General features: G+C 41.9%; 1 protein-coding gene across 1 annotated transcript; it reads right to left on the reverse strand.

Moving 5' to 3' along the window:
- Positions 1-626: 626 nt before the first annotated feature.
- LOC117445655 (ephrin type-B receptor 1-like) lies at positions 627-116334 on the reverse strand. Its single transcript, XM_034081430.2, has 20 exons — positions 116156-116334; positions 81323-81387; positions 79922-80212; positions 79022-79240; positions 78735-78915; positions 63280-63435; positions 57272-57534; positions 54450-54525; positions 53047-53171; positions 40646-40811; positions 40174-40279; positions 38817-38878; positions 38506-38703; positions 22737-22984; positions 19206-19273; positions 18554-18701; positions 15740-15889; positions 8463-8659; positions 8203-8361; positions 627-6928 (listed from the first exon to the last, which is right to left on the reverse strand). Exons 1-20 carry the CDS (start codon positions 116247-116249, stop codon positions 6817-6819), a joined length of 3084 nt encoding a protein of 1027 aa, XP_033937321.1. The 5' UTR covers positions 116250-116334; the 3' UTR covers positions 627-6816.
- Positions 116335-144179: the final 27845 nt, after the last annotated feature.

Consider the following 144179-nt stretch of genomic DNA (forward strand, 5'->3'; position numbering starts at 1 on the left):
CTTTTCAGAATGCAATTGCCTTCCGTAATCTTCTGAGGAATTTATCGTACAGTGTGTCAGGTGTTTCAATGTTGCCTTCCGGTAGTGAACATTGAGTATTGAGAATTTTGAGAAACCTCATTATTATTTTTAGAATTAATTAACAATACATCCTACCTTATCTGCCATGTCCCGAGTAGACTCCAATGGACCATACTGTTGTATGTGTAAAATAAAAAGGTTAGTTGCAAAATCTACCATTTTTTTATTACACCAAATTAAAAGATATTTAAAAAAAACAAACAAGACTTACCTTCCGTTGCCAAAAAATTCACTCTATGTCCATGTTACACTGGAGTAATTTAAAGTCCATAGAGGTCTCCCTGTCTGGCTTTCTCCGAAGATAACACAATAACTTTGCAGCATCTCTAAAGCTCACTAATAACACTATTTTCTTATAATATGTACATAATAAAGACTTGTAATGTGTTGATGTTTGTATTATTATAAAAATAGGAATTGCTGAGTTTTAGAGGTGCTGACAGTCAGATTATGTCAGTTCCTTTATCTCTTTCACTCATCTTCAGATCATCTGCTTGTTCATTTATTACCAAAGATGATCAGCTTGATTGCTTTGTCTTCTTTATTGACAAACAGTGCATTGTAAATGTAAGACTCAGGAAGTTAACAGCTACAAACTCACACACGCACGATATACAAACATTGTACTGTACACGGAGGAGCACACGCACATTATATTACACACACACACTCACACCAGCGAGCACACACACAGATGCACGCATACTCACACGGTATATTACAGCATTATAGTACATTACAATGGGCTGCTCCAATAATAAAAGCAGTAACACCTATAACAGTTTCAGGTAAACAGAGAAAGGCAGACTACAGCTGATTACTGAGCTGTTCTTTTTTCAAGAGAAACCAATACATTACACACATACTGAAAACAATGGCAAGCAATAGGAAACAAAATAAATTAAAATTAAATAAAAGTAGAAAAACACTTTTTTCTGCATGTGTCTTTAGCCAGACTGTTTTAGTTATTTGATCAAACACTGTGAATGACCTAACACATGAAGAACACAATACATCTGCCATTTGTGGGTAAAGAAGACCTTGACGTTCACAGTTTTGGGATAAATGCTCTCCTTGAAACCACAGAAGGGTTTGTGTGATTTAATGTACATCATCAGGAGACGCAAGTCAAAATGTTTTTGAGAAAACATGCATCTACTGTAAGAAGAAAAGTGAGCTGTTAGTCAGTGGAGATACAGAGTGGAAGCAGAGTGAGTTGTACAGAGAGGCTTGAGCAGAAGAAAGAGGATGGCTGGGTAGAGCAGGGAGAGAGGGAGACAAAAAAAGAAAGAGTAATCTCTCCACACTCAGCCTCATTTTTATTCAAACACCAGTGTCGAGCTCTGCTTCACCCCCTCCTTTTCCTTCTGTAATATTTCTCCTCTGGCCCCATCTATTCCATATTCCCTTTCCCTCTTTCCCTCTCATCTCCAGCCTCACCTACCATATCTATTATACCAGAGCAACAGGAGAGGAGAGAAGCCTCCAGAAAAAGAAATGCCTTTAAAAGATGAATCCACCCTAAAGCACTTAGAGGTGGTGACACACCTCACATTTCTCTGCCTATTTTGTCGAATATTGTTACTTTTATCCCATTCCGTGGTTAATTGGCCAGACACAATGTAACATCATGTTGTTATACGCCCACCACAGATACAGTGGATTCTGAATGGAGTTCTCTATCTTACACATCTGCAGTAAATGTCAGGTCTGGGTGTCAGTCCCTCAGTAACAGAGAGCAAGTGCTTTTGTCTGCTGCCATTTGTACCACTATTCAACTGTCGTCCCCATTGAGTGGACACAGATACATGCTAACTTTTTTCAGAGCAGCACGTTTCCACAAAGGTTCCTGTAACACTACATCCACACGATTATGATTATGTTATGTCAAAATAGAAGCATATTTCTATCTTTTCTTTTATAGGGGATATCCACCTTTAATCATGACAGTAGCTCAAAACAGTGCTGTATGGGGATGTGAAGCAAGAGGAGCTGTTTTGGGTGCCTCTTTGTGCATATAAAAGTCCCATTCCTTATTCTAACAAACGCAGGGATACTTTATCTTGGGTGGGTTTGTTAGCTACCCTATCTCAAGAATCCATGTGCTATTGCATCAAAAAAGGATTCAAGGCGGTCTAAAAACAACTCTGGAGATGAGTTAGAACGCTTGTTTCACTCGCATTCATAAATATGCTTTATTCAGGAGTGGATATTTGTTGGTTTAACACAAGGTAAACTGTAATTGGGGTAACAATATTTATCAAATTAAAGGTTATTCTTCATTCATCTTTTTGCAAGCTCACATGCATAGGAACATGCATACATGATATGAAATGGTTTCACACTACTGTAATCACAGATGGTGATAATGTACCAAGAATGCTGCGATAAACTAGATACAAGTAATGAAGAACACTGGGAAATCAAATCTAACAGATGTCCTGAGTCTTATAAGGATATATAGTTTTTGTGATACCTAAAAGAGACAAACGATATGCCTTGGTGCTGAACACTGAATACATGCACAGATGCAAATTCAGTGACCATTAACAACAAAATAATCATATTTTTTGGACATACTTTCCCAGTGTGATTTAGTTTGTAATGTAGCATAGGATGGCACACAGCTGATGTCTGAGAACTATTTTTAAATCTAATAACGGTCTACAGTGAAAAAGCACAATATATGTGCGTAAAATAGTAATGAATAACAATTAGTTGCAAAAATGTCAAGGATGGAGTTTCATTAGAAGCTTGGCGCTTTGAGAGTCTTTGATAAAGCGCTATAATAAATAAGGATTATTATTATTATCTTTCTAACTAAAAACTCTCCATACAAAAAGAGAAGCACTTGAAAAGCTTGATGTCAAACTCTCCACTTTTAATAAAAAGGATTACAAATGTAATTTAGCCGTGAACTAGGAGACGTGTTGAGGCATTCTGCAATGATATTATCAGGAAGCCTCTGACATCTTGCTATTATTCATTGCCTCAAAGCGTATCTCAATGTTTTTTGTGTAACATCTTATTTACTTTCACAAACAGAACACTTTTAAAGCATTACATTATATGCTCCTTTCTTTTATGGGTTGGATTTAGGGTGGATTTCACTTTTAATAAGCACTTCAGGAAAATAACATCAAAAAACTATTTATCTCAGGAGCGCTTATAAAGCACTTAATCTCGTATTAATCTTAGTATATAGTGCAAGATTTACCAATCAATTATCGCATTTTATGCAGCAATGTAAAAGAAAACCTCACATCCATTTCCTGAGTTATCCTCTCTGTTTGTGCTCAAACCAAGACATGTCATGGTATAAATACAAAGCGAACTGTAGATAATTCTCAAACACTGACACAGGGTCAGGTAACCCTCTGAAAGCTTACATCTAACCTTGGTAAATAGAGGAAAATAGAGCAAAGGATAGATTAATCACACTTAGCTAAATGCAACATAATAATTGTATAAGCCTGTCTGGGATGATTGCTTTCATTTCTTCTGCATGACATTATTTTTTAGATGGCGTTCAATATGAGGATTTGGGCACACTTGCATGTATCATCTTGCTCTCTGTTAAACCCCCGATCCACTGTTTCTGCTCAGACATTTATTTACAACCATTATGCCTCTGAACCACTGACACCCTCCCAGTTGATCTCAATATTTCCTCATAAAATGTTCAATAAGCTCTAGTTGCCGGGCAACAAATGCAATTTTGGGTAGCCCAAAAAAAGTGGCACATCTTCTCGGGGATTCTTCAAGTCCCGCCAAATTATGTGTGACGTCATTGCGGGCACAGCGCTCCAGCTGCACCGTTCAGGATCCCAGCATCTGCATGTAAACGCACGATGGCGCACACAGCAGCAAGCTCAGACAGCGATGACAGGTTAATTTTGAACGTGTCTGAGAGCTCATATGAGGCTGACGGATCGGTTTATGTTGTATCTGTTAGAAGTTTAGGAATTAGGTGCGTCAATATGGGCGATCATACGGTCATGTAGCCAGTGGTGGACTGGGACTAAAAATCATCCCGGGACTCTCGACCGGCCCACTTCGGTACCGCTAGTAAATTGTCAACGGGGGGAGTGGGGGATGTGCTAGTGACTTATCCGACCGGCCCACTTCGGTACCTGCCAGTCCTCCACTGCACCCAGCCCACGTAAACTGTCAACGTCCATGTTGGTGTACTACAACTACAAAAAGCATCGGTTTGTTTTCTCATCAGGAAATGCAGACCGGCAAAAAAAAAAACGATTTTTAAAATCATCATCCTCACGATCATTTAATGTGTTCATACGTTCGCCGAATTGACATGAAAGCACTAATAAATGTAGTTTCATCCACTTGAGTTTACAACAAAATAATCAATTTGTTTTTATATCACATCTGATGGGAGGAAATTCAGCAGCTCTCACTCCCGATTTTTAATCCTAATGTAATCATCATCTTCACCACGATCATTTATGTTTATGTCGCCGAATTGACATGAAAGCACTGACAAATAGGAATATACTGTAGTCAACTTCATTAAAACGTTATTAACGTGCCTAAACTCAGTAATTCACCATTTCTACGCATGACAACACACTTTGTCCGTGTTTGGCTCTCTCGCCGCACAGTGAAGCGTTCCCGCATTGACGTCACTTCCGGCTTCCCCCAAAACTTCAAAATGAGTCGAAGGAATTTCCCCGCGATGTTCGAAATTATTGATATTTATCGGAACAGTATCGCACCTTCTTTTTTAAACTGACGGTTCAAGATGACTAGTAGCCCAATATTCCATTGCACAACAGTTGTTGGGAGGCTCTTTAATACTGTCACTTATTTTGTGTGCATGGCTCTAAGGGGATGACAACTCAAAATCACAACATCCAATCAGGGCTGCAGACTGGTAATCCTCGGGATGTGGGAGCAAACCCATGACTAGAGGTTTGGGCTGAAGGCTTTCTGTTGTTTCACAGCTGGTAATCTGCTCAGCGCTCAGATAAAACAGATTAGGCATTCTTGATATTACAGTGTGTCAGGACCGGTGCATCAAACCTCGCATTTCCACACAGAATCATGACAAACAAGCCTCTGATTCCCTTCTTGACCCCTCCAGCATTTTACTATCTTTTCCTGTTAGTTCCCCTTCTCTGACATGTCTGAAAAATCAATCATTGTTGCGTGTGAACGAGTGTTGTGTAAAGGTTGCCGTCCACAGACGTGAATAGGTCACTTCATGTCATTTCATCTGCAATCTGACACAACAATATTAATCACTGATGTCAATCTGGAGGAAATGTGGCTGTCACAACAGAATCTAACAACATGGGACGTGTTCAGCAGCCAGAGAATGAAAAAAGGAGTTGAAACAAAGGCCCCTGCCTGCCTGCTGTAGAGCGATTACCATCTGGACGGCGGCCATACCATCTTTGACAGAAATTAGATTTGTTTCACGCGTGAACAGTACATGAGCATTGGATTTCTGGTTTGTTCTTGTGTTGTATTAATGCCTGACTGGCAGTCGGCTTAAGTGTTTGCAGCCAAATCACAAGAACATTGGATGGGAATACCTTTTCAGCCTTTCAGGATAATCTGGCCACCGCTGTTTCTTCTCAACAGGTGCTCCTCAGCAGCTGGTAATGACTCAATATCCACAGTCTCCTAAGCTGCTTTCCTCTTCTCCCACACTCTCAAGTTGCTTCCCAGATAGGAAACAGACGTATAACACTGCTCTGGTTTCATATTTCTTTATCTGATTTTGGTTTCCTGGTCTATAATTGCCTTTACTCAGAGGGCATGTGCGCTGATTGTAAAACATCATCCATAATGAGTAACCTCTGAATTAAGTATTTTAAGTAGGCCAATTTTTTCAAGCTCTCTGTGAAAGGGTTTATCTTCTTTCTTTTGCTGCATAAAAAGGAGTAAAACACAGCACCATGAAATCTATTTTCTTTTGTCTGCGGTCCACTTTAAAGTTTGTTCCAGTGATGAGTCAGGCAGAGGAAGATAATCATAGAGAGCTCACAAAACACCGAAACACAATTAATTGTTTGATGCTGTAGAGAAAGTGAAATAATGAGCAAATGGGAAATACAAATCCCATATCATAATATGTACAGACTCTTCAATATGAAGATAGATTCAAAAAGTCCCATTTAACTTTTGTCTCTCGTCTGGATTCAAATTGTAGCAATTTTCACCAACACACTGAAGCAGTCTCAACGAAACGTTATGGAGATAAGACCGTCTGTGAGGGCTCTCCGGAAACACTGTTTCAAAAGACTCTTTCTCAGGCTTTTTGGCCAGTTTGTGTTTCTGTATATCAATGTCAGTTTTCTCTTCACAGTAGCATGTTTGTGAGATTCATAGTCCTCTAATCATTGATCCTTGAATCAACCAGTCAAGCTGGTAAAAACTGATCCTCCACAGAGATGTGTGGTGAAAAGGGATGGTCAGTTGGGATTGTACCCATTACAGTGAGTCCAGACACTATTTTCTGCTTTGTTTTTCCCTCTTGCTTTTAATCTTTGTCAGTTTACTAAAAGGTGTGAAATGGGTCTGTCCGTCGACTCGTAGTCATGAGGCCACAAAAACAGCCACAGTGATTTAAAAACATGTAGAGTGGTTTATATCCAAGAGTGGTGAACAAAAGTGAATGAGGGTAAAACAGACGTGTGAAGAGATGACAGCCTGCTCGTTCAGACTGTACACTCGTCAAATATTTCGTACTGTATCACTCCTCTGTGGTTACACAGATTCCGTAGGAGACTGGTCATCGATGTTGTGCCTCATCGACTGAACACTGGTCAGGATCTTCTTCTGGTGTCCAGCTAGAGCCACTCCGATCCTCTGAAGATCTCTGCAGAAACACAGACAGAGGAACAGATGACGTCTCATTAACATTATAATCATCATCATATCAACTTGGCTGCTTTTTAACTACATTTAATTTTCTGACACTGGTTGCATTTCTGATCATTGGAGTTAGTCATTGCAGTCAGATTTTCTTGGATATGATTACATCGTGATCCTGGTTCAGGAGGTTTTCACCAGGGGCCAAATGGTCATATATAATATAATAATTCATATATAATGTCCACTAATCTCCAAACCAAACCGGCTGAGGAAACGTTTAGAGACAATGCAATGCTATGTAAAAAATCAACACTACAAAAGGAAATATTCACTTTATGACTCTTCATAGGATCTACAATTAGCCAGAATGTGTCTGACAAAGTTCAGTTTTAGTGTAGTTCCCTGCAGTTATATGAAGGTTAAAAGAAAGAAAAAAAGAAAATGTCATTGTGTTGCTTAAATCTGTGATCTATCCATTCAAAGTGTTTAAAATACAGTCCACTGGCATACAGCCAATACTGTATGCACTGATACTATGTGAAAGCATACTTAATTAATCCCTGTGGGGAAACCCATTCTCTGTGGTTGACCCGCAGTGCAGCGCACAGGGACAGACTCCAGGTCTGAGACTGGAGCCTCGGTCACAGATAAAGGCTGGGGCAGGAGACACATCTCAGCTCTCAGACAGCAGGAGGGATGCTAGTTTGCCTCCTATGCAGGCTTGTTTAGGCATGAAAAGCCACAATGGACACACAGTTGAAAAAGCAAACTAAATGCATACCTACAGTAAATTATACTTTATTATAGTAAAACTACCCGTTTTTCTTTAAATGGCACATGGTACAGGCAGAGAAATGCGGATTACATTTTCTTACTTTTAACACATTCCAGGAAAGAAGAGGGGAAAACACCACGTTTGTGAGGTGTGAGAAATATCTGCAATAGCTTAAAAAACAATGTCTTAAACATCATCCTTGAGGACGAGGCGAGGCTGCTTATTGTTACGGCATATTTTATGACAGTTTATCAAGATATACAGTATGGTCTTTCTGGTGTTGCACTAGGTATTTTATATCACATTCAAAATAAGAGGAAATTAGATGATTCTGAGAGATTGTTCAGAGAGACAGACAGGCGTACACATGGACCAGCAGCCAGCCAACCAGCTGCCCTGCCAGTTGTCTGACTAACAAGACAGACTTGGCAGGTGAACAGCGTGAGACGTGCTGGAAAGGCAGACACTCAAAATCAGAGAGGCAGTAAAATGAGTGGACTTACTCGGCTGTGATATCTGTGACGAGTGGCAAAGATGTGAAGCCGGAGCCCAGGAAGGAGTCTCTGTACTGGGTCATCTTCAACGCAGCCAGCCAATCCTCCACGGAGCTCACGCTGCTCAGGTCTGGAGCCCCGCGGTCTAACAAGGGATGATGGGAAGGTCTGAAGGCAGTGGGTACAAACAAAAAGACAAGGAGCCATTAGAAAAAAGGAAGAGTAGAATTGTGTATGTAAATAATACAGTATTATTAATCTCTTCTCACGCAGGAGGGAAGTTATTAGTGCCGGTTTTGAGGGATGCAGGATTGCGTATCATTTTGTCCAACATGCTGACGAGATCGGGGAACTTTGGTCGCGAGTTCCTGTCTTTCTGCCAGCAGTCCAGCATCAGCTGGTGCAGCACTACGGGACAGTCCATGGGCGCTGGCAGCCTGAAGTCCTGCTCGATGGCATTTATCACCTGGAACACAATGAGGGGGGGAGGGGGCAAAGAGACAAACCCACTGAGTATTAAAAGTCGACTCCCAACACATTGTTTCTGGGTTTTATCATGAGTAGCATTTTCAGACGCAGAGGGAAGCTGTTTAAAGCTCACCTATTATGCTATATTTTAACAATATATTATAGGGCCATATCTATACAAAACATGTCTCTGAAGTGCTTTGCTCAAAATACCAAACAGATCACCCAATTAGCCATGCCTCATACCCCTCAATTTCAGTCCTGTTACAAAAGTGCTGATTCTGGGTCCGTAGCTTTAAATGTAAGCGAGCTGCTGCTGGCCACGCCCCTTTCCCCATGCAAGCAGTGAGCTCTATTAAGAGAAGAGTGTCTACTCTACGGCAGAAACTCAGCTAAACGCTGCCATGATTAAACGCCATATTATGTTCCAAAGCACATCAAGGATTATTTCTGAAACAGTATGGAGCTCAAACACTTTCTCTCTTGTGGGTTTACCACAAGGTGAGTACCTTTTATATCCGGCTTTTTTACACATATCCTCTCCAGTACAGCGTTAGCTCTGAATGTTAGCGATGCTTGCTAATGTAAACACAGACCGTATTACTTCCAAACATGTTGCGCATTGTTTCCGATACAGCAACGTTTCTGATAGCGGTTGGGCCCGGGGGCGGAATGTTGCCAGGAGTTCAACCTAAAGCCAGCCCACATTTTAGTAATGTCGTCATGACCGCAGAAAATCTGGATCAGCTCTGTTGTACCCTCGTTTTTAGAGATGTAGTTAAGGAGGTAAAGAGAGAGGGTTATATTTTCAGACACTTTGTGAGTATCCTTACACACCGGGGACACATATTTATGTATAAAAGACATACAAAAGTGCATTTTGCATAATCGGTGACTTTTAAGCTAAAAACAAAATCTCTGGTTTAAAGAATGTTAATACCTGCTTATCGGCAAGCAGACAAATGTAGCAAATAGCTGGTGAACATAGCGAAGCATACAACAAGATGTTTCCACAGATCCAAATAAATGCTGATGTTTCTTTCAATCAAATGGATGTGCAACTTCAATGTTAGCAACTGCTAACACATTTATCATATATAACTTTATGAGGTGATTATATGTCAATGTGTTGATGCAGCTTTTCTCCACAGCCCCTCTGTGCTTTATGTTATAATATTAAAAACACAGTGAGAGGGCAGTAAACACATTTTACGGCTTCTTATTATATTACATTATATATTCTTTTGTATTCCAGGGGTGATGGAATATGTTTATAATTTTGAGATGGATTTTATCAAATCATTCAAGGATTTGACGCTGTAAAGTGATTTAGTGAGCAGAGTCTGTGGGGAACTATTGCAGTTTGAAACTGGATTCAGGTGTAGAGGAGTGTTGGCCTCCACCCACACCCCCATAACCCACACCTTTTGATGAGGAGGCAGAGAGGGAATAAGAAGGAACCTAGACTGCATCAACAGCAGTTTTGGAAATCTAACAGCCATTTTTCCACACCCTTGGGTCCTATGGTGGTATTCTACCGTTTTAGCCCACAATAAGGCGATGTGTTGTTTCATATAATAGAAAGAGATACTGTTAGCTGGGGCATCTAAACTCTCATTTATTTGCATACATTTATGTACACTTCCCATTAGGGCTGCACGATATATCGTGTCGTGACGATAATCACGATATGCGCATGTGTGATATTCACATCGCAGGACGTGCGAGGATTTAACTTTTTTTAGTTTTTTTTTTAGGACTTGCGATATTAAAGGTGGGGTAGGTATGTTTGAGAAACCGGCTCGACATACACTTTTTGTTATATTCCATGGAATGCTCTTAACATCCGATAGCAATGAATATCTTAAGTGCTATGACAAAAAATCCATAAAAAAATGTCATCTGTGGAAGCCGTAGTACTGTAAAAAGCACGACCAATCATTTTAGCCGGCCCGGCTAAAATAACTGGATGGCCTACCTGCCTGTCAGCCTTCCATCTGTGCACAAACTTATCTCGTGCCCTCATTGGTCATGTGTGCGTTCGTGTGTGTTGGAGGAGGGGCTCTGTAAGGAAGTGGCAGATTTTTTCCGGTTGTGTATTTTCAAATTCTAGCGCACTCGAGCTGGTTTCTCCAAAATTACCTACCCCACCTTTAAGTAGGCAAATTAACTCAAACACGTCATGTTACAATTATTTTGCCGCTTGCTACAAAAGGAAAACTTGGGTGGCTCTCATGTCAGGGGTACTTGAGAGAATGACATGCAGGCTCTGCATGCACAGCAAACCACCAATCACAATCAAATCTCCAAAGCAAACATAAAAAGGAGTTTCATGTGTTTCTCCAGGGCAGTTCGGCTCTGCTAACCGAGCTAGCTCAGCTTGTTGCTCTGATAACTTAAGATCCAGACGTCCGTGACTAAAATCCTTCATCCGGTTAAATATAGTTAAAAAAATACCAATTGTATAGCATTAAAGTTTAAGAAAGGATGGTTTGCGGGGAAAAAAACGCTCTTTTCTTCAATTCCTGTAGGTTTTCATATCGCAATATATATCGCAGGGGGGAAAAATATCGCAATGTCAGTTTTTTCTCGTGCAGACCTACTTCCCATGCAGTTAAATTGGTCCAATATGTATTTCAGTAAAAATAAAATGATATTGACATAAATGGGACAAAGGACGCACTTTCTTTCTGTGTGTTTCAATTATAGAGGGGACAAAATATTAAGAGATGTATTTTCGTCATCAGACCTAAATTGCACAAACCATGGTTCTATATATTGCTCAGGATTTCAAAGGATTGAAAGAGGCAAACATATCCCAGTCTCTTACTGCTGTTTAGGGGACACCTTATATCTGGAGTTTTGATTTGTGAGCTTCTGTTGGCAGAGAAGAGAGAGTCTTCTCTTGTTTCAGCTCCTTTGTGATTTTGAAAGGTGTATTTCTAAAGAAGAATCTTGCCTTGTTCAGCTTTAATTAAAAGCACAACAAAATAAGAAAACTTAAGAGGATTCAATTTAAATGTGAAAACTTCATCTTGACCCAGCGTGCTGTCGCACAATATATCCAGATATTCATCGCTAAGCAGCAGTCTCTGATGTCGAGGCAGGTCGTTTTACACAGAGGAGCTTTTGATTTCATTATTCCAGTGCTTGGCTGAGAAAGATAAGGATTTGTCGAGGCTTTTCTGAGAAAACTTTTAGGCAAGAATTGTGTATTGCAGAGATGAGTACAGAATGTAATTATCCCGAACATCACAGATTTCCAAAACTCCTTTGACTGATTGAGTAACTAGCTGCCTTAACACTCGTAAAAGATATGAAATAAAGGATAAATTGCTGTGATCATTATCTAAAATTATTCGCCCCGTGCCAGTAATGTGAGAATCTTTTTTTCCGCCAACTCATTTATGACTACCTTAATTATGATATTCATAATGTTTAAAACTCACACTGCTGTATAACTTCATTGCTTATTACATTTTCTGTGCTCTTTAAGGATTCAAACAAGATATTTCTTTCAGCTGTTTTCACACATCACCTATCTGCTATCATCTTTCCCAGTGTGTATAAGGTGAACAACATCTCTATAGCATCAGGAATCAGAGCAGCGGTATGGACAACCGTCTGGAGCCTGATAGTCAGCTACAGTACAGTACCATCTAATGTATCCATAATTAGGAATATGAAAAAGTACTACCCAAAGTACATCCTAAATGATTCATTTATGATTTAAGTAAATGCAACCATTTACTTAAATCATAAATACATTTGTAACCCAACGGTTACAAATTAATTTGCCTTCTTAACAAGCATTAGATAAGAATGTAGATGCAACCCTCTCAGCACAGTAAATATGAAGCTTCCCCCAGCAGCAGGTTAGTTTAACAAAAATAAATGAGGTTGCCGTGCAAACAGTGGACTCCAGGAAATCACTGCAACTGGTCAAGAAATAGTCACACATTGCAAAACCCCCATTGTTGTTTTGTATAATTATTGTAAACAAATACTTTTTGTACTTATTTCGTGCGCAAGAGGTCCGTACATTTGACAGGTCTTTGTGCCAAGCTTAAGTTCATATTGTGAACGTTTTCATTCTTTCAATTTTGACCTTGGTTGTCGAATTTAACGACTCTTTGATAACTGATACCTTCCCGTAGTTTTTCTAAAAGCTGTCCTCTGAGCCCTACATCAGGGTAAGCCAATCGTATCCTAAGAAGGCAGCTTACATCTTAATATAAGTAAATGTTGTTATGTTAATCCAGAAGTAAAAATACAGGGAGTTATCTTATTAAGGTCAATAAAATGTTATTTTCCAAAGTTTTATTTCCTGCTGGTCATTATTTTCCCATGATACCACATTACATGCACACCTGCTCATTATCTTCCATAGTTTACCTGTCCTGCAGCAGTGCTCTGACATGTCCTATACTGCCTTCCTGACAAAATGTGCCATTCTTTCTTACTTGATTACCTCTGCCTATTTATAAACTTTTTCCTGCTAACTTTTTTCCTCTTGGACGTGGCTCTTGTGTCCTTGCTGTTATTGTTGACCCAATTTCTTTCTTTAAATTATACTTGTTCTGCCTGTGATTTTGAGCTTTTGAGGCCATATCTAAGCTGATGCTCTGTCTGTGACTGTACTGCTGCTGCTGCTGCTGCTGCGTTTTCAGTGACATCTGCCTTAAACAAAGCCAAGTGCAATAGAATATCTTGAAATAATACTTCAAAATGTCTTTCTAAGCACTTCCAATGAATTTAAAGTTACCAGCCCGTGTCATTATTCGAGTAAGCCTCCCGAACAGGAAACTAGGGGGATGCTGTGCTTCTGCCACTGTAAATTCAGCACCGGGGATTTGTCTGCTCGCTGCCTGAACTCTAGTTGACCCCGACACACTTCGTGCCGCATAAATTCTCTCCAAGCAATGCTGTCAATCAAAATAGCAGCGAGTGTAGTAAAACATCACAGGTCTCTTTCATGATTAATTCATGTCTAACACAGCACCTGTGGTGGCTCTGCTGACAATTTCACCGTTCCGTGATCTTTGAAATCGCTTATGTGTGTGTGCGCCTGTATGTGTGTGTGTGCCTACATGAGTGTGGTTCAGTGTGTGTGTGTTATGTGTGAGTTCAGGGTGTGAGGTTTATGCATAGTTAATGCCCCAGCAAACCCTCGTTAGCTATAGTGGTAACACACACTTTCCCCATCATTATACACTGTCTGTGCCATTATAAAACTGTCTCTGTCATTATACTGACTCTCTGCCATTACCGCTGCACAGACGGCTTCTTTTGCTGAGGAGCAACCATAGGGGAATGAGGGGGGAAGCAGCAAAGGGGGGAGGTGAAGAGAGACGGCAGGGGGGAGGTAAGAGACGGGAGGAAGGTGTGAAATATTGGAAATAAATGGCTGATGTTGTACAGCTAGACATGGAAACCGCTCTCTGCTGACCCATATGGGGGTGTGATTTATTTTTATTTGTTAAAATGTGTGTCTGGTATTCAGTCCTAAAGGGCATCTCACCACTGATTACCCCTTCATTAATGGGAAAGCTAACAAGAAAGGAAAACTTCAGATGCAGTACACTTTAATGAGGTTGAAAGCAGATTACAAATGCTGGAGCTGGGTGTCTTCAAATGCAGTCCACGAGGGAAAATAGGACAAAACAGCTCCAAATATTTCATTAAAAGGTTCCCTATTATACTCTTTTTCATTAATATATAATAGGTCTCAGATATATACAAAACATGTCTCTGAAGTGTTTGGCTCCAAATACCAAACAGATCATTGAAGCATCCCATAATCCCCTCTGTTTCAATCCTGTTTCAAAAGTGGTGATTCTTACTTTAGATGAAAATAAGGAGCCCCTCCCCATGCCCCTCTGAGAGATATTTGGTTAAGAATAACACACTGGTGCTCTAGGAGGAGATTCAGGTGATAAGGTGGTGGGGGGGGGGGTTACATTGTTTGGTTATTGGCTAATGGTTGCAAAACCTAGAAAAACAAGTGGCCAAAATCTGATCAGCTCATTTTCAGACAGGTTTTTATGTAAATGGTTCAGGGCAAAAGGAGAGCAACTCTTTTTTCCAAAAATAATTCAGAAATTCTTTACACAGAGGAGAGGGGACACATGTTTATGTATATAAGACATGAGAAAGTGGATTTTGCACAATAGGTGATCTTTAAAGGAAGTTACCAATCACGTTTTCCAAGTCAGCAGGGTTTGGTAAGGTTTTTTTCAGCCAAACATTTCTTTTTTGGAGGCTTGCGTTATTCCAAGGTTCCTCTGTGTCAAAGCCATTACATCTATAGTTTGTAAAATGGGATTTGGAGCGCTTTGAAGTGAGTTTTGAGTCAAAACTAACTATGATCTGAGTATCACATTTCAGCTAGGTATAGGAACCTAAAAATAAAAAGTGTCAGCAAGCCGATCTTCTGAAACCTCCTTTTCAATGTACTGTACGTGATCCCCTATAGCTTTAAACATTAAAATGTAACACTCAAAAGAAAGGATAGAGGTTTTTTTGTGTTGGTTGTTTTAACACAATAGCAGCAGAGACTGTGCACTTCTTTTTTAAATAATTACTAAAATAGCTAGCCTTAAGGCCTACATGTAATGTCAAATTACTTAATTACATCATTGTGATGCCAACAAAGAAGAAGAGGAATACAAAATAAAAATGCTGCAGAAAATTGATCCCACTGGCAGGTAATTGGGATAAAGATGTCAAGACAATGAGATATTCCCTGAAGAAAAGATCAACAGGAAAAAAGAAACCCCGATTCCTTTTGGACGGATGTTCCAGGAACAAACATTTCTGTGACACTTCAATTGATGTCCTAATTTTCCCTGTGCTTTCCTTGACATGCAGACACCCTGCTGTGAGAGACGGCAAAGGAAACAAACAAGCGCAACCCGAGAGCGCGCGCCGACCTACACCCAACCACAACACAATGAATGAAGCATGAAAACCCCCCCAAAAAACTATCTTTATGTTGCTCACGCACGCACTCACGCACGCACGCACACACACACACACGCACGCACACACGCACGCACACACGCACGCAGTGACTCACATCTTGGTTGCTCATGTCCCAGTAAGGCCTCTCTCCGTATGCCATCACTTCCCAGGTGACTATCCCGTAACTCCAGACATCTGATGCCGACGTAAACTTTCTGTATGCAATGGCCTCCGGGGCCGTCCAGCGCACTGGGATTTTACCTCCCTGTGAGAGAAAGGAAAAAAGCGAGGGTAAGTGATGGGAAGTCTTGGAATGTAAAGCTCCACACTCATGACACAGTACTAAATAGAGGCCACAGGCAGCATGTCATAAACCTCCAGGTGAGGACTAAATATTAACATTATGGTCATCGGGAAAAATACAGAGACATGCAAGGCAAGGCAAGTTTATTTATAAGCACCTTTCAGCACCAGGCAATTCAAGGTGCTTTACAAAAATGAAAGACATTCAGACAAAGGCATTTAAAAACAGTAAAAGATAATAAAATAAACATTAAAAGAAAAACAAAAAATGAAAGACATTAAGAAAATGGCATTTAAAATCAGTCATTAAAAAGAAAAGCTAATAAAATAAACATTAAAAGATAAAAGTTACAGTGCAGTCTAAGATATGAATAGTTCAATTATTTCGGTTCTTGATTTTTAATTTATTCATAGAACCTCCCTTTGGAAATCCGAACATTTCCGTCCCGATTGTTAATTTAGACTGATTGTTTTCACCATGTTATGCTCGCATGACATCCACAATCGGACCCTCAGGAGGGTGTACTAGCCCCCTACTCTGCTTTGCGTTCCATAACAAAGTCTTTAAGTGTTACCTGAACACCCCGTGTTACCAAAACACTATTTTTCACCCGTCGGTGATGTGATACTTGTTCCTCAGTACAACTCACCTAAAAACTGATGGTAAACCCTGGCTACGATGGATATCCCAAATATCCTACTTTCGAGCAGTCCCTCTCATAAATGTCATGGAGAAATTAATTACGTTTAAATTTAAAACATTAAAAGAAAAAATACATGGATAAAAGTTACAGTGCAGTCTAAGATGTGAGTAGTTCAATTAAAAGCAGCGGCAAAAAGAAAAGTCTTCAGCCTGGATTTAAAAGTAGTCAAGAGTTGCAGCGGACCTGCAGTTTTCTGGGAGTTTGTTATAATAACATAATAACTGAACGCTGCTTCTCCATGTTTAGTTCTGACTCTGGGGACAGAAAGCTGACCAGTCTCTGAAGACCTGAGAGATCGGGATGGTTCATCATTTAGCAGGAGGTCAGTAATGTATTTTGGGCCTAAACCATTCAGTGCTTTATAAACCAGCAGCAGTATTTTGAAATCTATTCTTTGACACACAGGAAGCCAGTGCAAAGACTTCAGAACAGGAGTGATGTATGTACATGTATGTGAATGCATACGGTTTTGAAACGCAAAGAGATAGCAAACAGTACTGAAAGAAAACTATAAAGGCCCTGTCACACTGTCCCGAAATTGACACCCGATGGACACACGAATATGGAATTGTGAATTTCGCACGAAGATGGCCCCGAACCACACACGAAGGCAACATTTACATTACATTTAAGACATACAACTGCAATGAAAGTACCAAAAACAATTATGTTACAGTACTATGATACTGTACTGATATTTTCAGACTTTGTTCTTTACTTTATCCGTCTTTATATGTAGAAAATATTACGTTTTCTCCGTAATGTTGTTTCCATAACAACAACAATTTCCTGTCAACTGTCCTTCAAAATAATATATTATATCCTTTTTAGTTTCACAGAACACAAATTGGGTTATTTACATAATATATTTACATGATTTTGTTGTGCAATAAAACAACCCGATGGACACACGATAAAGGAAATGTTCAAATTCGGCTGTGATCGTAGCAACATCGGGCCATTCGTGAGGGCATCTTAAGCCATCGTATGATCGCTGGTGGAGTTTCTCAGGCTCCGGCATCAACTTCGTGAGCGGAGGCAAAATCTTTGGCATGCCAAAAAATTGCCGAAGGACCTTGCGAAGGATCATTTTCGTGTTGAATTCGTGTGTCAATTTTGCCCTTCGTAAGGCCATCGTGAGGGCATCTTGTTATCCTCGGTGCCATCGGGCATTCGCCCCGATCAGAGTGAGTGTGAATGCACCGATGATAACACGAAGATGACACGATTTGACAAGATGCCCTCACGAGTGCCTTACGAAGTTGCCGCTCACGAAGTTGCTGCCGGAGCCTGAGAAACTCCACCGGCGGTCATACGATGGCTTAGATGCCCTCACTAATGGCCCGATGTTGCTACGATCACAGCCGAATTTGAACATTTCCTTTATCGTGTGTCCATCGGGTGTCAATTTCGGGACAGTGTGACAGGGCCTTAAATGAAGACAAAGCAGGTGTTTGAGCCTGTAGAAAGAAGGTTAACATACAACTATCCCACTATTTTTTTATAAAGTGTGAAGACATTGTGCTGATCTAGAGTCAAAGAAAGGAAAGGTTTCTACAGGTTGGTTTTGGCTAGGCTTCACTCTCATTTATTGTATCAACTGTCACCTTGTGCGTAAAATGAAATGGTATATTTAAGATGAACGAAAATGTATTAATTAATTATTGCTACAATATCCTTGTCTTTTAGCTTCTGACTTACTTTCTACATTACCTGTCTCGCTCATTTAAAATGTCATAATATAATAGTAACTATGACAAAGTTTGTGTTTCTTTTGGTTTAATACTCAATGATGTCAGTTTTGTATTAAATCTTGCTGCATTTATACAATCACCGCTGTTTATTTTTAAAGAAAGGAAGTTTAGCATCAGTGATTCACAAGGGCACATTTATTTCCCCCGTGTGAGTGTGTGGGTCCTCACCAGTGAGCTGGTGTAGGTCGGGTCAGAGGTGTCCTCCTCCAGATATCGTGATAATCCAAAGTCAGACACCTTACACACCAAGTTACTGTTCACCAGGATGTTCCGAGCAGCCAGGTCCCTGTGAACATAACTCATTTCCGCCAGGTACCTGGAACATCAAAAGGATTTATTGTTCCGATGTGTGTGTTATCCGTCGCCAGCTACCTGGGCTACTATAAAAAGCTAATGGGATTTAGTGTGTGTGCGTGTTTGTTATCACTGCCAGCCACCTTTGATAAAATAGGAAAGGGATTTTATGTCTGTGTACATGTACACGTTTGTGTGTTATCACAGCCAGATACCTGCAATAAAACACAGATAGGATCTAAAGTGCGTGCGTGTGTATGTGTGTGTGAGAGAGAGAGCAGTGTTTCAAGCTGAAAAGCCTGACAAGTATGTGTGTTCATGTGTGTGTTTTTGTGTGTGAGAGAAAGACATATTTCTAGCTGCTGATGTCAGATTAAGTAGAACACATGCTCAGACAGCATTTTATATATTCACATGAAATCTCAATATGGTAGAATTGGTGTTGTAACTTAAAAACCTTATTTTTACATTATTGAAAATAGTTTCTTCTTCATATTAACAATAAAATGTGTGTGTGTGTGTGTACCTCATTCCAGACGTGATGCCTCTCAGCATACCCACCAGCTGGATCACTGGGAACTGCCCATCATTTTGCTGTAAAACCATAAAGAGTGACAGGATTGTTTTGTTGTTTCTTTTATCAGAATTTGTTCACATTAGTTATTTGAAGAACATCAAATTCAATTCAGTATTACACATAATAAGTCATGATAGGAGATTTAACCATTTCTGAAGGAATTAAACCAGATGACAGTTTCATGTTACAAACATTTAAAAGTGGTTAATCTGAAGTCTTATTCAATAACAGAATTTGAGATTATATCAGACATTTATTTTAAAAGCAACCCAAAGATTATCCAGCAGAAGATGGAAAAACCAACAGAAAGCACACATATCTTTAGGAGCTGCAGGCTTGTTGTTGTTATGAGACATGTTGACGAAACCCAGAACCTTTTTAGCTATTTTACTCTTTTCACCCCATAGGCCAGACAGTGGCCGTCTCTTATACACTTCACTGACAAGCTTTTGATGCTCCTCTGGCCTAATCCTCTGCAGAGAAAACACAAACACACACACACACACACACACACACACACACACACACACACACACACACACACACACACACACACACACACACACACACACACACACACACACACACACACACACACACACACACACACACACACACACACACACACACACACACACACACACACACACACACACACACACACACACACACACACACACACACGGTCTAGAGGCTGCAAGATGGTCACGCAAGGACAGCAACACCATTGTGATCGATCAATGTGTGTGCGTGAATGAGTCAGCGGATGATTTCTGAGTCAAAAGGGGTCACGCTGTGAGAACCAAACATGAAGAAAGGAAAGGAGGGAAGGATCAAAGGGACAGACACACTGACAGACAGACGTGCAGGAAGAGGAGGAAGGAGCTCAGGAAGGGAGAGAGAGGAGGAGAAGAGGAGGAGGATTTACTGTCTTTTCCCCATTCCTTCTCAACTTTGTTCCCGTTTGGGCGTTTAGGGGATTGTACTTTATGTGATTTTTGACCAAAGATAAATGTGCTCATAGATTCGGCAAGAACATTATATGAACACGTACAGTATTTCAGTGCTTCTTAACTATTTCACAAACATGATGTTAATGGTCACTTCATTATTCATACATATTTTCTTCAACACCTTTAATTTGTTTGAAAAATGACAGCTACTGTATACAACCTTGTGTTGGAAAGAATGTAAAAGTGCTGTCTCATAACTCCCAAGCTCACTACGGTGCTTTCATTCGTACCATAAGACTACAAATGCTGATGAGGAAAATTTGACAAAATGTAAAGATCCAAAATAAGGTGGTAAAATGTTTGATAAATAAATCCTACAAATACTCTTTTACAAATCCAAGGCAGCACAGCAAGCTCAATTTGCTGATGAGGACTGTGTGAAGCTCACAAATACTCAAATATAAGTCTGCTAGCTGTTTCCGAGATCAAGAATTAAATTTCAAACTCAACTGTTTTTTAGACGTTTAGATCAAGCTTACTACAATATTCATTCTTTTATTGGATAGACTTTCAAAAGCTTCTCTTAACATATATTTAAAAGAAGCTTTTTATCAATATTATAACATAAGCTATTGTTTTAAACATGTCTTATCTATTTCAAAAATAAATGTATATATTATGTATTTTTATTTATAATTTCTGATTAGATTTGCCTCCTTGCATTCCCGATGTTTGTGATTTGTGGTTCAAGCAGAGTAATTAGGCGCATTCACACTGCGGTACTTTTCCCACAAAGGTTCATGCGAACTTAGTTCATGCGAACTCTTTAGTTCGCATGAACTAAGTTCAGATCGCGTTCACACCGGAAAAAGTCCCTGGGGGTGGATTAGGCAAATGAAGCCGCTGACGTCACTTCTTCTTCTTCTGCTTTGGGTTTACTGGCAGCTTCTACTGAAGCCTTCCGAGTAAATCGCCAGAACGCCGACACCTCCTCATCTCCACCGCTCCCATGTTTTATTTTGTGTTGCCATAAGCTAGTCTCTCTGCGTTTCTGCGCTGGGCTAATGCTAATAATGCTAATGCGAGGATAATAAAATGGCGGCTTCACAAAACTTTTTGGGAGTTTTACGGGGCGTGGTTTGCAATCCGCCCAGCCAATCAGAAATATAGCTATTTTCTCACAAAAGAGCCGCTCGAAAGTCCCTGCTCTCTAGCAGGGACTTTCGAGGGGGTAAAAAGGTTCGCATGAACTAATTTTAGTACCGGCTCTTTTTGGTGTGAACGCGATCATGAACTAAGTTCGCATGAACCTTTGTGGGAAAAGTACCGCAGTGTGAATGCGCCTCTTATTTCTGCCCTTCCTCTGCACAACATTAAAAAAAAAATTAAGAAAATATATGTGTTTCAATTAGGGCTGTCAAACGATTACAAATTTTAATCAGATTAATCACAGCTTAAAAATTAATTAATCATGATTAATCACCATTCGAATTATGTCCAAAATATGCCATTTATTTATGTATATTGTTGTGGGAATGGAAAGATAAATGAAAGAAGGCGGATATATCTATTTATGTTTATTATAAAAAATGTCTGCATGTCAAAATGAAAGACAACCCACACACCTATCAATCATCAAACCGTGGGGTCTTAATTCACTACGTGTTGATTTCTATCAACGGGGGAGTACTTCAGGAAAGTCGACAGAGGGGGGGGGGGCGCTAGTGGAGTACTTCGTGACCACAGAGTGTGAACGTTGTGATCAGCTGTTTTAGCGCAGTTCTCCAGTGAAGGGGGGAGTCTCCCTCCGCAGCCGGTTGGCGTAGTTTTGGCACAGTTCCGTTGTACAGACCGACGTTAACAGCTCCCTGTCTGTGCACGTCCGGTGATCTAACCGCCTTCTGGAAAAGCTTCACAAGTACGTCGGTACGCAAATGCGCTTTGTGACACAAGTGACGGTACGCATTTCAGATTACGCACATAACCTGCGTACCAGTTATGTGCACCCCTGTACCAGAGCCATATTATTACTATTATATGGCTCTGTCTGCCCTGAACTACAGCAAATGTATTCTCTGTCGGGACTTCCTGCAACAACACCACGCCGTTATCAAAGATGTTCTATTGAGAAGACGATCACTACGTGACAAAAGTTTTCAAAACCGTGGCTACTGAAATCAATCTTACTAACTGCTGTCTGTGCAATTTACTCCGCGCGAGTTGGCAGACTTTATTTTGCTTACTTTAACATCATTTTTCATGGTGGGGCTAAGCCATTTCTTGGTATGGGTGTAGCCTACCCCAGCCATACCCTGGCGCTGCCACTGGTGGCACGTATGGGGCGGGCCATTCTGCACATGCGTTAAATGCGTTAAATATTTCAACGCAATTAATTCAAAAAATTAATTACCGCCGTTAACGCGATAATTTTGACAGCACTAGTTTCAATATAACATAACATGCAGCAGTACACTGTTAAAATGGTTATATCTGTTTGTATCTGTGTGTACAGGTGTGTGTTTTTTACCCTGAGAAATGAATCAAGAGCTCCGTTTTCCATGAACTCTGTGATGATCATCGTGGGCCTGCTCTTGGTGACCACGCCCTCCAGTCTGATGATGTTCGGTTGGTCAAACTGGCCCATGATGGATGCCTCGGACAGGAAGTCCCTCCTCTGCCTCTCAGAGAAGCCGACCTTCAGGGTCTTTATGGCCACAGGAATCTCTTTCTTCCCGAGCGGCTTCAGGCGACCTTTGTACACCTCCCCAAACTCACCTGAGGAAAACAAAAACATGAAATTAAAGTATCCTGTCCAAGAGCAAATTAAAAAAGGTACAGTATACACATACAGTTTATGACTGTTCAGATGTTCAAACCATTTAGTGACCATTCATTATTCAAATCCCCCTTCAATGAGACCAGAAGCAGCATATTGTCCTTTACCGCAGAGAGGTGTTAAACACATAAACACTCTCAGTGGTGGGAGCTGCCCTCTGCACGCTCAAACTGATCTGAGCAGCTTTGCTCGAGCAGATTGTGGTCGAGGGCTTTGCTCAAGGGGACATTGATGGTATTTTTGCAGACCAAAAGAACAACAGAGTTGAATCCCCTCAAAAGCTCGTCTCAGGGGTAAGAAAAGGTTTGTAGCAAAGGTGGCAAACAAGATAAAAGGGACAATGCCATTATAATTGTGAAGGTGGCTTTGCACACCGCATCTGATCTGGGTTAAACAAAGGCAGCAAGCAACTGTAATGAAACACATTTTTACATAAAACAAAGGTTAATCTGTGCCTGCAGTTTAATTTGTCAAAAGCATGTTCTACCCCTGTTCATGTGCCCTGAAACATCAATTTTATTTTGTTGTGCTCACATAGGATACCATCTTTTTTGTTAGCTATGGAGGTTAGTAGGCATTTGCTGCCTGAGAAGTGAGCAGGAGTCAGATAGGACTATTATAATGTTTACTCTACAGTATTACAACCTTTCATTATACAGTAATGATATCATCAGTGTTGTTGACGACTCTAAGTTTGTGTTATTATTATTGATCCGAACTCAATCGTCAGACAATGCTTTCCTGTTTTTCCGAACGGTAACACTGGAAGGCTGACAATCATATAGGCCGTCATTGTCATTCAAATACAGGGATAAAGGTGGGCATGTTCAGACCTTCATAGTATTGCAAAAGGTTGTTAACTTTAAATGGAAAAGAGGAATGGCAATGAGAGAAGAGAAAGGGGAGTTCAAACCCTGGCTCAATTATCACCTCCCCACAGTTGGATTGAAGAGGGTGTGCATTTCAGATAATTAGGGTCCAGAAACTCCAGAAATAGTCAGGGTATCCCCCCTCCTCTACAATGTGATACTATAAATCATCGCAATTAATTAAACATGTTCAAGGTGATGTTACCGTGATGTTACCCATTTGTTTGTGGACTACAGTTTTGATGCCTCGACGGCTGTCACCCAGTTGGCTTTTCGGTATAAGTAATTACACACGAGAGCGGAGCAAATTACAACTGAAAACTGAACATTTTAGGCAAACAAAATGTAACTTAATTAGCTGAAAACACATATTGGAACGGGTTAAAGTTGTAAGTCAAAAATATGGGAAAAAAACAGCAACATATCAATACAAAAAGTAAAGCCTTTGCTGCTTTATCATCTAATTTTTATTATAAACCAAACCATCATTTACAAAATGAACATCATTCTGTATTAATGCATACTTTAAACTAGCAATTTAGAACATCACTTTGTCATACAAATAATAACTGCAGTAACAGTTCAAGTAAGCAAAAGGGCAGTTTTCTCATAGACTTCCATACAATAGGACAATCGGAAATTGGAGTTGACCTCTGCTGGCAGTAAGAATGCCGATCTGAGCCACTTCACACTGGCTTTATTTTTCAGAGCCCAGAGGTTGCCGCTTGGTTGGACGCATCAGTGCAGTGTCCATACTTGCCAACCCCCCCGATTTTCGCGGGAGACTCCCGATTTCATTGCCCTCTCCCGGTTTCCTCCCGGGGTCATATTTCTCCCGATTTCTGACCAAATCAGATTTACTCAGAACTGCTTCCACTCTGACTTTAATACAGCTACACCATTGTTTGGTTTCCATGGTAGCGCACGCAACTGAAAGTCTGAGAGGGTGAGGAAGATAGTCACAGAAAACAGAACAACAATCGACTACTCTACCCTCTGCTCACTCCTTTCCTGTAAAATACAGGTCCAGCCCAACCACACATATGCTCCATCAAGGATGGTGCTACAGGCCGCAAGGCAGTGCACTTACAACTACAAAGCATGTTAATGTTAATCTAATACAGCTCCGGCTAACCCTAACCCTCCTTTCACCCACACACTGACCTCCTTTTCCCCTCTCTCTCCAAGTGAAGTTCTTACCCTCATTACCTCTGCCCGCCCTACCACCTGTCCTCTGGACCCGATCCCTTCAAACCTCCTTCAGACTATCGCTCCTGATATTCTACCGTTTCTCACCCATTTCATCAACACTTCTCTAACTTCTGGTCACTTTCCAAACAGTCTCAAGGAGGCAAGAGTAAACCCTCTCCTAAAGAAACCCACTCTCAACCCGTCAGATGTTATAAACTACAGGCCTGTCTCTCTCCTCCCGTTCCTGTCTAAAACACTTGAACGCACTGTCTTTAGATAACTCTCCTGCTATCTCCGTCAGAACAACCTTCTGGATCCGCACCAGTCTGGTTTCAAGGCAGGTCACTCCACAGAAACTGCCCTCCTTGCTGTCACTGAGGAACTGCACACTGCTAAAGCAGCCTCCCTCTCCTCTGTCATCATCCTTTTGGACCCGTCTGCTGCATTCGACACGGTGAACCATCAGATCCTCCTTCGCACTGTCCAAGAACTTGGAGTTTCAGGCTCTGCACTTTCCCTCCTCACCTCATACCTCAAAGACCGCACCTACAGGGTTACTTGGAGAGGGTCCGAGTCCGACCCTTGTCAATTAACTACAGGGGTCCCTCAGGGCTCTGTTCTTGGTCCCCTCCTCTTCTCCTTGTACACAAACTCGCTCGGATCAGTCATTAGCCAGCATGGTTTTTCATACCACTGCTACGCTGACGACACCCAATTAATTCTGTCCTTTCCCCGCTCAGAGGCCCAGGTCGTCGCATCTCTGCTTGTCTAGCTGACATCTCTCAGTGGATGTCTGATCATCACCTCAAGCTCAACCTTGACAAGACTGAACTGCTTTTCCTTCCGGAAAAAGATTGTCCCACTCTTGACCTAACAATCAACATTGGCACCTCTGTTGTTTCCCCGACTCAGACTGCAAGGAATCTGAGTGTGACCCTAGATAACAACCTGTCCTTCACTGCAAACATCGCTGCTGCAACCCGCTGCTGCAGATACACGCTTTACAACATCAGGAGGATACGTCCCCAGCTGACCCAGAAAGCGACGCAGGTTCTGGTCCAGGCTCTCGTCATCTCACGCCTAGACTACTGCAACTCCCTCCTGGCTGGTCTACCTGCATGTGCCACCCGACCTCTGCAGCTCATCCAGAATGAAGCTGCTCGCCTGGTCTTCAACCGTCCTAAATTCTCCCACACCACGCCGCTCCTCCGCTCCCTCCACTGGCTTCCGATAACTGCTAGAATCCATTTCAAGACAATGGTACTTGCGTACCATGCTGCGAATGGATTTGGCCCTTCCTACATCCAGGACATGGTTAAACCGTACACCCCAGCACGTGCACTCCGCTCTGCATCAACCAAACGGCTCGCTGCACCATCGCTGTGAAGGGGACCCAAGTTCCCATCAGCAAAAACACGTGGGTTTGCTATCCTGGCTCCAAAATGGTGGAATGAGCTCCCCATTGACATTAGCACAGCAGATAGCTTACACACCTTCCGGCGCAGACTGAGAACTCATCTCTTTCGACTCCACTTCGAGCGATAGAACTATTAACAAAGCACTTGTATACTAATAAAGGGCTGGCTTATCTAAAGCCAGTTGAGTAGCACTTGAAATGTTTTTGCTCTATGAAGCCTGATGTACTTATATGATTCTGTTTTATTCAAGTTTGTATTTTGTTGGTCGAACGCACTTATTGTAATTCGCTTTGGATAAAAGCGTCAGCTAAATGCAATGTAATGTAATGTAATTGCTTTCTAAAGCAATTATGTTGATCTGTAAATTGGTTGGTCATGGTTGGTTACAAAATATGAACTCTTCGACTCAGTGTGCAGAACATGTCCTACAGAGCTGGAGAAACAGATGTCTTTTGGAAAAATAAATGCAGCCATATGCTGCTTGGGGACATGAAAATTGAATATCGCTTCAAAATAAAAGTCCTCATCTCAGAGATATAAATCATGTGTGAATAATGGATGAGTGATGGGAATTGGATGACAGGCTGTGTCGTCCTGTCTCACTGTGATCTCTGCTCCACATCTCACCGCTCATTAAAACACAGCTGAAGGAGAGAGGGAAGGAGAGAAGGAAGGAGAATAGAATGAGTGTGTGGGGAATAAAGAAAGACTGAAGGATGGAAATCAGACAGTGTTGATAATATGCAAAAAGGGGGGAGGAAGAATGGAGAAATAGACCGAGGAATGAAAACAGCAAAAAGAAAAAGGCATGTTCAGGTGACATCTCACTTTATTTTCCTCTGAAATAGATTCAATCGAGGAGGAGATGAGAATTCTAAAAAAATATTCCTGTTTTTTATTCCAAAATGTTGTCTTGAATCCACTGTATTTCAATACACACTGTGATTAAATAAACAGGCCTGTCAGGTTATATATCATTGGTCCTCCATAAATTCAAGTGTTTCAGGATTTAAATAAAGTGCTTTTTGATGAATCACAGTTCTTACAATGTGAGTGATAGTAATAAGGAGAGTGGAAAAGAGGGAGAGGAGGAGGGAGTGAGGTGAGTTATTTTTATCATCTCCTTAGGGTGATCTATTCTTTTATCTTCCCTCCGCAATGTGTTGTTCCCCCTTGGTTCTTTGTTTTAGCATTTCTCTATATGCAAACAAACTCTAAAACTCCAGAGGCGCTGAATTACACAGAGAGAGATGAAGATAAGAGGAAGTATCAAAGAAATAGAGAAAGAAGAACAAAAAGGAGAAGAGAAGGAGGAGCTGCGGATACACTTTTACTTTCTATCGCAGCTGGATGGGAGAGATTCAACCGTTTAAGGGCTCAAAGTCCGACCACATTTCATATCACACAGGCTCATATTTTCCTCTCCCTCCCCGTCGTTCTCATCCCTCCTCTGTCACCTCTGGCTGAGGTGACAAACCTTTCCCTGAGAGAAATAAAGCGAGAAACGGAGGGATTACGGAAAGCATTCTCAGAGTGACTCAACAGACCAAAGCTCTTACTCTCAGCGGTGAGGGTCTGAATCTGGTTGTGACCTTTACCAGCCCGAGTGCCATGGCCATTTGGGATTGGTTGATTTTGGGCCAAAGTAGAACAAAAAAGTTATAAGGTAATTGGGGGATGACTTTACAGTTAACCCTGTAAGGCCCCCGTTTGTAATTTTACAACAGTACTTTTAAGTAAAAAAGTGAGAAAATGTTTTTTTAAGACTACATTTACATAGTCAAAAGGTCCTTTTGTTCAGCCTCACAATGCTATTGGGTATTAAATGTGTTTATAGGTCCTGCCCTCTGGCCATACACTCGCACAACTTCCAAATCTTCAAACGAGCAACATCTCTTTGTTCTCATTCATAACACTCCGTTCGATGTCTCACTATGGGATGCGCCTCATCGCGGAGCAAACAGAAGCATCAATCTCATTACGCCAATCCTGATTGGCTGGTGATCTTGACGTCAGCGTCAGGGGAAATCACCCCCTATAAGTAGCTTGCGCCACAACACATGCGTCATTCAAACACCTCTTCTCGCTTCAGAGCACATCTCACAGTAGCCGGGCAAGCTTCACTGTCCACAGACTGAACCCAAATACCCATTTCGGTCGACGGGCGCTCGCCGGCTACTCCTTCTGCTTCGCAGGAAGACGGTAGTACTAATGCTGTTAGTATTTAAAATCGACCTCGCCCTTCTCTTCCCGGGAAAGTAAGGTAGGTCTGATTTTTTTAAGCTAGCAGCACAACTGTTGCTAGCTCGCTCCCTTTCTACAGACACCACGGTAGCGAGGACGTTTTTTCTTTTCTCTTCTCCACGGAGGGGAAAAGGATTAAAAAGGAGCATACTGCCACACCAGTCAGTATTCTCCGGGAATAAAAGACCCACACCGTCCTTTTTCTCCGGATTAAGGACAAGGTGGTAATACCTTTTTCTCCGGTCCCACCTGTCGAGAGCGGGCCCTCTCCACGCCACGAGGCGACCAAGATGGACGCCCCTCTCCCTCACACCAGAGGAGTCAGGGACTCGGTGGCTCGACAGGTCTGTTCGTCCTGCCTCGGGCTGGAACACGCCCGAGGCGCGATCGACAACCCCGGCTCATGCGGACATTGTGTCCGCTTCACCGTTAAGAGCCTCCGCCGACGGTTAGCAAGACAAGCTAGCCTGTCGGAACAGGACCCCCCCCCCATGTCCACGGACCCGCAGTCAAGACATGGGGGCGTCCACCACAGAGAGTGAACCCCTCTCTCCGTGTCGGTCTGGGGCTCACTATCTGCTATGGCTATAGAACCGGAATCCCGCGCCCTGGCAGGCCGGGACCCGGTGACGGCAAGACACGTGGGAACGGTTTCCCGCGCTCCACCAAGCTGGGGCTCCCGGTTAGACCTCACCATGGTCTCACCCGCGGAGGATGTCCTCGGGCTGGACTACGAGGAGGACGAAGAGGAGGATGCCTTGGCGTTCCTCCTGTCCGAATCGGATGAACAAGAAGAGGACACCTTCATGTCACCGGCTCAGGCTGCAAAGCCTGAGGCAAGTGCTGCTCTCCCGGGCGATAGTCAAGGAGACCTCCAGGTCCCGCTACGAGGGGAAACACGAGGGGAAACACCTTCCCCAAGCAGCGGGCAAAAAGAGGCAACTCCTCCCGGTCTTCCCGGAAATGTTGGATGAAGTGTCGGTCTCAACAAGGTCCCAATCCAGGGTGCCTCCTCCCTAGACTGCGACGGAATGGAGAAGCTCGGCCTGCTCCGCATGCCGCCCATGGAACCGCTAGTAGCGGCCCACCTTCTGCCGAAGGTGGGCCCGTCACCAAGCAGGAACCCCACGCTGCCAGCAAAGTTGGACCGTTTTCAGTCAGCAATGACTGAAAAGTCCTACAAAGCTGCAGCGTTGTCCGCCAGGGCCCTGAATGTGTCCTCGCTGCTAACCGCCTACCAAGCGGAGCTATGCGAGGACCTGTCGGGTAACCCGGGGGCAGCCACTCTGGATGAGATGGCAGCGGTCACGGACATTTGTCTCTGTGTCCAACGCTGCGCCGTCCAGGCCACGGGCAAGGTAATGGGGATCATGGTGGTGCAGGAAAGAGCGAGATGGCTCAACCTCACCACTCTCCCAGACCGGGAAAAGGAGGATGTGCTGGATATGCCCATCGTTCCCGAGGGAATTTTCGGCTCCGCTCTCGCCTCCATGCAAAGGAGGTGTGAGACGAAAAAGAGGGAGGACGAGGCACTCCACCTCTGCCTCCCTCGAAGGGTCTAGCCGCTGCTTTCGCAGCAGCAGTCCTCTGCCCAGGCTGCCTCGAACTCTGCTCGGTTTAAAGCACCGAAGTCGCAGAGGCAGCAGCCCACCCCGAGTCCCCAGCCCAGGCTGGAGACAAGGGCAAGCTGGCCTAGAAATTCTCCGGTTCCGGCTGCAGCTCAGGCTCAGCCAACCCAGAATTTCGGCCAGCAGTTGAGAAAGAAGAAGCGAGCGGCGTGACAGCCCCTCCTTCTTCCCTCCGTGAATGTGTTCCCGCCGCCTCGAGAGATGCCTAAACACCATCCTCAAGTCCGCACAAACACATATCACACGTTGATTGATTCCTCTGTCATAAAACATTTGCCGCTGACGCATCCAGGCTTCAGGCCGAGGGCGCAGCTCAAAAAAGATGAAAAGAAAATCAATAAAACCAAATCTCAGCTGGCTCTAAAGAGCATACAGCAGGAGATACTCACGACATCTGCCTGGATTTCTTAAAACAGTTACACATTATCTGTTTTCACAAGCCCAGAGAGAGTCAACCCATATTCTGGAGAGAGAGGATCTCTCTCTCCTAGAAAGAAGGGTTTTATCTATAATGCCTGCCGAGTAGAGTCAGATTACGCAGACAAATGTCCTCGTAAAGCACCCGCTCAACATGGGTCTCCGGCGTGCGGAGAGTATTGGTTATTATGTAATGCGTAGTGGCACTACACCCGACTTTTCTAGTGCGGGACGCGCCTACGGGTGCTGTCCTTTCACGGAAGGTGGTCACCACGGACGCATGTCAGACAGGCTGATAGGGTATTTACGAAGGACGCCCGGTGAGAGGTCTCTAGAGCAGAGACCTCCAGCGGGCGCACGTAAATCACCCGGAGCTTTTAGCGGTGTTCCCCACCCTAAAACGCTTCCTGCCTTCTCTCAGAGGACACCATGTCCTCGTGAGGACAGACAACACGATATCGTGTATGAACCGCCAAGGGAGGTTGCGTTGTCTCCAGTCACACACACTGGCACACAAACTGATCCCTTGGAGCGGCAGACGTCTCCTCTCTCTGAGAGCGACACAGGTACCGGGAGTGATGCACCTCGGGACAAAACTACTGTCCAGAGGTGCACCACTCTATGCAGACTGGACTCCTCATCCAAGGATCGTGAGTCCGCTGTGGGTGCGTTACGGCGGAGCCGCGTTAAATATGTTCGCATAAAGAAAAAATGCTCAATGACAGCTGTTCTCTTTAATGCACGATTTAAACGCACTGTTAGGCGGGGACGCACTCGTACACGATTGACCTCCGGGTCCTCTGTATGCGTTCCCACCCCTGGCTCTGTTACCCCCAACTCTGGCCAGAGTGAAGGAGCAACGCCACACACTTACGGAGCGTCCACACTACAGCTTCAAAAAAAGCTTGGAGCTGGGCGTGTCTGGAGCTTGGGGATTTTATTCAAGCAACACGACCAACAACCAATCACATGAATCTCCCGCCCCCGACATACAAAGCAAAAAACCCCGGGGATTTTATGGGAGCAATATATATATAAACTCCCCAAACAGGCGAAAACCTACCAGTTTCACCCACTGTCTCTGCCACCTCCCTCCATGCCTGGTTCCTCCGGTTTGTATCCCGGTAGGTGAAGAGAGTCTGGTCATACAAAACCGGGTGATTTACTACGGCGATAGTTAGTCTCTCCTCCAACTTTTTTTGAAATATAGAAATGAACGGCGGGATATCTCTCCCAGCTTAGACGCGGTTTGATTGGCTACGGCTTCAGCTGTCAGATTTTCAGAAACGGATTTGATTGGCTGGCGCTGGCTACTCCGGCGTCTCCGGCGTCAGAAGTTGAACATTGTTCAACTTCTGACGCCGGAGACGGACCGCTCTGCTACCCACAATACAGTTCGGCGAAAAAGCGAGGCAACATGACGTCACCCCATTGAAAGTGAATGGGCAGATTGGAGTTTTCGACGCTGTCGACGCTGTAGTGTGGACGGGCCGTTACTCTGATGTTTCCGCCCTAGCCCGCAACGTACGGGCTGGCGGAGATATATCAGCTGTTTTGCGGGCAGCCATGGCAGCCCCCACCACGCAGGGACAGATTGTCTCAGGCGGGGGGGGCGATCCTTCACCCACGCCCAGAGTGCGGGCACTATGGGCCTGACCCGTGAGTGGTACAATCTGAATACAGTGGGACTCCCTCAGAAGGTGATAAACACTATTCAGAGTGCGAGAGCTTCCTCCACCAGGTCTCTTTACGACTGTAAGTGGAGGGTGTTTGAGGAGTGGTGCCTTCAAGAAGGACACATCTCTTTTCAATGTCCTGTCGGGGTGATTTTATCATTTCTACAGGACTTGATCGATAAACACAGAGCTTTCTCCACGATCAAGGTGTACCTGGCTGCTATTGCTGCATGCCATGTGGGCTTTGAGGGTAAGACGGCTAGCCAACATCCTTTGGTTTGCCGTTTTATGAAGGGAGCTCGCAGGCTCCTCCCTGTCTCCAGGTCGCTGGTGCCCTTATGGGACCTGGCAGTGGTTTTAAATGGGCTCAGAATGACCCCATTTGAACCCCTGGAAGGAGCTGACATGAAACATCTGTCACTCAAGACAGTGCTGTTACTGGCCCTGGCATCCGCCAAGCGGGTCAGCGATATTCATGCACTGTCTGTACATCCCTCATGCACTCAGTTCGCCCCAGGGCAAACGAGAGTGTTGTTGAAGCCCAACCCTGCCTTTACACCAAAGGTGGTTGGTTTGTGTACCCCAATTGACATTGAGGCATTTCCTCCGCAGCTGGTTTCCTCCGGGGAGCAGCAGCAGGATCTGTTGTGTCCAGTCCGGGCTTTACACACATATATGGACAGATCAAAGGAGCTTCGTCTTAATGACCAACTCTTCGTGTCCTGGGCTAACCCTCACAAGGGCAAGCCTGTTACTAAGCAATGGCTCTCCCACTGGATTGTGGAGGCAATTGCTTTGGCCTATACGAGTCAGAATTTGCAAGCACCTTCGGGTCTGCGGGCTCACTCGACTCGGGGCCTGGCTACATCCTGGGCTTTGTTCAAGGGTGTTTCCATCCAAGACATCTGTGCAGCGGCGAGCGGGTCCTCGCCGCGCACTTTTGTCCGCTTTTACAGGCTAGACGTCTCCGCTCCAAGCGTGGCCCGAGCAGTGCTGGGCACCTTGTTGAGTCGGGACTCTACCTGTTAAATTCTGGTTGATCGGAGATTTTCGAGATAAGCTCGTCTGGCAATACAGGAGCTACAATATCCCATAGTGAGACATCGAACGGAGTGTTATGAATGAGAACTATAGGTTACTTACGTAACCCCAGTCCTCGGAGTAACATGAAGTGAGATGTCTCACCAGACGGCCCTCCTTGCTATGGTGAAGCGAGAAGAGGTGCTTATTTTGAATGACGCATGCGTTGTGGCGCAAGCTACTTATAGGGGGTGATTTCCCCTGACGCTGACGTCAATATCACCAGCCAATCAGGATTGGCGTAATGAGATTGATGCTTCCGTTTGCTCCGCGATGAGGCGCATCCCATAGTGAGACATCTCACTTCATGTTACTCGGAGGACTGTGGTTACGTAAGTAACCTATAGTTTTATTGGACTGGAGTTGTCAGATTCAATTAAGATATTTTTTGTTGTCATTATTACAATGTCTAGAACATGTACATATTCAGTTTTTGTGGAATACATTCATCAAATTTGATTTTGAGCAGCTTATGCCTTTGTTGCAATATTACATACCTGGGTCAGTGTGGTAGTCAAAAGGTGCATGTGCACCTGTCATGGAGATTGCCCTTCTTATATGTTCACATATGGAAATAAAAAACAAATATAAATATAATGTCTTTGATAATTCACTATCACTAAGTTCTAAATGTGTCCTTGAATTAAGACCAGCATTGAATACATTAATACATTATTTCTGATAGCAGTATGTGCAATTATATCTCTAGCAATATTTTAGTTGTATCTTATCAGTTAATTAGTTACACAAATACATTTAACTCTTCTCTGGTTCTGGCAGAAACAGTTATTTCTGAAATGTTTTAGTAAGATAATTAGCCTATTATCATTAGCCAGACAGTATTGTGTGACTTGTTGAACTGGTTGACCTGCATGTGCGGGTGTAGGTATTCCTTTTATTATGATAATAGGCTAAGCCAGGTAGTATTGTGTGACTCAAGTGTACAATGTAAATAGGATTCAGATGATCGGGACACCTGGAAGGGGGTGGTGCATGCATTCCTTTTAGTGTGATCATAGGCTAAGCCAGACAAAATGAACACTTGTTCCACCACCCGATCTATTCCTTCAGGTAATCGAATACAATATAATAACCATATGTATTATTGATACATATTTATTAATTAATGTTTCCATTTCAGAATGCCACCAGCAAAGAGAGGTCCTGGATTCAGTGTGCAGGATGTGATGCCATACAAAAAGGAGAACGTGATTTTGAGAAGGAATCAGAGGACAGTGACACTGCTATGAGTGAATAAGAGGCAGATGAAGATGCCTGTGGACAAGTGGACAAAGAACACCAACAACCCAATTATGTGGACATAGAGCCCCAACCAAATAAACACACCAAGCCCCGTGACAGATATCGCTGGCTGCAAAAATATTTTATCAGTCCCAATACTGATTTTTCACAAACATGCAACTACAGGAACTGTTTTTGGGACTACCATTGCATTACTATTTAATCAATGACTATTCATAACAAATATGACTAATGTGTGATTATTATTCATGCTATATACTGATATAGGGCTAAGTAAGCACTCAATCCTGCAAATTAACCCTTAGTTGTTCAATATATTTATTTAGACAATGTGAGTAGAAATACAGAAATGCTGCTCCCACCGTTGGCCAGGCCAACGTTGCAATATTACAACATTTCTCTAAAAACGTACCAACACGTAAACAAATTGGAAAACTCTTTCATTTCTGCTCCAGAGGCTCCCTACAACAACATCTGAAAGGTCAAAAAAATGTATTTCTATATGTTGGCTATACAGGGTTAAATCTATTATGGTTTACAGCAGTGGTTCTCAAACTTTTTCTGTCAGGCCCCCCCCGGCAAGCTCCCCCGGGAAGATTTATTTTTAAACATTGAAGTTAAATGCATCAATCTGGTGCACTTTTAGAGCAACATGAAGAGATCTATGGATACCTCTCTCAACACCCATATGAAACAGAACTGTAAACAGATTTACTTTTTCTTTATGGATATTTTACAAACCCCTTTTAAACTTTATTCTTTTATTACTGTCATATAGTATTTCATACCTGTTTTTCATTTATTCTCTTATTTTTTTATAACTATAATGATCATATAAACGTGTGCCTCGGAAATAATTGTTTACATTAATGGTGACCAAAACATTTGAGACCCACTGAGATAACACTGAGAGAGTCCTTTAGCTCACTGAGTCTCTCAGTCTGACAGGAGAGGACTCTCCTCCACTTTGTTGTTGAAAAAACTCCTTATATCCGTTATCGTAGCTCGCTAGCACCGGAAGCTAACAACAATGATCTCCAGTATCTCTCTCTCGCGCACACAAAATGGCTCATTCCGCACACACACAGAGTCAAGCTTTAATGAAACACAGAGACTCAGACGTAATAGTACTGTACTGCATCATATTATTTTCGAATCAATCATTTTTGAAATTATGATTTTATTTTTTTTATCTTTTTTTTTTTGTATTACCATTTTTCTTCCTGGTCTCTCGCGCCCCCCCTGGCATACCTCTGCACCCCCCCACTTCGAGAACCACTGGTTTAGGGTATGACTCACATATACCTAATTATTCAAAATGATCTGCACAAGATCATGAACTATATACTTAATAATAACCAATGTTGGGAGTAACTCGCTACAAAGTAACGCGTTACAGTAATCAGATTACATCTGTCTGTAACGCGTTATTGTTGGTTCAGCAGTAATTACATTACAGTGACTACGCACAAAATGATCTTGTTACTTGCGTTACATTTAATGTCTTCGACTATCTGCATAATGGGAGAACAGAAAATGATATCAAACTTCCCTTTTCACATAGCAGAGATAAACAGGCGCAGCAAACATCGTGGAGGAAATGTTGCCTGTTTCATTATTACATCGATGGTTTCCTCTGTGAACTTTCTGAAACATATCGAGCAGGAAATACGTAACGGGTAGCCGCCATCAGACAGGAACACTTTTGCAAGCAACCTGGACCAGTGTTATGATGATGAAACTGAGCTAAAGAAAACACGGCTGATGTTCAAACAAAGAGCAGAAAACAGAGGTATTGTGTTGTCCTTATTAGATTAAGGATTTGTGCTGATCCGGGCATACATGAGGTTTAACTTCATATTGTTATTTCTCATCTGATTTATGTTGCATCTCAGGTGATTAAAGAGTAATCCAAAAGTAATGTTACTAATTACTTTCAGCAGTGTAACTAATAAGTAAAGTAAGGGATACTTTTTTCTAAAGTAACTAGTAGTGTGTAATGCGTTCTTTGAGTAACTGCCCCAACAATGATAATAACCTTTTTTAGCTAATTCAATTACACTATCTCTATCATGTTTAATACGTTGTTGCTGTCGAAAATGTCTGTGGTAATCTATTTAAAAAAAACATGAGTGCAATACAAACTAGAATAATAATAGATTTGATTTTCAAACAAGGACTACAAGATTACGTCCCAATGCAGGGACCCAGCTTAGTTAATATTTTACATGAAGTCTTAAAAGTACTGACTGAGGCGTGGCCTTTAGGAGTCTGATGCCCTGAGGCAGTTCAGTGACTTTGCCCCTGTACTCAGTGGCATTGAGCTGCATGTTAAAGAGTTCAAAATGTAACATGGAGATGAATGATATACAGTATGGCCTATGACTTTAAGACCTTGAAATGTTATCACACATTTGATGCAACAATCCACATTAAGTATTAATATCACCTACAGAGCTTAATGATATTCTCTAGTATTTTGTAATCCCAAATTTCAATGCAATTTCATTATTGAAAAACAGTTTTATCTGAGAAGTTGTTTCTTTTAACACATGTACCTGTACAACTGATTGGATGGTGATGAGTGGATGCTCCCCTGGTTTAAATGGAGGCACACTGAATTTTGTGATCATATTTATGACCTTGTTTGGTGGGTTTTAGCATATGTTTACATATTTGTTCTTGATGTTTTATGCATTCTATTACGTTTTTTATGAATGTTATGCTAAAAAGTGAGTGTGTTTAGCATCTAACTTGGACCCCTTGGAGACAATAAATCTTTAGTGAAATGATTGAAGATGTTGCATAGATTCAGTACGCAGGGATCAGTTGCTAAAATAAGGCTTTTGATCTTAGCAGCTGTGTCCTTATTTTTGGTTTCTTATTATCTCTGCCAAGGACATTATGTTTTTCTGTTTGTTTGTTAGCAGGGTTATAGAAAAACCTGTAGACCCGATTTTCATTAAACTTGGAAAGGGGAAGAATATGAAATGTTGCTTAAGATCGGAATCAATACGAGGATACACACATTATTTTTCTCCTACGACCGCCGACCACCAAGCTTTCCGAGTGCCCTTCTTGTTTTCATCCTTTTTCCAACCGAACAGCTAACACGGTGCTCCCTTAAAAACTGTTTCAGAGGATGCTCTGGGACTCCATTTCACATCCAACTTTTCTCCGTTTGCCGAACATCACAGCATTTTTACAGTTCAGCTCAGAAAGCCAAAGAGAATGCACGAAGACCGTTTCAATTTATTCCTGTGAAAGTTTTCAGCATGAATAAAACATCTCTCCTGACTTCAAAGGAAAAAAATAAAGCAAAATAATCATTTGGAATAGCACTTTTTCCAGATCTTTCTCATTGACACAAACGCTGAATAAATTCATTAATTTACAGTAACTGCTGTTTCAAGTGACAGTTGGTCTCATTAGAGGAAACCACGGTTTACTTTTCTAACATTCCCTTCAAAGCGGTATGAATATGAACTATATTTTTGTTCTCATTCTATCTTAAGCTGTGAACAAATAGAATGAAGGAACAGTAATATTTGACACACATTGAAATAATCATGGTTATCAAATCAGGGGTTTTGTTGAGTTTAGCTTTTATCTCCATCAGGAAGTGCATGAGAGACAGAGTGGGTGAAAGACACTACATCTATGAAAGTCTCTACCTGATCCGATGACTTCCTCTATTTTGACACAGGAGGGGTCGATTTCCTTGGCGAACTCCCTTACTGCCTCGTTGGGGTCCTCATAGGTGAAGGGGTCAATGTAGATCTTGACCCCCGGTGAACTATGACCATCAGACATTGTGGGAAAGGTCACAGTAGGGGTTGGCCCGCTGAACATGTCCGGCCTCATTGTCACCTCTGAGGAGAAAATAAGAAAGTCAAAGAGAGTGAAAATATAAACGCTGTTTTGGAAGTTGGTGTGTAAGCATTTTTAAAGCTGGAGCTCATTAAAGTGTCAGCACTGGTCGTACCTCCTCCTGCGTTGTACTGCTGCAGCTTGTCACCGTACACACTCTCCTTCAACTGCCTCCTCCTGCACACAGGAATAACACAAGAGCGGTTTGGGGGGATTGAGAAGAAAATGTTGCAGAAGAGTTAGAAATATAATTGGTTGTCAGCTGAGATGGGGTTCAAAATAAAGTCTTCCTTTATGTCAAAAGAAATCTGCTTAAGACAAGGAAAATGACTTTTAGGAATGCATTAGTATTTGATTGCTTGTTACTGTTCTGTGTTGTCAGCTTTGGTCCCGTGCTTTCATACGAGGATGGAACCAAATAAATGCACTGTGTTTTTGTTGTATGTGTCAACTTCACAATAGACACACACAAGAAGACAGAGACAGCCTTTCACTAGCTGTTGGTGGCAGGTCATGGGGTCACAGAAACTTTGTAGCATTTTTTAAAATTCCTGATCTACTTTGAAACCATTGGGGAATAAAAAATACATTATTTAAATGCAAAAGCCTTACATTTAGAATTGTGTTTTCTACGAATCATAAACAAATTGACATTTTTTAAGAAGGAAGCTAAGGAATACTTTTTCCTACATATGCCATTTCATATGCATTACCGTATACATTTTAAGATACATCTACTATAACAGTCCTATTTAATGAGTACATGTACAGCATGCAGCAGTATGTAAATCTAGTTTATGAATACTTATGAATAAAAAAAGGAAAATAAATGTTGTTTACTGTAACAAAAAGCTGATCAAATACACCAGACAAAACCCAATACATGACTAATGTATAAGGTCATTCTTGACTTTGGGAAAAAGTATTTATAAATATAATACAATTCTAAACTCAAGCTACATTTACTACCTGTCAACCTGATCATGTGGCTCAGTCATTATCCCATGACAATATTTATAATATAATATTCTAATAAGGAATCCTGCTCACAATCTTTTAAATTAACTTGGTTAGCATTCCAATTTAGCTGCTACTGCTTCAGGGTCCTGTAGCTGTGCATGCTTGGTCTCTGTCACGCTGTAATGGCTTTTCCTACTCGGCAATCAACATGTTTTCTGTCCAAAAGGGCCAATAAATTGTTGGGATACTGAGCGTTTACACTTTTAATAGTCTGGTCGTCACCCTTATCTTTTCAATGATTTGTTTTTCACACATTAAAAACTTCTTTTTAAATATTGCTATTAAATCCAATCACGTCAAAACATATTTAATACCTTGATCACGGACATTTTGATTGAACAATTACAATTATGTAAATTATGTGACAGGCAAACACGTGAGACAAACACGTGAATGCAGCATGTGTATCTGTTTGGGTGTACAGTATGTTGGTGTGTGTGTGTGTGTGTTACCTGGTACAGATGATGCCAATAGCAACCAATGATACGATACACACTCCACCAACTAAAGAGCCTGCAATCAGAGAGAGCTGCTGTCCGAGCTCTGACTTATACTCATCTACAAAAAAAACACACAGACACATTAAAAATATATAACATTTTGAAAAATACAGCACACACACACACACACACACACACACACACACACACACACACACACACACACACACACACACACACACACACACACACACACACACACACACACACACACACACACACACACACACACACACACACACACACACACACACACACACACACACACACACACACACACACACACACACACACACACACACACACACACACACACACACACACACACACACACACACACACACACACACACACACACACACACACACACACACACACTCACTCACTCACTCACTCACTCACTCACTCACTCACTCACTCTTACCGTCGGTGAGCGTTTGGAAGAGCATATCCTTGCTGTAGGCACCATATCCAGCCACAGTGCGGGCCCTCACCTGGACCACGTATCCGGTCCCTGGCCTCAGACCCTCCAGAACCACATTGGGAATCTTGCTCTGGACCATTGAACTGTTCAGCGATGAGGACAGGGACTGAAAGGAAGCATTGAAAGAGATGAATATGTTTCACAGCGAGACGGCAGACAATAACACTTCTACAGTCACAGATCCAGTTCCAATCTGTTAGTTTGTCAAACTGAGAATGGCTGGTATACATACACACAAAATACATTTTTCTATCACTATTGTAGAAAATGTCTTGAGTATTTGTATGTGTACCAGCCATTTTCAGTGTGACAAACCAACAGTAAAAAATGTTGGTCCAAATTGAGATGGAAAGATAATGGAGGCAGGGGCGGATCTACGGGGGGCAGTTGCCCCCCCACTGTAGAGCCTTGCCCCCCAGCTGCCCCCCTAACTTTTGTTTCCCTAAAACTGTACTAAAACAAACCTACACTATTTCCACAAGCTTCTCAAGCAACGAAACAAGCATTACATTAGTCAAAAGTGAATCATTTTAAATATCATTTTAGGCCCGTTAAAAACGCAGCTACGGCCCTGCATTAAACTGCGGAGCGGCGTTCACACAGACCGCGGCTCACACAGCTGCAGAGAGGGAACGAGCTGTCCCAGCACCTAGGGTGGATCAGCTTCCCCTGGGAGCATTTCCCGTTCCACTAGTTTTGTTTTTACTAAGGACGAGAGCTTGAAACTAAATATTAATAAAACGCAGCCATTTGAATCGATAGCGTTTAACAGACGGGCGCTGTTTGGGGCGATACGTTACAAAATACTACGCAGACAGCGCTAGCTGGGAGATCGATCACTTTGCTAAATTATGCGGTAGGCATACTATTAAATCCACGTAAACTACACATCACAGCAATGAGGCCAGATCAATGAAACCAGGATACATCCTTTACCGTAAAAACTGGATCTAAACACAGCTGACTGTGTGCGTTTGATCAATACTTTCTGATGTTATATTTATGATATGCTACTTATTAGCTACATGGCCCTAACGTGTACAGTTATACAAGCATTTGTACCAGTGCTTTTCACAAGTAGACTCTTGCAGGCCAGAGTAGCTGGAGTGATTCAACAACAACAAAAATATATATCTGAGAAGTGATCAGGACGAACAGAGAGAGGGAAAGGAAAAGAGAGTTCACTGAAGAGACCAGGAAGGTCAGAGCAGGAGGAAGAGGAGGAGATGAAGACATTAGTGAAGAAGAAGACATGTAGGCTGTGAGGATTGGAATAAAGATGAAGTGTCAGAAAGAGGGATAGAGGCAGTGATCAGGAGGCAGATGAGACTCCAGCTGGACCACATGGTATGTTCTTATTCTCCTTACATGTTCCATCACAGCAGCACAATCTAGCAGCTCTTAGTATTGACAAATATTGATTGAAATGTGTTGCTGCACAGGTCACCTTTAGCTCTCTGAAGAGATGGGTGATGTCATTTGTGTACTTAATTATAACTAAGTACTTTTACTGTACTTACAGTAAGCAGAATTCTGAGTATTCTCTGAATCGGGTGCCTTTTGGGTTTTTACATCTTTGAAAAATTAAACCAAAATGTTTGGTCAACATCTGGTAGTGAACTACTTACATGTTCCCACCTCAGGCACAAAATATAAATAATTATAGGAATTTCCTTGAAAAAATTTAACAGGGTTGAAGTTTTTGACAAAAAGTAGGCCTGAGACCTTGTTTAGCTAAGATATGGCACCACATGGAAGTCAAGGACATTACAAAATTGTAATATTTTGCAAAACTATTGTTTATTTTGTAATAAACAATTATTTACTATTATTAATTCATATAACAGAGTTGAAATGTTGAGCATGTCAATCTTAATCTGAAAATACAAAAACTGAAATAAGAGAAGAAACTGACACTTGCCTTTCTTTGCCATCTTTTCTTCAGAAGACTTTTGTGATGTAATTCCCTCAATGCAGATCAGATATGGGCTGATACATTATTTTAACTTAATAGGAGGGTAAATGGTATGGCTTGACGGGGTTGAAACAAACTGAGGGACGTGTGTCAATATTGCAATTTCATAGATAATTCAAGTATTTTTTCAGAATTTCTTTTTGATCAGTTAAAGTTGACAATCATATGATTATATTAGCAGCAACATTTTGGGATAATTGGCCATTTTGATTTGTTTAATATTAAATTAATATGTAATAATGCTTCGTGAGGACATGCAAATATGTCTGTCTACTACTAAGACAACCAATCTTTTAAAAACAAAATATATATATACATTTAGTTTTACATTGTAATGCAAAACAACCTGTTTCATTAATTCATTTCATTTCAAACCTTTATTTATACAGATAAATCCCATTGAGATCATTGATCTCTTTTTCAAGGGAGACCTGCTCAAGTAGTTCCACATGAAACATAAAAACATAAACAGAACAACAAAAGGACATCATACAGCATCATTTACATAATTATCCACATAAGCAGTTACCAATAGCTTCCGATTGACTAGCATCAAAATATTTTAAAGCAATGTATTTCATTGCTTTAAAATACATTTTGTAGTTTCCTTTCATTTAAAATAGTTGAAGTAAGGTTGGGGGACTCAAAGGGCACCCGATTGTTTGTCTGAACACCTTGTTTCTCTTGTGCATTAAGAACACCTGTGTTAGGGCATGAATTAACAATAAATAGGTTATATACAGTATAAAATACCACGTACTGTCCGCCCTCCCATGCCACCCTGGCATGACCTCTTGCCCCCCCTTTGCCACCCCATGTAAAATGTTCTAGAACCGCCACTGAATGGAGGTGAATGAAATTTAGTTTTTCTCAAATATTTTTTCCAGAAGCATTGTCCAAGAGTGATCCACATTCCCTTAGAATGAATGTGTTTTATTGGAACTACTTTCTACTGAAATAAAATCAATGGAACATTTACTTTATTCTCTACACAAAATTGAAAAGCTTTTTGTGTCTTCGCTGCTTTATAGAATGTTATGAATATGATACCAGTGTATAAGACCAAACTGAAGAGAAGTAAACCAGAAAAGAAAGTAATAAGGACATGGACAAATGAAAGTAGGGAACAGTGGAAAGCCTGTTTTGATTTGACAGATTGGGACATTTTTCAGGAAGGTTCACTAGATGAAATAACTACTGTTACCAATGACTATATCAACTTCTGTGTAGAACTAGTTGTTTCCACTAAAGAAATACAAATCTATCCAAATAATAAATCTTATGTGACCAAGGACATTAAAACCGTTATAAATACCAGGAAAATAGCTTTCAAAAACAAAGACTATGGAGCACTTAAACAGACAGAGCAAGAACTGAAAGTCAAATTGAGGGAATAAAAACTGGCACAGAGAGCTTTTGGAAAATGCTTTTAAAGCCAAAAACCCCAAAAAAGTATGGGACACCATGAAAACCATGACAGGAATGTCACCCTCAGCTAAACCCATTGTGACAGAAAATGAATTTTGTTTTGCTAACGAACTAAACACGTTCTTTACCCGTTTCGAGTCACTGGATAATTCTGCAAAGTGCACTGAAATGCTCGAAACAGTATAATTCCTACTTCCTCTGACACAATTACCATCAGTGTCGAAGAGGTCAGAAAAACATTTCAGTGCACTAACACCAAGAAAGCGGCTGGGCCAGACGGGTGCAGCAGTTTTCTGCTGAAAAACTTTGCTACTGAGCTGGCTCCAGTGTGGCAACCCATCTTTCAGGCTTCCATGGACACGCACACCATCCCTCTGTCATGGAAAACTTCCCACATCAAACCGCTGCCCAAAATTCCATGCCCAAAAGAACATAAGGACTACAGACCAATAGCCCTCACATCAGTGATTATGAAATCACTAGAAAGAATTCTGCTCCGATTCCTTAGCAGTACAACACAAGACAAACTTGATCCATACCAATTTGCCTATAAACAAGGGTGCGGTACGGAAGATGCTGTGGCCACTTTGGTTCACATCATAACTAAACATTTAGACAAACGTAACACTTATGCAAGAGCCCTCTTCCTAGACTTCTCATCAGCATTCAACACAATACAAGCAGACATCTTGGTGTCAAAAATGGCCAAAATTGAAGTAAATCCATACCTGATTTACTGGTATGCTGCTTTCCTCACCAGTAGAGAGCAACTTGTGAAGGTTAACAAAACCCTGTCATCTGCCATCACAACCAATGTAGGGCCCCCCCCCCCCAGGACTGCGTGAGTTCAGCTGTGCTCTTTACTCTATACACTGATGATTGTCGTACCAACACACCAAATCAAGTCATCATTAAGTACTCTGATGATACTGCAATAATATCTGCTCAGTTACACAGACGACCCTGAGCTGCACCAACAGGCTGTAAATCAGGTGGTCGAGTGGACTGATAACAATGCTCTTGAGATCAACACCAAGAAAACTGAGGAAATCATTTTTGGCTCACCATCCGACTCCCATAAAGTCCCCATTGTCATCCATACAGATGAGATCAAGCAGGGAGTTTCATACAAATACCTGACCATCTGCTGTCATGGAAGGACCACATTGAATATCTGTGCAAAAGGACAAAACAAAGAATGTATTTTCTCTGCCGTCTTAGGTCTTTTGGCGCGAGCAGAGACATTCTTCTGTTGTTCTTTCCATCTGTGATCATGTACATTCTACAGTACTGCAATACTACCTGGTACAAATGTCTGTCGGCAGCGTTAAAATCAAAACTGCTCCACCTGTTAAAGATCTGCTCAAAGATTGTTGGTCAACCCTGTCAGAGACTCTATGACTCAGCCTATCATAACAACCTAGTGAGGCTGTCCAACAACATCATCTCTGACCCAAACCATGTTCTGAACAGTGAATATGAACTGCTACCATCTAAATCGGAGATACAGGGTCCCACCATTCAATAAAGTCAGACTGAAGCACTCCTTTGTGCATCAGTCAGTCCTCACAGTAAACACAGAGCTAAATCCCAGATCAAATGCACGCTGAAGGCTCTTTGAGCATCTTTGAGCATGTTTTTCTCTCACTGATTGTGCTGTTATGTTAAATGTTTGTGTTTCATGTATTTGTGTATGCATATTTGTCTGTTGATGTTGGACATGGAGCTGCTGTGACGCAAGTCAAATTTCAGACTTGATCTGACAATAAAGTAATATCGTATCGTAACGTATAGTTTCAACTCTCCACCACGTCCAGATTGGAAGTAGTGTGTTCTGAATAAATTGTCCCTATGAAAGTTGGTGATAGTAAGTTCTACAGAGTTACTGGTTCATTGTTTCTGGGAAGACACATTGCCATTACTTTTTACTTTGTTCAGAGTTTTGTGCACCACAAATAAAATTCCATTTCCTCCATTTAGCCAGAGTGGTGACAGAGGAAAATACAAAAGGACATCATTCAAAGCCCCGGCACATACAACCTTAACTATTTGAAATGCAAGACACCAGTATAAAAAAAAGGTTTTCTTTCAGCCATTTTGTCCAGATTAACCTTCCCCATATTTTCTTCAGTTTTTTCATCCATCTCCTTCAAATAACTGAGTGATAATGCAGTTAATTAGTTTTTGTCCACAGAGAAAGATCTACCGGAGCATCTGGGCCTCTTGCTGCTCCTGAGGTGAATCAGGCTAAGCTACAACCTTTTACCTCGATCTTGCTACGCTGTCCTTCTATGCTTCTTCTCCCCCATTTCTTTCAGATAAGAAGAGTTTTTACTGCGGCAATATCGAAACGGTCCAGAGGGAACGACAGATATGGTGTTGGGAAGGCTTGAAAGGACAGGGGAGGGATCCATGCTGTGAGGTTGAAGGAGGTGGAGGGGTGGACAGCAGAGCGAAGAGGAGAGGAACAGAGATGAGGACGGTGATGAGGAGAACAGTTCAGGAGGGAAGGAAGTGTAAGGGTGGAAAAAGGGGGTTATCAAAGGAGGGCATGCACATGCATACAAATGGGTTAATCATGAGTGTCTTTTTATTAAATGTTATTTATGTTATCATTGTAAATCTTAATTACATCCCCCTTGATCTTCTGGAATCCCTATATATATGTCGTTGCTGGCTATTTTTATTGGCACTTTAAAGAAATAAGATGTTTTATGTGATGTACTAGTGTGATTCCTGTGTACACAAAGTACTTTGGTGTACTGTATCTAACATCAATAGGCTATAATCTTATTTTATCTTTATATTGAATCCTTTATCTGTTTTTTTTACTGCACATATTTTATTTCATTCTATTTCAATGTAAATACTGCTTTCTTTTACTATATTTTTTCTTATTTTTTAATGTTATTATAGTGTTCTTAAAATAGTTCTCTATCTGTGTTTTTTTTATTTTACTTGTATGTACTGTATGTACCACGACACCAAGTCAAATTCTTCGTACGTGTCAACCTACCTGGTAATAAACCCGTTTCTGATTCTGAATTGCTAAACTTTTTAAATACTGTAGAATAACTGTCCAGAGTCTTCTGTCAAAATTAGGACACAACACATGGACAGCTACAGAATGAGCTGGGAGAAAATAATAGAGTTATACCTGGAGAAAATGGGGGTAGTGTGTTGTGGTGGGGCTTGGATTGGAAGGTGTGTGTGTGTGCAGTGGGGTGGAGGGGGGCTCTATGCTTGCCACAGTGAGAAGGTTAGGGGGCAACCCATCTGGGAAGGTCTGGAAGCCAGAGATAAGTATTGAGGGAAAATCCTGCCTCCCTGTGCCATATCAAATTTACAACATTAAAACCTCATTATCTAAAGAGTCACTATGAGGGGAGGGAGGGGAGGAAGGTGGAGAAATGGCGGTACAGTTCAGCTGTCTGGTAAGAAAAACCTGTCCTCTCTCCAGGCTTATCAAACCGCTCCCCGAGGACATCTTCATTTGAGCTAAAATTAGTCGCTTCATTTGGTTGGCTTGTCTTCAGTGAAACATGTAGTATTCCTCCCTTCTTATGATGTATATCAAGGAAGAAGAATGAAAAGGAGAAACAATGAAAGAACTCATAATGGCCAGCTTTTGATTCTTGGTCTTAATTGGCTTCCATGTTAAATAATGTTAAAGCACAGGCAGCACTATACAGTATAAGGCCGACTTAGAGTAAAGCCGTTGCCCTGATTTTGACAAAGAAAGTTTTTATCAGTGACAGTCAGACTGCAGCGACAGAGCATGTCTCAGCGAGTGCAGCTCTTCACACTCTGTCCTCTACTCTAACTCTAACTCACTATAATTGCTCTCCGAGCTGCATGATGCTCAACTCTCTCCCTCTGCTTTTTTCCATCCTTTCCTGGAACTTTGCTTAAAACCAAACTATGGGCCCCCCCCCCGCCTCTTGAGATGTATTTGTATTGTTAAGGTTTTCTTTTTTCTGTCACATTATTCCCCGGTCACCTAGTACTTCTATTCTTTTTTAAATAGGGTTCACAGCATGAGCTTTCCAGGTGATTTCCTATAATATTGTGGATAGTCTCACATTTAGAGAGCCTCTCTCCCGTATGCATACATTTCTTGTTTAAATAAGGTTTTTTTTTAAGCTACGTGTTTCATATAAGCATTTTCTGATCCATCACCTTCATACTGTACATACAAAACAAAGAGTTGTCTCTTGGTAGGATTCACATTACATTACGAGAGGGAACACATTTAAATAGTTTAAGTTTAAGTTGAGCGCTGTTGTTTATGTGCTGTTGACAGTCAACACTTTATATTTGAACTACAGTTCAAGAGCTCTGCAGAGTTGAATCTGCACTATTTTCCCATGAACATAAAAATACGTTTTGATAATGGCATTCATGCATTTCACAGCAAAATATATTTGTGAATCCTATTTCATGAATAAAAAGAGGAATGAGGAAAGATGCAACTCAGCTTTCATTATACAAAACCTTTGACAGTGAATCTGAGTTGACTATTTTAGTAGCATTTCAAAATGTAAGATGGGAATAAAATGTTTTTGAATATAATACCAAAAATATTATATTCGTACTTTATGCATATACCAGCATACATCAATGTTTATATTATTAACCCTCCTCTTATTGTAAAGCGACTTTGAGCCTATGAAAAGTGTTATAGAAATACAATTTATTATTATTTCATTTAAAGTTGAAAAGTTATCAAAAGCATAAAAAAAAACATAAATGCAAACTAGTATAATAATTAACATTAGAATAAGAATGAATATAGTAATGAACAGTTGTGTCAGTGTTACATGATTAAAGATACACTTCCTCTTCGCCACACAGTGACAAGATAGTCATATGGTGTTCTGCAAAACAATTGGACTCTATGACTTTGGAGGGTTTTAACTGGAAAAATAGATTAAAAAAAGCCAGCTGTGAATACTCTTGAGCCTTTACAGTTGTACAGTAGTTATGATGTTATCTCAGTATTTTATCGAGTTATGGAGGCACCAACTCACTGTCAGTATTAGAAAGAAAGGAAGAAATAAAGGCAGAGACTAGCAGTGGTATCCCAAAAAAAATGCCCAAAACTATTTTCTTCTCCTTAAAAAAAAAAAAGGAGATAAATGGCAGGAAATCAAATGTGGGCTGTGGATGAGGCGGCATGTTGTTCTTTCTGGTGTACAGTATCTCACACAAACACTTGTAGGTGCTTTACACATTGTTTTTAATCTGTTTGCAGTGAAAGTCTATCTGTTTTCGCAGCCGTTGGCTCTGCTTCTGAAAAGATTTGCTCAGCTTCGGGTGATAGATACGCTTTTAATTTAACTTTCAAGCTCCAAAAATATTGCTTTCCACTGACTCAATTACAAAGAAGACAAGATATGCAGTCCCGGTTTGTCCCCTCAATGGAGTTATTTTTATGTCCCGGAGCAGCAGTCTTTGAGGAGAAAGCAATCAGCTTCTTCACGTGAATCTGATGCACTTATTGATGACCTGGAATTGACATTCTTTGTGCCGGATAGTTTGATAATTGGACTCTGGCAGTGAACTGTTTTGTACCTTCAATCTGCTGGTACACACTAGTAAGGACAATGTACACTACAGGGCAGCTGGAGGGTTAAATTGCTTCAGTCGGACAGTATTTTTTACGGAGCAGAGGAGTAGGACATTTGATTTCAGGAGCATCCACAATAGCCAGTAAATTGGAGCTTCTTTCCCCTCGTCTTCAAGTGATTCAGCTACCAAACGAGCTTCCAGTGCTCTCAAGATGTTGACATACACGACAAGAAGTGAGGTGACATTTTACCATCATATTCACTCTCTGATCTCTTTTGCAAAACAGTGAAAACAAGCCAATGAAATAGGGTAAAACATCTGGAGAGAGATCTGCTGCTTCTTTGCATAAAAAGGAGCCGGTTGACGTGGTTTGGGCATCTGATAAGGATGATTCCTGGGTGCATCCTCTTGAAGGATTTCTGGCCAGATCAAAACTGGCTCAGTAGGAGACCCTATGTAGAATCAGAACACGCTGGAAAGATCATATCTCAGCTGGCTTGAGGTGCTGCAAGAAGTTCGTCTTGAAGTCTTGAGACTTTTCCCTTTGATTCTTATACCAAGTAGCCAAGTTCTCAAGAGTTTGGTTTAAGGACATACAGGCAACTTCTCAATAAGCACATGTCATGTCTGTGAGTTCATCTTTTGATCATTGGCAATGGCAAAGAAGGTTTCATAAATGAAGGTTTGAAATAAAAGGCAGTCTGTGATGTCGTTTGGCAAAGATTGAGACACCAAGGTCAGATCAACAGTGAGCTCAGGAGATGAATGTAGGAAAATCATTTCACTCAACAAACAATGCAGCAATATGAGTGGCTGCAGTCCACAAACACTACATTCCTCCCAATGGATATTGGATTATGTGTGACAATTGAGCCTATGGTGAAAAACTGCATCCACGCTTTAACATGATATCATGAGAAAATGAACATGCATATTCAGGACATGACAACAGTCAGGGTAACATTTTGTTTTTGTATACTGTTATTTTGTATATATTGATTGTTGTGCTTTTATGTATGTCTTAATGTGTGCATAATTATGTATAAGTGTGTCTGTTGATTGTGATACTGAAGGTATATATATATTTTTATATATATTTGTATTTTGTATTTGGGATTGTGGGAAACGGTATTTCAATCTCTCTGTCTGACAATAAAGTTGACTTTGACTTTCCATTATTGTCTGAGGTATTTTTTCCTTTTAGAAATATAATAGTGATATGTTGACGGTACTAGACAGTAGACATACAATATGAGTTGCTTGACCATTTAAAAAAAGGTATTAATTGGATCTCCCAGAGCCAACAGACCATAATTAGATTCCATTTTGCGTCATACAGCTTATGAAACCATGGCCCCTTGAACTAAATCAGTTGTTCATGGAAGAAAGATACACAGCTTTGTAAAATACAATAAATCAATAAACCTTTCTTTCATAATTTAGTTGAAGTGATATAGGCTTACTGTTTGACAGGACCTCACTGTGGCCACTTATTAATGAATAGATGCTCTTTTTTAAGAGTACAACAATTGATGTGTGCTGGAACAAAGAGAGACACTCCGTCACCGTGAATCCCTGTCAGTTTACGACAGGACCCAAGAGATATGAATTTGTGACTCTAAGATCAATGGAGACTTATTAGGAAATGACATTGTATAAAAGATAAAGCATGAACCCAACACTTTCATTGACATAAAGTATGAGTGGGAGAGAAAAATACATCAATAACAGCAATTATAAATCCAAGCATGTTGACAGGTGTCTGCCGTCCACCGTCCTTTAATAATCCTCACGTCATATCAATGAGGGGGATTCACCACATCCATCTTCTTATATAATGCCAAGTGGAATATTACAATAATTAGACATTATTGAGTGTTTTGTATTATTACTTTGAGAGACATTGTTGTAAATGGACACATGTAACAACCGATAAGCCACACACACCACATCAGTCATTGTGTCACATTTTTTTGTTTGCACCACTAAGGTCTTACAGTGGACATTGCTGTACTAATGTAATCATTTCAGTTATTTGGATAAGTAGATGAATACATATCTCACACATTATGATAACCTGATTCAGCAACACAAGTGGGAATAACTCCCACACACCGTGTTATTTAAATTAGGTCAACTCCAGTTGTGCCGTCAGGTAAAACCTACAATTATTCTTGCATGCCTTTGCATTGCTGTATTATTCCACACATATTATGGTTATTTTATCAATGAAAAAAATGCTTTGATAAAATGTTGAATACTGTTACTTTGATCTAATTGGGCGTATTTATTTATTTCTATTCATTTAACTCTTGGAGGGTCTGGGTTGTTTTATAGATCTTTTTGTTATCCTCTCTGTCGAGAGGTAAAAACATCTGCTTACCAGAACTTCTGAAGCTCACTGATTAACCAATTATACCTTGAAAAACTAAGTAACTGTCAACAATGTTTTTACAACAACATGTAAGCAGCATCTGGACTAAAACCACCAGATTCAGAGACAGTTCTATACCACAGGCAATAAGACTGCTAAACTGAACTGTTGAAACAACATCCATAACATTCATCTGCTACTTGGTAATTATTTATAGACTCTTATCGCACTATTTCACTTTTTTAAACTATTTTTCTTTTTGTATTTACAATTTACTTGAACTATATTTTTCTGTGTAGCTATGTTGCACTGTTGGAGAAGCATGTGACCTAAGATTTTCATCGGCATAACTACACTGTAGCTATGTTCATATGACAAAATAAAGAACCTTGAACATTGTGGTTTTACTGGACGGTAATGTGCCCCAATATTTATTTGCCAATGAAAAACCTATAAACAAATAATAGTGTGTAACATTTGGACGAGCAGCTTAGAAGATTTTAAACCATGGACTGAGCCCATCTAGTTGTCCACTTGTATCCTATCGTCATGCTAAGCTAAACTAAGCTAACTGTTTCCTGGCCATTGCTATTCAATGTGCACAGGTTGCAATTTTTTATTAAGTACAATAACTTTCTTTGTCCGATTACTTGGATGACAACGTGTACGCTTCTTAGGATGTTTTATTCATCTGACCTAATGTTTAGTGATCCTTTGATTGGTTAGTTTACCCATATACTGTATTAGTACAGACCTAATGAACTGAACATGGGCAGACATATTGTAAAGGATCAAGCATGCAGTATTATTTTCCCTTATTATTAAAGTTCTGTATGAAGCAGCGAGACTGTCGCTGCTTCTCCTGATAATAGATGACTCCGATGTAGTTGATATTGATTCTCTTGTTTATATCGACTCTAATGGATTACTGTCTGTGACCATAACAGCACAGAAGCACAGACAAACACACAAACATTTATCATCCCACTCTACCTTGTCAAAGTATAGTATCTCGTAGTCGAGGATAATTCCGTTGGGCTGCTCGGGCGGTGGCCATGACAACGAGAAACTGCGACTTGTTGAACTCACTTGGTGCATTATGGGAACTACAGAGGGAGCTGTTAAAAAACACACACACAAGCACACACAATCAATTAGGCAGTTAAACTATTCGCTTACATGCTTTAACCCCATAAATATGGGAATATAGTGTCTAATGTAATGAGATATTGCCAAGGGTTATATACACCCTGCCGAGAAAAATGTTAACGCATCCAGCCTCGTTAAAACAAATTACTGCACTTGTCACTGATGGGGAAGCATGAGTTATGTCTGCAATGCATTTTCACCCATCATTTTAAGAACCAGAAGCTCTTGGCTATAATATATTTTCATGATTTTGCCTCCTGGATCGTTTTACGAGTTGTTTTTCATCACATGTGTACAGTACTTCACTTGAGAGGCTGCACTGAAGAGAGGAAGACGCAAGGATTGATACTACACCAGGTAAAAGTATCAAATTGATGTTCGCTATATTGAGAATGTAAACATCTCCCAAAGTCATCAGGGGATCATAGGCAGCCAAAAAACTCAGTAAATGCTGTGATTCCTCAAACATTGAGTATTTCCTCTGTAGTCATAATTTGAGTGAGCTGTCACCTTAAAAAGACTAATTTCAACTTTGTCAACATTTATATTTTACAGGGTTCGCTGTATGTCGAGTGAGTTCCATGTCCTCAGGCAGGTCCCATGAAATATACTCAAACACGTAGCATAATTTAAACCCCCTGGTGCAATAAACCGGAAAATAAATCTGTTTTTGTCGAGTTCTAAAAGATTTCAGGGATAAGAGAGTTCTGCATCCGGCAGCAGTTACAAATGCGTTCAGAAAGCAGCAAGTGACAATGGATCATGTTTCGATTTGGAATGAGCCTGGGTTGCTGTAGATGAGGTAAATTATGTGTTTTCCATCTGAGCAAAGCGGCTTTTAAATCTAAATTTGGTAGCAGTGGAAATATCACTTGCGTCTGTCTCTATAAAGTATTGATTGAGCTGTAACTCAGCTCACTTTATAGTCTCTGAGAATTACAGTGTCAGACAGAGGGAGCGGGGGGGTAGAGAAGGGAGGACAGGGAGAGGGGATACAGGCAGAGAGAGAACAGAGAGCGAGGGGCAGAGGGAAAGAGGAAAACAGGATGAAGGCTGTGAATATGCAGGAAAGACAGAGAAGAGGCGACAGAGACAGAGATGACAAACTTATAACATGTTTTATGAATAAAAAAAGCTGCAGCTCAATTTCCTTTATCCCCCTAGCCACCCCTCGCATAATCCTCTGTGCCCCAGGGTAGGCTTACACACACAAACACAGATGTTTGCACACAGTTTTCTGAACTCACCCGCCTGATTGGTTGTAATGTTGATTGACAGTTGTTGGGCGGGATAAGGGCTTTTGTTGGATACTCCGTTGACTGCCTGTAGGGTAAAAAGTGTAATGGTCAGCTTATCAATCTTATAGACATTAACCCCCATAGTAACTGTTGCTAGGCCTTTTTTTCATCTAACAACAATTTACAACAGTAGCACATTTTACACTCCCAAGTAATCCCTAAATCAATAGTTCCTTGATTTGAGGTGGAGATACACAAAAGGAGGTTTCTCATTTCTCAGCAGCAACACATTTTACTGTCTGATCTAACAACTAAGGGGCAATTTCACAAAGAATGTATTGTGGTCACTGACAGCACGATAAAGTGTGAATCCTTTGCCAGTGCTATCTTCTCTGTCTCACTGTCCTATTCTCGAAAGATATTGCGCTAACGACACTATAGCCTACATGCCCAAAACGTTTTACTCAGTGCAATTGCAATTTGCAATCAGGGAGATGGAGGAAATAATTCCTTTTTTGCTTTTGTGTCTCTTTTTCTTCTTCTCATGTATTCTCAGAAATGTCACGTAGAAGAGTTGTGTTCATTTTCTTTTTACAACACTTCTTCAAGTTCAACCAGGAAGACCTTCTTTACTTATTCATTCACTATTTCCATGTTACTACTCTCTCTCCTCAATAAGTGATCGGGGGCGTCACTCCCCAGCTTAACCAATCACTTCGCTCTATTCTCACAAGCCTATCATAGCGCTCCGCTAAACCTTTTAAATCTGCTCTTCCCTCTGACAGCTCTCATTCCAGGTGAATCGGCGCAACCCTCCTCCACCCCTCTTCACCTGCCGTCCATCTGAATCCAGGGTCAAGCTAAGCCACTTCTCTTCAGACCGACCCCAGCTATCCATTCACCACCACCAGTGTCTAGACCCCGGGGGATTTCATCGGATCGGTTCTCCCTTCCCGAATGATATTCCTGCACAACGGGGCCTAATCGCCAAAACTCCTTTACATTCATGTGTATTTCTGGCAATAAATATGTACTCTTACATGAAAACTGTCTCTCCTGATTGAACTGTCACTGCATTCCAAAATAAAATGACATTGAGTCCGGCTACAATCCCTGCTAATCTAAACACTGCAAAGTCCAGGCATGATGTACTTTATAGCCTATAAGCGCTTCAGTTACTATCAACGCTCTAAATACGCTATTCATTTCACTGTAATTCCTATGGCTCTAGCTTAGTTTTTTGAACGAGGCTCGTTTGAATACAAAAGGGCAATTTTAAGAAAAATATGTTATCTTAAATAGCAAAGGAACATCTAGGCGCTATTTGCTTGCAACACACTTAGGGGTGAATTTCACCCTTATGCGGGGGCTACACAGTTTGATTTGTTTTCTATTTGTGAAGGTTAAGTGGCCCCAAATGCTGTACAATGCTCAATTGGTTGAAAACGCATGAACTGATATTAAAATTAACTGCTTTAATGTTTCCCGCTGACACATTTTAAAAGGAAAACCTTGTCAATTAATGTTAAATACAATATATCCTTAACTTCTCCGGTGAACATGTAGGAGACATGGAACACATCAGCATTATTATTTTATTTTACTATACAGTAGGCCTAGAAGTATTGTGTTTTAGGAGAATAATAATGAACATCCAGCTATTATTTATGAATACGATAACCCTGTTAGGCTGCTTAGCTTACACACTTGAACAAGCAAGACATTATATTTTCCTGCTTTTGGTGGAACATGTATTTTATTTTTACTTCAGTGTAGAAAGGCTGTAAATGTTTTCATAAAACTGTATCAGTGTCTTTCTCATCTCACCAACACAAAGGCACAATTAAATGGTTCCGAGTGTGTTTAAAGACCACCTAATTATCTGCCACATGTTGTTTGTCGTGAGCTCAGTTAATCATTTTGACGGTCGGAACAATGTCTTTAGTCACAGCAAATCATTAAACCAAGGCGTGGCAATTAGTAATGATAGCTTAATGGCTTACACCAAGCTCTAATTCTATAATGTTGTGTTGTTTCTTTATCATTTCACATTTTATTTTATGTTTTATCTTTCCTTTTACGTCTTCTGTGTGACTGCCTTCAGGAAACACATCATATTATAAAATCAATACTTTCACAATCAGGACAGTGTTTTAGACATTTATTTATACATCATTATATATGTATACGTCCCATCTTTGCAGCCTCAGTATCCTTGAACACCACGGGGAATATCTGGCAGCAATTTGCATATTAAAACATGAGTTGACAACACACTAGTTTAAAAAGTATAATTTTTGTATAGTTTTTATTATAAAGATTTGTTTGAGAAGCATCTTCATATTTTGACCAGTGATCAACTTTGTAAACATGAATGTCTTCAACATTGTGTAACTAGTAGTGTGAACTATTTAAGGAACTATCCACTGATATACTCTTCATCTGTTCTGCAGGCTTGGTATTTGTTTTTTCCAAGGAGTGTTGCAGCTTGAATATCCTTTATTTACAACCGTTACAGAAATTAAATTGCAACCTTGACTTTTAGTGCTATGAAGTATTGTGAATAATTGAGTAATTAGAAATCAATATTGTCAAGATCGACAAAAGAGAAGCAGGGTGATTTTTGAATGGTTTTCTTAACGATTTTTGATACATTTTTTCAAAGGTTCTTGTGATTCATGAGAGCCATTGGTGTCCATTGCAACTGTTTTGAAACCACAGAAAAGGCATGTTAACTTTCAACACATTTAAAGCCTAAAGCTTGTGGTACTCCAAATAAAGATTTCCATTCGAGCCTCAAAAAAGCCCTTCTCTCTGCGCAATGGACCAACCTGAATTTCGAAGGTGTATGATGTGTGGGCCCGCAGCTTGCTGATCTCCACCATTGTTTCCTTTAACCCTTGCTTGCCCGGAATAAATGCCACGCTGTCGTCACACGGCTGACACGCTCGGCGCTCGTTGCTATGGCATCGGCGGCACATGACGTTATACGACAGGTCTTCACGGTGCCCGATATCCCGCGGTGGGTGCCACTCCACCATCACTGATGTCTGGTTGACGACTGAGACCACGTTACGAGGAGCCGAAGGGACACCTAGACACAGATGATTGGATGTTAGGAATTTAAAAAACACACGTGAAGCACGAGTTTCAGAATCTGCCAGATTAACCGTTCCACACCTGGATGCAATCAAACTTCATTATGGTGAGCACTTGAGAAAATAATTTGCATTTTCATTAGGCAGCGTCTACTTATGTCTGACGTATGGATGTTTTTTTATTATCACAGGATGTCTGGTATTTTATAGCAACGCAAGCTGTTGTGAAAGCAGAGAATCACTGCTTGTTTGGTGTTAGCTATTTTTGGTAACGTTTTTGTTGATATATTATTACAGTAACAAAGGACAAATAGTATCACACTGACAGTAAAGGAGATATCTGATAGGACAGGATATTTATGCATTCATATGCTGGAGTATGACTGTCCTGTTATTGTTTCTTTTGTGATGCACGTTTTCTAAAATGTTATAGAAACATTCAAAAAAATGAATTAAGGAAAATGCTGGATTAATTGTTTTGGGCAACCAGTGCCTTTATTGAAGTTGCAGTGGAAAGGAGGAGACAAAAGGGATGACACGCAAAAAAAGTGCATTGGTACCAAGCCCCAGTACATAGGTCACCAACTCTACCAACTCATAAGCTATAATTTAATACAAATTAAAAAAGGTACATCGAACATCCGAACACTCCTTACAACTCTTGTGACAACAGAAAAGTACATCTTCCATCCCATCTTGTGATTTTTATCTTCACCAGATGTTGCCAGCATTATATTCTACATTAAAGTACGGACAGTGAAGCACACTACTGGCATCAAAGTGAAGAATCACATTTTAGCTTTAAGTGAGTGCTCCTTCAAGAAGTTAACCAGGATTCTTGTGTTCACTGAACAGAGAATATGAGGATGATAACTTTACTTCACTGACACTGCAGTACTGCTGCTACAGATGTGGAGAACTTTTCCAACCCTGTCTCTCTCAGTCAGAAGTGACCTAACAGCTCACCGCCAGCCAGATAATCTTTTATTCTGTCACTATTCATTCAGTCACTCAGCTTCAGTCTCTCCTTTCCGTCAGCTCATCTCTTTGATCTGAGCAGACACTCTGGCTTTCAGGGTGTTACAGCGAGTCTTAAACACACAGACAGAGTTTCACAAGGTTAAACCTAGCGGGTTCAATTCTCCTCGACTGTTCGTGCACATCACAAAGACCCACACAGACACAACCGCACGACGTGTGGGAACAAGAAATGAAAGCCATATTCAGCTTTGGCATATGTTACATATCAGTTTCATGAGAAACGTCTGAGATGGCCTGTGGAATAAATATATAATGAATGTGTGTTTGTAATAGACCCACACTGCAGAATCACAGTGCTAACAGAGTGGCAAGTTGAAACAATCAGTAGCATAATTAACAAGCCTGCAGAGAGAGGACCCGCCCACTAACTGTGCATTCATACAATAATCATCACAAATACTCACTTGATCTGAATAGCATTACTATAAAAAAGGCCTTATCATCACATTTTAACTGTTAATTTGTACTGCTGCGAGGAATTATCTGTACTGCAGTCCACCACTTTACTGCACGTCCTCAGACAAGGTTAAACCAATAAAGTGTTCCATAACCACCGTGGAAAAATCCTTTCCGATTTCCCATCTGCAATAAATGATCAGTTGCGACACATGAAATGAGAAAAAGTTTTTAGTGTAAGATCTGAAATGTGTGGGTAATAGTTCACCCTGTTTATTGCCTCTATTGATGTTTTCACGATCACTATTTTACAACAACGATGATTATACCTCTATGGCTTCTATCCCTCTGCATTTGACTTTCTCGTTCAGAGAGGAATATTTAAATCAAACTGAAGCAACTGGACCACTGTTGCTGGAAAATGTTGTTCTCGATATGCCTCTAGTGCAGTTTGTTATTTTTATTTTTTTTGCACTTTTATTGTCATTACACAGTACTATGTAATGAAATGGTTTCTCTGCATTTGACCCATCCTAGTGTTGGCAGCAGAGGGCTGCCATTATGAACGGCACCCGGGGAGCAGTGTAGGGAACGGTGCCTTGGTAGCACTTGGTCTTGCCGGGACTTGAACTGGTGACCTTCCACTTGCCAAACCAAGTCCCTATGGACTTCGCCGCCACCACCACCAACCCAAGGACTGCGGAATAATATATAACGATGATGGGGACTTTCAATACTGATCTGCAGTTTGCATATGAGCCTCCTCTTGGAGTGGAGGACGCCATCATCTTCCTGCTGCACAGAGTACACACACACCTTGAGAAGGCAGGCCGCACTGTGAGAGTCATGTTTTTTGACTTTTCCAGTGCTTTCAATACCATCAGACCTGCCCTGCTCAGCAGTAAGCTACTGGACATGCAGGTGGATGCTCCACTGGTGAGCTGGATAACCAACTATCTCACAGCTCGGCCACAGTACGTGAAGCTACAGAATAACACCTCTGACATTATATTGAGCAGCACGGGCGCTCCTCAGGGCACGGTCCTCTCTCCCTTCCTGTTCACAGTCGATACATCAGACTTCAGACACTGCTCACAGTCCTGCCATCTGCAGACATTCTCAGCCATTGTGGGCTGTATCATCAGAGATCAGGAAGCCGAGTACAGGAGTGTGGTGGACAGTTTTGTGGAGTGGTGGGGTCAGAACCATCTGCAGCTCAACGTCACAAAAACTAAGGAGCTAGTGGTTGACTTCAGGAAGCGGAGTACCGCCCCAAGCCCAATTACCATCGTGGGCATGGATGTGGACATTGTGGACAGCTACAAGTTCCTGGGTGTCCACATAGACAATAAACTGGACTGGAGTAAAAACACTGACGCCCTATAAGAAAGGCCAGAGTCGCCTGTATTTCCTCAGGAGGCTCAGGTCCTTTAACGTCTGCAGCACTATGTTGCAGATGTTTTATGACTCGGTGGTCTCCAGTGTGATCTTCTTTGCTGTAGTGTGTTGGGGCAGCGGGGCGAAGACAGCTGATGCCAACAGACTCAACAAGCTCATCAGGAGAGCAGGCTCTGTCCTGGGAGTGGATCAGGAGTCGTTGGCAGTGGTGTCGGAGGGGAGAATGCTGAGGAAACTTCTCGGCATTCTGGACAACGGGTCTCACCCCCTGCATGCCACGCTGGTTTCCTACCGGAGCACTTTCAGCCACAGACTGAGATCACCGATAACTACCACACAGCGCCACAGGAGGTCTTTCCTCCCAGTGGCAATCAAACTCTTTAACTCTTCACCCCTAAATAAAGGGCACTGAGAACTTCCACACCAACACTATGTGCAATATACATATCAAGATAATTAACATCATTGCAATACACTCACTGCTATATATATAACTATGTGCAATATTATATTATATTAATATTATTAGTATTATTAAAAATGCCATGATAACGTGCAATTACGTAACTGCCACTACGTTTTATTTTTTGCACTACTAACTACTGCTAATAATAATTGCATTGATTGTGTGACCATCTATGTTTCTACGTTTCATGTTGTCTGTGGATGTTTAATTGCTCTTTTTGCTGCACTTTTAGTGTACAGTTTTGCTGCTGTGTTTATTGTGTTTATTGTATTTTGTTACTCTGGCACAACAATTTCCTTCAGGATGAATAAAGTCTTATTTTATCTTATCTCTATAGTATATGAATTTAATTGTCTTTTTCTTGCCAAACAGTCACAATGTCCACCTAATATGAGACCACATGTCTCCGATTCATTGAGTTGTTTACCTTTTTTTGATAAAACTCACGTTCAGAGTCAATTACTTCCTCGTTATCTCTTTGTGAGCATCATATAAGATTACAAAAAAAACAATAAAGTGCTGGGTGACTTGCTCAAAGTCCCCATCATTTGATTTCCCTAATGGGAGTGAGGTGCTGATGATGCAGCAACATTAGATAGCACAGCACATACTGTATGACCAAATGTTAACACCTTTTTGGTCATTTGTTGTTGTTTAGTGTTTCTTTGTTATTAATATATTTGAGACAAGCAGGTGGGAAAACAAGGCTTAAAGCAGGGATTGGACCATTTTTGTCGTCGTAATTCACACTGATGGTTGAATTTGAAGATTGATTGCGGCTGCTGTTAGCACCTTGAGAGCGCAGATATCAGCCACTTCCTGCTGGCTGATATCACAATAGGTATTGCGCTTGTATTTAAGTCAAATGTAAGACCTTTTAAGACCTTTTTTAAGACCCTTTCCATACATTTTAAGACCTCATCGCCACTTCGAATTTTAACCGGTTACATTGGCGACACACTTTACCTCACATTTACTATACACAGTATTGATTGTCCTTCCTCCTTATCTTCCAACCATTTGGACTCAAACTTGCATTTCCCCATAACGATGTTGTTTAACAACCGGCGTAAACGGACCTTCGCGCTATCAAGCAGTGAGCGTGCGATGTCCTGTTCAGATGACGTCAAATCCAACGGGATGCCATAAAGAAACTACACAGAATCACACTACACACCTACGCAATGATTACATTCAGGCACACCTTACAATACAACCTCTTTGGACCATTTATATACTTATTGAAAACAAGCTACAAAATGTAATACCTTGGAAAATGTCGTCTAATACTTTTTAATAGCCTTAATTTTGGCTAAATTTATTTAACAACTTTTAATACTTTTTAAGACCCCGCGGACACCCCGTTATATCACTCTCCCATCAGCTGCGTCAATTTGTCTTTTTTTGCATTTGTTCATGCGGCAAATAATAAATGTTACCGTTTGCACCAAGAACCCAGTAGGCAGAACAAAAGCAGAGAGAAAAACATGTTCAGACCACATGCAGTGAGGAACTCCTCTAATCTTCATGAGAGGAAATTCAAATGTGAATTTGAGTGTTTTTGCAATGTGGCTCATTTGCATGAAAAGGGGTACATTTTCATCAAATGTCTGCATATTACTTTAATATGTGCAAACAGCACAGGAGCACTGAGACTCTATTTGCTTGACAGCGCAGGCAGGGGTCCATTTCACCGTTTGCAGGTGCAGTAACTCACTGCCTTTTTGTCATATTTGATGAGGTTCAGCAATCCTTTTGTGGATTGGAGCAAAGACTGTTTTTGGGTTACCTTTTATATATTCTTCAGGCAAAATGTTGCAAATTCATTCATGAATGTAAGAAAGTAAAATAATGAACTGCCCATGAATGAACCAGAGCTTTTTTCAAGTTGTATCCAGGTCACCCGGACTTGCACAAGCACACACAGTGTACACAGACGTATACACACACAGTTTCACAGTTTGAGACTAGCTTCAGAGACAGTTCAAAATGATTCATGTCTCAACCTACTTACAACATCTCTCAGTGGAAGTCAGGCTGTGTTTTTCCAATTCTGTGCCTTGCCTCGCATAGCAATACAGCCTCTCCAACACACCAAACACATATTCACTTCAATGGAAAGCCTGAGGAGTGTGGCAGAGTTATTACTTACTGTTCCCCAAATCCCCAAAAGACCAAGGGGACATTGCGGCACACTCGCATCTGAATGAGGTGCATGAAATGATGGCTGGAATGATAAATCAAACAATATATTGTCCTTTAATTTAATGAAGAGAAATTGGACCATCAGTGATGTCAACCACTGATGTGTTTTAATATGTTAGCTGGTGGTTACTTCAGTACAAGATTGTCCCAAAGCATAATTACACTCACATTTCTAAGAGATTTACTGAGAATATATTTTTGTTTTTTTGAGTTAGTTTGACAGAAAGAGACTCACTTGTGCACACGTCCTCTGCTTTGTCCATGTCTCCACGGTAATATCCGTTGCGGCATCCACAGAGGGTGGCGGCCTCGATGGTGGAGCGACTGTTGAGTGGACATTGCTGACATAATCCTGCCCCCTGGAACGACTTAAAGGTGCCCTGAGGGCATGCTGAAAAGACAGAGAGAGAGAGAGAGAGAGAGAGAAAACACACATTTAAAAAAGATGAAATGTCAGCCTCTTGAACATGAATCAATGCATCATGTAAGCTCTGGTTGTGCGCCTTTTGTTTGTCCTGATTGTAAGGCATTCGGCAGACTTTGTTTTCCAAAGACGTGGCCCCGGTGGAGTTATTACCGGTAGTGTAAGGTTGATAATTCACAGAAGGGGATTTTCTGAGAATAGCAGAACATCATCCTGTTCAACCAAGATAAACAAAAACATCTTGTGTACGTCTACAGTGACACACTGATTATCCACGGTGTAGATTATAGTTTCATTTCTCGGGTTCGTTTATCTGGGTCACAGTTGTTTCTGCCCAGAAATATTAACCAAGTTATTCTTCGTGACATAAAACACATATCAATTCTTAAAGATCATGTCCCCAGTACATGTACTTTTATTCATCTGGGAACGGCTTGTTCTGATGATACAGTATATGCTTGTTATTCAGCTTTTATATGAACCTGGACTTTCATCATTTGCTGTGCAGTCCACTTGGGTAAGAGGAGCCAAATAATGGAGGTCTGAGTCAGTGTGTCACTGACTGAAGTTAAGGTAATGGCCGTCTCACATCCACAGTGTTAAGGCTGCGTGAAGGCCCTCCCTTTTAGTTCATTTAATGCCAATGCCGCATGTCTTGTTATGTGTCCCTCTGCAGCCTTGAATTTGAGGAAGAAAAGAGCCCATTTCTAAAGCAATTCCACTCCTCTCAGCTGTGTGGTTACCTCCACTGGATCTTGTGCATTTAATACCCATCTGTTACAAAATAACCTCGAGTTTCCAAGGTTTTGAACCACTAAGTTATAACTGTGTGTTTTGCATGTTTCCCTGTTCATTCAGGGGTGATCTTCAGGAAACTTTTTAACAAAAATAACAGTACGGAAAACAGTAAAATAAACATCGTCATCACTACTGGACAGCTTCAAAACTGCCCATTCACATCGCCAGAAAAAAAACACATTCTGGGATGCCACCAATATACGCATCATTCCCTTTTTCCCGCTAGTCTGCAGTCAGTGCGTTTGCTTTTTTTATTTTTCGCAAGCCTTTTCAAAGGAATAAAGCTAAATCTTCCATGGATAAAATGTCACAGACCAGAATCATGACTGCTGTTTTAGTATTGAATGTGCAATTTATATATATATCATATCTGCTCTTTGAACACAATAAGCACAGTATGATAGTGCTGCCGATCAATGACAGTCAGGTCTCTGTTACCTCAAATATGTTTTTGAAACTGGTTGTTTGCTGGGAATATTAATTTAACCTTCATTTCGCTAGGAGGGTCTCTTGAGATCAGAAAAGCTGCTTTTTCGAGCAAGTCCTAGCCAAATGGTTAGCATAGTTTACAAATAATGAACAAAGCTCTCAGAATGCTCGATCTAATTAAAACTCAAGGACAGCTACCAAACTGTTAATCTAATCAGTTATAGGCCTGTTTCTAGTGTAGAGTCATTAAAATGACGTAACCTGTTTCAGGCATTTTGAAACAAGCTCCTGTTACTCACTAAACATTTCGAAGCAGGTTATTGATTGAACTCTTCAAAGCTCCAAATTGTGCAAAAACATCATCACCACAGCTGCACTTCTACTACTGCTGACTGCATGACTGACAGCGGAACAAAAACAAAGTACTTAATCTAGTTTGAATCGGCTAGTTTCATAATTTGTATTCTAGAATGACACTTGCTTTCAATTCACAAGTGCCTTTTTGGTTACAGCAAAACATTCAGAATTAGGACTCAAAGTCAAACAAGAAAGCCTAATGAGAAACACAGAGGTGTCACAAAAGAAATTAGACGGAACAGAAAGCTCTGCGAAAAAACCTGAGTGAAAACCAAATGAGGTTACTTTCTTCAAGCTTTGATTAATCTTTAGCACTTTGTTTTCCTTTCCGCTGCTGTAATGCAAATGCACTTTATCTCTGTGATGCTTGAGATGCTTCAAGAACGTGTTACACAGATTTATGGGGAAGGCAGAGGAGGGGTTGCAGAAGCAGGCTACTGCTAAGTCCATTTAGACTGGAGTCCAAATGATAGCATGGGTTGAGTGAAATAAGTAAATGAGACAAAGTGCTAGCAAGTTAAAAGCATTAGAGTCTCACTTAATCAAATGCTAAAGGTTTTAAGGGTTGGGTAGATTGTGTTCAAAGAGAAAACATGGGGGAAACAAAAAAGCTGATGTTCAAACACTCAAGAAAAAAGACAAAATAAATGAATTAGAGGAGAATGAAACTGCTGTTTTTATTTCTCCCTCTCAGTATCACTATTTCTGCAGTATTGCTCTATTGTGTTCACTCTCCTGAAATGTTAGTTATTTCTTGGTTTTTGCTGATGCATTTGTTCTAGCATGATCTATGGTGGAGGATGCTTTTCGTTGCCTCTGTGTTTTACTGCAGATTACATTGTGCATGAACCACAGAGCTTGAAGAAACTACTCGGATCTCAGGTATGAAGTACACTTCATCTCATACAGCGGGACTTGATCAAGCTTGTAATAAATTAACATCTTTACACATCGCTGGCCCCAAATGATAGCGTGGTGTAACCATTTCATCACTTTGAGAACTACAGATCTGCTCTCAGTAGAGTGCAGATGCTTGCAGTTGCTTTAAAGGTGGGGTAGGTAAGTTTGGAGAAACCAGCTCGAGTGCGCTAGAATTTGAAAATGCACAGCCGGAAAAAATCTGCCACTTCCTTACAGAGCCCCTCCTCCAACACACACGAACGCGCACATGACCAATGAGGGCACGAGATAAGTTTGTGCACAGATGGAAGGCTGACAGGCAGGTAGACCATCCAGTTACTTTAGCCGGGCCGGCTCAGATGATTGGTCGTGCTTTTTACAGTACTACGGCTTCCACAGATGATATTTTGTATGGATTTTTTGTCAAAGCACTAAAGATATTCATTGCTATCAGGATGTTAAGAGCATTCCATGGAAAAAAAAGTGTATCTCGAGCCGGTTTCTCAAACTTACCTACCCCACCTTTAATGTTGGATTGAACAAATGTAGATGTTTTTTTGTCAACCAGGAATTTCCCGCCAGAGCTGAGCCGACCCGACCGTCTATACTTGTTGCCTTGTGTTGACCTTATAAACTCTGATTGACTGAGAACCCTTGGAGGCCAGGCTGTGTTCATGTTGTCAAAAAGTAGAGGTTAAAACATTATCTCACTTCTTAATTTACTGTGATTTGACAGTTCTTCTTAATTATAAATAATATGTATCCTAAGTGTATCCATCCCCCGATTCTCAGAGACGTACATACCTAGATGCATAGAATGAGAGCACATTTAGTTTAAATTTGAGGCTGACTAGTTCAGCTGGTGATTGGCTGTGTAAAGACAGAGAAAGCTTGTGCACACATTCTAAAAACAACAGACAAAGCAGCCAAAATTCATATACAATAACATCAGCCCAAAAACAGAATAATAAGAGTCAATATTGAACTTCAACTCTTAGTGGCCAGAACAAAGACTCCAAATAAATGATTTGTAAAAGCAACTGTTTGCTAACTCAAGTTCGCCCTCACAACTGATGATTGGTCAGTGCTTTGCCAATCGTTTGTTAGCCAATTAAATTATTTATTTCTGTTTCTATGAGTAAAGAGCAGTTGGGCCAACCTGTACAGTAGATTAAGGTGTTAAGACGCCGACCATGACTATGCATCATCCCAGTTTAGAGTCTGCAAAGGCAACACCAAATGCGACAATGTAATACTGGATGACCAGTACTCCCATCCGGAAAGCAGGTTTAAAGCTTTCAAACCTGTTGCAAAGTATGTATATTACTGGAAACGGTTTATCCATTATTCCTTCTCCAATATCCTAATACTCAGCTAGTTCGTAAATGTTTACCTCAATCTCCATTTTTATCAGAAATGCAAATTCTCCTTTTGCTCTATATGTCCATGTTACTTTACATGTATGTTAGTTTCTTTATATTGAGACATTCTTTGAAGTTATCCATCAATTACGTGCCTTGTGTGTGTGTGTGTGTGTGTGTGTGTGTGTGTGTGTGCGCGCGCACGTACGTACTGCGCCGCCCGCCGGTCGATGTAAGTCGTGAGAAGCCAGTTGTTCTGGCTCGGCTCAAACACGTTGATGGTGTTGAGGTTCTCATCATAGCCGCTCACCTCCTCCCACTGGTGTGTGTGTGTGTGTGTGTGTGTGTGTGTGTGTGTGTGTGTGTGTGTGTGTGTGTGTGTGTGTGTGTGTGTGTGTGTTGAATAGGCAGACAGACATCTGGCTTGTCAAGGTCATTTATTCAACAACCTTGCTCATACATGTGGAGCGTGTCACCATGGCAACAAGTCTTTCCAGTTCTCACCCCGCTCTCTCCATATCTTCACGCAAACACAGAGTAGCATTTGTTTTGTGTCACTAAATTCAAACGCACACCAATGATCAGAAGTGGACGTCACTATTGGTTTATTGACTATGGTTTTGGTTTAAGCCGTCAGCATCTTGTGTTTTTTTGGAACCAGAAGTAATTCAACAAGGAGGGGCAAAGTTCAACTGAGCACTGAACAAGACATTATTAGGCCAACAAACTGTTCCACTGAACTTTCATGAACTGAGAACCGTATTGAAAGGGCTAGAATTGTGAGGCTAAAATCATAAACTTTAGGAAATCTTTGCTTTTCCTAGGGAAGTCGGGTCATTTTCTCATAGACTTCTATAAAAGTCAGACTTAACTTAAATTATTTATGTATATATTTAAGAGAATACAAGTTTAAGGCACTTCCTCATTGGCTTTCTTTTTGCAGAGCCAGAGGTTGTACAAATGTATTTGCTGTGATTCAATTAGATATTAATAGCAAATGTTGGGTCGAGAGAAGAACCAGCACCTTACCGTGGTAGAGAGGTTTGTGTGCCCTGATGAACCTGGGGGCTGTGTTGTCTGGAACCTTGTGTTCCTGGTAGGGTCTCCCATGGCAAATTGGTCTCAGGCAAGGGGCCAGACTAAGATTGGTTCAAAAGACCTCATGAAAGACGACACAGGAAGTGAGGATACCCGGCCCGGAGGAAGCCCGGGTCCCCTTCTGGAGCCAGGCCCAGAAGGAGGACTCGTCGGCGAGCGTCTGGTGGCCGGGCTTGCCACGGAGCCCGGCCGGGCCCAGCCCGAAAAGGCAACGTGGGCAACACCTCCGCTTCTCCGTCCCGCGGGCCCACCACCTACGGGAAACATCGATGGGGTCGGGTGCGCTGCCAGAAGGGTGGCAGTGAAAGCGGAGGGTCTCGACGGACCAGACCCGGGCGACAGAAGCTGGCTTTGGGGACGTGGAACGTCACCTCTCTGGGGGGGAAGGAGCCGGAGCTTGTGCGGGAGGTGGAGCGGTACCAGTTGGATCTGGTTGGGCTCACCTCTACGCACAGCGTCGGCTCTGGAACCTTACTTCTGGATAGGGGTTGGACTCTATTCTTCTCCGGAGTTGCTCAAGGTGTGAGGCGCCGGGCGGGTGTGGGGATACTCACAAGTCCCCGGTTAGGTGCTTCGTTGTTGGAGTTTACCCCAGTGGACGAGAGGGTCGCCTCCCTACGCCTGCGGGTTATGGGGGGGAAAACTCTGACTGTTGTGTGTGCTTATGCACCCAACAGCAGTTCAGAGTATTCGGCCTTCTTGGAGACCCTGGAAAGAGTCCTGTATGGGGCTCCTGAAGGGGACTCCTTAGTCTTGCTGGGAGACTTCAACGCACATGTGGGCAATGATGGAGACACTTGGAGGGGCGTTATTGGGAGGAACGGCCCCCCTGATCTGAACCGGAGTGGTGGTTTGTTACTGGACTTCTGTGCTAGTCATGGATTGGCCATAACAAACACCATGTTCGAACATAAGGATGCTCATAAGTGTACGTGGTACCAGAGCACCCTAGGCAGAAGGTCCATGATCGATTTCGTTATCGTATCATCGGACCTGAGGCCGTATGTTTTGGACACTCGGGTAAAGAGAGGGGCGGAGTTGTCAACTGATCACCATCTGGTGGTGAGTTGGGTCGAGTGGCGGGGGAAGCCTCTGGATAGACCTGGTAAGCCCAAACGTGTAGTTCGGGTGAACTGGGAACGTCTGGAGGAGGCCCAAGTTCAGGAGGCCTTCAACTCACACCTCCGGCGGAGCTTTTCGGGCATTCCTGTGGAGGTTGGGGACATTGAACCAGAGTGGTCGGTGTTCAAAGCCTCTATTGCCGAAGCCGCGGTGGGGAGCTGTGGTCTCAAGGTCCTAGGTACCTCAAGGGGCGGTAACCCTCGAACCTCCTGGTGGACACCGGTGGTCAGGGAAGCCGTCCGACTGAAGAAGGAGGCCTTCAGGGATTTGTTATCCCGGGGGACTCCCGAGGCAGTTGCAAGGTACCGACAGGCCTGAAGGGCAGCAGCCTCATCCGTGGCCGAGGCAAAGCAGCGGGTGTGGGAGAAGTTTGGAGAAGACATGGAGAAGGACTTTCGGGCGGCACCAAAGTTGTTCTGGAAAACTGTCCGACACCTCAGGAGGGGGAAGCAGGGAACCATCCAAGCTGTATACAGTAAGGATGGGACGTTGTTGACCTCAACTGATGGAGTGTTGGGGCGTTGGAAGGAACACTTTGAGGAACTCCTGAACCCGACAACTCCGCCCTCTATGTTAGAGGCAGAGCTGGAGTATGACGGGGGATCAACACCAATCTCCCGGTGGGAGGTCACTGAGGTCGTTAAACAACTCCACAGTGGCAAAGCTCCGGGGGTGGATGAGATCCGCCCGGAAATGCTGAAGGCTCTGGGTGTTGAGGGACTGTCATGGTTGACACGTCTCATCAACGTTGCGTGGAAGTCGGAAACAGTACCGAAGGAGTGGCAGACCGGGGTGGTGGTCCCCCTTTTCAAAAAGGGGGATCAGAGGGTGTGTGCCAATTACAGAGGCATCACACTACTCAGCCTCCCCGGGAAAGTTTACTCCAAGGTACTTGAAAGGAGGGTCAGGCCGATTGTCGAACCTCAGATTGAGGAGGAACAATGCGGATTCCGTCCTGGTCGTGGAACGACGGATCAGCTTTTTACTCTCGCAAGGATCCCGGAGGGGGCCTGGGAGTACGCTTATCCGGTCTACATGTGTTTTGTAGACTTGGAGAAGGCGTATGACCGGGTTCCCAGGGAGGTACTGTGGGAGGTGCTGTGGGAGTATGGGGTGAGGGGGTCTCTACTCAGGGCCATCCAATCTCTGTACTCCCAAAGCGAGAGCTGTGTCCGGGTCCTCGGCAGTAAGTCGGACCCATTTCCGGTGAGGGTCGGCCTCCGCCAGGGCTGCGCTTTGTCACCAATCCTGTTTGTAATATACATGGATCGGATTTCGAGGCGTAGTCGTGGGGGGGGGGGTCTGCAGTTCGGTGGAGTAAGGATTGCACCACTGCTTTTTGCAGATGATGTGGTTCTGATGGCTTCATCGGTCTGCGACCTTCAGCACTCACTGGATCGGTTCGCAACCGAGTGTGAAGCGGCTGGGATGAGGATCAGCACCTCCAAATCTGAGGCCATGGTTCTCAGCAGGAAACCGATGGACTGTCCACTCCAAGTAGGGAATGAGTCCTTACCCCAAGTGAAGGAGTTCAAGTATCTCGGGGTCTTGTTCTCGAGTGAGGGAACAATGGAGCGTGAGATGGGCCGGAGAATCGGAGCGGTACTGCAGTCGCTTTACCGCACCGTTGTGACGAAAAGGGAGCTGAGTCAGAAGGCAAAGCTCTCTGTCTACCGGGCCATTTTCGTTCCTACCCTCACCTATGGTCATGAAGGATGGGTCATGACCGAAAGAACGAGATCGCGGATACAAGCGGCCGAGATGGGTTTCCTCCGCCGGGTGGCTGGTGTCTCCCTTAGAGATAAGGTGAGAAGTTCGGTCATCAGGGAGGGACTCGGAGTTGAGCCGCTCCTCCTTCGCGTCGAAAGAAGCCAGTTGAGGTGGTTCGGGCACCTAGTTAGGATGCCACCTGGGCGCCTCCCTAGGGAGGTGTTCCAGGCACGTCCAGCTGGGAAGAGACCAAGGGGTAGACCTAGGACCAGGTGGAGGGATTATATCTCTTCGCTGGCCTGGGAGCGCCTTGGGATCCCCCAGTCAGAGCTGGTTGATGTCGCCAGGGAAAAGAAAGTTTGGGGCTCTCTGCTGGAACTGCTACCCCCGCGACCCGACCACGGATAAGCGGGAGAAGATGGATGGATGGATGGGTCGAGAGAAAGGCGAAAATGAAAATGCTTTTGAGTATGAACTGATGCACCTCAGAGGGCAGAAAAGATTATTCCCTCCGTTTCTCTGTTTAATGCCAGCTGTGTGGAGTCACACAGCAACCAAACAACTCTAAGGGCTGTGTCAGCGCCACAGCAGGAGTACTTTGAGTGTATTCAATGGCAGTGCTGACATTTGTAGTGTGGTGCATTTGAAGTAAGGGTCTATTTGAATATTTTACCCCCCCTACACACGCACAGAAACAAACACACTTTGAGTGCTTTGATGTTGGGCCAGTTCTCATTCATAACACTCCGTTCGATGTCTCACTATGGGATGCGCCTCATCGCGGAGCAAACAGAAGCATCAATCTCATTACGCCAATCCTGGCTGGTGATCTTGACGTCAGCTTCAGGGGAAATCACCCCCTATAAGTAGCTTGCGCCACAACGCATGCGTCATTCAAACACCTCTTCTCGCTTCAGAGCACATCTCTACAGTAGCTTCACTGTCCACAGACTGAACCCAAATACCCATTTCGGTCGACGGGCGCTCGCCGGCTACTCCTTCTGCTTCGCAGGAAGACGGTAGTACTAACGCTGTTAGTATTTAAAATCGACCTCGCCCTTCTCGTACCCGAGAAAGTAAGGTAGGTCCGATTTGTTTAAGCTAGCAGCACACCTGTTGCTAGCTCGCTCCCTCTCTACCGACACCACGGTAGCGAGGAAGTTTTCTCTTTTCTCTTCTCCACGGAGGAAGAAAGGATTTAAAGAGCATACTGCCACACCAGTCAGTATTCTCCGGGAATAAAAGACCCACACCGTCCTTTTCTCCGGATTAAGGACAAGGTGGTTTTATCTTTTCTCCCATCTTACCTGTCGAGAGCGGGCCCTCTCCACGCCACGAGGCGACCAAGATGGACGCCCCTCTCCCTCACACCAGAGGAGTCAGGGACTCGGTGGCTCGACTCTGCGGCTGCGGGTTGAAGATCTCGGGCACAGACACACACCAGGTCTGTTCGTCCTGCCTCGGGCTGGAACACGCCGAGGCGCTATCGACAACCCCGGCTCATGCGGACATTGCGTCCGCTTCACTGTTAAGAGCCTCCGCTGACGGTTAGCTCGACAAGCTAGCCTGTCGGAACAGGACCCCCCCATGTCCACGGACCCGCCGACCGGCAGTCAGGATACGGGGGCGTCCGCCACAGGGAGTGAGCCCCTCTCCGTGTCGGTCTGGGGCTCACTATCTGCTATGGCTATAGAACCGGAATCCCGCGCCCTGGCAGGCCGGGACCCGGTGACGGCAAGACACGCGGGAACGTTTTCCCGCGCTCCACCAAGCTGGGGCTCCCGGTTAGACCTCACCATGGTCTCACCCGCGGAGGATGTCCTCGGGCCTGACTACGAGGAGGACGAAGAGGAGGACGAAGAGGAGGACGCCCTGGCGTTCCTCCTGTCCGAATCGGATGAACAGGAAGAGGACACCTTCATGTCACCAGCTCAGGCTGCAAAGCCTGAGGCAAGTGCTGCTCTCCCGGGCGATAGCACATCAGCTTCGCCCGGTCTGAGCATGGACCTGCAGGCCGTGTGTAAACGTGCTGCGGTCAGACTCAACGTCCCGTGGCCCGAAATGGCCAAGAAGACCTCCGGGTCCCGCTACGAGGGAAAACATCTTCCCCAAGCAGCGGGGAAAAAGAGACAACTCCTTCCAGTCTTCCCGGAGATGTTGGATGAGGTGTCGGTCTCGTGGAGAGAACGGCCCTTCAGCAACAAGGTCCCAATCCAGGGTGCCTCCTCCCTAGACTGTGACGGAATGGAGAAGCTCGGCCTGCTCTGCATGCCGCCCATGGAACCGCTGGTAACGGCTCACCTTCTACCAAAGGTGGGCCCGTCACCAAGCAGGAACCCCACGCTGCCAGCAAAGTCGGACCGTTTTCAGTCAGCAATGACTGAAAAGGCCTACAAAGCGGCAGCGTTGTCCGCCAGGGCCCTGAACGTGTCCTCGCTGTTAACCGCCTACCAAGCGGAGCTCTGCGAGGACCTGTCGGGTAACCCGGGGGCAGCCACTCTGGACAAGATGGCAACGGTCACGGACATTTGTCTCCGTGTCCAACGCTGCGCCGTCCAGGCCACGGGCAAAGCAATTGGGATCATGGTGGTGCAGGAAAGAGCGAGATGGCTCAACCTCACCACTCTCCCAGACCGGGAAAAGGAGGATGTGCTGGATATGCCCATCGTTCCTGAGGGAATCTTCGGCTCTGCTCTCGCCTCCATGCAAAGGAGGTGTGAGACGAAGAAGAGGGAGGACGAGGCACTCCACCTCTGCCTCCCTCGTAGGGTCCAGCCGCTGCTCTTGCAGCAGCAGTCCTCTGCCCAGGCTGCCTCGAACTCTGCTCGGTTTAGAACACCGAAGACGCAGAGGTCGCAGCTCAACCCGAGTCCCCAGCCCAGGCTGGAGACAAGGGCAGGCTGGCCTAGAAACTCTCCGGTTCCGGCTGCAGCTCAGGCTCAGCCAACCCAGAATTTCGGCCAGCAGTCGAGGAAGAAGAAGCGAGCGGCGTGACAGCCCCTCCTTCTCCCCTCCGTGAATGTGTTCCCGCCGCCGAGAGAGATGCCTAAACACCATCCTCAAGTCTGCACAAACACATGTCACACATTGGTTGATCATTCTGTCATAAAACATTTGCAGCTGACGCATCCAGGCTTCAGGCCGAGGGCGCAGCTCAAAAAAATGATGAATAAAAAATCAATAAAGCCAATAAACAGCCCGCCAATTGTTCCCCTTCTGAGAGCAGCTACGGCATCTCTCAAAAGGCGGATTGTTGACGGGTCTGTGAAGGCACCACCGCCACGCGCATGCGCAATGCCGGTTGGGGCTTTAAGGACACCACCGCCACGCGCATGCGCAGTGTCGGTGGGTATTGTTGATAAGGGGCACCACTGTGTTCAGACACTAGAGGGCCCCATAACACAACAAATAGAGACTCAGAGAGGAGGAGATGTGACATCCTCACTGGCTTTAAGGAGCACGCAGTGGAAGATGCTCACATCATCCGCTTGGGTTTTCAAGACAGTAACACAGGGCTACAGACTCCAGTTTGCTGTCACCCCCCCTCGCTTCTCGGGCATTCTGCACTCGCAGGCCCGAGGAGAGTCAGCCCATATTCTGGAGAGAGAGATTCTCTCGCTCCTAGAAAAGAGGGCTATATCTATTGTACCCGCCGAGCAGAGTCAGGGCGGCTTCTATTCCAAGTACTTCCTCGTTCCCAAACGGAGAGGGAACGGAATTCGGCCAATACTTGATCTAAGGGCTCTGAACAAATATCTTAAAAAATATAAGTTCAGAATGCTCACTCACACATCTCTGCTGCGGCTCGTGTGAAAAGATGACTGGTTTACATCAGTCGACCTGAAAGATACGTATTTTCACATCCCAGTATATTATCCACACAGGAAATATCTGAGGTTCGCATTTCAGGGGATCTGTTATGAATACAGAGTACCCCCCTTCGTTCTGTCTCAGTCCAAGGGTGTTTGTACGGTGTACGGAAGCCGTTGAGACAACAGGGCATTCGCCTGGCGACCTACCTGGACGACTGGCTGCTTCTCGCACAGTCGGAGCAGGAGGCTGTTACGCAGACAAATGTCCTCGTTAAGCACCTGCTCAACCTGGGTTTCATAATAAACACAGAGAAGAGCATGCTGTGCCCCGCGCAGACTATACTCTTCCTGGGTTTACGCCTGAACTCGGTGCCCTTTACAGCCCGACTGTCAGCGGAAAGAGTGAAAGCTTTCAGAGCTTGTCTCGCTCAATTCCAGCTGCGCAAACATGTTCTTTTCAGATCATGCTTGCGATTGCTGGGGCTCATGGCGTCAGCCATCCTGGTCCTACGACTGGGACGCTTACACATGAGGGAGTTTCAGCGCTGGGTGGCCGCCCTAAAACTAAACCGAGAGTGACGGTTACTGTGAGATGCGTAAGGGCACTGCGCCACTGGCTGCACCCGACTTTTCTAGTACGAGGTGTGCCTATGGGTGCTGTCCTTTCACGGAAAGTGGTCACCACGGACGCATGTCTGACAGGTTGGGGAGGTATTTATGAAGGTCGCCCGGTGAGGGGTCTCTGGAGCAGAGACCTCCAGCGGGCGTACATTAATTACCTGGAGCTTTTAGCGGTGTTTCTCACCCTAATACGCTTTCTGCCTTTCCTCAGGGGACATCATGTCCTCGTGAGGACAGACAATACGACCACAATATCGTATATTAACCGCCAAGGGGGTTTGCGTTCTCTACAGTTACACACACTGGCGCGCAAACTGATCTTATGGAGCGGTAGACGTCTCCTCTCTCTGAGAGCGACGCACGTACCGGGAGTGATGAACCTCGGGGCAGATCTGCTGTCCAGAGGTGCACCACTTTATGTAGACTGGACTCTACATCCAAGGATTGTGAGCCAGCTGTGGGTGCGTTACGGCAGAGCCGCGGTGGATCTGTTCGCATCAAAAGACAACGCTCAGTGTCAGCTGTTCTTTTCGATGTGCGATCTAAATGCACCGTTAGGCGTGGATGCACTCGCGCACAATTGGCCCCCGGGCCTTCTGTACGCGTTCCCACCCCTGGCTCTGATACCTCCAACTCTGGCCAGAGTGAGAGAGCAACGCCACACACTTATTCTGATAGCTCCACACTGGCCAGCTATGTACTGGCTAGCGGAGATATATCAGCTGCTGTGCGGGCAGCCTTGGCAGCTCCCACTACGCAGGGACATACTGTCCCAAGCGGGGGGGGGGGGGGGCGATCTTTCACCCATACCCAGAGCGCTTGGCTCTATGGGCCTGGCCCGTGAGCGGTACCATGATCGGGGGTGCTTTGTCATAATGACCAAGCCCCCTGTGTCCTGGGCTATCCCTTACAAGGGCAAGCCTATTACTAAGCAACGGCTCTCCCACTGTTGTGTGGAAGCAATTGCTGTGGGGCCCATACAAGTCAGAGCTCGCAGGCACCCTCGGGTTCGCGAGTTTTCTCTTGACTCAGGGTCTGGCGGCATCCTGGGCTCTGTCCAGGATGTCTCCCTTTCAAGACATTGGTGCAAGCGGCGAGCTGGTACTCGCTGCTCACTTGTGTCCGCCTTTTAACAGTCTGGACGTTCTACTCCCAGGTTGACTCAAGCAGTGCTGGGCACCTGGTTGAGTCGGAGTCCTACCTGTTAAAATTCTGATCGGTTGGCGATTTTCGAGATAAGCTCGTCTGGCAATACGGGAGCTACAATATCCCATAGTGAGACATCGAACGGAGTATTATGAATGAGAACTATAGGTTACTTACGTAACCCCAGTTCTCAGAGTAACATGAAGTGAGATGTCTCACCAGACGGTCCTCCTTGCTATGGTGAAGCGAGAAGAGGTGCTTATTTTGAATGACGCATGCGTCGTGGCGCAAGCTACTTATAGGGGGTGATTTCCCCTGACGCTGACGTCAAGATCACCAGCCAATCAGGATTGGCGTAATGAGATTGATGCTTCCGTTTGCTCCGCGATGAGGCGCATCCCATAGTGAGACATCTCACTTCATGTTACTCTGAAGACTGGGGTTACGTAAGTAACCTATAGTTTTGCCAGATGGTAAATATGCTGGTTTGGTGCAAAATAAATACAATCTTTGTGGCCTAACACACACACATGCACACACACAAATATGCAAAATACCACCATCTGTTCTAATAGTGAGTCCAGTTTCCTGCCAAGTTGTTATCAACTAATGGGCAGAAGTGCACACCAAAAAGATGCCAGCTCGGTGAAGACAGTTGACAGAGGCTCTGGCCCGCAACATCTTAAATCACAGTTTAAGAACAAAAGTCTTGAAAAAAACTCATGTGGAAGGTACATGCCTACAGAAACTGTCAATTCACGACAAATCAGTCAGTTAGACTTTTTAGTACAGCTGAGCAATTTAAACCTTATCGAAACACTAACCGCAATGGACATTTTGTTGTTAATGACATTTTAACTCTATATTAAAATATTAATATATGTTACATTGCTTGACGACAAAACCCAGCTCCAACACAGAAATAATGCTGTTTCTAATCAATCATATGGCAGTGTTCAAGCAGCGCACTTCTCAAAGTACAGTAGGTACAGAGGGACTGGTAAAAAACAACACTTTCTTTTCATTTATATTGGCATAAATAATCAATTTATCACATGATATGAAAATCGTTATTGTGATAAAAGGTGTTGCAATATGTAATTAAGAGTTTTGTTTTTCAAGGGCAACAATAATAAGATCAGTATCTTTCAGACCAAAAGAGTCGTAAGACTTTATACTTCCACATTTCACAGTAATTCTTTCCGCAGTGCAGTCATCATCACTGTAATATTGTCAGCCTTAATCACTGTCTCACCATGAATTGTGTCTGGCTTAGCTTTTACCAACTAAAATATTCCATGAAGAAAAAGTATTACTGTGAAAATTGACACTGACACCAAAGGCAAATCTAACATTTATTGTGTTTCACTGGAGAAATAATTATATTCATCAGTCGCTTCCATCTTCTTTATAACTTGTATCTCTCAGTTTTTTTACTTTCTGTCCTTGGTCTGTCCTTTTTTTTTTCTTTCTTGCTAGACCAACTCTCCTGAGGGCTCTCCTGCTTTACTTTATTTTCCTCCCTTCCTTCCTTTATTCCTTCCTACCTTCCTGATGCCCCTCCATCTCCTCGATCCTCTCTGGCAGTTCAGGAATAATTTGTGGCAGCCTAATCTGCCTTGCACACCCTAAACTAATTAACATGGGATGGAATGGATTCACTTATCATTTCACCACATGCACATACATCACACACACACATGTATCCACGCTCTAACCCATTACATTTGAATGTTTTAAGTGTTCATTACTGTGCAATGTCCCTGCCAAATAAATGATTAAATAAATAGATAAATAAATAGTTAGCCTTTACTACAATATGAAACGCAAGTGCGACAAGGTCATCAGAGCAGATTTAAAGAAATACAAATATAAATAATTTAGCATACATAGCATTCATGCACAGATTTACCTCTGCAAACGTTGCCATTGTCCGGTTCAAACCCCGCCTTACAGCTGCAGCTGCCGATGGGCACCATCCACTCCCCATCTCCATTACAGTAGAGCTTTATGGGCACGTCGACTTCCTCAGCATTGGGAATACAACTTCCTCTAGCGATGACTAATGAGGTGGACTCTGCTCCAGTCAGGGTCTGTATAGAAAATCATAAGAAATGTCTACTTGAATGTCTGTATACACCAGCAACTACACCACATTCTGATGATAATAGCACACAGTTTTTAGTTTCTGGTCCGTACCTCTGGGAAAAAAGCGAAGTTCTGAACCACGCTGGGACATTTCTTGTAGAACACTCTGACAGCCAGGAGGGACATGCAGGCTCCAAGATCCTGGAAGGCCAAGTGGAAACCTTTGCCTTTGGACAACGGTCCGAAACTCCTAACTTCTGTGTTCACCTTCATTAGTCTTCCCCCAAAATCAACCTGGGAGAAACTCTCATCTGCTGCGATGGTGTCCACCTTACATTGACATACAGAGAGGGAAGGTTAGCAACGCCAGAAGAAAGCAAGGGGAGTTAAAAAGGGTGTTACTGTCCCTGATCTTTTGTTATTACTTTAGATACAATTATATTTGAAATATTTAGATAAGTAATGTTTGGTATTTTCTGTATAATACAGAATAACCACATTTTTCTTAGAGTTTAGTAATGATTTGCTCTTTCTTTATGTAGTGAACCTTGACAATAGCCCCAGAGAAGGCTGCTAGGAGATTTACAACACTGGGAAAACACAAACACAGGCAGTTAGATCTTTCTAGACTTTGATCAATTGACCTTGTGGATTCTTAATCAATTTGGGAATAGTGAAGTGTTTTCTTCTGGATTGCACATTGTCAACTGACTACTTTTCATGGACTAATAAAACAAAAACAGCTTTGTGAATTAGCATTTTTCGGATAATCAAATTTTTGAATCCAGTATACTGCCCGTTTTAGTTTTCCCGCATTTACCACTATGAACGTGAGAAAGGACATGAGAACATTTGAAATGAATTCAAACGATGACCATAACATAGTTAAACAGAATCAGCATATTGGGTGTGTTCAGTGACATTAAGTATCATTGAAATGTTATTTTGAAAGGCACATTTTTAGTGTGGCAAATACTTCCAAAGCCAGTAGCTCTTCATACTTTGCTATACCTTAAGGAAAGGGGCATTGGCCCAGTACTCCACCCCTTTGATGCCCTCTGACACAGCCCTCTCAGTCTCCAGGTAGTACAGGTTGAAGGTCTCCTTGCAGGAGCCCAGGACGCTTGGGATGGAGGCACAGTCGCGGACGGTGAAGCGGATCTCCACGTAGATGCGCTGCGCCGCCCGCCGGTCGATGTAAGTCGTGAGAAGCCAGTTGTTCTGGCTCGGCTCAAACACGTTGCACACCTGGTACGTCCTGATGGTGTTGAGGTTCTCATCATAGCCGCTCACCTCCTCCCACTGGGGTGTGTGTGTGTGTGTGTGTGTGTGTGTGTGTGTGTGTGTGTGTGTGTGTGTGTGTGTGTGTGTGTGTGTGTGTGTGTGTGTGTGTGTGTGTGTGTGTGTGTGTGTGTGTGTGTGTGTGGTGTGGGTGTGTGAGGAAGGGGAACAGAGGAGGGATGAGAGGGGAGGAAGTAGGGGAATAGGGGAGAGGAGAGGCCAAAATGATGAATGGGTTTACCAAGACCTGACACAAATTAAACTTTCTCTTTCCCTCCTTCCCATTGTGTCTCTCGCTCTCTTTTTGTACCTCTCCACTTCCCTCCCTACTATACTTTTTTTCTCTCCTCTCACCTTTTTTGAAGAGGGACAATCATTCATCACAATTAGAGCTGCTCACCTCTAACACACATACACCCACAGGCAGCAGACCATTGTTACCGGCTAGCAGCCAAGCCAGCATTTATAAAAAGAAAGAAAGAAGAAAGCCAGTTAAAGAACATATCCTCTTTAATTCTATACTGCTCTTTTTTATTTTACTCTTGGTTTTATTAATCTGTCGACCCTTTTAATGTACACCTCCGTGATTTTCTGGAATCCATTCAACTCTGCATCAATAGCGATGAATTGGTGTCACCTTGTAACTGTAATTAAGATTGTGACGGAGTCCTTAATGGAGCGCCGCAAGGTGTACTCAAACTGTTTTCTCCAACGGTGCACACACTTGCATACACCTATTAGGGCTGTGCAATTAATCGTATTTTCATCTCTTTATTTATTGGTATTTATTATTTTGATATTATTTATTTAAATGTAGATATAAATGTATACATTTTACTTATTTGTATTGGTTTTTCAGTTGAACTATACTTAAAGTTCAGGGTAATCAACTGTTAAAAACATACTGTTTAAATTATTATTATTATTTTTTTTTAAGTTCAATAAATGGATGTTTTCAAAGTCAATGAACAATCATATTTAATAATCGTTCGTGATATCAATATTGACCAACAATAATCGTGATTAGGATTTTTGCCATAATCGAGCAGCCCTAACACCTAGATACAAATGCATGCATATACCTCAAACACACACAAACAGACCCAGTACACCTCTGCACGTTGTTCTTACCCCATTGGCAGGGAACGAGATCCAGCCAAGCTCTGCTGTGGCCGTCCTTGTATCCATCACTGTCTCTGTGAGACAAAAGGGGGAGAAAGACAGAGAGAGGTGAAGGGAGGAAGCTGCAGGAAGAGGACAGGTATGAGTTTAATTAACAGTTAGCTCAGGCACCAACTTTACTGCTGCATAGTGATGCGTGCCATTGGTGTCATTATTTGTAATGCTTCTCCCAACCCTATCATAAATACATAAGTAGCCTCATATAAACCATAAGAAATAATCATTCCTCTGGCTAAGTATTAAGAGAAGTAACAATGATACACAAAGGTAATACAATTACAAACAATGGTATCATTTCCTTCTAAGTCCGTATTCAATTCATTGTTCAGTGTTATCTTCTACACATATGTAAAATAGTATATTGAAATCCTGGTATAGAGTAATGAGGTCGTTTGATATAGTAAGACCACCGTGTTTGCAGCCGGCCTGGTAGAACAAGTTTGCAACACTAATGGACGTTAACGACAGAAATCAGTTAACACCAACCTTTGAACAGCTATAACAGTTAGCAACAGAAGGCAGTTAGGAGCAGCAAGAGCAGTTACAGAAAGCTATTTCCAGCAATCATTTCTACATCGAGTAGAGGGTGAAGGTGTCGGCAGCGGTGGTACTGTTTCAATCTCTGGCTATTGACTTGCAGATTAATTTATTGATTTAATAGAAAACCATATTTTTAAAATGAACACCGGCTCAGCAGAGCAGGTGCAGAACAGGAAATGACCTGAAGGCTTGTGGGGTCCCTTCGGGGGTGTACCACAGATTCACTGTCATGTACAGAAAAGTTATAATTCACAGTTAGACCTATGGGAGCATCAAAACGAGTAGAAAACCCTGATGGAACGGCTAAGAAAAGCATCTGTATTTCATATGTTTTAAGCCATTGAGGGGCAGGCCCATGCATATCCTATTGTTTGTAGCCTTTATGTAACCAGGTGAAGCCCCTTGAGATCAAAAGATCTCTTTTTCAAGGGTGACCTGCAGCACATTAGTTACACATGTAACATAAAAACAACAATAAGGATGACATACAACATAATACAGGGTACAGTTTACAAACTCTATTTGCAGTGACAGGTACCATGAGTATCAAACAGCATGTCACCCAGACGAGTTTTAAAATGATGCAGGGGAACCAAAGTGCTCAGTTTTAAACATGTTTGCAGACTGTTCCAAGTTAGTGGAGCTGCACAACTAAAAGCTTTCTTCCCTAAGACAGTCCTAGCACTTGGCACCTATGAACGATGCACAACTCAATCTGAGAAGCGGTTTTCTTTACTTTCAACCACACACAGCTCATACATAATAACCCTAATTGCCTTATTTAGACATGTTTGTGAAAGTGTGAAGTAAACTCATGGTGCAATAAACGGCAGGCATAGTCAAAATAAGGCTGGATAGAAAACTGCCAGCGCCACAATTGCTTTTATATCCAGAAATGTTGAAACTTTGCCTGAGAAATGTATTCTGTGATCAACTTTTGTGAGCAGCTTGACAGCCTGACCCACTCCTGACATATGGCTTATGATCTCTTCAAGTGTACCATTGACCCACAAATAATGTATTCCATTTTATGGGGGAGTGACAGTTTGTTATCTGTCATCCACCTGCATACATTAAAAAGTAATACACTCAGCATACTTTAAGGTTGTATCATTATGGAAACCAGCATTGCAGAGTCATCTGCATATAAAAACAGTTCACATTGAGTGGAAGCCTTGAGGTCATTGAGAAATAATAGGCTTTAATTAAATAATAATTACATACAGGTACAATCAGTCATTGGCAACAACAGCAATTAAACAGACAACCCTATTGTGTGAATGTGTGTGTAGCTATTAGCTGATCTGGATGACTTCATGTCCTCAGCTGAACCTCACAATGATCTGCTTCAGTAACCTCACATTCTACCCTGATTCATACATAACACCACAGCTGGGTGACCCACTGACACACACTGAACATCAAATACAGTACACACCCACACACTCTTAGGTGGCAACACTAATGAATGGAAGAACAACGAACCAATTGACTGCAAAAGCACAAATGGCAAATTAAATGATTTTTATTCTGTGTCAATCTTGATAAATTGCTGTATAAGAGCCAGGATAAATGTGTTCTGCACCTTTCCGTCTGCTATGAGCAAAGCCTGGCAGGCTGGGATTTGGAATATGAGAGAAAATGACTAATGGGAGTGATCTGGCAAACAGTGGTGGCAAATAAACTGCATTTGACAATTGTTGGTGCTTAACACATGTCAGCATTAACCCACATTTATAAAGAGGCAAAGGCTACCATACACAGGGCCACCTGCGCATTAGGACAGATAAACATTCACATGCATTCAGGAGAAATTGGGGTTCAGTATCTTGCCCAGGGACACTTTGACAAGCTAACCAGAACAGCCGGAGATCAAACCACATACATACGTCTGTTTGGTGGACAACCAATGTACCTTCTCTAGAGCCCCAACAACACATAACATATATGATGATATTAATTACTTAAAACTGTTAAAAAATAAATCACAATTTCTCCCTTTCTCTCAGTCAGTTTCTGCCCTCGCCTAGGTTACTTGTAGGTGAACTTAGCTGCTGTATGCAACATGCACAGCAAGACAGGATGGGATGCCAACGACAACATAAGTGAGTTGTTGAGCTAACACAGAGGCCTTTGTCATAAAACATGGTGTGAACATTCAACAACATCACACCACGAGGGAGCTGCAGGCAAACAACCCCCCTTGATCCTTGACATGCTCTCTTCTTCCTGTCCTCTTTCATTCTGTCACCCTGCCTCTCATTATCTCCTCCCCACCTTCATCCTCTCCTTCACTCACAGTCTTTTATCTCACCCTCTACCTTGGGTGCTTTTTCTTAGTCAACCAGCGAGTCTAATTACAGCAGAATCCCCTCTTTCAGCTTTCCCCCGGGAATCAAGGTCGTTTGAGATAATGAAATGCTTGTCACGCGAAAATGTAGTCGTCTATAAAAAATCTTGAACCAAAGCTTATTCAAACGATGACAATTGTCACTATCTAATTTGTAGCTTCGATGCGTTTAGTGGCATGTTGTCAACAAAAATGTTCAAACACCAGTGGAATCTAAACCCAGTTTATTTATGCCTTGCATATTTTTGCCTGTTCAGATGTCTTTGAAGTTTGGGTAAAAACAAATGAGGCTAAAAAGAAAAATGGAAATGTAGAGAGCAATCCACAGTGTTGACAGAAGATATGTTAGAATAGCTCACATAGTCTTACCTTGCAGCAAAGTCTTGCAAGAAGGCAGTGGATTCAGGGCTTTATACAGTTGAACCATGCCACCATATTTCAAACAAAGGGTTTACGGGAATATTCTCGGCAAACGACACACACACTTTGCTGCTAATATATTTGTTGGAAATTGATTGCACCATCATGCCCAGAAACTCTTGGGAGACCTCTGTGATTCATCATTTTATGTTATTACATCACGCTCACAGCCTGAGCATGATGACCCGGGAAATGAATGTGAAGTGTAAACAATAAAAAGCCTTTTGTTTTTAATGGATCTAACTTCCTATTTTAAACAGAATGAACATAAATAAATGAGAAAATAAACTACAGCAATGTCTGATCATGTATCTGGGCTGGGGCTAACCATATTTTTGTATTATTGATTCATGTTTTTTATTGAATTGAAAATGACAGCATCACCACATAAAGCAGAATATTCTAACATTAAAAAGGAAAATGGCAAAATGCTCTTCATAAATACTCCAAAAGCACAAGGTAGCATTCTCTAACAGCTTGTTTTTTAGAGAAAAACCAATATATATTACATTTGCTGTCATATTGGACAAAGAAAAGCATAATATCCTCACATTTAAGAAGCTTGAACAAGCAATTGTTTTGGATTTTTGGCAAAAAACCTGTCCAACCCTTTTTGACCAAAATATTTGCAAATCATTATTTTCCACCTGCAATTAATAGACTAATTATTGTATTTACTTAATATCTTTGTACAATAAAAGCACAACATAACAAAACCATATCAGCAAACATGCCCTGTGAATCCTCAGTTTAATAGAGAAGATGTCTAGGCTGGGCTTATTAGAGTGCATCTACTCGTCAGTTTAATTAACAGCGCACGGCACACACTTCTCTGTGCATAATAGGGTCTACTCTCCGATCAGCCTAATTCATTTTGACATATTGGTGGCTGTGATAGGAGTGTGCCCACCTCCCCCGCAGTGTCACACCTTCTAAACCACAGAGCAAAAACCAAAGCCATTTAATGGCAGAGGAAACAGCAGGTAAATCTGTGCGATATTGTCGCAGTCAAAGAGGCTGTTAAATCCTTGTTGTGGCCCGAGAGGGAATAATAAAAGTGTTTCCATCCCAGACTCTGAATTAGAAGTTATTCCATTGTTTCACTGGCTTGTCCTCTTCCCCTTCTTCCATGTGTGTGTGTCTGTGTGTGTGTGTGTGTGTGTGTGTGTGTGTGTGTGTGTGTGTGTGTGTGTGTGTGTGTGTGTGTGTGTGTGTGTGTGTGTGTGTGTGTGTGTGTGTGTGTGTGTGTGTGTGTGTGTGTGTGTGTGTGGTCAAATGGCAAGTGGGGTCAGTTCATCCGATGCTAATTAGTCTACTGTTCAAGACTGACAATTATTGTTGATGTATAAGCCTCTGAATGTCTGTGTGTGCACTGTATATACTGTATGTGCCTGTAAAGCAGTGTTTCTCAAACTTTTTCATACCAAGGACCACTTAACCAATACAAAAAACACTCGCGGACCACCTAAATCCACAAATATCCCAAAACACATCGTTTTTCTAGAACAGATTATAAATCGCCTGCAAATGGTACAAATAAGTGGCAACATGTGTGACGAAGGTGTTGCCCTGGGCTTTATCATGCAATAGAAAGTGAAAAAAAGCTCGTTCCATTGCGGAGATATTCCCGCGAGAGTGCGGAAAACTTAAATGTATTTATTTATTTCAAATGTGAAATGTTACCAATATACTCACGGACCACTAGGGGGCGCTCACGGACCACCAGTGGTCCGCGGAGCACACTTTGAGAAGCACTGCTCTAAAGGAAAGCCCATCATCATTACGCCTGGGAGCATTACTCGTAGTTAAGGTGTCACAAGAAAATTACATGCAGACGCGCACATACTCAGCAGCCAAACACACGCTAAAAGCCCTCCTGGAGGGAAAGACTTCATGCTGCCAACAGAGGCAACCGCTGACTAATCAGGCGTGGACGTGAAATGGCAGGGCATCACGACACACACATTCAGAGGCAGATGTTCACAAATCACATATATGTAGGCTATAAAGATACACACACACACTTTCTCTTTGCAGGAGTCACACAGAGCAGCCTTTTCTCTTATTCCAACCCCCAAAATCAATTATGAAGACAATTATGAGGCAGTGCACACTGCTCTGACATTCTATAAATAAATATTTTACACATGGTACCTTGGTGAACATATTATTCACAGGAAATGGTGTAATTAATATTAAACAGGAAGGATAGCTTAATGAAAAATGGCTTGCATAAAAGGAACAAAATAAAGTTTGTTAAAGTGTTCCTTTCTCCAATCATCCAATCATAATCTCGATTATTTGGGTGAATAATTGATATAACGATTATTCAAAACGATTATCCATTTACTTAGAAAACATCAATTTATTGAAAAAAAATGTGAACAGTATGTTTTTAACAGTTGATTACCCTGCACTTTAAGCCAAAATCGTAATAGCGATTAAAATACGATTAATTGAACAGCCCTACCTTCATGTCATACTATAAAGAGGGTGTTTGGATTTGGTGCATTTTATCCATTTACCCATGTCAAACTAACACAAAACTGTTTCACATGCAATTTTAATGTATTCTTATAACCATCAAATTACTATATTTCTAAAGGAGCAGCAGCAGTTCCACTTCAAAAGTAATGAAACTTAGAGTAGTACTTATCTGTATCGTTAGTAAATCGGATTAAAGCGCATGTTGTACTGTATGAGAAATTGTTTGAAATGTCCTGATTTCTAGTCCCTAGTCTGAATAAAGCGCAAAAGAAAAGCCTCTTTCAAACTCCACACTTCCAGTTAAATTGCATTTGTTGGGTAGTGAATTCACCTTCAGCCCAAAAACCATAGCCCCTAAAGACTTCACACCTGTTTTCCCAGGCTGAAAAGTACTCACATTGCCATAAAACAACCTGTGTCAGAATGGTGGAATACCCCTTTCAACTGTCAATTGAATACTTCTTTAGACATCATTAGCAAGTATGTCCATCTGATGTTTTTTTGCATCCGATGTATTTTTTGATTTCTCCTGCTATATGAACTGTAAGAAACAAATGTGACTCACAGGGATTTTGGTTCCATTGTATTTTAAATATAATGTCTGTTTATTTGCTTTTCCACCATGCAGGGACTTGAGGTATGTACCAATTCTGGGAAAGGCTATTTTGCCGCCCCTAATGGAGGCATTAGGTTGTTCAGGTAAGTGTAATTGAAAGGACTTTCTGGTAAAGGTCTGCCTTTATACTTTTATTTGATTGCTTAAATGACCTGTGTTGACAAACCTTACTGGCTCTTTGCGGCAGTCCATTGGCTGTTTTCCCTTTCTCCTTTTTACTAGATGTAATGCTTTTTTCAATAAAGGCGCGTTTGTGCCAAGAGCATAATCCTGATGATAGAATATGTCAAAGTTCCACTTGAGGTTGCTGAATTGCTCTTTGTGGTGTTCAGCTTTGCTCTCTGGTTTGTGGCTGCTAAATTAGGTGCTACGCCTCTTTAAGCATTTTGGTTTCAGCCGCTGTCAGCTCCACTCTTATTTATGCACATTTAAAGTCCTTTTACCACGAGAAATAATTCAAGCACCTCCTTCCCCGCTAACACTGTAGACAACAGCACAGGGATCATTCTGAATGGAGCAGGTAACACTTTCTTCAAATCAATTTCCCTTCTGTTTTACTGTCACACTTCTTTATGCAGTGCATGGTGTTCACTTTAAAAAACCCACTACAAGGCCAGAATTACAGAATATTCTTTTTCTTCTTGATTTTCTGCATCAATCAATAGCTACATTGTTTTGTTGGTACATTTAATAAAAGTGAGCACGCTACAGTTCACATAATGCTTTAGTTTGTATTATGAACTGTAAAGCCTTTAGTTGTAGACCTTATAACGTCCATTGATTTTACATGTGGAGATGTATCAGTCTCACATGCATCTACGTATAACTTTCACTACTGCTCAATATAAATAACTAGTAACGTGATACTTTTGTCTCCCTCTGCAGTACCATACACTGCTCAAAGATGATACTCCTCAGTTGTATGACAACAATGCACCAGTGAACCATGGTGATGCTGTTGTTGTGTACAGCATATGTGAAAGGTTGTTGTTTGATATACTGTATGGAGGTGATATGTTGTTTTTTGTCATTGCGAGTACGTGTAACTATTTATAAATCTTCAAAGCATTCACAACTTTTGACCCTTCCATAACACCAACCGAATCACCAGCAGCTAACACACACACACACACACACACACACACACACACACACACACACACACACACACACACACACACACACACACACACACACACACACACACACACACACACACACACACACACACACACACACACACACACACACACACACACACACACACACACACACACACACACACACACACACACACACACACACACACACACACACACACACACACACACACACACACACACACACACACACACACACACACACACACACACACACACACACACACACACACACACACACACACACACACACACCCCAGTCTTTGCTTGTGCCCTTTATTTTCCACCTCTCCTCTCATTCTCTCTTATATCTGTTGTTAACAGCCTTGACCTAGACAATTTGTGTGTCATGATTTCACTTTATGAAAGAAGACGTGCGCTTCGTGTTCATGCATTGATGGAGCATTTAAGGTACTCCATCAATGCTTACACATAGCTGAATAATTCTTTTCAGTATAGTTTTATAACTTGTCAATAGGACATATTATGTTAGATAATTCAATGCAAGGAAAACAGGGAAGACCTGTCAACACAAAACATGGTCTTTAAAGACGCAAGGAAGGTTTGTATATATAGTTCGGCAGAATATGATTGCTCGTCACAGTATGGCATGTCATTATAAACGCAGCTGAAGCTTTGTACGTTTTTAGACAATAGGGTTTCACTGTAAAAAATTAATAAATAACTAGGTTAACTATTGTCTTTCAGAAAAAAAAAAAAAGGCACGACAATAAAAACGAGAACATATTGGATTCTTATTTTTAGAACTGAGCCCTGATGAAGCCTGTCGTTCTCTCTCTTTCTCTCGGGAAGAAAACTTTTAAACTGCCACTACCACAAAAAGAAACGTGCACACACACATGCACGCTCGCTGAGAGACACAAGCACTGTGTGAAGCATCCAGTCTGTCAATGTGGAAGAATCCTTTGTGCCTTTGTGAATAACACAAGGGGAACATGCCTCTAACTGACATGCTGTGTTTTAAAGGAGAGTGTGTAGACGCCACATGAGACATCGTCACATGCCGGATCGCTTGCTAACGTGAATGTTGAGTGCATTGATAGGACGTGTAATTCAGAGGGATACAGAAGTGGACATGGGTGAGAATGATTTAGCTTCTGCAGGCACTAAATACACGTTTTTGTGCCAAATATGGAACATATGGTGAATGGGATTGGCAGCCATTAAAAAAAACTAGGGACGTAGGTGTGATGGGGCTAGAGGACAATGGATATATAGGCTTGGTTTCTGTGGTCAAGTTTTAATGAGTGCTCAGTAATTTAGGTGAGCTGTTGAACTGCTCAGAGAAACATTTAATTATTCCTGAAGCCAGAGAAGCACCAATCTCAATAAAGGCCTTATATAGCAGATTGGGTTATAGTTGCCAGATTTAGAGTGCTTCACAATAAAGGCAGTGTCTGGCCTTTACTGGTAAACCTGAGGTGTTCACATGTCTTTAGAAGATACAATAATCACAAAGCATCTGAATAGGTTCAATGCAACAAGGAAACATTGTGAAGGTTTGAGGAACAAAAAACAGCAGTGGATGAGATTACTCGTTATCAGCTGAAGTGATTACCACACTTCCGTCCTCCTCCTCACTTCGGACCAACGCCTCTGCCATACGGCAGGAGAGGGAGATCTGCGGAATATTACCTGCCCTTGCATTGCACTGTAATAGTGATTAAGTACCCTTCAACATGGGATATAGTGGGGTTCAATAGGTGATGGATGCTTTGAGGATCAAATATAAAGCCAAATGGGCACCACAGTGATTTAATATTGACTTTCAATAACGTTGGAAACCCACAAGAGAGGGATTAAAAAAGGGACGCTCAATATTGAGGCAGCTGTGGCTGTGATATCTTGATGTTAAGTCACTAGTATGGGTCCAGCTCCAAAGAAAGCTGAGACCTTTGTTTCCCATAACACATCAACATGATCTCTTGTGAACACCAGTTGGAGTCTCTGTCAGGATCTTGCTTCCGTTTTTAACCCTGTTTTATGCAAACAGCTTTATGAAACACATCTTGGTTGCTTTTACCGTAAGTTTAAAAAAATAAATAATTGGATATGGGAGGAATGGGAATACCCAGAGGCCGCACCCTCTGCCAGCCTTTCACGAAACAAAGCTTCCCAAACCTTTTAGCGATTCATGCCGGATATGTACAGCGTAGGGCACTGAAGAATGATGCTGTTCCTACTTTGTATGGACCAGCGGGAGATTCGGGTACACAACCTGTAAGTATTCATTGTTGTTTGTGTATTTATGATGTTTAAAACAAACAAGGTATCTACCACGACTGTTTAAATGGGTAAACGTTTTTCGGGCTACTACGTTGGGATCGCAGAGAAATGCTCTCATTCCCATTCTCACAGCATTATAAACCTTTTTCTTAATCAATATCAAGCCACACTTATTGTTTTTACTTCGGCTGTGACTGTTTGTGTGTGCTCAGGATGAGTTTCGCTTGTTCTCGCTGTATCGCCGACACGGAAGCTCCTCGCAGCAGATTGCAGGAACGAGCCTCTCAATCAACGTTGCGACCAATCAGAGCACACTGGGCTCACGGCCCGTTTAGGACAGAGAGTGAATACCGGTGAATACACATACTTTACAGAGATGCTGTATGAGAAACCAATGTGAGTTTGGAAAATTGCACAGTATAAATACATTTTAGTATACCTCAACAATGGAATTATGATCAGCAGAAATGGCCATGACATGGGACCTTTAATATCAATTTGCAGTCTCCTAACCGCCAGCCTCCATTACTGGGGTTATTTACGTTTATTTTTCTCAGAATAGACAAAGCAACAGAGGTATTTACAGTGTTCCCCTTCAAGTAAATATTGCTTAATTTAAAGTAAGTGTCTCCTGGCTGGCGGATATAATCAGGAGAAAACCAGTCCAAACTCAAATCTTCTGAAACAAACGGGCGTGTAATGATTATGATGCAGAAACAGGGACGTGCACAGGTACGGGCTAATGTTGCCCGGGCAATGGCCCGTTTGGCCTTTTTGGCTGACCTGCTCCTCTGGAGAGGGCGAGAGTTTGTTTTTGTTTTTTCTGTTGTGGCCGAATCAACATGATGAGCCCACAATTAGTATTGTAGCGTCTCGCTGCGGGAAACACGCTTTGTCAGCGCTGTCATCTGCCGGTGCGTTAAGACCACCTCAGTGTCGGATTTTGGAAACTTGATTTTGAGTTGTCTCATAGCAGTTAGGGTATAAGGGACAAACCAGGGGACTTTACTTCCTCTTGATATTGTCAGTTATTTACAAAAGAACACCTAAATATAGCCTACTTGTTGTTGTTGTTATTGTGCTTCTGTCTTTCTGTGTCTTTTCATCTATAAACTCCCTCAACGGGGCCGCTCGCTCTCTTTTCTTGATCGCCCTCTCACGGGTGAACAGTTCAATGTCCCGCTTCATTGTAGGATATCAGCCATGTCTCTACCACTTTAGTTTGACCATCTCCGTTATTAAGTTATGGAATACTAAATAAATAAGTAATTAGATACCTTACCGTTACTGCGCTCATAAAGAATGATAAGAATAAGAATAATGCGTATTGAACTGGTTTCATCAATTAGTGAGTTTATTTAAGGTAATTAGTTAGAGGCCCTATTTTATCAGTATGTCTGGACTGCACAGCATTTACAATGATCAAACTACATTAGAACATACTTGTCCCCATGTTGTCTTTAATAGTTACTAACAATAGATATTTTAATGAGATATGGACCGCAAAACAAAAAATGGCCCTGGTTTTCATTTTTAAAATCAAGTCACCGAATGCAAGTATCACCTTAACTTATTTTGTTACTGATCAATGTAGTTGATAGTCGGGGGGAGGCCCTTTTTCCAGTTTAGAGCAATAGCCCCTCCAAATGTCTGTGAACGTCCCTGTTCAGAAATGTACATCAACTGAACTTTTAGTGTCTTCTGTTTGATATTCAGAAACTGCCACTTTTTATATGACATCTAGAGCAGAAGAGGCAACAACTTCAACCGTCATAAAAGTCACAAACTCACAAAACTGGTAACTACTAATTCCAGCAGGGCTTTAAAAGCATCAAGAGATTTCAAAAGATTTCACTGTGTGTGTCTAAGGCCTGCCAGTCAGAAGTGAAAGATGAGTGGGACACAAAACCAGAAGAGGCAGAACTGAAAGCTACCCATTGAAGCATAGCAGCTCCAAACACCAACATTTAATCTCCAAGCCCCCAACATCAAAACCATAATCCCCCACATGTTTCCTCAAATCAATTTTAAGTAAATATGCTTCCATTTTATGTTTCTTTTGCATTTTGACATGTAAACTGACATTAATTTGATCAAGTGGATGCCCAAAATAATTGTATATGAGCTTTGCGATCAGAAAATTCTGATGGAAGAGGACTCAGTAGCTGAATAGAAACCTTGTTGAAAGGAAATAGGCCACAGTGTGTATTATGTGTCTAAGTACATCTACACTGTATCTCAAACAGCGACAAGCTCATCCTATCCACAAAGAGAACACCCACAACAACATTACAGCCTCTTAAGTGCATTGAGGAGACTGAAAACTAAGTTGAACAAAAAAACACTCTCCTGGTTCCTAGGTTCCTAGGTTCCTGCTCAGCCTTCACGCCCGACATCAATCAGCTCATCACCTCTATCACTCTCCTGGCCCGCTGCTCTTCCAACACACCTGCCTGCCCTCAGCTCATCACATATCCAGCGTATCAACCCTGGCTCTGCTCCGGCTCGGTGAATGATTGTCTTCACGGCTGAAGTGGTAGCTACGCTCGGACCAAGGTGTAAACTCTATCAGATATAGCTTTCCTTGTTAACCAAGTCATTGCTTCATTGTTTCCTGTGCTCCAGGATTTCTGTTGGCTCGTATGCTCATCTGCCTTAGCCTCAGGTTATTGAGCCTGTGGCCTTACTGTCCCGACACAACTCTTGTCCTGATATGATGTCAGCATCAATGTTAGTTGTCAAAGAGGAGAGACAATTAATGTTGCACTTGTACAGCTGTAATGGAGTTCTTCTTTGTGTCTTTCATCATCTTTCATCTTGTCCTGCCATACATGTCAAGAAGAAGCAAGGATGCAATTTTCGTGTCCAACGATAATAGAACCAAAGCATTCTATTAACAGCATAATGACAAGAGCACAGACAAAGACCAGTTCATGTATCTTAAATGACAATAAACGCCTTTGTTTAGCTGAAACTATCCTTACAAATGTCATTCATGTTCCTGTATCAATATCATGTGGTTTTATAAAAAAATATAGTAGGATTTGTGAATAAGGTAAATGGTTTTATCTGCCAACTTCAACTATCTGTAAAACATTTGGACAGACCTTAGCAATTATCTTTTTTTATTTGTATTAAATACATGTGTGTTGGTTTTCCAGAACAAACAACAAGCCTTGTGTACAAAAGATGGCAGGTACGTGGTTAGTATCCAGCAGTGAAATGTCAAGGTAACCTGAACATACATTTATAATTTGCTTTACTGACATTCTGTACCAGGACAAGCGTGGCCTGACAAGCCAATCGATATTTCCCAAATTCAAAATACACTGCAAAGCCGATGTACCAGTTTTAATTGAACACCATCCCCCCACCATACAGATGGGATGTAACAAGCTGGCTCAGGCTTCAAGCATTATATTGTTAACCAGGCTTTACCTTGCTTGGCATACAAGAGGTTGTCTAATCATCTAATTTGTATTCTTAAAAAGGCAGACCATTAGTCACATATCTGTTTATCACATGTCAGCATGTGTCTCCGCTGGTCTCCCCGGCGACAGCCAGAGAAAGAGAGAAATGAACAAAGGAAGAGGGATATATCAGCTGACCACATGCCACCATGCCTCTGCTGTATCTCCCAAGACAGTCTCCAGCTATCAGCGGGTCAATCTGTTGACAGATGTTCTGCCCAAACCAGCCTGGAAGACATCCGCTCGCTCAGAGAGACACCTTATACTAACTCAGGGTGTGCAGCATGCCTATGAGACACATGCTCACACAGTATGAAGCTTGGTCATGTCAGCGTGGAGCCACACACTTCCAGACTCAGTGTAGACCACCAATGTGAGGGGAGGGTAAGCACGGCCCAGAGCAAGAAACCTTTGCGAGCATAAGGCAACAATAGGTTAGTGTTGTCTACAGAGTACAGACCATATCTTTTTTGTCTCTAGTTCTCAGAAATATTATTTAATGTTTAAAACAATGGAGGTAATCCAAAGGGAAAACAAACAATTAATCAGCCCAATTTGATCAATTACAATTATTTTAATTGTCAGACATTCTCTGGAAACATCTTTTCAAATGTGAAAAGTTACTGCTTTTCCCTATTTAGTTGTAATAATCTAAACTAATTTAACCGGTTAAAAATGCCTTGTTCATATAAAACAACACATATTGGTAGAGAAACTTAACATTCATCAACAGAAAAATCAAAATATGTCACATTGCTTGGCAAACTCTTTAATTGCTAACCAATTTTTTCCAAACATGCCTACCCAGCCACAGCCTGTTCACCCTGCTGCCGTCTGGCACAGATACAGAAGTATCTGCTGCCATACCACCTGACAACAGAGCAGCTTTTATCCTCAGTCTTTGAGACTCCTCACCTCCACAATCTACCATGAATACATCACATAGAAGTGTCTGTTTTTGCTGCTTTTACATATAACAGAGACAACTGCCTTCCATCCACTGCAATGCCATAGCACTTGTTGGAAATGGAAACGGTTTTGTGAGTGAGTTTGAGTCTATATTCCAATACAGATTTTTTTTTTTGTAAAATGCATGTTTACAAATTTGAATGCAACTTTGAAAGCAAACCTACTGATCCAATGAACTTCGATTCTTTATAAACAACCACAATCTATCAAAGTAATAGATATTAGTGGGTTTATCATGGGAGGCGTGTGGCGCAGTGGATTAGTGTGCTGGTGTTAGGATCAGGGGTTCACAGGTTCAAACCCCACTGCAGTCAGCATGTCGTTGTGTCCCTGGGCAAGACACTTCACCCCAAATTGCTCCTGTGGGGATTGCCCACAGTATTGAGTATGTAAGTCGCTTTGGATAAAAGCGTCTAACATGTAATGTAATGTAATCAAAGAAAAAGGGGATTCGAAGACTGATTAACTTGTAAAATGTCATATGCTTCTATGAAATGGTAATGACAAATAATTCCACATTGATTTTGTAAGTAATTCTTTAACATTTACCATTTTAGATCACCTGTTTCTTATTAAAATGCACAGAGGACACTTCAACATTTGGGTTTGTGCAGTGCTAGCATCGAAAATACATGAGAAACTCAAACCCATCACGTTTGTGTCACAGAGTTCGGCAAAAGGGCAGCTGTACCGTGGTATGCCACAGCTATTTTCTGAGTCAGTGAGGATGATTATGTAAAATCTGCAATTTTAGCAATGTGTGAGAGATGTGTGGCCGTGGGAGAGGAATTTAAACGTTCCTCCTTGAGGTAGAAACCTGAGCAGGATCAATTGCTGAGCGGGGGGTAGCAGGAGAGATGGGGGTTACATTTAACTACAATGTTTTGGTATATAGCATTTGCAATTTCTTAAGAGTTTACCGTTGTTTTTGTTTTATGTCCATGTCACTTTGACGAGTGCCACACTCATCATGTGCCTTGAAGATGTTGTGTTTGAGAGCAAAAAGTATGGCTTTGTGCGTGAGTGTGTGAGGGTCGTCAAAGTCAAGTGTTGGTGTGTAGTCAACCGCATATGTTCGCTTGAGTACACACACATAATGTACACACCTGCTGTCAAAGAGATGTGCCTCTGTCTCTTTCTGAATCCACCCTGAGGGCTGCAATACAACAGCTGCATCCAAGTTCACTTTTCTTCTGTCTTCTGTCTCTGCTTCCCTCCCTCCCCATCGCAACCTCTGCCCCATTCACTTCTGCCTTTTCCTTTCTGTGAGTCTCGGAGGACAGTTTGCCAGTGTTCAACTTTAAATTGGATCCCCAGCTGACTGTTGCTCTCTGCTGTGGCTTTCCTAAATCTCTTTAAAAATAAATACAGTGCACTCAAAGAGGCAGTGAAGTAAGAGTTGTACACGTTGGACTCTAACATGTATCAGGCATCACCTAAGAGAAAGATACTGCTAATATATGGTAACAGTTTTTATCAATGTCATCAGTTAGGGCAAGACCATGTTTGTGAAATATATTGCTTAGTTTTTGACAATATTCATACTTGAATTTGAATAATGGACAAGATTATACTGAAAACAATGTGACGTTTATCATGAACATTATCATTTTTCTTTAACTAGCTAAATTAGCATTTCAGCACTTTTGATGACAAATAATAAGCTCAATGACCAACTGGAAAAAATAGACCTGAAATAAAATGTGTGTTAAGAATACCTTTTCTTCCGTAGTCCTCAAGAGCAAAATGCATACAACATTTACTTTTACAGTACATTTGTATGTTAGCACCACACATTAGCCTTAGTCTGCTATACTATAAATGTGTTAAGAATTGTTGTTAACCTCAATATTGGAAACACCTCAGGCCTACAACACATGTAAGTCAATGAAACAGTGTTGTTTTATGTGACTGCATTATATACAAGTTTCCTTTTTTTGGGGTAATTCACTTTAATGTCATAGCTCCTGACAAATTCTGAATGTACAATTGTAGTCAACTGAGAGATGACTGAACGTGATTTAAATATTGCAAAACAAATGTCTGCTGTGTATATGATTGGGATGGCAGAGTGTAAACCAAAGATGTTGTTCCAGTGAAGATATTATACAAACAATCAAGTATTGTGTACACTATTGTGTGTACTCCAGGCAAGGACCCAAATAAAAAATGTATTTGCTCATTGTGAGGTGAAGAAATGTGTTTCAGCTCAGAAGGGTCCAGCTGGGCCAGAGGCTTAAAGCACACACAGCATTGTATGTTTGCAGTATAGCTGTATTTGTATTGTAAATACTAAATCTGGCACATCTCCGCCTGTTCCTCCCATCTCTATCTTTCCTCAAAGACAATGCCTTAAACAAGGGCCAGTTCTCAAAGTCCATATTTGCAATCTCAGGTTCATTAGCGAGAGCTTTGCCTATTAAATAATAATAACATAAAAGGCATATATAATTTGATGTAAAATCTAAAGCTGACACACGTGTAAATGCTGATGGTTCCTGTGGGTGTCTGACATATGTCAGACACAGCTTTATATTTTAAATTTCACAGTAGTCAGAAATTGCCGGTTGGATTACAGGCCTGCTAACAGCCACTCAAACACCAAGAGCTTGTTAAAATGGCTCCCCTGTGGGAGGGACCTGACACTTATTGGCTCTCTGCTGCGATGTCAAACTGCACACGGCTAATCACTGGGTTCACCGTCTCTATATGCACAACTTCTTTCTTCTTTCTTTAACTCATTTTCTGTCTTCGATCCATCTTTTGCTCTCTCCAACTCTCAGGAGATCTCCTATCATCACTGATGTCACGCAGAGTAAAACTGTTAAACTAAAATTGCTCCCGTCGAGTTTCGGCTCTGCCCTCGTTTTTGCTTTGCTCCAGTTATACTGAAAACTAATAAGGAGAACACAAAGAGAAAGAAATACAATCACACAAAAGCCTGAAATGTGGGGTCATGATTGGGGCATCGTTCATGCCTCTGACATTTTGACAGACAAAAGCCGTCACTCAAGAGTACACGTGTTGGACCTGAACAATAATCTTCCTTTTTCCTGCGGTCACTTTCTTTCTCTTCCCGTGCCGAACAAGTGAACGCCCTGCTGCTCCAGCAGAGCGGCTCTGCGGCCCGAAGAACAGAAGCCTGTGGCTGTAAAAGGCAGGTGTGGATGAAACCAAGCAAGTGTAAAAGTGCTATTAAGGAGCACTGGCGCTTAAAGAGCACCTACTAAATTGATGTTTAAACTAGAATAGAAACACAGGACAAGGGTTCCTCTAATCGGTGCAGGTAGAGAACTGAAATTATTAGAAGTGGTTTTGACAAAGAGATAAATAACTTCTGACATCTGCAGAAACAGTGATATATTTAATTGATTCAACATTATTTCATAGTTTTCATTTGATCCTTAAGGTCGTTTATAGTTTTTTCAGGCTTTTCAAATTGTGAAGATCTTATGCTTTGTTGTAAATACATTTTCTTCACTGACAGTTGCTTTGTGCTTCTTGTAATTTTGAGGGAAACACAAAGAGGGGATATTACTAAAAAGATTATCATTTTGAAATTAAAATATTAACACCCATATTAAATATATTTGTCCTGTGTTTCGAAGTGCATGAGTTTGTTTATTTTGATGTTCACTTGGACAGACTAGTTAAATAAATTACTGAATCATTATGTTGCCTTTCAGACCATTTACATAGAACAAATATATATCTATAAAAACAAACTAGAGGAAAGGGAAAACCCAAAAAAAACATAATGGGGTCCCTTTAAACATAAAATAGAATGATCAATTGACGCCCATTGTACTTCCATATGAGGTCCAACAACATGCCAACTAATGGGCGAGTATAGCTGTCATGGTTTTGGATTTTTGTTTTCCTCCTTGTGTCTTGTCTGATCCTACTCCCTGTGTTTGATTTCCTGGCGTTAGTTTCCCTCCTGTGTCTGATTGTGCCTCATTGTGTTCACCTGTTGCCCTTGTGTTTCTGCCTGCCCTGCCAGCTGTGTCTTGTCCTGTGATTAGTATTACCCTTCTGTATATTTAGTCTTGTCTTCCCCTGTGCTCCATGTCTGTTCGTCGTCATTTCATGTCCCTGTCACCTATGCTTGTCCGTATCTCCTGCCTGGTCCCGTCTGTAAGTTTGTTCCCGTCTGTCGTGCTCCCCGGTTTTGTTTCTGTTAATTAGTTTCTTGTTTTTTCATGCCTTCGGCTTTTTATAATAAAGCTCGCTTTTTGTTAACAAACCTTTTTTGTATTTTTTAACTGCACTTGGGTCCTATTTTCCCCAATCCTGACAATAGCGTAGTATGGGCCAGGCTGTTCAAAAACCTTGCTTTTGATTACATTTTGAATATTTTTCCATGTATTTTGTCCCCTGATACTTGATTGATGTCCTTTACTTTAGTTTAAACAGTGACACAGTCCTTAATTTCCAGTGTGGCTGTGAGACCATATGCCCACGACAGGAACCCTCAAGAGGCTGGCACCGTGCCCACTCTCAACCAGCTGATAAATAATGGGCCATTATGTTCAATCATATGCTGAGATGAGATGTAAAGGGTCTAAAGCTCAGAGCTGCAGTAGGCATACATATATTATGCATACAGAATAGAACACAAGGAGTGACTTTCAATGCTACTGTATATCACCATTAGATAAACAGCAAAACATTACTATCTTTAAAGATGCTTTTAAACAACTTCACGTCACATCTTCTGTCTTAACACATGTACAACAATGCAGTTAATAATTGTCGGTGTACAGAGGAGGTGTAATCATCAACATCTGCCTTTTTTTTTTTAATCTTGTAAAATTGTTGCAATCTTTTTAGCAACCATTGCTTCCTTTATCCATAATATGCCTTTGAAAAAAGGTCATTCAAAGTATTCTCCTATTCTCTGTTTTTAATCTCCTCTCTGGTCAGTAGGCAGAGCAGTTGGAGAGCGGCCTGTGGACAAGATCGAATAAAAGCATTTATTTGTGTGTGCTAAATTATTTAGCCTTTATCTTAAACAAAGGGTAATTGATTATATTGCCTACCTCACATGTTCAAAAATAGAAGACAGAGAAACTAAAGCAGCATCCCATTGAAGTCTGTCTAATATTGATGTGTATTGATGTGACTCTTTGAGCTGCAAATGAGTTGAAGTGACAGCATAACGGACCCAAGCCAAAACAGAAAGAATTGTAGGTGAAGGATTCCTTCATTCCTTTTGTGCCCATCATTGCTCTGTTTCAATTATAGTCTCATATCAGGGAAATATAATCTATTCAGACTGGTTGTTATGCAAATAACCTGAGGAGTTTGGCTGGCAAAGCGTTTTATAATGTGCGAGCCTTCTGCTTCTCACTGCAGTTGAAAATCAATTCACACTTTTTTAAACATGTCAGCATTGGCAGCTGCAGTAGAGATATAGTGATTGTCGTTAAATGTTGGTAATAAAAGGTGCTTTAGATGCTGATTTACTGTTGTTTATATAATCAGTATATGCACAGGGCAGGTTGTTTACAGCAGGCCGCTCCTCTTGTATCACAACACTTTCTGGATGCCTATACTGTAAGCCTATATTCATCCCCTCAGAGGTCACACACCAACAAAGATGTCCATGTCAAGCATAAAGCTGTTTAATCCCCTCTGCTCTACTGAGAATGTTAGTATCTCCCAGCTCATTGGGCCCATTTCACAAACCATTTCAAAATGTCTTCTTAAAGGCCACTTGCACAATGCATTATGGTCTATAGTCTATTATTTTTCATTCCTACTGTATATGCAAACAACAACTTGGTTGCAGTCAAATTGTCCAAAAAGCAGCTCCCATCGTCTTTTCCTATCCACTGTTCCTTGATAAAGTAACGTTCATATTTCTCCTTTTGATCATTATAGTGTAGAACAGGGTTTTTCAAAGTGTGGGAAGGTGAGCCTCCCCTCATAGAACATAACAGCCGCGCCCCCCCTCCCAATTAGTATTGCTATTATTATTGTTGCTATAATGCAGGGGTATTCAATTGCATTTCAAAGAGGTCCAGTAAGAGAAAATGAAGACCGTTTCTCTCCTCTTGTCTTGTCTCTGTGTGTGTGTGTTTGAATCTATCTTCACCTCCTTAAAACATTAAACAATAACTTTTTTAAACCTTTTTATCTTTATGTTTTAAACATATTGTATAAAACTCCCCCACTACTTGGACTATTCCTTGCACCCCTCTAGAATAAGCCCGAATGGTCTCAACCATATTGCATCAGTAACGTGCACTAGTTGTTATAACAAGATCGCAAGGACAGTGGTAGCGATCGAAAAATTGAGTGTTGTTCAGTTTGTGTGTTGTGGACAGTGGCGGCGCCAGGGTATGGCTGGGGTAGGCTACAGCCATACCAAGAAATGGCTTAGCTCCACCATGAAAAAGATGTTAAAGTAAACAAAATAAAGTCTGCCAACTCGGAGTAAATTGCACAGACAGCAGTTAGTAAGATTGATTTCAGTAGCCACTTGTCTGGAAATACAGAAGACTAGAAACGGTTTTGAAAACTGTTGTCACATAGTGATCGTCTCTCAATAGAACATCTTTGATAATGTCTTCTGGCCAATCAGAATCACGATCATGGCGTGGTGTTGTTGCAGGAAGTCCCGACGAAGAATGCTTTTGCGGTAGTGCATCTCTATATACATCGATCCAATGAAATAAGACCAGAGTTGGGTGTAACGCGTTACAAAGTAATAATAATAAGTAATAATAATATTACTTTTGTTGGTAACGGAGTAGTGCAACGCGCTACTTTTATAATTCAGTAATCACACTACAGTTACTAACATTGCCCCGACACGCGTTACTTCGTTACTTACTAAAATCAGTCATAATCAAACCTCAACAAACACCTGCAAAGAACACATGCTAAGGTGAAGCTAACGCACAGCTATTTGTTGTTTGTTCATGTAGTCTGTTCTTCTTCTCTGTTTTCCGGTTGTTGCCTGTTTTGAATGACGAGTTATTGCCACTCACGCATGCGCAGTTCGTACGTGCTCGGCTGAAGTCTTTGCGGTGTCTGGTTCCAGTGCAACACATGGCCAACACGCAGGAGAACACGCCGACACAACAGCGTGAGCAGAGATAGACTGCGCAAAATATACAGATAGCAGGAGACAGAGGACAGCCATGGTCAGATAGGAAAACATTCAGGATCTGGATCAGTCTTATGCGACAATGGAAACTGAACTAAACATTTGAAACTTTAGCAGTCTGCGTGATCTGCCTGCAGGGAGGGGCGGGCCGGCCCTGCGAGTAAAGTAACGAGTAAAGTAACGAGTAAAGTAACGAGTAAAGTAACGAGTTACTTTATGTAGAGAGTAACGAAGTAGTGTAATATATTACTTTTTTTAAAGTAATATGTAATATATTACTTTTTTTAGTAACGACCCCATCTCTGAATAAGACCCCAAGGTTTGATGATTGACAGGTGTGTCGGCTGTCTTTCATTTTGACACACAGAACAATGGGGGCTATCCACCCTTATCCACAATGTAAAAGTAATTCACAGCCTCTTCTCTCTGTGAGGAGCAGCAGATTCAGCTTTCAGAACAAAGTAACAAAAAACTAAAATGGCATTCATTTTTTTTTTAAATATGTCGTGTAGTAATAGATTTATTTATTTTTCTTCTCAAGAGAGTACCAGAATGTGTATTTTATGTTAGTATTTCAAAAAATCTCCTGGGGCAGAATCCCCCCCAGACCCCCCTGCAGGGGTTGGGTTTTCAGCATGTCAACTCTTTCACTTGTGGGGAAATTGCAGGATTGTCTCCAGGTCGCCCTTTTTATTTACTATAAGACAAATGTGCCTTTTATTTCATTCAATTTGGATTGAGACAGGGAAATAATCTAAACCTCACGCGTGGCGTTTCACTGTCAAGGGTGGCGATATAGCGTGTATGTAATTACATTGCAAATACTGACTTGAGCCCCACCACTGTATGGGTTAGCCCTACCATAGATTACCCAACAAAAATACTCTGGCGCTGCCACTGGTTGTGGAACATGCATGTCCGTGCACGAATATATACCACACACCCAATTACAATTGAATGTTCAATTCACTACCCTGGAAGTTAATAAAGTTGTTAAAGTTGGAACAGCCGTTCTTCCATGTCAGTCGCCGACACCTTCTTACAGAGGACAGGCACATCTAGCTACAGCATGACCCATATATTTTTCGCACGACATATTTTTTTAACATTTTCAACATCGTGGATGCCAAGGGTGTAACTTTGGTTTCAGAAGTGGGGGGGACACAAAACAGGGGGTCCTCCGCAATGAAACATTTTCTCAATTTAATTCCATTTCCTGCCTTTCTACAAACATATTAGGGACTATAGTGTTAACAAATCCATGAAAAATGTGTAGTGTGCACACTTTTTTACTATCCTATCCATGTGAACCCGTTTTATTTGTGATAAAAGGGAAGAAGTTGACTGCATCAATCTGGTGCACTTTGAGGGCAACGTTAAGAGATTTATGGATACAGGTCTCAACACTCATATGAAACAGAACTGTATATATTTCAATAATCAAAAAACCATTAGAATATGCTCACAACCAATAACAAATCATTGATAAACTCCTCTCTCCCATCTTTATCTTACCTATAGTCTGCATTCTTTCTTTATTTATGCATATTTGACTAATCACTCCCGTTTCAAACTGTGTTTTTTATTTTTGTACTGACCTATAGTACACATTGGAAGGATTTCTTAACTTATTTTATATTACATAGATGGAAATATTTGTTTACATAGATGACCCTGGGGGGGTATCTCAGTGGGTTTCAAACGGTTGTTTGAAACCCACTGAGATACCCCCCCAGGGTTGCCAAAGCACCCCCTAAGCACCCCCAATAAATATGTGTTTTTTTTGTTTGTTTTTTCGAAAATCATCATTATTATTTTTATTAAATTAAATTAGAAAAAGTATTGATTACATCAATGCAGCTATGTGAAACAAACACATTTTGGACCAAAAACATAAAGCCAACACAGGTGATATGATTAGGCCAATGGCCAGCACCCATTCGATTTTTGACCTACCCATAGGCTAAATTACTTTGTGACACTTGAGTGACTACCTGTTAGCTAGAGCACCAACTTATTTGCCAACAGCAAAGTGAAAATGTATCGTTTTTTAGTCCTTAAACGTCACTCAATCAAAACCACCTGAGAGGGATTCTGCACATAATAGCCGTGTGTGTGTGTGTGTGTGTGTGTGTGTGTGTGTGTGTGTCACGAGCCATTTTGTGTGCGCGAGAGAGAGCTCTCGCACCGGTGGGTATCCGGAGATCGTTGTGGTTAGCATCTGGTGCAAGCTAGCCAAGCTAACGGATATAAGAAGATTTTTCAACAACAAGGTGGAGGGAGAACTCTCTGTCAGACTGAGAGTCTCAGATAACCTCAGCTCAGGTGAAATAAAGGACTCTGTGTTTAGATAGTTAACTTTCATCTAGTTATCTCAGTGGGTCTCAAACGGTTTGTTTTAAAAAGGGGAGTGATCTATAAAGAAATAGAAAATCTGTTCACAGTTCTGTTTCATATGGGTGTTGAGAGATGTATCCATCGATCTCTTAATGTTGCTCTCAAAGTGCACCAGATTGATACTTTTAACTTCAATATTTAAAAAAAACATCTTCCCGGGCGGGGGAGCATGCCCCCGGACCTTACTAGAGGAGGTGAGGTCCACCCCCCACTTGTAAAAATAGCACTTACCCCTGCTTACACCTATATGCCGGCCCGTGAGCTGATTATCGAGCCTTCATTGTAACAGTCGCGGGTACACTGTGTGTGCGTGTGGGGAGTGTTGCAGTAGAAAATTCAACTGTAGCGCTGGTGCATTAATGGAAAACCCTTAATGTTTGAGCACCCTCTATGAAACGTCAAGCTACCCCACAACACCCCCTAGAGAAAATCTCTGGTGCCGCCACTGACTCACGGAGCGTCCACACTACAGCTTCAAAAAAAGCTTGGAGCTGGGCGTGTCTGGAGCTTGGGGATTTTATTCAAGCAACACGACCAACAACCAATCACATGAATCTCCCGCCCCCGACATACAAAGCAAAAAACCCCGGGGATTTTATGGGAGCAATATATATATATAAACTCCCCAAACAGGCGAAAACCTACCAGTTTCACCCACTGTCTCTGCCACCTCCCTCCATGCCTGGTTCCTCCGGTTTGTATCCCGGTAGGTGAAGAGGGTATGGTCATACAAAACCGGGTGATTTGCTACGGCGATAGTTAGTTTCTCCTCCAACTTTTTTTGAAATATAGAAATGAACGGCGGGATATCTTTCCCAGCTTAGACGCGGTTTGATTGGCTACGGCTTGAGCTGTCAGATTTTCAGAAACGAGATTTGATTGGCTACGGCTTGAGCTGGCCAGCGGAGACGGACCGCTCTGCTACCCACAATTCAGTTCGGCGAAAAAGCGAGGCAACGTGACGTCACCCCATTCAAAGTGAATGGGCAGATTGGAGTTGTCGACGCTGTCAACGCTGTAGTGTGGACGGGCCGTCAGAGTCCATTGCATCCCTGAGCTGACGTTATCTCTCTCAGTCTGACAGGAGAGGACTCTCCCTCTCCTTATTGTTGAAGCAGCTTCTAATCTCCGTTAGCTCCAAGCTAGCACCAGATGCTAACAACAACCCCCGTAACTCTCTCAGTCTCTCTCTGTGGCTGTTTCTCAATCTCGAGGATACTGGCTTCCAAGCCAATATTTCAAGGATGCTACGTCATCGAGTGCCACCAAAGGACTGTTCCAATCTCCAGCATACTTGGAATTCCACTGAGGTCCTTGGTTTGGGGGAAATTTCAAGGCTGCACATGGGTAGACTTCGCGTCCTTAAAATCCCCACAATGCTTTGCGCACGGACCAATTTCAAAAACCCTTGCGGAGAATGGCTGAACCGACGCAGCACACATTTAAATGTAAGTATGTAGTGGCGTAGAACATGTGTTGGTAAATATGTTACATTTGTTTGTTATCACCAAAAATGTGTTCCGTGAAAGTAAAGCAAGTTCATAATTAGATAGACATCGTGATGTATTTATTTTCGGTATAGTTTGTTGAAACCGTTAGAGAGTGGCACACTTGTTAGCCTGTTCCATTCTTCTTCGTTTTCCGAAGCCGTGGCTTGGAAGCATACTTGCTTCGTTTCTGAAGGAAGTGACATGGAAGTACGCGACTACCAAGCCAGCATCCTCGAGATTGAGAAACTGCCTCTGTCTCTCTCTCTTTCTATCTCTCTCACAAGATGCGCTCGTGCCACACACACACAGACGCTCCTCCGTGACGATGACTGCTTGCGTAAAAAAATAATAATAAACACATTTAAAAAGTGGGGGGGGGGGGACAAATGGGATTTTGAAAAGTGGGGGGGGATATGTCCCCACTGTCCCCAGTGGAAATTACGCCCATGGTGGATACATTCATATGCTCCCGGCAACACACTGAATGTCAACTTTGCCTCCTTATTACACTCACCCCTACTTTAGTGGGAACAATGAGTCTGCGTCTTTGATGCACACAGGAATAAACGCAGATCATCCTCTGGCTGCAGCCTTGACCGGCACTTGCTTTTGATCAAAGTCAATGCGGAAAACCCGCACTGACACAGGTAGGTGCAGGTGAAGGGAATGAGCACTTTTACAGCCTTTTTGGCGAGGTGGGGGAACTCGGTCTCCACAGACAGCCCAAAGTGTGCAAGTGTCACTTTACTCGTCTTTTTCTGCGCCTCCCCTGAAGCTCTCTGGCGCTCCCACAGGGGAGGCGCGCCTCACACTTTGAAAACCGCTGGTGTAGAACATTCAAAATAAAGCACTTTGGCAAGTTACCCCATAGATTGTAAAATGCTTAAAAGTACCGTAACTTTCACGATATGCATTTCCCCGTCATAATCGGTTGTTTCCGTGAACGGCCGAATGTTGTGTCACGGTAAATGTTGCAGCCGCAAAGCATTGTGGGACAGAATGTTCTCCTTTCCTTTCGCAAAGGAAGGTCCAGTGTTTCCTAATCTAAAAGGAGGTTATAAAGGAAGTTTCTAAGCTCCTTTCCCATCATCGAGAGCAGTGGTTCTCAACTGGTGGGTCGTGGACCTGTTTCGAGTGGGTCGCGGATGTGTGAGTGAAGAAAAAAAGAATGTGAAAAAAGTCAAACTTTTATTTTGAAGGTCCGATTTTCTAACGCTGTGTTGGACTGGAAGTACCGGAGACCATAAACGGTTTTGAAAACTTCTGTCACAATAAAATGTTGTCAAATGTCAGGTGCTTCAGTATTTATCAGTAAGTTTTCTTTTTAGGGGGGCATTAATATGAAGGCTAATTTTCGACAGTAAAGGTATGCAATGTGTCATATATTATTTGTTTTGCTGCTGCTCTATCAATAGGCTATGTTGTTAGTCTACTGTAGAATATACATTTGTATTTACACCTAGATTTATACCATCATCATTATAAAATCGTCTTGAGAGGAATAATATGTATCCAACTAACCAGCAAGCATGAAATAGCATAATAATGTTTTTTTTTTTTTTTTTTTTTTTTTAATCATAGTGAGTGATGTTATAGGCTTCAATTATATCAGGGATTCACTCCTATCCAATATCTTATAATGTGTATTCTCTGTGTCATATATTGTGTGGTGTTTAGTGCCAAACATCACTATGTTTATTCCTCTCCAGTATCATCTTCTCAATAAAACATCTTTGCTGAGGTTTTTTCCGAGTCTTCTGGCCAATCAGAATCAAGATTGTTGCCGGAAGTCCCCACGGAGAATAACTTTGCGGTAGAACATTTATTACAGTCTATGGGTAGAACTATTCTTTATACATCCATGGGTACAACTTCAGATAAAACCTAGAGAATGCAATTCCTGAAGAAATTGCTAGTGGGAATGCTTTATGCTGAAAATCTGACGCTAAACTGCTATGCTGAAATGTAATGTGTAAGAATAAAGTGAATAATTTAGATTGAAATGATACATGAACACTGGAGGCTTGAATGTGTGATGAGAGAAGAAAATAAAGTCAAAAGGCTTGGAATAGGAACAGAATATTTGAACCGCAAACTTCTGAACTAAGTTTACGGCGAATGATCTGTCGCCATGGCAACGGCATTTGATGCCACCCTACGCTTAGATGCGTTGATGGCTGCATCGTTACCAAACCTGTGAAGTTTTGGGGCATTTGGAGCAGTTTCACTGAAGTTATGAGAAAACTGTTTCATGGCGAGCATTGTGTTGCCATGGCAACGGCATTTGAAGAAATCTCAAAACTGTCCCGTAGATGTCTTCACAGCTGGACTGTTGGCACACAAGTGAAGTTTTTGCACTTTTTGACAATTTTCATAGGAGTTATAGCGACATTGTCTTTTATGGTGAGGGATGCGTGGAAACGGCATATGGTGAGATCTCAGATTTGGCGTAGAGCTGTTGAGGCATGGACCGGTGATATACAAGTGAAGATTGGGGGACGATTGGACCGTGTCGATTGGACTTACAGCGACAGCATGTTTCATGGCGAGTTGTCTGTCGCCATGGCAACGACATTTGATGACACCCCATAATACGCTTCGATGCGTTGATGGCTGCACCGTTACCAAACCTGTGAAGTTTTGGGCTGTTTGAAGTATTTTCACTGAAGTTATGAGAAAACCGTGTTTTATTACATTACTCTCTCTCTTCTCTTGATCACCCTCTCTCTCTTCTCTCCCTCTTCGGCATATGATGATGACACCCCATAATTGACGGAGAGCTGTTGAGGGCAGGACCATTAACCTTTATCTGAAGTCTGCTGCTCTGAGCATGTCAGTTGGAGTGATTACATCATCGTGTTCCATGACACAGGTGTTTATATTTGAGCTAACGAGGTGTCCAGAGATCAAAGGTTTCCATTGTTCTGAATGAGAGATAAACCTCTTACATGTGAACGTTTTGTGGAAGAACCGTAACAGATATCTGTGAAATTTCAAAACGTGAAGCATGTCAAGGAAGTTGAGTATCTGAAGTGTAATTTGTGTGTACTTTCGGGATAATAATGTGGCCTTTTTGGCAGTTTAACTAAAAGGTGTGCAGCTGCTGCTGTGAAGAAATATCAGCCTGAAATTACAATGGGCTTTAATGGAGGAATGTTGAACGTTTTTGTCACTTCATGCCCTCAAGAGGCATTTTTTTTTGTTTATTTTTTGCTTAATTATTTGTCATTTTCCAAGCTACGAGATGTTTTCCTACGTTTGTCATGATAAATTATGTCTCAGGAATGTAGGATTTGGGAATTATGGCAGTTTTTAAAAAAAATATGAAGGCACATTTCAAGATTTCCTCCACTCTAGCTGTGACATCACGCACTCTAGTTAATGTTAAAATGTGAAGAAAACCTCTTTAACAAGGTTGAACAATGTTTAATATCTCTAAAAGTAAGAATCAGATTTAAAAGTTGTTGTACACGAATAATGTCAGAAAGATGTGTAACATTTTAAAGTTGGAACTAGAGAATGCAATTCCTGAAGAAATTGCTAGTGGGAATGCTTTATGCTGAAAATCTGACGCTAAACTGCTATGCTGAAATGTAATGTGTAAGAAGAAAGTGAATAATTTAGATTGAAATTAACGCGTTAATAACGCGTTAAAATTAACGCCACTAATTATTTTAACGCGATTAACGCATGTGTATTTTTTTCCTCGGCCGCCCCGTAGTTTCAGAGCGCATCGTGTATAAAATACCATCTACAAGCTGATGCTGACAGCCCCGCTCCTGCTGCCTGCTTGCGGCAGTCCACGCTCACCGGCAGGCACCGACTGGCCATCGGGAGGACCGGGAGGGTGTGTGCATGTGTGGCTCGAGCGAGAGAGACCTTACATGTATTGTTGTTGTTAGCATCTGGTGCTAGCTAGCTGCGCTAACGGATATAAGGCGCTGTTTAAATGAAAACAGAGGAGCGACATTTCGCCGACAACTGCGCCGAGCACTTGACTTTATGCAAGAAGCCAGACAGTGGGACATTGTACGATAAGTCAACACACTCAGTGCTCGTAACATGATTGCAGCGTCCAGGCAACACACACACACACACACACACACACACACACACACACACACACACACACACACACACACACACACACACACACACACACACACACACACACACACACACACACACACACACACACACACACACACACACACACACACACACACACACACACACACACACACACACACACACACACACACACACACACACACACACACACACACACACACACACACACACACACACACACACACACACACACACACACACACACACACACACACACACACACACACACACACACACACACACGAGAGAGAGAGGTTCCAGGTTGAATTGAGGCGAATATTTGTAATGTTCAGAGGTTGTTGTGTTTAATATTCATGAGAATATTTGTCATTGTTCAAATGATAATAAACATTTGCATAAAGCATATTTGTCCACTCATATGTTGATAAGAGTATTAAAAACTAGAAAAATATTCCTCTAAGGTAAATTTAGAACAGATAAAACATCCTTTCCAACAGGCAGCTGCAAAAATGCCTCAAACTGATCATACAATTGCAGAGCACCAAATGATAGTTGGCAACTATTTGGTGAACATAGTGGAGCATTACGAAGCTGAAAATTGAGATATTTCCCTCAGGAGTTGTTGGGAAACCAAACCGAGGTCGAGTTAAGTTGCCCGATACTCAAAAGATACTTTCCAACTCTCACATTTTGAACGGTCAAATTCTGCAAGAATAATGAAAAATACCTAACCGCATGCCAGGCAGGCCTTGCAAAGTCTGAATATAGAATTATTTGGCCAACGCATTGCAGGGTTCTGTTCATACAGCACTAAATGAAAAATGCTAAGAGACTCCAATGGATTTAAAATACTTGTAACTGGACTCGGATGATTTGAAAATGAAGATCTTTGGTTGACTGAGTCTTGCACTAATGGACTTGAGAATTGGAACTACTGTAAAAGACCACACTTAAAAACACCCACCTATCTCTAAGGCCAAAGATATAATACAGTACATAACTATTTTTCATCCAGAATCCACAGCAGACACTCAAACATTTGATATTGAAATTCTATGAAAGGTATGCAGTAAAAAAGTTATCTTTCCTCAGTAATTGACATGGCTCAACACAGCAAGTTTGTCCTCAAATTTAACAAGAGGATCGTTGAGTTGTGTGAAAAATTACAGCCAATGTGTGAAAATAAGGATTTATTTTCACACTAATAGAACGTATTAATCACATCTCAGTAAACATTGAGGGTGTTTTGTTAGAAATGACTTCCTGAAGCACTTAAAGCTGTGATATTGATGTCTGACAGCCTGTGGGTACAGAGAAGCATGGTATTAATGCCAGACTGACTCATCTGAAATTGCCTCTTGATGCCCAAACCGCCGTGGGAAACACACCACCAAAGCCAAGGACTCTGAGTTTCTGTGCAAAAGGTAAATATTCTCACAGGTTTCAAGTACCTTACAGCAGAAAATGTATTCTGAAAAACTATGAAAGCTACGTGGAAATAAATATTTAATACCAACAGGATGCCCTGAGGAAAAATAGCAACACTGGAGCAAAAACTGGTGAGAAGGATCTTCTTCCAGGCTCCTAGTTTTTCCCAGTTCAACTATATGTCTGTCACACATTGATAACCTGTCACCAGATGAATATAGAAAGCACATCTTTAAAACATGAGCTGGCAGAGCATGGTGCAGCGTACATACAGTATGTGCATATATGGTGTGTGTGGCAGCAGCAGTGCTGTCAGTGTATGTGCAGCAAGTCATCTGCATATCTCTTTTCAATAAGTGTGTGATAGCTTTCCCTGAGGAGATAATTTGTTCATCATTAGTTGCACACACAAACACAAAGTCACAAATTGCAGCTCGTCATGTTAATTCCAGCATCTAAAAACAGGATCTAGGAGCTTTAACCTTTAGCGTTCCCAGAAGATGACAGATGGGGCACCACACGTACGTGTACAGGCTCCGGGGAAAAGGACAAAAATAGTTTACATGTAGGAGCAGAAACGATATGTGCCGGTTTATCGTGTGTACAGTCCATATTTTACATGTAGCCATACCTTAGCAGCAACCAAACTCGGGGTTTCTAAATTAAATAGCAGCTCTTACATTCAAAAAGTTGAAAGAAATTAACTCCTCGACCCCTAGTCGACACTCAACACGGACACAAATCAGCAATTTCAGTGATTTCAGAGCCTGCTGCTGACTGGGTGTTTGGTGCAGACACATGACTTTGCCTGCCACCCCCCCCTCCCTCCCTCCCAAGACTTGTTTGTGGGATATGTAGCACTTATACCCAACAATATCCGCTGGGTCAGGGTTGGCATTGACTTTCATAATGACAGGGTCAAATGCCGGATTACTGTACTGCATTGTGGGTTCTATGAAAGAGAGTACATCCAGAGGGAATGTAAAGGTCAATGCATTTGGGCAGCCATTTCAGACTACACAGAGACAGCAAAGTGAGTGGTAGAGTGATTTTTCTTCATCAAAGGAAACTTCTCCAGTATTCTAGTCCAAAAATCTGAAAGAGTGCCTGATTTCGTTCTTTCAAAAAGCTGCTGTCTGGCAGGTACTGACCAGGTAGCTGGGTATGATCAAGATTAGAGATTTCAAAACTGGCACATTTCTCATTTCAGTCAGCCGGGTGAGGGCATAACTACATTTCAGAAATGGCAGAAAAACAGAGGAAGATAGGGGAAGATAGGGGAAACTAGTATGATACTTGACTTTTAAAGCAAATTTAAGCACAACATAAAGTACCACATTGAGGTTTTGCTGCTTTTTTTAACTGTCATTTCACCGTTTTCTATAAGGTCTGACAAAACAATGAATATGAAGACTACTTTTTGGGATCCTGAAAATTATAATAGGCTTTTTTCATACAAATGGTTAAAAAACATAATCATTTAAATTTATTATGAAAATGTGTTTATTTGCAGCCGAGTACTGAACTATAAAAAGAGCAAGCCTTTTGTAAACAATTAATTCACTTTCGAGCAACATTTGATCAGAACCTCACTAATATATTAAAAGGCTTTCATTTGTTCTAGTGTTTTTATTTTACACAGGGAACTATAAAACACTGCAGGTCAACACAAACCACCCCTTGATTCATTAAATTAGCAGGTACACAATCAGCAACAACTTTGATATTCCATTATTACGGTGAAAATAAAGTGTGGAAGTGTGCAGATGGGAATATGAAAGTGTGCACCGAGCGGCAGTGACAGTCAGCAGGGTCTATTTACACCAACACTCACTTGAACATCAGTTCATTAAGCACCTACTTGCCATGAAAAGGCCACCGTGACCACAAAACAACCCCCCACCCACACTGTACATATTTATCTCTCCTTCATCTTAATCTCCTACCTCTCACCCACACACACACCTTTCTGTGTAATCAAAGTAGACCTACCCTTCAACACATTTACATGTCTCATAATGAGGGAAACTTACTGCGCAGCCCGTCATTACATGCACCATTAAAACACAGCAGTAGACTAATCTAGCGCTTCCATAAGGGACAGCAGGAGGAGGAGGAAGAAGAGACATGATAGAGGACAAGGGAGTGTAAGCTAAATACAGCAGGAGGTAAAGGTGAGTACGCGGGGAGTAGCAAGCCGGAAAATACTGGTCAACAAGATGTAAGGAAATAAGAAGAATAGGAGAAAGAGGACCTTAAGGTGGTGGAGCAGCGTTGGCATGAGCAGAACGATATGCTTTGAATTTGAGTAGCATTCACGAAGAACATAAAAGAAGCAGTTAGCATGGGTGGAGTGAGCTAGAAACGCAGCAGGTGAAGAAGTGAAGTGATGCATGGGGAGGAAAAGCAAGAGGAAAATACTTGAACGGGAGCAAAGGGAGAAACAGTATGCTATGTTTTGGAAGGAGAACAAAACGATGTTTGAGGAAGAGCAGCAGGAGTATAATTTGTTGTACCACATGGAGGACATGCTTGGACAGGTGCAGTTCCAGTAGGTGATCTTTGGGAATAACAAGCAGGAGCAACACACAAGTCATAGTAATGTTTTGGAAGGAACACTGGAAGGATCAATAGTAATGTAACGGAAGAGGAGGAGGTAATAGTGATAGATATAGATTCTTAGGGGTGAGCAACAGAGTAGATGCTCTGAGAGGAACAACAGGAGACTGTAAGATCAGAAGAAAGAGCCGGTAGAAAAAGGAGAAGTAGGACAGCAGGAGTCAAATGTGATGCTCGGAAAGGAACAGAAGGTGGAGCTTAGGGAGAAGAAGCAGCAACACAATGTTTGAGGAGAAATAGATGGAGCAATGCTTGCAAATGGGCGGCAACAGGTACAGCGGTCTACGAAGGAGCAGGAGGAGGGATGCTTGTGAAGAAGCAGAAGGAGCATGTGTTGATCATGTTTTGGGAGAAGTATAGCAGGATGGCATACTTGTTGAGGTGCAGCTAAAGAAGCAGGAGGTGGCGTTGGAGGATGAGAAGGAGCAGCAAGAGCAGCATGAGGGGATGTTGGACGATGAGAAGGAGCAGCAGGAGTCAAATGTGACGCTGGAAATTGAGCAGTGGCGGTGGGAGAGACTTTAAGAGAAGCAGCAGGAGAATCAGCTGGGAATGCTCGGGAGACGTAGCAGGAGATCATACTTGTAGACGGGCAACAAAAGAGGCGAAAGGTGATGTTTGCCAAAAAGCAGGGGGAGATGATGCCTTAAAGGGAGGCAGAGGGGGGGGGGGGCAGCAGAAGGTTATGTTGGGCATGAGGGGGAGAACCAGGGGAAGGGGTGCAGCTACATGGAGTGACTGAGCACCTGTGAGCTATAATTATGATTCACGTTGCTGCTCCAGGTGAGCAGCAGGAGGGGATTTAATAGCGCCATCACAGTGCACTGGAGAGGAAGAAACACAGTGATGTTTGGCACTAAACAGCACACAATATATGACACAGAGAAAGAGAATACACATCATAAGATATTGAATAGGGGTGAATCCCTGATGTAATTGAAGCCTACAACATCACTCACTAGGATTAAAAAATGAAAATAAAATAAACATTATTATGCTATTTCATGCTTGGTGGTTAGTTGTATACATATTATTCCTCTCAAGACGATTTTATAATGATGATGGTATAAATCTAGGTGTAAATACAAATGTATATTCTACAGTAGACTTAACAACATAGCCTATTGGTAGAGCAGCAGCAAAACAAATAATATATGACACATTGCATACCTTTACTGTCGAAAATTAGCCTTCATATTAATGCCCCCCTAAAAAGAAAACGTACTGATAAATACTGAAGCACCTGACAAATGACAAAATAAGTTTATCATGGTCTACAAAAAGTTAAACTGTGAGACTATTAGAACAATGGTTGTTAGCAGTGGGGCAGCTTGAATCACAATTAGCCTAAATGAACAGTGAAACATTTAGCACACCTACCTTCGACTGCGCACACCGAACTCAGCACACAGAGAAGAACCGCAACACAAGTGGCCCGCATGGCCAACATGACTCCCCGCCTGTACTCTCGCATTATCCGGCTGACAGTAGAGAGAAAATCCCACAGAAACACGCTGTATTCCTCTTGTAAACAGTCACATCGCAGCCCTCAGTGTGTGTATGCTGCACCGGCAGTCAGCGGGGACTGGAGCAGATACACTGCAGCTGGCGCTGGGTTCTCTCGCCTCTCACACCTCTCTGACCAATCAGGAGACAGCATGGCGGATCGTAAACCAATCACCCGTTCTGTTCCACCTGACCCAGACTGAATGTCAAAGCCGGCATGGTGGCTTCTGTGACGGGACAGTGACCCCACGTGGTCAAACTGCAGTACAGCAATACAAGCATCAGACTCCACTCATATCTGTGTTAAAGCAAATGAAGCTAATTCATGTTTTCTCTTTTCTGTATCATTATTTTTATTCAAACGGTTACATTTTCGTGATTAATTAAGGTGTATCTTCTCTTAAACTGAGAAGTTAAACATTGATTCAGGAAATTTGATAACCTATTGCACCAAAAGCGCATCCACATAAAAACAAAGCACAACTCTTCCTAAACTACCATAGTTTTCCTGCTTCTTCTGCTACATGTATCATGCCTTCACAATAGTTCATGTTTTTATGCAGTCTCGTTAATAAACATTAGGCAATACATGATGTATGTTACTTATTGATCATCATGGAGATTTAAAATATAAATCCTTAGCAAAAACTCTTTTTTTATGCTCAAATAGCACAATAATATTAGTCATGTTTTTTTATATTTTGCATCTATGGTGATCTACATGTATGAGTCACATTTTTCAACCAATGGAACACTTTCCCCAGCATGTATGTTCCAGCCTGTCCTCCTCCAAATAACGGCCAAATAGGTCGATTGTTCAGCAGCTTATTACGACCTATAGTCACGTTTTAAAGTTTAGCATCTCTAGTGGTCCTGTAGGAAACAACAATTTGCAGCATATGGGCTGTTGCTCCCGTTGATTGTAAACACTCCAAAGGGTCGTATATTCACATATAAACCTCTCTGGAAAATCCTAAATTGTAGAATAGTTTGGCCATTAAAATGCTTTTTGATTTGATTTCTAGCGAGAAGTGTATATTGTACTTTTAGAATCCACGTCCAGTGGATGTGTAGGATCTATAGTTTGATCAGTGGTGAGCCCTCAGGGCCCTCTAGGCCCTCTCTGAGGGCCTAAGATATTAAAAATTTTTTTTTTTGAAAACATTAAAATATTGTGGACCTCCATGGGACCTTATTTCGGAAAAATTATGTATTGAAGTTCGACACGGTGAACCATCAGATCCTCCTTCGCACTCTCCAATAACTTGGAGTTTCAGGCTCTGCACTTTCCCTCCTCACCTCATACCTCAAAGACCGTACCTACAGGGTAACTTGGAGAGGGTCCGAGTCCAACCCTCAATTAACTACAGGGGTCCCTCAGGGCAGGGCCGGACTGGGACAATAAGTCAGGCTGGGAATTATACACCCAGCCAGGCCACTACCAGTTTTTTGTGCCATTTTGCTGGATTTATTTGTCAACTTTTACAGCGTTGCTGCCTATAGTGATAGCCCTCTAAATCTACTACCCAAAAATACACATATGGACATGGGTTACTATTTAAAAAAATGTGCAAATCTATTTAGGAACCTATGTGAACATATTTTAAGTGGGGGTGGACCTCAAATCTTCTAGGGGGGTCCGGGGGCATGCTCCCCCGGTAAGATTTGTTTTTAAATGTTGGACTTAAATGCAATCAATCTGGTGCATTTTGAGGGGGAAATAAAGAGACTACACCCATATGAAACAGAACTGTATACATTTAAATAATCATAAAATCATAAGAACATGGCCATAACCAATAACATCCAATATGAAAAAACATTCAAACTTGTTTATTTATTTGTTTTTGGTTCATTTATAGTTGTGAGTGTGTCTGTGCTCCTGAATCAGCCTCTCCTGTCTCCCTCCTCTCCCTCCTGCTCCTCTTTGAGGCAGCAGCAAAGACTAGTTTTAGATCTCTATAAGTTTTAATAGTTTATCTTACCTTTTTTCACCTAGTTAACGTTTTTTTTAATATTATTCATACATATTTTACTAAGCACTCCCCCCTCAAATGGAAATATGTGTTTACATAAATGGTGACCGAACCGTTTGAGACCCACTGAGATAACTTAGACTAAGTTAACTATCTAAACACTCAGAGAGTCCTTTACCTCATCTGAGCTTAGTTATCAGTCTCTCAGTCTGACAGGAGAGGACCTCCACCTTGTTGTTGAAAAAGCTCCTTATATCCGTTAGTGCAGCTAGCTAGCACCAGATGGTAACAACAACAATACACGTAACCGGTGCGCGCGCTTTATCTCACTCGCTCGCGCCACACATACACTAACACGCACCCTCCCGAGCTTGAATGACACACAGAGACCAATCGAGGGTATTAGTATGATCTGTATGAAAGTGGCCATGTCGGCAGGCCACATCATGTAGACAGCCAGTCACCCTCTGTGAGGCAGAGTCAGACCCACATTTGAGCAGCGTTGCGTTCACAATAAAAAAAAAATTCCTCAGGCCAGCAGGCCACTTAGCAAGCCAGGCCATCGGGAAACCTCCTGGTCCTCCCGTTGGCCAGTCCGGGCCTGCCTCAGGGCTCTGTTCTTGGTCCCCTCCTCTTCTCCTTGTACACAAACTCGCTCGGATCAGTCATGGTTTTTCATACCACAGCTACGCTGATGACACCCAACTAATTCTGTCCTTTCCCCGCTCAGAGACCCAGGTCTTTGCACGCATCTCTGCTTGTCTAGCTGACATCTCTCAGTGGATGTCTGCTCATCACCTCAAGCTCAACCTTGGCAATACTGAACTGCTTTTCCTTCCGGGAAAAGATTTTTCCACTCTAGACCTAACAATCAACATCGGCACCTTTGTTGTTTCCCCGACTCAGACTGCAAGGAATCTGGGTGTGACCCTAGATAACAAACTGTCCTTCACTGCAAACATCGCTGCTACAACCCGCTGCTGCAGATACACACTTTGCAACATCAGGAGGATACGTCCCCAGCTGACCCAGAAAGCAACACAGGTTCTGGTTCAGGCTCTCGTCATCTCATGCCTAGACTACTGCAACTCCCTCCTGGCTGCTGGTCTACCTGTATGTGCCATCCGACCTCTGCAGCTCATCCAGAATGCAGCGGCTCGCCTGGTCTTCAACCTTCCAAAATGTTCCCACACCACCCCGCTCCTCCGCTCACATCACTGGCTTCCAGTAACTGCTAGAATCCACTTCAAAACAATGGTACTTGCGTACCATGCTGTGAATGGATCTGGCCCTTCCTACATCCAGGACATGGTTAAACTGTACACCCCAGCACGTGCACTCCGCTCTGCATCAGCCAAACGGCTCGCTGCACTCTCGCTGCGAGGGGGACCCAAGTTCCCATCAGCAAAAACACGTGGGTTTGCTATCCCCATTGAAATCAGGACAGCAGATAGCTTGCACATCTTCCTGCGCAGACTGAAAACTCATCTCTTTCGACTCCACTTCGAGCGATAGAATTACTAACAAAGAACTGCTAACAGAGCACTTACAGTACTAATAAAGGACTGGCTTATCTATAGCCAGATGAGTAGCACTTGAAATGTTTGGCTCTATGAAACCTGATGTACTTATATGATTCTGTTTTCTTCAAGGTTGTATCTTCCTGGTCGAATGTACTTACTGTAAGTTGCTTTGGATACAAGCGTCAGCTAAATGCAATGTAATGTAATGAAGTCAATGGCGAGAGAAAAGTTATCTTTTGATCCCGTTTGAATTGTGCCACGAATTACACATATGTGACCCGCTCTATCGAAATCAGTCGGAAGTCGCAACAGCTCATTTCAAAATAAACGTGGATTTGTGTAAAAAAATAGTTTTTCGGGGTTCGGGTGTTTTGTTTGATTTTAAATAAACAAAGTCTTGGCTTTCAGAATATGAAACTTTTATTTCCAAAATCATACAATAAATGATTTTTTGAAGACTCAGCAGAGGACAAACAATTCGCTGTGAGAGAGGAGAGGATTCGACCAAAGACGCTGCTGGTGAATATTTGTGGATGTATTAGTCTGTTTTAACCATGTTTGATTACATGTATTATTATTTCTAGTCTTATGAAGTAAGAAGCTATATTGTAAGATGCTGGAATATAATTTACTTTGTTGAGATGCATTTACTTTTGATTAGATGTTAGGTTTAATTGTAACTTGATTATGGAGCAGAAATGAAAGTGCTTGTTAAAGGATGGCATGTTTTTTTATTGAAATGTGTGATTGCCTAAAATGAATGAAGGTATGTTTTGTGTTAAAGGTTTTCAACCTAAATGACTAAATGATGCATCAAGAGGCTGAATTAAGCAAAAAGGAATCTGCCATCACTCAAATAAAGAGGAAAGATTCATGTCTGAGTTGTCCCATGTGTCCTTTTGGAAATAATCAAGCCATTTTCAAGTTTAGGCAGGAGTCAATCAAACAAACCAGATCACAACTTGACATAAACAAAGTCTTGGAATTAAGAATATTAAACTTGTTTTCGGCAAATTCAGATGATAAATACAACTTTGAAGCTTGTAACGGCATAATTACAGGCGGAGAACGGAGTAATTTGACGTCACAGAAGGCTTAACAACAGCCGGTGTTTCTCGTGAGTGTTTTCCCCGGGAAACACACACAAACACGTATTGTGGAAATTGATGTAAAGTATTATGGCAAAAAGTTTAATACAGCGTAATTCTGTTATATTCATTTTTATGTCACCTGATATATGGGATGTTAAGTGTTAGTTAATGAGAGAAATGTATGTGCGTTCATTTCAAGACTCCTAAAGAGCAGGAGACAATTGGGTCACACACAATTAGAGAGACAATGGTCCTTCTGATTCTGGGTGAGCTGACTTCGGGTGGATGGAAGTTCAGAGAGAGCCTGGGGGTATGAGGACAGTTAAGCTCTGTTGGTTAGCTGGTCCTGAGGAGGTCATGAGATGATGACTGATAAATTCCCAACAAGTATGGTTTTCATAAAGAAAAACATATGACTATTGTGTGATAAGCTACATGATAAGATATGTTTTGCTTCAAACTGAAACTGTTTGGTTCTCTGCTGGCATGCGTTGATTCACTGTGACACAGCATATTGCCAGACTACAAGTCGTATGGTTTAATTTGTATTGAACTCAGTCTCCAAGCAGTGTGGTTTATATCTGCACATGTGTTGAGTGTTCCCCTCCCCTTCCCCCACTCACATGAGGCCAGTGCTATACTGCTAAGCTATTTGACCGGCAAGTTGGCATACTGATGGTGGAATAGTGGGAGTAAAGATGTACACGAACAATGAGAGTAGATTAAGTTGTTTTGTCTTTCATGCTTTTCACCAAGGCTCATTTGAGTGGTTATTGTGTTAATGTATTGTTGTTTTGTGTTATAGGCTATTGTGTAAAATATAATGTACCCACACGCATGTGGTATATTTGTCACAGTTCATTTTAAAGTCAGCCACCTCATGGCTAGATCTCATCTCTGAGAGTCCATTGGGTTAATGAGTAAGAGGTCCTTTTGTTCTTCAGGCCACATGTTCAAGTTATTTGACCCCATGAGGTCAGGAGTCATTCTGTTAGACCACAATCTTGTGTAAGACAAATCATTGTTCTTTTGTCACATTTTGAATTACATAACATTTCATTTTGCTAAATCAATTTATCTATAAATGTTGTAGTTGGAGTTTGGTGTTTGCTAACATTTTTAGGAACGACATGGTCATACACTTGGGTCAAATTACATGACTGTGATCTGATTGGTGTGCTCTGCAGGTTTACTATTGTTCTGACCAAGCAGTGGGATTTTTAAGTACAGGGAGGTTATTTCATAATGTGTGAAATATGCGATGCTGGAAACATGTAGGTGTTGAAAAACTTAGTTTGGGTAAATATGTCACAATGGATGAAACGATTATTAGAGGGAGTTTTTGTAATATCATTAGTAGACATTAATTGTGTTTTTAAAGGGGACCTATCATGCAAAATGCACCTTTGTACGTCTTTTATACATGAATATGTGTCCCCGGTGTTCCAGGGAACTCACCAAGTGTCAGAAAACACAACCCTCTCTATTTTCCTCCTTCGCCAAATCTCTAAAAAGGGGCTGCAACGGATCTGAAAAAAACGGATCCAGATTTCAACACTTTTCTACGTCACAGAGAAGTCCTCGGCTTATTGGTCAACTCTCCACCTAGCAGGGGAATGAGCCACGGCCACGTGCACTGCCAAACCTCTCATTCGCATATAGGCTATCGGCAGGCTAAATCAACCCACATCTGTGTTTTTGCCTGCTCTAGCCAGGATGTCTAAGATAGTTAAACGTTGTGCTGTTGTTGGCTGCAAGACTCGGGACAGGGGACTGCACGCAATGCCATCAGTGGAAAAAGAAATGAATCTGTGGCTAGACTTCATTTACAAGGGACATGTGCCAGAAGACCACGGCAGATTTCTGTTTGTGTGTTCCAAACATTTTACGACGGACATGTTTATGAACTTGTCTCAAGTCCAACACGGATATGCCTCCAAAGTAATGCTAAACCCGGGATCAATACCAACCATCCGGGACCAGGCCAGTGAGGACACATCCAATTTTGAAGCTGTAAGTTTTTATTTAGCGGTGTTTTTCCTGATAAAGCTATCTCTAGCTTGTAGCATGTAGCTTCGCCGTATCAATGTCGCCTCAAACCCAAATAGTAATCGGTTAGGTGTTTATATATTTTTGTAGCATTTTATTTTCTATAACTATGTATCCTGTAAATATAATGTATAATGTCCTTTATTGTTTTATGTTTCATGTGGAACCTATATGCTGCAGGTCTCCCTTGAAAAAGAGATCTATGATCTCAATGGGACCAATCTGGTTAAATAAAGGTTTGAAATTAAATTAAATTCTGTACGCTCCGCAGTCTTTGCTTTGTCTTTTATTTGAATTATCAGGCATTTGCTAACATGTTCAGACATACTGCCGTAATGGAAATCTGTGTGAAGGCTGTAAAGCCACGCCCTAGGCCTAGGCCAGGGGTCGGCAACCCGCGGCCCACGGGCCGCATGAGGCCCTTTAAGCTCTCTGCTCTAGCTCCCTTGAGTTTAGACAAAAATAAGAAGGAAATAAAATAAAAGTATTTGTAGGACTATTTATATTTTGTTGCATGGTTGAAAATGTTTCGTATCTTGTATTTTGAGGTGATACTGTGACACATAAATAAAAAACAAAACGGTTTTAATTAGGTCAACTAAAATATGCGTCACATCCTGCTACGGTCCAGCGCGAGCGCCTTTTCTTGGAGGCGAATAACCTGACCCCCGGCTCGATGAGCGAACTATGGATAAATCAAAGAAAAGTACTGGAGGAACACAGGATTTAATTCTGCGTGGACAGAGTTATCTGCTTTCACAGCAAACAATGCTGGTTTACCGGTATGTTTGATATGTAGAGAGAAGTTGTCAACGGTGGTGCAGCCTTTACGTATCGAGGAACAACAAGGGAGAGGAAGCCAGCTGACGATCTTCAGTCATAATTCAATGGGGTATGTAATTTATTTCAGAAAACACTTTTTGTTATATTCCATGGAATGCTCTTAACGTCCCGATGGCAATGAATATATTAAATGCTTTGACAATAAATACATACAAAAATTAATCTGTGGAAGCCGTAGCGCTGTAAAAAGCACGACCAATCATCTGCCTCGGCCCGGCAAACATAACTGGATGGCCTACCTGCCTGTCAGCCTTCCATCTGTGCACAAACTTATCTCGTGCCCTCATTGGTCATGTGTGTGTTGGAGGAGGGACTCTGTAAGAAAGTCTGAAGGAAGAGGCATATTTTTTCCGGTTGTGTATTTTCAAATTCTAGCGCACTCGAGCTGGTTTCTCCATTCTTACCTACCCTACCTTTAACTCTTTTTAGGGTGCAGCTATATGTTTTATTTATTTCAAAGTGGGCCCATTTTAATAATATTTTTTTTCCCTTCAAATGTGCAGAGGACTCCCCAAGTGCTGTGTTTAATTTATTTTAAAGTAGGCCTGTGTATTATTTTTAATTCTCCTTATAAGAGTTATTTGTTTCTTATTAGAGGTTAACAGTTTTATATCATGTAATAAATAGCCTAATAAATGCAAAAAAACTGTAGTTTTTGTCCGATATAACAATAAAAAACTATGAAATATGTTTTGCGGCTCCAGACAAAATAATGTTTTGGAAAAAGGAGCAAAATGGCTCTTTTGGTCAAAAAGGTTGCAGACCCCTGGCCTAGGCGATAACACAAGTATTTATTCTCCTATTTATTAGTATTTTGTATCCTCTAAAATCATATTGAGTAAGTTATAATAACAAACGTAATCTTCTGTAGGCAAGTGCCGTTTTTTCCAGCGTTATATGTAAAAGCTTTTGTGATTGTAGTCTGTAAGAACGATCAGATATCATCGATCTGTAAGCTACGCTACGCTAATGAGACATGCCGTTTTTTGCAGCGTTATATGTAAAATCTTTTGTGTGTTTACTTGTTTGCGCACATGAATATAAATGGGGGTGTGTTAGGATACAACACTGTGTATGTATGCGAGGGGGGACACACACCACGAGTAAAACTGAGCTAAATCCCCGTTGGTCTGTTGTTGTTGACAAGGCCTTACCTCTAGCAACAGGCTAATTAGTGGCTAGCACTCATTACAGTCAGTCTACTGAGCTCAGCCCCTCTCCAACACATCACCTGTATTGAGTCAGAAACACAGCATGCACGTTACGGTTCAAACCGAACTCTGCTGCAACCGAGATTTTTGCACCTCCACCAAAACCTCCGCTGCTTCAGGGTCAGTTTCTGGATCAAATTGATAATATGCTTGAACACATGCATTGCTCTGAGATGACATGTTTATTCGACACTCGTAATCACAGCAAGCATGGTAACGTGACTCTCGCCGGCTCATGCCTGCTCTTCTGCAGGGGGGCGTGGTCAGCTGCTGCTCAGAATTTTCAAAGACGGGCTTGGAATAGAGCGAAAATGAGCGAAACGAGGCATGTCTAAAAAATGATCTGTTTGGTATTTTGAAAAATAAAATGTATAAATATATCTTATATAGGTATGGTCATACACTATATCATTTAAATATAGCATGATAGGTCTCCTTTAAGTTTATGAAGAAAGAGTAGAATGTAAACAGGAGGTTTTTATAAGTTTGTCTGTCAGAAGGAATCTGTTAAATGGTTAAGCATGACAGAGGTGCTGCACAAACGAGGTTTGCTCCAGCCATCTCACACTGTTGGATAACACATGTAGGTGATTGATGAGAGAAGCTTGTGCAGGAGCAGGCAGCTGCAGGGCACAGTGAGGAAAGAGAGAGAGAGACAAGAGAAGTAGATGTTTTGAAGAGTTCAGAGAGAGTAAAACTTGTATAAAGTGAACTGCTATTCTGAATAATGTCATATTGTTTTGTGAATAAACATGAAATGAAAATATATTTACTAGATATAAGAACAACATGCTTATCTAGGTTGACAGAAAACTGCTATTAACCAGTTTCAGCAGCTACTGTCCTATCTGTGTTCTAAAGAGAACATACGTTGCATTTACAATTCATATTAAGAAAGTTCACAATTGATACCATTAAAGACCGTTTTGGATTAATAAGGCGTGTCTGTCAAATATTAGTGCTCAGATGGAATAAAGTGTTGAGATGTTCTCAAGAGTGGGAGTTTTCATAACGCTTTTTAGTTTGTATTGAAACAATTAAGTGATAAGGACAGAAAAACTGTTCCGTGATGATTTCTTTAGGTTTTAGCTTTAGTAATGGAGATTACATTTTGTGAGGAAACTTTTCCACCAATAATAAGTGTTCAAAAATATATATTCATTAACTGTAATCAGATTACTTGTTTTTCAAATATAGCGCTAAATACAGTTAGTTTTGTATTTTGTTACAAATCTAACCTGCTTGTGACACAACTTAGATAAACAATTTCAAAAATAATAGAATAAGCAAGTGGTTAAGGAGGGTTTTCCTTTTTTGCTCATTTGATTTAGAACTGAAGTAAAGAAGAATAGTGTTTTATGAGAACTGTCATTCCTCATGGTTTTTAAAGATAAATCATCAGTTTGTATGGACTTTGATGTTGAAATAGGATCATGGTGGAGAAGGAAGACCTTTTTTGGTTTCAAATTAAAGAAGATTTTAAAGATGTTATTTATTTATTTTTATAATATTATTCTGACTAGAATTTTAGAAGCAGGACTTCAACTAGACAAAAGAGATTTTACAATGTGGTTTTACTACTTTTAATGAAGTAAATAATCTGGGTAGACTACTGCCATTGGTTTGTTTTAACATTCACATGTTTCAGCATTCCTGACCATATAGACACTCAGCCGTTTTATTTTGTAACCCTTTGGGGGAGAGATTTAAATTGAGTTTTTCTCCAGTTGTTGATTTGCTGTACTTACAGCAGCACTGGATAGATGTGCGCCACCTTTGGGTTGTACTCTGAATCAGTGTGTTGGTGAAGAGTTGCTCACTACAGAAACAGAAGAACTGTGCAAAGAACGCATCTCTGAGGAGGGTTTGACATTTTGCTTGTACCTCGTTGCCAAGGCAACAGTGGTGTGAAGAGGAACTGCAGTTTTTGGGGATTCCTGCTGTGCAGAGGACGTGTGCCTGCTGATTGTACCACATTGATCCAGAGGTTCCTTCCCCCTCAGGACATCCCAGTGCAAAACAAGAGTTGATCCAATTGACTACAGCTGCAGAGGACAACGCATCACTGACCGTTCACATTATGACAAGATCTTGAGACAGGCTTGTCTCAGATTGTTCAGACTCTGAAGAAATTATGCGATGATTTGACAGCATAACTGTGCAAGAGTTTTCCAGAGGGTGGTGTACAACAATAGGTTTAGTGTTTGAGAAGGGAGGCTGATTGTTTAAACGATGGTCTGGAATACTAAAAAGATTAAAGTTTAATATCCTTGTTTAGCAAACAAGACATCTGATTATTAGGTCACACATAATAATCTTGACATATAAACTAACTATGAGTAAAAAGATGAATGGATTTCATATCCTAGAGAGGGTTAGTTATGTTGCGAATACTTCACAAGGTGTTTGCTAATGTATTTTGAAGAACAAATAACAAGGACACAAGTCCAATTTTGTTTTTAGATTAAATTGTCCATTACCAAAACTGTTCACCTTATGTCTAGATTTGGACTTTGATGGTAAGGGAGTATTTAGGCTTATTTGTATACATCTGACATTTTAAAATATGTTGGCTATTCACTAGATAGACATTGGTTAAGAACTTTTCTGAAGATTGAATATTTGTTCCATTTCTAAATATTCCTATTTAAAAAGTAATTTTAGGGGGACTTCCGGCGACGAGGAATGGAGTAGACGCGTGTTTCTCCAGCTCCCACTACTTACAACTCACTTATAAACCTCTTACCTGTAAACAACGCGGGGATTTTTATTTAATTGTTTTATTTATTGTACGCATACTATCTACTTTCAGTTGAAACGGCTAAATGGCTTCGGAAACAAGCAAAAAGGAGAAGAGAGACGAGGCAGCTGCTACTGCCGTAGTTAGCATGCCGTTCTTGGTTAAGCTACTGGAGGATCACAGAGATGCCCTTTCCAAGGAATTTAAGTCGGCTATGACTTCTCTGGAAGCAAAATTAGACTTTGTCCAGGAGACAGTTACAGACCACGGTAACCGCTTGACCTCCCTGGAGGCTAACGCGAATCAGCTCAGCGACAAAATGGAAGAGTTGGAGGCTAAGTGCGCAGCAATGGAGGGAAGCTACAACAAGCTAAAGGCTAAAGCTATAGACCTTGAGTCACGCAGCCGCCGCAATAACATAAGGATAACTGGCTTACCGGAGTCAATTGAGGGTGCACGTCCCACAGACTTTTTTTCGAGACTGTTGGTGGAGCTTCTGGGTAACCAAGTCCTCACTACAGCTCCGGAACTGGACCGAGCACACAGAGCCCTGACTGCCAAGCCAAGTCCTGGGTCAAGACCAAGAGCGGTAATAGCCCGCATCCATCATTTCAGGACGAAAGAGCTGATCATTCAGGAGGCCCGGAAGCGGCGGGGAAAACTGTTTTTCCAGGGAAAGCCCGTGGCTATCTTTGAAGACTACTGCCCAGAGATCGTGGAGCAACGCGCGGCTTACCGGGAGGTGATGTCCGCACTTTATCAACGCGGCTTGAGACCGTCACTCCTATATCCAGCGAGGTTACGGATCACAACCAAGGACGGGGGGAAAAAGCATTTCGCATCGGTGGAGGACGCTGCATCTTTCCTAGAAACACTGCAGGGTAACATGTCGGAGTCTTTAGCCGCGTTCACACTGCGGTACTTTTCCCACAAAGGTTCATGCGAACTTAGTTCATGATCGCGTTCACACCAAAAAGAGCCAGTACTAAAAGTAGTTCATGCGAACCTTTTTACCCCCTCGAAAGTCCCTGCTAGAGAGCAGGGACTTTCGAGCGGCTCTTTTTTGAGAAAAGAGCTATATTTCTGATTGGCTGGGCGGATTGCAAACCACGCCCCGTAAAACTCCCAAAAAGTTTTGTGAAGCCGCCATTTTATTATCCTTGCATTAGCATTATTAGCATTAGCCCAGCGCAGAAACGCAGAGAGACTAACTTATGGCTTAACACACTTAACACTTAACACAAAATAAAACATGGGAGCGGTGGAGATGAGGAGGTGTCGGCGTTCTGGCGATTTACTCGGAAGGCTTCAGTAGAAGCTGCTGGGAGTCCCAGCAGCTTCTACTGAAGCCAGTCCCCAACTCCGGGGACTTCCGGCCGGGGACTTTTGGCGGCAGTATACGCCGTGAAGTGGTTTGCGGCCTGCCAGTAAACCCAAAGCAGAAGAAGAAGAAGTGACGTCAGCGGCTTCATTTGCCTAATCCACCCCCAGGGACTTTTTCCGGTGTGAACGCGATCTGTACTTAGTTCATGCGAACTAAAGAGTTCGCATGAACTAAGTTCTCATGAACCTTTGTGGGAAAAGTACCGCAGTGTGAACGCGGCTTTTGACTAGAGAGGAGCAGTGATGGCCAACTTTAATAGCAGGTTTGATCTATGTTTTATCAGCGCCGTTGCGCTTCATACATCACTCCATAACAAGCTAATATATATTGTAAAGCTGTGGAGAAGGACTTTTTGACACTCCTTGCCGTTTTTTTTTCATACTATACATGTCGAGGTACAGTCTTATTATGCTTTCCCATCACATTACTGTGACTATTTATTTATTCATGTCTGTTATGAATAAACCCCTAGTCACTGTTACTCTATTCGTGAGATGATTTGCATTGAGATATGCCACCTATGCTCCATATAGTTGTGAATCCCTCGGCTGTGTGTGTGTCCTGAAAAGAATGTCACGTTTTGACCCTCCAAATGCTTATTTACTCATTATTACTATTTCTTATTTTAGTTAATATTGCTGTTTACCATTGTTTATTTGTATCACTTATTTCATTATTGTTATTATCTAGTTACCTTTTTATTTTATTGTGTGTGTGTGTGTGTGTGTGTGTGTGTGTGTGTGTGTGTGTGTGTGTGTGTGTGTGTGTGTGTGTGTGTGTGTGTGTGTGTGTGTGTGTGTGTGTGTGTGTGTGTGTGTGTGTGTTCTTATTTACATCCCCGAGCACTGCTTTTTGTTTAACCTCTTCGTGTGTAAGGTTGTTAACATACATTTAAAGTTGAACACGCTTTGATTCTGAGGTACTTGTATCAATGTGGATAGTGGGGCTGAGATAGAGCAAGTGCAGGGAAGTTGATTTGCAGATGGTAAGTTTTGGGGAGAGCATGCAACTGATTAAAACAGTTGCTTTCTGGGGTTTGGTTAATTATATTTTGCTTCTGAGTTCTTTGGAAGCTTTCTTGGGTTTTGGGACAGGGTGGGGATGTTATAATAATTGCACATTGTTTTTTTTCTCTTTACAATGGTCTGGTGTGGATAGTAAACATACAATGGTCTATTTCTTTTTTCCTAATGTTGACAGGAGTCCACACCAAAACAACCCTATTCAAACAGTACTTTTTTCTCCCAACATATGAGTCGCTCTCTTAACACTGTGAGCTGGAATGTCAAGGGTCTGAACTACCCAGTTAAAAGAAGGAAAGTACTCAATCATCTGAAGCAGTTAAACGCTGATATTATCTTCCTTCAAGAAACACATTTGCGTTCCGCAGACAATGACAGATTTCTGGCATCTTGGGCGGGGCAGCACTTTCATTCTACCTTCCAGGCAAAAGCAAGAGGGGTTTCTATCCTTGTGGCAAGGGGCGTAGTCTTTGAACCACTTGATATTAAGGCTGACAAGAATGGTAGATTTGTAATCGTCACTGGGAAACTATTTAACATGAACGTTGTCCTGGCTAACGTATATGCCCCAAATATAGATGATGCTGCCTTCTTTGTCCGCCTTTTCTCTAATCTTCCCGACCTGGGCCAGCACCACTTGATACTTGGAGGGGACTTGAACTGCTGGCTGGACCAGGCGCTGGATCGCTCCTCCACCAAGCCAGGTGCAGTGAGTAAATCAGCACTGCAAATTCAATCCTTTCTCTCAGAGTGTGGTATCTCAGATGTATGGAGGTTCCTCCACCCAAAAGAGAAACAGTATTCATTTTTCTCCCATGTTCATCATACATATTCTCGAATAGATTATTTTCTCATTGATAATAGACTACTTTCCCAAGTCCGTTCTTGTTCTTACCAGAGTGTTGTTATATCTGACCATGCGCCTGTTGTGATGTCACTGGCACTCCCAGGTGTCCCGATGCCCACAAGGCACTGGCGTTTTAACTCATCTTTACTGTCTGATGATGAGTTTGTAAAATACTTGGGGGATCACATCACCTTCTTTCTAGAAACAAATACCACATCCGATACCTCTGCTCTCATGGTCTGGGATGCACTTAAAGCTTACCTAAGAGGACAAATAATTTCATTCACCGTTAACAAAAGGCGAAAGTCCCAAAAAGAACATTCAGACATGTTATCCAACATTTCTGGAACTGATGCACAATACGCTCTGACCCCGACCCCTGAGCTATATAACACTAGACTGGAACTCAAAACTAAATTTGACCTACTTACTACTCACCAGACTCAAAACATTCTGCTAAAAAACAAAAGTAAATTGTATGAGCATGGCGAGAAGGCAGGAAAACTGTTAGCTAACCAGCTAAAAGGACCGAGGTCGAAACAACTAATCACAAGTATTAATACACAAAGTGGCAATGTCACACTAGACCCTACAGAGATAAATACTGCATTCAAGGACTTCTATTCTCATCTGTACTCCTCCCAATTTGATGGGGACGATCCAAAAATCAAGAGTTTTCTTGACTCTCTGCCCATTCCAACTATTCCCCTGGATTTGTCAAAGGCCCTGGAGGCACCTATAACACAAGCAGAAATAACCATAGCTATATCCTCAATGCAATCTGGAAAGTCCCCCGGACCAGATGGGTTTCCCTCCGAATTTTTTAAGAAGTTTTCCACGCTTCTCTCGCCATACTTGACAACCGTTCTGGCCGAATCCTTTCAGCTGGGCTCGCTCCCCCCGTCTCTCAACGAGGCAATAATTACTCTTATATCTAAAAAAGGGAAAGACCCTACCGAATGTGCCTCTTACAGGCCTATCTCATTGCTGAACACAGATGCTAAAATCTTAGCCAAAGTTCTGGCTCGCAGATTGGAAGGTGTCATCCCACTAATAATATCATCCGATCAGACTGGGTTTATTAAAAACCGCTACTCCTTCTTTAATGTCAGGCGTCTCTTTGATATAATATATTCACCAACTGGAAACGTCCCAGAATGTGTTGTGGCTTTGGATGCGGAAAAGGCGTTTGATAGAGTCGAATGGAGGTATTTATTTACAGTTTTAGAGAAGTTTGGCTTAGGGTCATTGTTTATATCTTTGGTTAATCTATTATATGCTTCTCCCACTGCCGCAGTCCAAACAAATGGTACACTCTCGCAACCTTTTGCCCTGGGCCGCGGAACACGCCAAGGTTGCCCATTAAGTCCAATCCTTTTTAATTTGGCTATTGAACCGCTAGCGATTGCTCTCCGCAACAATGCAGACGTTGCCAGTATCTCAAGGGGGGGCTCGGTGCATGAGGTGTCTTTGTATGCAGATGACCTTTTGCTATATATTTCAAACCCAACAACCTCTCTGCCAGCAGCATTATCTCTGCTAGAGCAGTTCGGTTCCATATCTGGTTACAAGCTAAATTTAAACAAAAGTACTCTGTTTCCAATCAATAGTGAAGCCCTCTATTTGGACTACAAAGACTCGCCATTTAAACTTGAACGTGAGCAGTTTATTTACCTTGGAGTGACAGTTACACGGAAATTTAAAGATTTGTTTAAAGAAAACTTCATGACCTTATTCGGCCAGGTGAAAACGTTGCTACAGCAGTGGTCTCCTCTCACAATGTCCCTTGCCGGACGTATAAACTCCATCAAAATGACTATACTCCCGAAATTCACTTATCTATTCCAAATGGTGCCAGTGTTCATCCCCAAATCCTTCTTTGTTTCCTTAGATTCCGTTTTCTCCTCATATATATGGCAAAACAAGAAACCGCGAGTTAATAAACTACTACTGCAACGACTCAAGAGCGATGGGGGCATGGGCCTCCCCAACACTCGCCATTATTACTGGGCTGCTAATATTCGCTGCCTCACCTTCTGGCGCCACTTCTACCTTCAACCCAACAGGCCATCGTGGACATCCTTGGAACTGGAGTCATGTGGTGATGTCTCACTTCCAGCACTCCTTGGGTCACCACTCAGTACATTTTCGTCTAAGTTGATAGCTAATCCAGTTGTTCGGCATACCCTGAAAGTGTGGGTCCAGTTTAGGAGGTCTTTTGGTCACAAAGATTTCTCACTTCTGAGCCCTGTGGCTTCCAACCATCTTTTCGTTCCATCGAGACATGACTCCACCTTTCAGGACTGGCACGGGAAGGGTATCAGTCAATTTAAGGATATGTTTACAAATGGTAATTTCATGTCTTTCGACCAACTTTCAGAGAAATACAATCTACCTAAGACACATTTCTTTCGATATCTACAGGCTAGGCACTATGTGCGTTCTGTCTTGCCGTGTTTTCCTAAGGAACCGGATAGTAACTCTGTTGATATGTTCCTCTCCTTTAACCCAATGTCTCAAAAGGCTATGTCAAACTTATACAGAAACATCTCCATGTTGATTCAGGCACCCTTGGTCAGTATTAAGCTGGCTTGGGAACATGACCTGGGGCAGTCCCTGGAGGATGACCTATGGGACACAATCCTCACATCAATTCATAAATCTTCACTCTGTGCAAGACACTGCCTTATACAGTTTAAGATAGTACACAGGGCGCATTTTTCAAAGGCTAAATTGTCCAGCTTCTTCCCAGATGTGAACCCTACTTGCGATAAATGTAAAAACAATGTTGCTACTCTCTTTCATATGTACTGGCTATGCCCCCGCCTACAGGAATTCTGGGTAGACGTTTTCCTTACCTTGTCCAACATCCTAAATCAAAAACTAGACCCGGACCCCCTGATGGCTATGTTTGGTACAACCACTGTAGGTGTGCTGCACTTGACACCCTCGGAACGCCGCATGATTGCCTTTTCCTTGCTTCTGGCCAGACGTGCAATTCTACTTAAATGGAAGGACGCTGCCCCGCCCACATGCAATCAATGGCTTCGGGACATAATGTCCTGCCTTAACTTAGAGAAGCTGTGCTTCTCAATCAGAGGCTCTGATGAGAAATTCTATAAGACCTGGGGTCCCTTCTTGGCTTACTTTAATAAGACCAAAGTAGCTTGATGTGGTTACTTGGCCCTTGACATGAAAACAGTGTGACTCCATTTTAATATATAACAACATATAGTAATTATATTCTCTACTCTGGACAATGTGCTATATAATTAGTTTGATCATCCACTGGAACGGGGAGGGATGGGCCATCTCCGGCATAAATATTTGTTCACAATTCTTTGCTGATGGTGTATTTTTGTTTTTGTTTTACTATAAAATGTCTTCACGTTTTCTATGTAATGCTACATGTTTGCACAACTCACTGTATTGTGACACTGTTTTGGCCAATTTGTGGCATTTCTGTCTTGAACAAGAAATTCATAAAAATATTTTGAAAAAAAAGTAATTTTAGAGTAAAGAAGGCTGATGCTGAAATTGGAAATAATGTGGGGCCTTCAATCACCCATTGTAATGGTGCATATTATTGACGACCAATAGGGAGGAGGGGTCACTCGACCCACCCTGCAGTGGTTTTTAAAATCTTACTTGCAGCTTCACAGGAAGCGCACGGCACCAGATTATGAGTTTAGAAGACTAGCGTCACCACCTCCTAATGGACATTAATTTAGTTAGTAATTAATTGACATTTAGAGATGTTAAAAAGTAAAAACATACCTACCATAAGGGATAATTCCTAAGTTCAGCTACAAACCATTGATGAAATTACTTCTGTTTTTGAATCCTTGATAGAGGAAGGAGTGATTGTTACATGTTCGGACACCCAAGGTTCCACGCACGGTTAAAGAGGTTAACATTGTTTTTTAGGTATACCAGAATTGAAGATAAATGGGTATAATGACCGATGAAAAGCTACACAGGTCCTAGTAATGGTTTGACTCAAGATAATAATTATGTGCAGAAGTTTCTGATATAGATCTAGTAGACATTTTAATATGGATTAGGTGTTGATAAACTGCAGTAGTAGTACAATAAGGAAGTGATATTTTTTGGCTAAACACTTTTCAGGGAATGTGGGAAAACAGCTGTCCCAATGAAAAGTTAGAGATATCTTGAACATTATAGTTGTAATTGTGAATTAATAAATGATGGCGCTCCATTTATACATATTTGTGTAGACAAAGGATACTGGCCTATGCTGAAACATCAAAGTCTCTGCAGAGCACGACACATGGCCAAAAAGACTGAGACCAACTGACCTTTGACCCTGACCGACAGTGTAACTTGACAAGGCACTGTCAATGACTGATTCTGGGGTGAACCTGACCAAACTTGACTTTACAACCTGACAGTGTGAGTGTATGTCTGCATGTGATCAGTGCAACTGCATGATTTAAAACAATGACTAATCAAGCATGCTTTTGGACTAACACATTATTCTAGGGCTCTGTGGGCAACGAGAGGTTCTGAAAGGAACCTGCTGCCCCAACTCGATTGTTCAATCTGACCATTGATTGACAGTTTTAGAATTGACCTGCTCCATATCTGGGGATAAGATACAGTTTGATGAATGTTGACATGTTTCTAATATTGATTGAGTTATAGCAGGTAACACAGATGCAGAATCAGTGGCCAAGGGGCTACTGTGAGAGATGTAACTCCAGAATGGAATACTGAAGAAATTGACCTGTGAGTAATGTTTCAACTAATGTTTCAACAGGTATAAAAGTAACTGAGGTTTGAAATGTAGAAAGAACATATTTACAGTTAAAGCTAAAACATAGTTTAATTTAATTTAATTTAGACAACATCATGTAACTAGCCTGGTAAAGAAGTAAAAGCCATAGACTTTATTGTTTAGGTCATTATGGGGATATACATTTCATCTACATCTATAATAGAAAGACATTTGATGACAGTTTGTTGGAATTCTGTATTCATTTTTTCAGCGGGATAATATCTAAGCACTGTCAGGTAAAAGCAGTATCCCCAGGAAGCCATTCACTTTGTTAGTATTGTGATTTTGGTTGTTTTTGAATCCAAAACATTAGTGTGTTTCTTTACCAGAAACATTAGCAGTTCATATTATATTTAGATTTGTAATGGGATCTCAAGGATTTCATTTAAAAATAAACACAGATGCTTGCTGATGATTCACCACCGGGAGACTGCTTTTTAGCACTCAGCTGCCCCCTCATGGTTCCTTCACTGCCATGGAAAGAGGTGTTCTGTTCCCAAAGATTTCAAGTACTTTGGGTCTCAGCTTCGGATGTATTTATACAATGTGTGGGGGACGGACACAGTGGAGAAGAATGACAGTGGTGTGTTTCGGGTGCCTTGTGTAGGTTGGTCTCTTTTGAAGGAGACCAAAAGGGGGAATTGTGGAAATTGATGTAAAGTATTATGGCAAAAAGTTTAATACAGCGTAATTCTGGTATATTCATTTTTATGTCACCTGATATATGGGATGTTAAGTGTTAGTTAATGAGAGAAATGCATGTGCGTTCATTTCAAGACTCCTAAAGAGCAGGGGACAATTGGGTCACACACAATTAGAGAGACAATGGTCCTTCTGATTCTGGGTGAGCTGACTTTGGGTGGATGGAAGTTCAGAGAGGGCCTGGGGGTATGTGGACAGTTAAGCTCTGTTGGTTAGCTGGTCCTGAGGAGGTCATGAGATGATGACTGGTAAATTCCCAACAAGTATGGTTTTCATAAAGAAAAACATATGACTATTGTGTGATAAGCTACATGATAAGATATGTTTTGCTTCAAACTGAAACTGTTTGGTTCTCTGCTGGCATGCGCTGATTCACTGTGACACAGCATCTTTTGTATCTCCCAATGAGATGACCTGAAAAGATGACCAGCTGACCCAACCCCTCCTGTTTGTTTTGGTATGAAAGCCTGTTCGGCCTTGGGTTCGCTCTCTCTTCTCGGGCTGCCAAGACCGAAGGGTCTAAGCAGCACGTTTAGTCAATTTATTGAACATGTCAGAAACAAAACAAATATATAACAATAATATATAATATATATATATTCTCCTCCTGAACCAGGGCAGGAGTACTCCATACATTACTTTATATTATATTGTATGGTAATGTATTATATTGTATTGCATTATTACCTTTTATAATTAAAACAGATTATTGTTTAACCCTCGTCCTGGTTGTTTTGAGTGTTCCTTCTTTTAAAGAAAACTCATAGGATCGGCGCGGAGAAGAGATATCTACTCCAACAGTATACACACACACACTCACACTCGCGAGCTTCCCCCAGACCAGTAATCCAAACAAAAATATCTTCCCTCCGTAGTATTTTGATCATTTACACGTCACCAAGATGGCCGTCACTACTGTCTTGCCAATTAAGGGATTGACTACCCTCACTATCACCACAATGAAACACGTCCAGAAGAATGTCATGCAAAGCTGCCCGGCTGCCTGCCTTCCTTTTGATTCTCCCTGAACTGCCTGATCTTTTTAATGTTCAATGTTAACTATTTGTGCAGATAGCATGAAGTAGAAAAGATCGCCGATGCTAATGTAGCGTTAGGGTTAGCATGTCTCCCCCGGGGACATCCGGGGCTTAAACGGTGAATTATAGAATGATCACACCGGTGTGACAGTACTCTTCAAAGGGTTCACGAAATATGACTACTACTCTTACTGTTTAACATGTTGGGTTACTTAATGTTACTTCATGTTAAGGCTAATACAAATGACAAGGCTAAGGCTGTAATGCTAACTAACGTGCTTGCTACTAGCTAGTTAGCTAACTTGATCCAGCCACTCCTGGTCCTTTCATCAGACGGGAAGAGAAAGAACGAGCAAGACCCATTGCTGGTATGATTACAACTAGTGGTGCATGATAATTATCGGTCCAATAATTATCGGTCCGATATTAGGAATTATGACATCATCCCGATAAACCCGATAAAAGTATTAATAGCGCCGATAATATACAATATATTTTTTGGGTAAAAAAAAAGAAAAAAATACTGCGGTGTGGGTGGATTGGGATGAGGGGCGCTTGTTTTTCACTCGGCTCCTCCCGTTTTGCCAGTACTGTGGTATTAGTGGTTTAGGAAGAGGGGAGTTTTTCACAAATCCAGCGCTCCCTAACTCATGCCTGGCTGTAACGTAAATGGTGTGCGGCCGTGAAGCCAGGACAGTAAACAAACATGTCGTCGGTAGTATGGGACTATTTCAAAGTTTCAGAGTTAGATAGTTTGCTTGCTATTAGTATTAACAAATGCAATGCAGAAGTTCCACGAGGAGGGAAAAAGGCAACGAGCTATAATACTTCCAACCTGATTAGTCACCTGAAACATCGCCATCGCTACGATGGTGTGTTAAAAGCGTACGAAGACGCCTGCGCCGCTAAACTAGCGGCGAATCCAAAGCCAGCTGCAAAGGCACCGGGGCTTTTACCTATCGACGAGGCTTTTGAAGAGGCAAGAATTTTATTTGGGAAAATAAATATGGTCACTTTGAAGAGTCAAAACTGTTCTTGGCTTTGTTTTGTTCATAGTAGTAATGCTCATGTCATTTGCTCACTACTAGTCTTTTTTGTACCACCAGGTGTGCAAAAACTACAGGTACATTTAATATATATATATATATATATGTTATATTATTATCGGTTATCGGAGAAGCAGGAAGTTATCGGTATCGGTTTCAAAAAAACAATAATAATAATAATAATTCCTTACATTTATTATAGCCCTTTTTCAATGACTCAAAGCGCTTTACAGATACACACATTACACATATATCATACATGCAATGGTCAGATACTGTGGACAATACCCACAGGAGCAAGTTCAGGTGAAGTGTCTTGCCCAAGGACACACCGGCTTTACAGACGCAGCAGCGGCGGGTTTCACCCCTTGATCTGATGATCATTACACAGCCCACTGCGCCACACCGTCCATCTTCACGCCTCGAGGTCATCGAGGCGCTTTTGCAAGTACACATTGATATTATACATGTACTGTGGACAATGCCCACAGGAGCAAATCCGGGTGAAGTGTCTTGCCCAAGGACACAACGGCCTGACGCAGTGGCGGCAGGAGCGGGTTTCGAACTGTTCCCCAGCACTCCCCCTTGATCTGATGATCGGATGCACAGACCACTGCGCCACCCGTCCCCGGGTATCGTGCATCCCTAATTACAACCATGGTACTAAGCACACAGGCATCTTGTTAAAGTCATCTTATCTTAGCTATCTCTTATATTTAGTGGAGGAAAACAATTATGTCATCACTTACTTACGCGACTCTGGGATTTGTAGTCTTTCTAGTTGCGTATTTTTCATAGTCTTATATTTCAACAGTTTTACGACAAACTTTGACTTTTTTGACATGGAAATGATTTTTTAAGATTGACAAAGATCATATGTATAATTCATGGCACAATTCAAACGGGATCGAAAGATAAGTTTTCTCTCACCATTGACTTGATTTTTCCGAAATAAGGTTCCATGAGGTCACCGGAAAGGGAGGGACTTCGCCTCTCTATAGTAACTCAATGAGAGAGTAATGTCAAATGACAGTACAATTAACCAACCATATCTTCCCTCTAAATGGGTGGGCTTTATTTTCGCGGACTTTATGACAAGTTCCGCCCGCTTATGCATTTGTAAAGAGTGGTGCAGTGACGCGTCTATAGTGTAGGAAAAATGGTTATTAAAAAAAAAGAAATCATCATTTGAAAAATTATTGATTCGAAAATAATATGATACAGTACTATTACGTCTCGGTCTCTGTGTTTCATTAAAGCTCGGCTGTGTGTGTGTGAAACGAGCCATTTTGTGTGCGTGCACGAGCGAGAGAGCGCACCGGTAGGCCTACCGGAGATCGTTGGTGTTAGCTTCTGGTGCTAGCGAGCTACGCTAACGGATATATGGAGTTTTTTCAACAACAAAGTGGAGGAGAGTCCTTTCCTGTCAGACTGAGAGACTCAGTGAACTAAAGGACTTTCTCAGTGTTATCTCAGTGGGTCTCAAATGTTTTGGTCACCATTAATGAAAACAATTATTTCCGAGGGACACGTTTATGTAATCATTATAGTTATAAAAAAAATAAGAGAATAAATGAAAAACAGGTATGAAATACTATATGACAGTAAAAAAAGAATAAAGTTTGATTTTTGATAAAGGGTGATTTTTAAAATATCCATAAAGAAAAAGGAAATCTGTTTACAGTTCTGTTTCATATGGGTGTTGAGAGAGGTATCCATAGATCTCTTCATTTTGCTCTCAAAGTGCACCAGATTGATACATTTAACTTCAATATTTAAAAATAAATCTTCCCGGGGGAGCTTGCCCCCGGACCCCCCTATGTGAGGTCTACACACCACCTATAAAAATAGCACTTACACATTACTTAATTGTAACTGTTGCGGGTACGTTGTGTATATGCGTGGGGAGTGTTGCAGTAGAAAAAATTCCACTGTAGCGACCGGTACATTAATGGAAAACCCTAAATGTTTGAGCACCCTCTATGAAACGTCAAGCTACCCCACAGCATACATCTCTGGCGCCGCCACTGAGCCTGACTTGTGTTGGGGGGGGGCCTGACAGAAAAAGTTTGGGAACCACTGACATAGAATGTAGCTGCATTTACTCTTGAAGTAGTTGAATGGACTGCAGCTTTACATTTTACTCTCAAAGGAAGAGCTGTGGATGAGCCATAAGGATAGTGGATTTCAAGATGGCGCCTGTGTCGGCATGCTGCTCCATAGATATATATAAACACTAGATGGCTCATGGGAGATTTTCCAGCGTAGCTGACTGGCCGCCATCTTGCTACAGTCAACAGTTACTCTGATTCGCGTTATGGTAGCTGTTGTAAGGTGAGTGATCTGCACAAAAATACTCTTAACTCGCTGAAATCTTGACTGATTTACAAACGGTTTGGTTTATTATAAACATTATTAGCATGGCTATGATACAGGATGCTTGGACATGTTGAAATTGAAGCTTTTCTTTGTGTATGTGGTTGTATTTATTAGCTGGCTAATAACAAGAGGCTGTCAGTGAGACCTAGTATTACAAAGTTCACCCAGCAACTTTACACCAGTGGGAGAGGCAGAACTGCTCTTTCTTTTCAACATAACTTAAGTTACACATGATTTCTTCCAAGTGGTTTGGCTTGTTAAAAACATCTTGCATTATGATACAGGAATTTGCTGGCTTTGTGTTTACAGAAGTACCTGACTATGCCGGACTTTTGTGCAGCCTACGGATGCTCCAATCGCCGCTGTCTGCAAACAAGAACCCGTGGGATCACCACATATGTTTATGTTTGCTCAGTCTAATAAACCCATAACATGGTTGTGAAAGAATACCAAAGCTGAGGCTGGACGATGATTGATTGTTAGTGTGCCATGTGTCACTGTGTGTCTTATTGGTTTTGTGGTATACTGTATTTTATTTTATTGTGTGCAAGACACATTTAAAACAAATAACCTTGAACCTTGAAGCCCCATCTCTCCCCACCTGCTCCTGCTTCCTACATCCCCTCCACACCACACCAAGTTGTTCTTCTTAATAATAATAATACATTTATGTTGGGGGGCCGCCTTTCATAACACCCAAGGACACCTTACAGGGGCATAGGGGCAATATAGGGAACAATTTAAACAGTGGATTTTGTGATATATCAGCCGGGGTGAGTCAAGACAAACCACAAATGGACTACAGAAGGACACATGGTACAGTTTATATTATTCTTGGTCTTTTTTCAATAACATATTTCAAAGGTTCTGGATTTGTTTACAAATCTAGAAACTAAATACAAAACTAGGATGATAAGATCTCATGTCAAAAATAATTGTGATAAATTAGACAGAACTGGCCTGTCTGTGAGCACATTTTATGTTGGTTTGGTTCTTCTGATAAAGGTGTGAATATCTAAATAATATACCAACATATGCTATTGTCATTAGTTGTGTCCCTGTTCTTCAAGCTAAGGCATTGCTCAATTAACAACTCTTGGTTTACAGAGTGGTAACATGAGACCGATTTTTATATATAAAATATAAATGTATTTTAATTTTATTTATAATTTATTTTAAATATTGACAATATAATAAAATAAATGGAAATATATACACCGGCAAATATTTAATATAAATACCTTGTGTGTGTGTATAGCTATTGCTTTATCTGATTAATGTTATTTTCATATGAAAGTCCATGATTATAAGTATGCAGTATCATAACTACATCTTTGATGTTTATAAAAAACCAAACCGTTTGAAAATCGGTTGAAAATTGAGCAAGCTATGGTTATTTAAATAGTAAACCATAATGTTATGAATGAGAGCACTGCCTGTAGCAAGATGGCGGCCAAGTGGCAACGTCGGTCTCCATTGGCCAGCAGCGCGTGTGAGCCATCTAGTGTTTATATATATCTATGTGCTGCTCCCTCAGCTATCTGCCTTTAGCTATCCTGTTTTTGTTTTATGTTTATCAGAATGTCTCTGCTCTGCTCGTCTATGATCGCCAAGCTCTCCTCCACCTAAGACCCTCACTGGAGTTTATACTGCTGCCCAAACCTACATCTGGCAACCGTAAATCGACTCCCCCCCTCTACTGTCAGATATTCCCACCTACCTGCGCCGGTTGCCCTGCATCCTGCCTCACCGAAAGCGCTTTAGACGACGGGGAAAGCGTGGTGGCGCGCTTATCCATCAAAAAGCACACCTGACGGCTTCTTCTGGGACTTATCCACGCATCAGATGTCATGGCCCTCCCGCTGCATGCCATGTGAGGGATCGATGGATTCGCCCTGTCTTTCCGGAGCTGCGGCCTCTGCTGGGCCCGCTGGCAGCTCCTCCTGCCCGACTGACTGCTCCCGGTCCGCGCGGAGTTCAACACGCACATCTTCGTCCGCTAAGACGCACTACACCTTCGGCACCTCCGGAGAGAAAACTCTGCATGGCTTTGCTAAACGCTAGGTCAATAGCAAACAAGACGTTCCTGTTAAATGACTTCTTCACCTCTCGTGATCTGAATTTGATGTTCCTGACGGAGACCTGGGTCCACACTGGCGAGTATGTACCGTTTTCTGAACTTCTTCCTCCTGACTGTACTTTCTTCAGCTCCCCCCGTACCACTGGCCGTGGTGGGGGCATAGCATCAGTGTTTAGAGCTAATCTCCAATGCTGATTGCTTCACCCTGTAACTAGCTATGCTAGCTTCGAGTTGCAGCTTATTGAACTGAACCCGGCCTCGCCTATACTCTGCGCAGTCGTGTATCGTCCACCAAAGTCCAATAAGGATTTCATAACTGACTTTTCTGACTTTCTGTCCGGGATCATGTTGAAATATGATCGTGTTTTGATCTGCGGAGACTTTAATGTCCATGTGTGCTGCGAGTCCAAAGCTCTGGTTAGGGACTTTTTAAATCTCCTCGACTCTTTCGGTCTCATTCAGTCCGTGGCTGGCCCAACACATGATAAAGGACACACCTTAGATTTAGTATTATCGTTTGGACTGTCTATCTCTGTGGATGAAATATGTGCAGCAACACGTATCTCAGACCATTTACCGGTTCTGTTTGCAACCTCGATCCCTTCTGCGGGAGTCGAATCACGTGTGGCCCCTGCACTTGTCTGCGTTCAATTAACCCCTTGACTGCCTCACCGTTTTCAGATGCTTTTAATGCTTCTTCGATCTGTAAATTAGAGGTGAACTGTGCTCTTAGTGCTGATAAGCTTATCTCCACGTTTGACTCGACATGTACACTAATACTGGATTCCGTTGCTCCTTTTACGATTAGACGCACCAAAGTTCTCTTAGAGCCGTGGCTTAATGACTGTACTCATGCTCTTAGACGCGCTTGCAGGCGTGCAGAGAGAAAATGGAATAAGGATAAACTCCATGTCTCCTTAGAAATCCTTCGTGCTTGCCTTTCTGACTACCAGACGGCAGTCAAAGCAGCCAAAGCGGAGCACATTTCTCTGTTAATCTCTAAAAACAGCCATAAACCTCAGGTTCTTTTTAATGTCCTCAACTCGATCATTAATCCTTGTGATGCTTCTTCAATTGTGCCATTGACTACCCTCTGCGATATATTTCTTACATTTGTTATCGAAAAAGTATCTGCGCTTAGGCTAGCCCACACTAGTGCTACCCCAGATT

Source organism: Pseudochaenichthys georgianus, chromosome 4 (assembly GCF_902827115.2).
Source record: "Pseudochaenichthys georgianus chromosome 4, fPseGeo1.2, whole genome shotgun sequence".
NCBI classification, from domain to species: domain Eukaryota; kingdom Metazoa; phylum Chordata; class Actinopteri; order Perciformes; family Channichthyidae; genus Pseudochaenichthys; species Pseudochaenichthys georgianus.

Coding starts and splice junctions, on each gene's coding strand:
- LOC117445655 (XM_034081430.2), bottom strand. CDS start 116,249: ATGCGAGAGTACAGGCGGGGAGTCATGTTGGCCATGCGGGCCACTTGT. Junction 38,879..40,173: donor ATTGGCATCATCTGTACCAG/GTAACACACACA, acceptor TCCTGTGTGCAG/GAGGAGGCAGTTGAAGGAGA. Junction 8,362..8,462: donor ACTAATAACTTCCCTCCTGC/GTGAGAAGAGAT, acceptor CACTGCCTTCAG/ACCTTCCCATCATCCCTTGT.